The sequence below is a fragment of the Lethenteron reissneri genome, chromosome 32 (assembly GCF_015708825.2).
Source record: "Lethenteron reissneri isolate LAM-NWPU_2019-01 chromosome 32, ASM1570882v1, whole genome shotgun sequence".
Taxonomy (NCBI): Eukaryota; Metazoa; Chordata; class Hyperoartia; order Petromyzontiformes; family Petromyzontidae; genus Lethenteron; species Lethenteron reissneri.
Genome location: NC_083810.1, coordinates 8,124,863 through 8,269,041, shown reverse-complemented (window position 1 = coordinate 8,269,041; position 144,179 = coordinate 8,124,863). Strand labels below are relative to the sequence as shown.

General features: G+C 53.4%; 2 protein-coding genes across 3 annotated transcripts; one reads left to right on the top strand and one right to left on the bottom strand.

The window, feature by feature from the left end:
* The first annotated feature begins 3,279 nt into the window (after nt 1-3,279).
* LOC133349955 (putative mediator of RNA polymerase II transcription subunit 26) lies at nt 3,280-21,676 on the top strand. Of its 2 annotated transcripts, none has more exons than XM_061563862.1 (4): nt 3,280-3,721; nt 11,109-12,649; nt 14,838-14,897; nt 19,973-21,676. In XM_061563862.1, the coding sequence occupies exons 1-4, from the start codon at nt 3,455-3,457 to the stop codon at nt 20,625-20,627; spliced, it is 2,523 nt and encodes an 840-aa protein (XP_061419846.1). In that variant the 5' UTR covers nt 3,280-3,454; the 3' UTR covers nt 20,628-21,676. The 2 variants fall into 2 exon arrangements, with proteins under 2 accessions (XP_061419846.1, XP_061419847.1); XM_061563863.1 differs by having other exon boundaries at nt 11,109-12,630; nt 19,973-20,306.
* A 15,318-nt stretch (nt 21,677-36,994) lies between these two features.
* LOC133349959 (Krueppel-like factor 12) lies at nt 36,995-136,509 on the bottom strand. Its single transcript, XM_061563871.1, is given in 7 exon segments — nt 36,995-39,327; nt 46,652-46,791; nt 51,701-51,809; nt 56,071-56,206; nt 56,209-56,715; nt 76,252-76,416; nt 135,892-136,509. Coding segments are annotated over 6 exon segments (1,134 nt in total). The 5' UTR covers nt 76,312-76,416; nt 135,892-136,509; the 3' UTR covers nt 36,995-39,145.
* Between the last annotated feature and the right edge of the window lie 7,670 nt (nt 136,510-144,179).

The following is a 144,179-nucleotide window of genomic DNA, read 5'->3' as shown; positions in this document are numbered from 1 at the left end:
GAGGCTTGGTAACCTCGTCAGCGCCGAAGCCCTCATTAAATCCGAACCATCATTGCGGCTGCAAGGATCTACACGGAGTGTAAACTCGGCCCAGGCTATAGATTGACTGCGGCATTGCCTGGCCCGCGCGCAATGTGACGACCGGCATCGTTGTCCCGGGGGAGGGAGGGCACCCAGGTCGTGCCGCTGAGCATACGAACGCAATCGATGTGAGGGCGCGATTGATGGTCCAGCACTCACGATTCACTCGTCGCTGTTCCGTGGCCGCCACTACGACCGTGGGGGCAGCTCTTGCCGTAATTTTGCGCGCCGATTCATGAGTTCGTCCGTGTTGAGGACCTCGGTCCAGACCGCAGGTCACAAACAGCACAAATCCACTCATTCACACGGTCACCCACTCCACTCATTAACACGGTCACATACCCACCTCACTCAACTCATTCACACGGTCAACCATCCACCCACACTCCACTCATTTCACACGGTCACCCACCCACACTCCACTCATTCACACACCGACAATGATACTCCAAATAGCCTTCAACAGAATGCTAGCGAGCGTATATGAAGGCCGGCACAGCACACGAGGGGGTGGGTGGTAGCCAGCACCACGCCCGACCGCCTTTGTCTCCCCAGTGGTGATGTTTACACGCCGCACCGGGTACTCAATTGAGGCTGAGTCGACCTAGGGAAGCCCATGACCGGTTCAGATAATCGTCACCTGGTGTTGCCGTGAGCGAGAATCGAACTCAGGTCGCCGGGTTTGTAGCCGCAGCGCGATAAGCGGTTCACTACCACTCACTCATTCAATAACTCGTAAATTCACTTACTTTCACACCCACTCACTCACCACACTGCAGCACACAACAGCACACTCATTCACTCTCCCACCCACTCACTCATTCACCCACTCACTCATTCACCCCACTCACTCACCATTCACCCACTCACTCTTCACCCACTCACTAATTCACTCCCCCACCCATTTACTCATTACTCACTCATTCATCCCGCACTCATTCACCCCACTCACTCATTCAGCCACTCCAACTCATTCATCCACTCTACTCATGCACCCCACTCACTCATTCAATCCCCTCACTCCATCTCATCCACTCACTCATTCACCCCACTCACTCATTCATCCACTCACTCATTCATCCACTCACTCATTCATCCCCTCACTCATTCACCCCAATCACTCATTCATCCACATCACTCATTCATCCCCTCACTCATTCATCCCACTCATTCATTCACCCACTCACTCATTCACCCAATCACTCATTCACCCAATCACTCATTCACCCACTCACTCATCCACCCCACTCACTCATTCATCCACTCACTCATTCACCCCCCCCCCACCCAATTTACTCATTCACCCACTCACTCATTCACCCCACTCACTCATTCACCCACTCACTCATTCACCCACTCACTCATTCATCCACTCACTCATTTACCCCACTCACTCATTCACCCCACTCACTCATTCACTCCACTCACTCATTCACCCACTCACTCATTCACCCATTCACTCATTCACCCCACTCACTCATTCACCCCACTCACTCACTCCTTCACCCCACTCACTCATTCACCCACCTCACTCATTCACCCCACTCATTCATTCATTCAGCGACCCACGCACCACACTGCAGATCGCATTTCTCCGGCCCCTCATTCCCTGCCAATGCTCCGCTTCGGAATTCCCTCCCCTCCCATCTTCTCTCTTTCCCCCAGGTCGTAGAATGATGACCGCGTCGCTCAATTATGTGACAACTTTCAAGCAGTGCCGTTTGTTGCTGACCGCTTGGCGTTTTTGGTCATTTAGGTGCTGTTCTCAGCAAACTGTGATTTTAAACAAAGAAGTCATCGCCGCGCTGTGTTGTGTAAGTGGGTTACACCCATTGAGATGTATAATGTTGCACGATGTGCACAGAGGCTATTATTGCTGTTGGTAAATATAGATTATTGCTAGAGATTGGCTAATCCCCGCGGCATACAATGGGCCACTCTTGCGAATTATGACACTGGGCCTCTTCTTTAAGGGTGCAATCTGGGAAAATGAGTTGTATAGCTCATCGGATTCCTCCAGTATAAATACATATTGTTATTCCGATAAGGGTTCCCCCCCCCCCCCCCCCCACGTCACCTTCTTGGCTGAACACAGCATTTCTAAAACAGTGTGTGTTGAAACAAACGCATCAGATCGCGACCGACCCACGTTCACCACTCGTCTCAAACGCGCACCATTCGTTTATACACGCTGCACGCGCCCAATGATTGGTAAAGGCGTTTTGCTCAGAACTCAAACACCTTTCGCGTACAGATAGAATCAAAAAAACACAGATACAACAACAACCACGGACCTTGTGCCAGGCTACGTGCACTTTCTGACGACCAAAAAGAGGGGGAGCGGTAGCGTAGCGCTACAAACCCGGCTACACGGGTTCGATTCCCGCTCACGGCCAACATCAGTGAAGATTATCTGAACCGGTCCCCTAGGTCGACTCAGCCTCAAATGAGTACCTGGTGCGATGTGTAAACATCGCGTGCCGTGCCGGCCTTCATAGGTGCTTGCTAACAGCCTGTTAAGTCTATACGGGGATCACTTTATCACACACACACACGCATATGCACACCCAAACAGTCCCATAATCAACACGGACGCATACCATCCTGGGGTACAAACCCACGCACACCCACGCACATCCCATCAAAGGCAAAGATGCCCCGTATAGCTTCTTCGTGGCAGTTGGGACAAGTGCCGTTAACGAGCACAAGGTTAGACTGGTCCGGTGCGCGTCACGCCGGGCCGCCTTTGTCTCCCCACCGGTGATGTTTACACACCGCACCAAGTACTCATTTGAGGCTGAGTCGACCTAGGGGAGGCCCGGGACCGGTTCAGATAATCGTCACTGGGTGTTGGCCGTGAGCGGGAATCGAATCATGGTCGCCAGATTCGTAGCGCAAACCACTACACTACCGCTTCCCAAAAGACACAGATCACCCGTATAGCCTTAACAGACTGTAGGGGCAAGTGCTGTTAGCGAGCACCTATGAAGGCCTATCGCTTCCTACACACACAGACACATACACGATGATACACACACACACAGACACACAGACACCCACCCATCACACACGCGCATCGGACCCTCCCCCTTCCTCCTCCTTTACACCCCCCTCCCCTCCCCTCCTCCTCCTCCCCTCCCAAACAAATCGTCTCCCCACCCCTCCTCCTCCTCCCCAGAGCTGCTCAGGTCGCCGCACCGCTTGGGCGCGAGTGAAGACAAGAGCGGGCCAGGGTTGGTGGGACACGTGCGGATGGGAGGTGCTGATCGCTCAGCTCGCGCCCCTCCTCGATCTGTGTCGGCTTCCTTCATCCCCCGCTCACATCGTCTGCCCCTCTAGCCCACGTGTGTGTGGTGGTCTCAGCCACCTCGTCATGAGCGTCGGAGGAGTCACAGTCGCAGCTACACCGCCCGCGTCACAATCTTCTCTACATCATCACCACCATTACCTCCACCACCATCACAGCAATAATAATAACAACAAAATCATTATTCAGCAGCAGCAGCATCCTTCACGTGCCCATCGTGGATACTGCCCAGAGATGTTCCCTGGGACTCGCTGGGACGAGCCGAAGGGAGACGGAGCGGAGGTCGGAGAGACCCTCGCGGGAGACGCGGGGGTTGTGCCAGCCGCCCTGCAGGTAGGAGGTGGTGCGGGTGGTGGTGGTGGTGGTGATGTCAGATTAATGTGGTGGTGGTGGTCGAGGAGGTGGTGGTGATGAAGGAGATGGTAGTGGTGGTGGTGTGAGATTAATGTGGTGGTGGTGGTGTGAGAATAATGTGGTGGTGGTCGAGGAGGTGGTGGTGGTGGTGTGAGATAAATGTGGTGGTGGTGGTGATGAAGGAGATAGTGGTGGTTGTGTGAGATTAATGTGGTGGTGGTGGTGATGAAGGAGATAGTGGCGGTGGTGGTGTGAGATTAATGTGGTGGTGGTGGTCATGTGAGATTAATGCGGTGGTCAAGGAGATGGTGGTGATGAAGGAGATAGTGGTTGTGGTGGTGGTGTGAGATTAATGTGGTGGTGGTGATGAAGGAGATAGTGGCGGTGGTGGTGTGAGATTAATGTGGTGGTGGTGGTGATGTGAGATTAATGTGGTGGTGGTCAAGGAGATGGTGGTGATGAAGGAGATAGTGGTTGTGGTGGTGGTGTGAGATTAATGTGGTGGTTGTCGAGGAGGTGGTGGTGATGAAGGAGATAGTGGTGGTGGTGTGAGATTAATGTGGTGGTGGTGATGAAGGAGATAGTGGTGGTGGTGTGAGATTAATGTGGTGGTGGTGGTGGTGATGAAGGAGATAGTGGCGGTGGTGGTGTGAGATTAATGTGGTGGTGGTCGAGGAGGTGGTGGTGATGTGAGAGTAATGTGGTGGTGGTCGAGGAGGTGGTGGTGTTGAAGGAGATTGGTGGTGGTGGTGTGAGATTAATGTGGTGGTGGTGGTGTGAGATTAATGTGGTGGTAGTCGAGGAAGTGATGGTGATGAATGAGATAGTGGTGTTTCTGGTGGTGGTCGAGGAGAATGAGGTGGTAGTCGAGGAGGATGAGGTGGTGGTGGTGTTGGTGATGAAGGGGGAGACGTGCGCTGTTTATGCTGAACGTGATGGCAGTGATCAAAGCTGGTGGTGAAGGCATTGGTTGTAGGAATGGCGTTGGTCATGAGAGAGGTGGTGGAGGTGGTGGTGGTTGTGGTTATACTAGAGGTCGTGATGGTTGGGGAATTGTGGTGGTGGAGTAAGTGAAGATGCTGATTATAATTACAAGGCACTGGTTGTGTTAGTGGTTGTGGTGATGGTGGTTGAAGAGATACAGTGGTGGTGGTGGTGGTGGTGAAGGTGATGTGGAGATTGAGGAGACGTGGTGATCGTGGTGATGGGGTGGTGGTGGTGGTTGAGGTGATGTGGTGGTGGTGGTGGTGATAGTTGAGAAGAGGTGTTGATGGGGAGTACTGGCCACGCCTTTGACCACATCATCCAGAACGCGCCAAACCTCATCTCAATTCGGAAGCTAATCTGAGTTCAGCCTGGCGTCTTCTGTACACCCCGTGTCTTGTGTACACCACGTATCTTGTGTACACCACGTGTCTTGTGTACACCACGTGTCTTGTGTACACCAGGTATCTCGTGTACACCAGGTATCTCGTGTACACCACGTGTCTCGTGTACACCACGTGTCTCGTGTACACCACGTGTCTCGTGTACACCACGTGTCTCGTGTACACCACGTGTCTCGTGTACACCACGTGTCTCGTGTACACCACGTGTCTCGTGTACACCACGTGTCTCGTGTACACCACGTGTCTCGTGTACACCACGTGTCTTGTGTACACCACGTGTCTTGGTTATGGGCTTCGAGGTGGCCAAGAGGTGTCAGTACAGCAAACCCAATCTGCATGAGCAAGAGGGGGGTGAGGAAGAGGTGAGGAGAGATGAGGAAGAGGTGAGGAGAGGGGGTGAGCAAGAGGAGGTGAGGTGAGGGAGGTGAGAGGAGGATGCATGAGACTGAACTTTCGCTGAATGGGTCCGGGCCTCATCCCTCTTCGGGCTCTCAAGGCGCGTCTCTCACCGAGCTTGGCTCCACTGACACTCGCCAAGCCAACCCCCTTCAACACGACGAGCTGCGAGTGGTAGTGGGGGGGTGGTGGGGGGGTAGTGGGTGGGTGGTGGAGGGGTGTGCCTGGGCATGGCTCGCGGAGAACTTCCTTCAGCCAGCAGTGGACAGATCACGGCTACGGCGGCTGCTGCTGCTGCTGACGATGAGAAATGCGGGCGGAAACTAAACTATAAACTATTTTTATGTTTCCAGGTAAGGAAAAGCAAGGGGGCCAGGGAGGTGGGGAGAGGGTAGCGAGACGAGGCTAAAAGAGGGATGAGGGAGGGGGTTGATGATTTGGGGGGTTCCAATAAATTCCACCACCCCCCCCCCCTCTTTCCCACATACCCCCCCCCCGCACGCACTCCTCTCGCCGCAGCTGCGGGTATGGGAAGATAACGTGTGCAGGGTAGCTACTGCCTCGTACAGCGAAATAAGTTGGGGTGGAGGTTGGGGGGAGCGCAGTGTAGTGAGGGGGGGGGGGGGTGGAGGGTCGCAGGGTAGCCGAGGGGGGGGCAAGGTAGTGGGGTTGGGGCAGGGTAGCGCAGGGGGACAGGGTAGTGGGGGGGGCTGCTTTAGGGTCTGCCATGTGTTCGTCTGGGTGTGTAGGAAGGAGCACGTCCACCAATCAAATCAGCTGTCCACGAGTAGGTTATAGGGGTGGATAATTATTATCCATCGCCGGATCGCGAGTGGTGGTGGTGGTGGTGGCTTGGGGAGTCCTTCATCCAGCAGTTGATTGAACAAGGCTGATGATGGAGTGGGGTGGGGGGAGGGGTTTGGAGGGGGCGGGAAGGAGGTGATGTGTGTGGGTGGCGCGGGGGACATGCGAGATGGATAAGCGAGGTGGTGTAATGAGTAAATCAGTGTCGGAACTCGCCCAGTGGTCCACCACGACCCCTCCCGCCCTCTCCACCCCCTCCACAAGGGATACCCTCTCCCCCTTACCCCGCTTTCATCTCTCCGCACCACCACAACCAACCAACCACAACTCCCAACGCTCGCCACCAACACAACCACAACCACACCCATCATCTATCGATGCATACACACGAGAACACACAAAGACAAAGATCCCCCCGTGTAGCCTTAACAGACTGTTGGGGCAAGTGCTGTTAGCGAGCAGCATCTATGAGGCCGGTACGGCGCACGAGGGGGTGGGTGGTCAACACCACGCCCGGCCGCCTTTGTCTTCCGAGTAGCGATGTTTACACATCGCACCAGGTACTCATTTGAGGCTGAGTCGACCTAGGGGAGGCCCAGGATCAGTTCAGATAATCGTCACTGGTGTTGGCCGTGAGCGGGAATCGAACTCGGGTGGCCAGGTTCATAGCGCAGCGCGCTAATCGCTCCACCACCGCTCCCCAACACACACAATGACACACACACGTACACACGCCCACAACATCGCGTGCATGAACATGGTACAATCACAACCACAGACACACGTGCGCTCACACGCACAGACATTCATAACAAACAAGAAACCCACCCACACATCCATAGTCATGAAACGACACACACGCACACGCGCAAAGCACTTGCACGGGTAAAGACGTACGCACACCGACAAAGATAAAGACGCCCCATATAGCCTTTGACGGGCTGTTGGGACAAGTGCTGTTAGCGAGTTCTTATGAAATCCGGAACGGCACACGAGTGGGTGGGTGGCCAACACAATGCCCAGCCGTCTTTGTCTCCCAGGTGCTGATTTTCCACACTGCCCCGGGTACTCATTTAGGGCTGAATCGACCTACCAGCAGTGCCGGACTAAGCTAGTACGGGGCCTGTAGCATATGTTATAAAGGGGTCCTAAAAAAAAAATCTTAAAACACGCATTTTTAATTTCGATTTAAAGCTTTCGTGACTGCAGGGATTCATCTTATTGGTTCTTTCGGTAAAGTCACGTAGAATGGAAATAATAAAATAATAAAATAAAACATAATAAAATAATTCTCACGACGTTTCGGCCACAACGCAAGCAGCCGTCCTCAGGTGAAGACCAGGTCTGTCGGGGAGACAGCGTCTGAATGAAACAGCACCGCTCCAAGCAAATTATTTAAACCGTGGTCTTCACCTGAGGACGGCTACTTGCGTTGTGGCCGAAACGTCGTGAGAATTATTTTATTATGTTTTATTTTATTATTATTTCCATTCTACGTGACTTTACCGAAAGAACCAAGAAGACGCATTTTTAACTTTCATAGTAAAGTAATTGTATTTTTTCATTTGATATACAGCCAGATAATGCGACAAATCGCTAACCTCAAACACCCAGTCGTTCATATAAAAGTTGAAGGCGGTATAGTACTATAGTAATAGAGCACGTGCAGAATCACTGAACCGGAATTGCCTGCTTGAAAGCGTTTACCGCGGGACCCTTGTAAGTTGCCCGTAGCGTGTGCAGCTACTTTTGCTACGAGGATAATCCGGCACTGCCTACCCAGGATCGGGTCAAATATCACTCTCCGCCGACGATGTTAGCCGTGGCTTTAGAATCGACCTCGGCTTAGAGTCGCAGCACCCGACTGCCTTTGTCTTCCAATGCTTAATGTTTACACACCGCACCTGGTACTCATTCAAGTTAATTTATTAGGTATAGCCCTGTGAGCCATTCGGCTCTTGAATCGGGTGCAACCGCAACAAACAAAAACATGAACAAAAAACATCTTAAAGTGAGTGCAAACAGAAAATCCAAGAAAAGATAGCAAAATATTGCAGAAAAAAACACCGTACACCAACACTGTGTGCAAATATCCCAGTGGGATGCAAGTCAAACAACAACAACCACAACACAACTTAGATTAAGGCAATCAGTCTAACTCTGTACTACAAACAAACATGGCTAAACCAATACACTTTTCGAAATCACCAAAATAAAGCCATGAAAGCAATAAAAAAGCAATCATAGGAACTGTGACGGAATTTACGGCTGAGTCGACCTAGGGGAAGCCCAGGACTGATTAAAATATTCGCCACCTCTTATTGGTCGTGGGCGGTAATCGAACTCGGGTCACTGTGTTCACAGCGCAACGTGGCGCGAACCGCTGCACCACCGCTCCCCACTTGCACGCACACACACGCACGTGTACAGACACGCACGCCCACGCAGTCCAGAGACTCGCTCTTAAAGGTCGTGGTGATTGTTGTTATACCGAGTGGTAGATTTGAATCGGGGACAGGGGTTGAACATGACCTTGTGTCCTGTATGGCAGCGGTTCTTTCAGAGGTAGCGAAGGAAGGGGTGGGGGGGGGGGGCACAGGCTGCGGCATGGTTACCATGCAGGACAAATTACCAATAAAACAGCTTAGTAGCCCACCTGCATTAGCATCATAGTGTGTGACCACACTACATCTTAGAGACCCACAGACTCACGCAGAGACCCCCCCAGACGGACGCAGAAACCCACAGACTCACGCAGAAACCCACAAACTCACGCAGAAACCTACAGATTCACGCAGAGACCCACAAGCTCACGCAGATACCCACAGACTCACGGAGAAACCCACAGGCTCACACAAAGACCCACAGACTGACGCAGAGACCCACAGACTGACGCAGAGACCCACAGATTCACACAGAGACCCACAGGCTCACATAGAGACCCACAGATTCACGCAGAGACCCACAGATTCACGCAGAGACCCACAGACTCACGCAGAGACCCATAGGTTTACGCAGAGACCCACAGACTCACACAGATACCCACAGGCTCACACAGAGAACCACAGGTTCACGCAGAGACCCACAGACTCACGCAGAGACCCCCAGAATGACGCAGAGACCCACAGGTTCACACAGAGACCCACAGACTCACACAGAGACCCACAGGCTCACAGAGACCTACAGACTGACACAGAGACCCACAGGCTCACGCAGAGACCCACAGACTCACGCAGAGACCCACAGATTCACGCAGAGACCCACAGACTCACGCAGAGACCCCCAGAATGACGCAGAGACCCACAGGCTCACACAGAGACCCACAGACTCACACAGAGACCCACAGGCTCACAGAGACCTACAGACTGACACAGAGACCCACAGGCTCACGCAGAGACCCACAGACTCACGCAGAGACCCACAGATTCACGCAGAGACCCACAGACTCACGCAGAGACCCACAGATTCACGCAGAGACCCACAGATTCACGCAGAGACCCACAGGTTCACGCAGAGACTCAGGCTCGATCAATATCGAGCCACGTGTAGTGTGTGTCAGAGGACCATCCCCAACAACACGTGGTGCGGTTGTGTGCACGTGCAGCCAGTGCCGTTATTGTATCGTGTGACATCACACTTATCGACTTGTGAATTAACGTCCGCAGCATCAGCAGCTGCCACCTTCTCAAAGTTTTCACCGCTGAGAGGGAGGTTGTTTTTTACTCTTGGCCAAAACTGCCTCCGGGCAAAAAAATGAAAAAAACAACCCTCGCTTGCATCAGAGAAGTCCTCCACCGACCTTCCAAAAGAAGTCACCAGCTTCATTCCTTAGGATGAGCTTAAGTGTTTTCTTTAAAGCCAGGAGAGTGGGGGACGATAGATATTGAAAACTGAATGAATGGCACAACAAGTAGTAGGTTGTGTGGGGAGGGGGCTCTGGTCACGAGTCGTCGCTAGGAGGGAGACAAAGGCGGCCGGGCGTGGTGTTGGCCACCCACCCCCTCGTGTGCCGTGCCGGCCTTCATAGGTGCTCGCTAACGGCACTTGCCCCAACAGTCCGCTGAGGCTATAAGGGGGGGATCTTTGTCTTTGGGGTGGGGGCAACGAGACCAGGCGTCTGGATTGCGTGGGAGGGGGTTGTCCTGCATGAGGCTGAACATCACTGCTGTAGGAGGTGGTGCGGGGAGTGGGAACGAATCAAACACCCCCATACACCCACCCACCCACCACGTCCATCCTCACCCCCCCACCACCACCCCCCAGCCCCCCCCCCCCCCCGTTTTGGACCCCCCCCCCCCACCTTATTTATATCAATTGCCAACCCCAGTAAATTTATGCCCGGAATAAAACCCGAGTTAACGATGGTCACTGAAGGCAGTTGACGACCATCGGCACAAAGTTTCCGATTTCATAGTCACGCACACGACACAACCAACCACGGACACACGGTCACGAAGACAAATATCCCCCCGATAGCCTCGACAGACTGCTGGGGCAAGTGCTGCTAGCGAGCGCCTATGAAGGCCGCCACGGCACACGAGGGGGTGGGGGGAGGCCAACACCACTCCCGGCCGCCAGGTACTCAGTACTCGCCCCCGCCATGTGACCGTGGGACGTCTGAGATGACGGCCACGCCGACAGGACATCGCTTTCACTTTGTGATGGCCAGGAGGTAGCCCCTAGCACGACACGGCACAGATCGGGGACGGAAGAGTTCTCGATTTAGCCCGACCGCGGTTGTGATTGCACACGAGTCCACGTGCGTGCGTGCGTGCCAGGTGAACGGTGACCATGACCTGGACCCTCGTCTGGGCTCGAACCGGGCTACGTTCTCCCAGCGGCCATCGTGGTTCCACGTGGGACCCGAATCCCAGCCGCCAACATCGACCCCGCTCAGCATCAACGTGAACATCGTGCTGGCGGAGCCGAGCCCCCTAAATGGGGGGCTCAAACTGGGGGCGACTGATGACGATTGCGCCGCTGCTGCTGCTGCGTCGGACTTGCTGCTGCTGCCGCACATCAATGTGTTCCGCCCCGATTCGACTCCAGCACAGGACCCGGTGCCTCGTAAGCCTCCTCCGCCGTACCCGGGTACCGCCGCTCCCGTCTCCTTGACCACCGGCGGTGATGGGCGTTTCCACGGCAACGCGTTTACTATGGCAACGCGCCTGACGATTAACTACGGGGACCAGAGGCAACAGCAGCAGCAACAGCAGCAGCATCAACAACAACCACCACCCCCTTACGTGCATCTGCCCTCGGGGAATTTTCTGCCACCGACTCCTCCAAGGTCACAGCCACATAGCCCCGAAGTGGATGGGGATGTGCTCGCAAGTTTGGGTTTGCAACATCAGCTTCAAAACCACCATCATCATCAGCAGCAGCAGAAGCCCATGGGTCATCATCACCCCCATCATCAGCAGCAGCAGCATCGGCACCAGCACCAAAATCAACAACAAGATCAACGGTGTATCGAGATTGTCCAGAATTGTCACACGCCCGTGAAATTTCCTTCTCGATTGTACACGAGTGGGCCGCACAATCATCATCATCATCAGCAGCAGCACCATCAGCTGCAGCACCATCAGCAGCAGCAGCAGGTGCAGCAACACCCCGAGGCTGAGCTACAACTGCAACATCAGCAGCAGCAGCAGCAATTACTACAGCACTGTTTAAACAGCCCAAGCTTGGCTCAAAGTCAGCAAAGCCACAATCATCATCACGAGCACGACTTGTACCAACGAGATGTTTCCGCTGATGATGCTGATCATAATAACGTGGCACAGCAGCACCACTGTCTACATTCAAACAACGAGCAGCAGCAGCATCAGCGGGAAAGTGTTTATAATCAGCAGCATCAGCAGCAACAGGGAAGTGTTCACAACCATCAGCAGGAGAGTGTTCAACAGCAGCATCAGAAACAGCAGCAGCAAAGTGTTCACCATCATCAGCAGCAACAGCAGCCAAGTGTTCACCATCAGCAGCAGCAGGAAAGTGTGAATCATCAGCAACAGCAGCATCAGAAACAACAGCAGCCAAGTGTTCACCATCATCAGCAACAAGAAAGCGTTAATCATCAGCAACAGCAGCATCAGAAACAACAGCAGCAAAGTGTTCACCATCATCAGCAGCAGCAAGAAAGCGTTAATGATCAGCCGCTGCGGCATCAGCAGGAAAGTCGCCATCAGCATCAGCACCATCATCAGCAAGTGACACCGCGACTCCCCGGAGCTCCACGCAGCAGCCGTCAGAGCAACCCCGAGTTGGAGAAGAGACGGATCCACCACTGCCTCTTCCCAGGTTGGATTCCCTGTCGCGGGTCAGTGGAGTCGAGGCTCACTGAGCCAGACTAAGGCACCATCACCCACCCACCCCTTCCCACCTGCCCGGCACAAGCGAAGCAACGTCCGTTGTCTCGCCCGCTGCATTTCCCCATTTCCATTGTGCAGATGAGTTCAGCACATCGGCTCGCCGCCACGCGCCACGTGTGCACGCGCCTTGTAAAATCATCAAGTCAATCCGCTGCTGGATGAGGGGGGCCTGGCGCCTCCCCCAGGGGGGGGGGTATTTGACCATACTTCACCACGCTGGTCAGTGCGGATTAGATTAGTGAAGTGGGCAGCGTACAGGGGGGGGGAGGGGGGGCGTCATAGAAGTGTTGTACAACGGGATGTGTTTTGCATTACCCTCTGCTGCCTGCTCCAGGTGTACACATATGTAGATGGTGGCCCCAAAATTCAGGACACGTTGGGTTATTATATTTACTTTAACAAATCACGTAGGGTGACCTCATTTATTTTAACAAATGTTCAAACAGACTTATATTAACACGAATGAACGATGCATGAATTCTCTTTTGAATTCAATGTAGGACTTTTGTTTTTCAAAGATGGGATCTTTGAATGCTCACCCAAATAGTTTTGATGTCTCAGTTCATTCCGGGTTCTTGGTCGAGTTTTGTAAACGACAGATATAAGGTGACCCCCCCCCCCCCCCCCCATGATGAAGAGTACAATTAGATATTAATAATGATAATAGAGAACATATTAACTAAACGAATAAACAATTACAGAATGCAATGGCAGTCGTAAAATAGATTAGATAGCCCCGTGTGTCCTGACTTTTGGGCCACCCCGTATGTATACACACTGTCGGGAGTGGCGGTGGCGCAGCGGTTAGCGCACTGTGAACCTGTCATTGATGGCTATGATATGTTAACTATCTCGCCTGGTGCGCAGGAGGTCGTGGGTTCGATCCTGACCCTGACGCCTGCTGCTGTATATTTGGATTTTGCGTGTCTCTCTCCCCGTGGTCGCGTGGATTTTTCTCCGGCCCCCCTTCCCCCCCACACATTTAGAAAATCAACGTCACGCGTTTAGACTATTCGGCTGCTGCTCTAAACCTCGACACGATAAGCCACTTCGTTGAGCAATCATTATTTGTGATAGTCGGGTCGCGTCTGAAAAAAAGAGCGATACAACTCAATGGGCCTTACCTGGTAAAACAATACAATCATTTAGTTTCGTTTTCATTTAAATTTCGGCAAGGGCCTGCATCAGCGGCGAGTGATATTCCGCTGCTGAGCAGCCAAGCCTGGTGAAGCTGTCCCAGCGACGCCGCCGAACGCAGGGCGATGAACGAACTCGAACGAGCTGTTGGCGTGAGTCACGGCCAAGACGCAATGTCTCACCTGGGTGTCAACTCCGCCAGCATTCGTCTCAAGCGCCTGACCCAGCAGCCGCCTGTCTCGAAGGGACGACACCCCACCCCGCTACCCCACCACACGATAACCACCCATCCCCCCTGCCATGAGCGGCAGATGCCCGCTTCTTGTCGCATCCCTAAATAACTGCGTGTAGGCGGAGGGGAGCGGGGTTGGGAGTAGGGGGGGGGTATAGGCATTTGCAGCTTGCAGGACGACTCGATCGCTCACCATTCGTGTGTGCGTGTGTTTATTTACAAGAACAACGATCACCCCCGTAGCCCGAATAGCCTTAACAGACTGTTGGGGCGAGTGCTGTTATAGCGAGTAGCAGCTATAGTGGGCAACAACCACGCCCGACCGCCTTTGTCTCCCCAGTGGCGATGTCCACACACGGCACCAGGTACTCAATTGAGGCTGAGTCGACGTAGGGGAGGCCCAGGACCGATTCGGAAATATTCGTCACTGGCGTTGGCCGTGAGCGGGAATCGAACTTGGCTCGCCAGGTTCGAAGTTCAGTGCACGAATCACTGTGCTACCGCTCTCCCATATATACAGGACTTATACACACAGATACAAAACAAGACAAAGATCACCCGTATAGCCTACACAGGCTGTTGGGGACAAGTGCTGTTGTTTGCGAGTGCCTATGAAAGGCGGTACGGTGCTCGAGGAAAGCTGTGTGACCAGAACCACCCACGACTGCCTTTGTCTCTCCACTGCTGCTGTGTACACACCGTACCAACTACCCCCCCCCACCTCACTTCTCTCTCGTTAACTCTCCCCCCCCCACCTCTTTCCCAAGGCTGCTCCAAGGTGTACACCAAGAGTTCTCACCTGAAAGCTCACCAGAGGACGCACACAGGTGAGCGACTTGGGCGCAAACTCCTCCTGGCTCCCCCACGGTTGCTCGCTCCATTATTTCCCGACACGGCCACTGTGAGCCACCTTTCTCTCCCTTCCTCCCATCGCGTTAGCGTGGCCTGTGTGACCCCCCCACCCCCACCCCCACCCCCGTGCCCATACTGGACATCTGTTAAAAAACAAGAGCTTTACAGCTTATCGGATTCCGCCAGTATGAATATTTTTTTCTGAGTGTGTGCGGTCCCAGGATTGTTGGGATCACGTAAAGTTTCGTGAGAATCAGCTGGAATGCATAAGTAGCGCACTGAACTTGCAACCCAGAGGTCACCGGCAGTTGAAACAACGGGACAAGTTTCTTGTGTGTACGTGTGTTAAACTTCTTTCGCACCGTACATAAGCCAACCGTGCTGATCGGAGGTGCGGAGGGAGAGGCAGAAAACTAAACGCAACAAGCGGCTCTAAAGAACTGAGTTTTCAACCGGGATTTAAACGTGCATAGCTCCCTCCAGTGGCTTCCCAATATCGGACGGAAGAGCGTTCCAGACGGCCGCAGAAGCGTATCTGAAAGCGCGCGATGCGGTGACCGATGTAAACTCTCAAGACCCCTCGCACTGGTGCACAATGCGTGAAACCACACTAGGAGACAGCTGCCTGCCGAGTTAGTACACACAGTACACATACAGTACACACACAGCACACACACAGCGCACACACAGTACACACACAGTACACAGAGTACACACACACAGTACACACAGTACACACACAGTACACACAGCACACACACAGTACGCACAGTACACACACAGCACACAGCGCACACACACAGCACACACACACAGCACACACACACAGCACACACACACACAGCACACACACAGCACACACACAGTACACACACAGCGCACACACACAGTACACACACAGTACACACAGCACATACACAGTACACACACAGCACACACACAGTACACACAGCACACACAGAGTACACACAGTACACGCACAGCACACACACAGCACACAGCACACACACAGTACACACAGCACACACACAGTACACACAGTACACGCACAGCACACGCACAGCATACACACAGCACACGCACAGCACACACAGAGTATACACACACCGCGTGTAGAATGAATTCAAACCGCATAGCAGAGCGAATCTTGGGTAGACATAGATTCCGCGCCGCAGATACGGCGCGGAATCGCAGTCGGAACCCGCATAGAGCGAGAGAAAGGGGCCGTCCATAAATGACGTCACGCACCTAGGGGGGGGAGGTCAGACAATTGTGACGATGTGTGACGAGGGGGGGGGGGGGGTTGAGAAATGTGACGTCACATCCAAATGCGCAACTTTAAAAAAATATGGAATTGTTATAACAACACGAATTGTTATAACAACACTCCTACAGCATCAGAGTGCAGCGCCACATTAAATACGCACTACAATGACAATAGTTTAAAGCGATTTGAAGCATGTTTTATTTTCAAAATGGAAATATGGTTTTGGTGGGGGGGGGGCAGAGCTTTGTGAGGTCATATTTGAGGGGGGGGGGGTCTGACTTTTTGTGACGCCGTGTGACGAGGGGGGAGGGGGGTCAAAAATCGTCAAAAATCGCGTGACGTCATTTATGGACGGCCCCAAACCCGCATACAGGCAATACACGAGATACGAACTTCCGACTTCCAAACATCTGCAAACATCAGCAAGGTGTTATGTTTAACCATCCAACAACTTGCAGCCGTTCGGTCATATCCATAAGAGGTTTTGTTTGGGTGAGATCGCGTAAATAGAAATGTGTCGTTAAACCCACCACCACTCGACACAGCCAATCATAGTAAGGTTCGTCACGTAAACAGAACGTGCCAATTCGTTACTAGTACAGCACTAACCGGTGCGCTGGAGAGTACATCCACAACGTTTACAAATTAGAGCCCCACGTTTCGCCAGTAATTACAACCAGCCTCATCAGGCGACAGCCAGATTTGTGGAGAAATCCTCCTGTTTCGTTATTAAATAGAGGGATAAATGCGATGTCGTCATTTGTGAGGCACTCAGGTGCGAAGGCCAGAGGGGTGGGGTCGGTCATATGAGCCGAACCAGCGGAACTAATTTGCTTAGCAGAGCGACCCCTTCGCGAGGCGTAATGAGTCCCGCTGGAACTCATTACGCCCCATGCGACAGGCAAGCCCGCATCAGGACTCAAGGTACGTAAACATGAAAAAAACATGCGTTCATGTTTCTTGATTTTACTTATTATGAAGTATTTATCACAGTATTACATGCTTATGTACAATGTTTCTCGTTATTTATGAGTTTGGCAATGCGTCCCTTTTTTGTGGAACCACAAGACACTTTTTTTGTGGAACCACAATACACTTTATAACAACTCACCATATTTACAATTCACTAAGAAGTTCCGAGTTATGAACAAAACCGACTTACGAACCCGTTCGTAAGTCGACTGCCCGTACACCCACACTCATACATCTATCACAATGTGTATGTGCACACACATCTATCACAATGTATATGTGCACACACAGATATCACAATATATAAGTACACACACATCTACATATATACAATTTTCCAAAGGCAGCGAGACGTGTCTGAACAAGTGGTCCCGACATTAAAGATGACAGGAGAGGCCTGGGAGCTCGTGAAGGTTGATTCCATCTCCTTTGGCTGTCGGAAACTCAGACTCGGCACGCAACGGGAAGCGAACCTTAGTGTCCACACCTATCACATCATCACGCTCGCTTCACTTAGGGAAGCATTCGCTGAGTCTCAAAGGGATGGCCGGGGGGGGGGGGGGGGTCCTGGCCCAGTTGTCGCAGAGGGGCGATGTTACTGCTGCCACTGCTGCCGTTGCTACCGCGTCATCCACATTGAGTGACGTGCCGTGTCCTTTTTCAGCATTGGGATGTTTTTAGCTCAAAGAAGTTGTTTTTTTATTCGCGAGTAGAGAGTATGGGGGGGGGGGGGGGGTTGAGAAGCTGACACCCCCCCCCCCGCCCCCCACCACGCATAACACGGCTCTGCCAAACTCCAACATCGGACCCACCGTTCGACATCTGGGAAGGAAGAGCGTTCTCCGGTTTCAATCGCCACTCTCAGCGAGGGGCAGAGTGGGGAGCAGTGGGGGTTGGAAGGTGAAGGTGGAGGGGGGGCAGTGGAAGAGGGGGGTGCACAGTCCCCCCCCCCCCCCTTGTCACTGGTATCTAAATAAAGTTGCTCGCCCACCCGCCCACACCCCCCCTACCACCACTGCCGTGCCCAAGCAAGACCTTTTACCATCGCAACATCACCACTATGAATACTGCAACGACGGTTGTCATCGAAGACGGCCGGGCGTGGTGCTGGTCGGCCACCCACTCATCCACCCACCCACCCACCTTACACACCCACCCACCCACCTTACACACCCACCCACCCAATCACTCACCCACCGACCTACCCACTCACCCACCACTCATCATCCACCCACCCACCACTCATCCACCCACCCACTCACCCACCACTCACGCACCCACTAACCCACCCACTCATCCACCGACCTACCCACTCACCCACCACTCACCCACCCACCCACCCACTCACCCACCCCGTGACTCCCCAATCTGCGTGTGCCGTGCCAACTCGCGTAGTAACAGATGGTGGCTACACGCTGCACGTGGTTGCCTGTAATCCAGCACTGCTGAAAGCAGCAGCAGCGAGAGTTGTTGGATCACGACACGGACGGGAGTGCCGTGATCATAGAGGAGGTGCCATGCCCTGGGCTCGCTAGGAGAAGGCAGTACAGCAAATGGACTAATCGTCATCTGCTTATTCCACCTGTACGGGGATCGAGTGTTGCCCCCTTGTGCAAGGCAAGGGTCTTCTCCGGGTGCTCCGATTTTCCTCCAACGTATAAAATAAAAAATAATATAAATATATAGATGTGTCGTTAAAACCCGCCACCACCCGACACAGCCAACTACTAAGGGTTGTCACGTAAACAGAACGTGCCAATTCGTCACTCGTACAGCACTAACCGGTGTGTTGGAGAGCCAACAGACTGGTGTGTAACGACACACTTATATATTTACGCGATCCAACCCCCAAAAAATGTATGCATGATATTGGTCGCTAAAACCTACGTGTTAAACTGAATAATAAAAAAACTCATAATTAATTGTCCGACAACATCTTATAAAAAAAGGCAATGCAGCAGGACCATTCTGAAAAAGATTCATACGGCACAAGTGTGGCTCTGCTGAATAAATAAATAAATGCATTTTAGTGATCATCTAGTCCGTGACGCGCTTCACCCAAAGCCCCACTCCCTCTCCTGACCGACGTGCACGATGCCGTGAACCTGCGCGCGCCTTCTCTGATCCACGCGGTCCTCCTCCTAAGGACCAACGATGTAACATTCCAAGCCGCGTGCATGTGCCTCGCGCTTCCACGTACACCTGTGTTGCCGAGCTCGTGTTCCATGCGTGTTGCGTTCATGACCACGTCTTTCCGAACCGCGTCTCACGGCCCTTTTCACGTTTTTAAGAAATAATATTTTACCAATTTGCGTCAAGAACCGACGACACCAACCAGCAGACCCCCCCCTATACAGTGGCACATTCTTATTATTATTATTATATTAACAGCACGTGCTCCAACATGGCGGTGGCTGGGGTGGTGAGGGTGGTAGGGGAGGGGGGATCAATGGAGGGCAGAGGAGCGACGCTCACAACAACGAGCGGAGCGCCGGGCGGCTAAAATGCAGCAAGTTGGCACAGCGGGGAGGGGGGGGGGGTACAGCTGGTGCATCTACCGGTCATCTCAGTCATCCAACCCATGGCACCTGCTGGGCCTGTCCCGAGACCTCCTGTCGGCGAGCCTTCAACACTTCACGTGCCCTCGAAGTGCACCTGGCCTGGCACAGGCGCCGTGCTGACGCCACCGTCACTTAGTGGCGAATGGCGGTTGTATTGGTATTGCGGGGAGAGTGGGGAGGGGTGATATTTTATTGTGACGTGCGCCTGTGACGTACACCTGTGACGCGCGCGCCTGTGACGTCCCCGCAGGCGAGAAGCCGTACGCGTGCGCGTGGGCCGGCTGCACGTGGAGGTTCGCGCGCTCCGACGAGCTGACGCGACACTTCCGCAAGCACACGGGCTCGCGGCCCTTCCCGTGCCACGCGTGCGGCCGGGCCTTCTCTCGCTCCGACCACCTGGCGCTGCACAGCAAGCGGCACCAGTGAGCCAGCACGCCCCGGCGCGCATTTCTTCCTCGTTTTCCCCCTTTCCTCCTCGCAGGGCTAAACAACAACGGGTTCCGGCTACGGGACATCTTGAAATGTACAAAAACACATTTGGCTCGTTTGTTTTGTTTAAAAAGGGGTCCCTCTCTCGGCGAGCCTCGAGGTTTACTCGACGAGGAAGTTCCTCTGCGATTCGGCGTGGTTGGATGGCGTCTGCGGGCGAGCGAAGAAACGCAAACGGAACCCGCCGCACACACGGTGACATCGAAAGCTCCGCAGGGAGTGGATTCCAGGGATCCATCGCTGCACTGCCATCGCGTACCAGCTCGACAGCGCTTGCTGTATTGAAACACAAATCGCACCGGGGCTGCTTTCAAAATGAGGGTTCACAGATATTCTGGAAGCTTTCAGGGTCGCCGATTGCCGCGAGAGGCTGTCCCGTGACACCGGCAAACCAGGCACCGGCCCGCCAAAGATAAATATCCCCCGTGTAGCCTTAAAAGACTGTTGGGACAAGTGCTGTTAGCCAACACCTAAGAAGGCCGACAAGGAGCACGAGGGGCTGGGTGGCCAGCACCACGCCCGGCCGCCTTTGTCTCCCCAGTGGTGATAATTGTACACACCGCACCAGGTACTCATTTGAGGCCGGGTCGACCTACGGGAGGCCCAGGACCGATTCAGACAATCAACACTGAAGTTGGCCGTGAGCGGGAATCGAACTCGGATCGCCGGGTTCGTAGCGCAGCGCGCTAACCGCTACACCACAGCTCCCCGGTTTCAGCACCACTGCTTCCAACGGAGCCCGACTCTGCTGATGAGACACTGCATGGCGAAACCGGCGCCGAGTTAAGTTGTGCTTGTGCCGAATCAGTGCTGCTTAGTTTACAACCCCCCACAATGGCTGTGGGACGGATGGGATGCGTGCAAAGCATTTTAAAAAATTTTGAATGATGACATAAATACGGGTGTTCGGATGTTCGAACACCAAATATTTGCACGAGAAAGGGCTATAAGACTGCATTGTTCTTCTATTTTTATATCATTCAGTACCTTGATACTGGGGCAAGGTTTCGCCGTGGTTGCGTTGATGCGGAGACGCAGACCTATGAATGAAACGCATCGCCTGCTTATCTGCGCTGTTCATTATCTTGCGGTTGTTTACTCGGGCAGTAAACAAAACAGAGAGTGGGTTGTAAAAAAAAACACAATCACCAGCCTACCGCTGGTTGGCAAGCGTGTGAATTGATATCTGGTGGAGTGTGGTAACAACGTCTGCTCTTGAATGGTGACTTATCCGGTCAAATATCCGCTCTGAAGCGGTGAAATAATGTGGTGTGTGGTATCCGATGCGATTTGACGGATTATCCGGAAGAAAAAAAAAATCGTTGTTCTGAATTATGTATACACCTGGTACACATGTCCGCTTGTGTGGATCGATGAATTAATCAGGTTTAAAATAATCTGGTCTGACATCATTAAATACCCACATGGTATGAAGCGGTGACATATCTGACGAGTTATGTTCACTTACGAGTTATGTTCACGTACGAGATCTTATTCTTTGGTTCTTTCGGTAAAGCCACGTATAAAGATAAAATAATAAATTATGCTATTATTTAATTTATTATTTTATCTTTATACGTGGCTTTACCGAAAGAACCAAAGAATAATTCCTGCAGTCACGAAAGCTCCAAAATCAAGTACGAGGTCTTCTCTGTGCACGCGTTTTCCTGCTCTGCATCCAACTTCGTCGGCTGCTGCTGCAACCGCTGCTGCTGCTGCAACTGCTGCTGCTGCTGCTGCAACCGCTGCTGCTGCTGCAACCGCTGCTGCTGCTGCTGCAACCGCTGCTGCTGCTGCTGCAACCGCTGCTGCTGCTGCTGCAACCGCTGCTGCTGCTGCTGCAACCGCTGCTGCTGCTGCTGCTGCTGCAACCGCTGCTGCTGCTGCAACCGCTGCTGCTGCTGCTGCAACCGCTGCTGCTGCTGCTGCAACCGCTGCTGCTGCTGCTGCTGCTGCAACCGCTGCTGCTGCTGCAACCGCTGCTGCTGCTGCTGCAACTGCTGCTGCTGCAATTGCTGCTGCTGCAACTGCTGCTGCTGCAACTGCTGCTGCTGCTGCAACTGCTGCTGCTGCTGCAACTGCTGCTGCTGCTGCAACTGCTGCTGCTGCTGCAACTGCTGCTGCTGCTGCAACTGCTGCTGCTGCTGCAACTGCTGCTGCTGCTGCAACTGCTGCTGCTGCTGCAACTGCTGCTGCTGCTGCAACTGCTGCTGCTGCTGCTGCAACTGCTGCAACTGCTGCTGCTGCTGCTGCAACTGCTGCTGCTGCTGCTGCTGCAACTGCTGCTGCTGCTGCAACTGCTGCTGCTGCTGCTGCAACTGCTGCTGCTGCTGCTGCAACTGCTGCTGCTGCTGCAACTGCTGCTGCTGCTGCTGCAACTGCTGCTGCTGCTGCAACTGCTGCTGCTGCTGCAACTGCTGCTGCTGCAACTGCTGCTGCTGCTGCTGGTGTTGATTCATCGATTTTAGTTTTCGGTTTGTTCGCGTTCGACATCGTTAACGCGGATCCCTCCTTAAAACCTTCCGCACCAAGTTGCCTCTCGCATGCCCACGTGGCTGGGGATGTGTTGTGGATTCGAAAGCGTGGGGGGGGGGGGCGGGGGAGGGCGGTGGAGTTCGATCTTTCTGGGATTCGGGTGCGGGGGGTCGGGGGTCCTTTTGCGAAAACGCGACGTCGCGAATTCGTGACCGCGCGGTCAGACTGGACGAGGCTTCACGACGTTGAATCGTCGACGCAATAAAGAAAAACCCGCGCGCGATTTATTCGATTTGCCAAAAGACTCGTGCCTGTTTCTCGACCGCATCACCTTGACCCCCTCACCCCCCCCCCCCCCCCCCTTGACACCATCACCGTATTCTCCGAATTATAAGACGACCAGGAAAATGAAGACGCCCAGGGACCAACGCGGGGTCGTGGTGCTTCTAAGGCCACAAGACAAAGGCAAGAGAGAGATCCACCCCGTGTCACAGACTGTCCAGGGCACGTGCTCGCCATGAAGGTCGTCACGATACGCGAGGGGGGTGGGTGGCCAACACCACGCCCGGCCGCCTTTGTCTCCCCAGCGACGATGTTTGCGCACCGCGCCAAAAACTCATTTGAGGCCGAGTGGACCTAGGGGTGGCCCAGGATCGGTTCAGGTAATCGTAGGTCACAAACACACGCGCACGTTACTTTTTATTTTTGCGCCATGTCAGCTTTAATAGGTGATCGCCAACAGCACTTGCCCCAACAGTCTGTTCAGGCTGTACGGGGCATCTTTGTACTGATGTTGGTGCATACGAGATGGGTAACGTGTTGGGGTGTTATGTCTGGGTCAAATGAGTACCTGGTGTGATTTGGACACAACGCCGCTTGTGAGACAAAGACGGCCGGGCGTGGTGCTGGCCACCCACCCCCTCGTGTTCCGTGCCAGTCTTCACGAGTGCTCTCTTACAGCACTTGCCCCAACAGTCTGTTCAGGCTGTAAGGGGCATCTTTGTCTCTCGTCGTCTGTGTAGCGCACCGCGCTACGAATCTGGCGTACATGCATTCGATACCCGCTCATGACCAACATCAATGACGAATATCTGAACCGGTCGTGGGCCTCCCCTAGGTCGACTCAGCCTCAAATGAGCACCTGGTTGTGGTGTGAAAACTGGGGAGACAAAGGCGGCCGGATGTGGTGCTGGCCACCCACCCCCTCGTGTGCCGTTCCGGCCTTTATAGGCGCTCGCCAACAGCACTTGCCCCGACAGTCTGTTAAAGGTCTCTGTTGGGGATCTTTGTCTTAGTGTGTGTGTGTATACGTGAGATTCGTGATTATGCAGACGCACACATACCGGTGACACGCGTAAACCAGCCAGTGGACTGCAGAATTCGGCCGTAGATCCAGGAGCTCCGGACTAATCCAAGCGAACTTTTGAGTAACAATCGCTGCACCACGTGAGCTTACTCCAGCCGCACGCAACGCGGAGCAGAACCCGGGTGCGAACTGGTTTACCCACTTCTGGGGCGCGTGGGATGAGGAGGTTGGGAGAGGGTGACTGATGGGGGTGGGGGGGGAATTAGGGGGATGGTGGTTGTGGGTGACGATGGTGGATGTGGATGACCAGGGTGGTTGTGGGTGACTATGGTGGATGTGGGTGATGAGGGAGGTTGTGGGTGACTATGGTGGTTGTGGATGACGAGGCTGGTTGTGGGTGACGAGGCTGGTTGTGGGTGATGATGGCAGATGTGGGTGACGAGGGTGGTTGTGGGTGACGAGGGGGACCATCGATGAGGTGCGATGGCAAAGGAACCCAGTCATTAAGACAGTCTGCCATCAACTCCTGCACACAAGTGATTCAACTCATCCCGGTCACCAATTTTTAACAGAAAAGATCATTGCCTATTTGCTGCTGATGATGATAATGGTGGTGATGATGATGTTGACGGTGATGTTGGCGATGCTGACGATGGCGATGATGATAATGATCGCGATGATGATGATGGACCTTTTTGCCATAATCAAAGAATGAAACATAAGAATAGATTATACCATTTCTGGCAATTAAACAGTTGTGTTAAGATGTTCACGACAAGTGCGTGTGGTTAAGGCGAACGATTCCTTGCAAAAGGGTTCTTCTTATTACTCTTTGGTTATGCCAGTGAAGTCACGTAGAAAGAAAATAAATTAAATAATAATAATAGAATACGACGTTTCGATTGCAACCCAAGCAACCATCATCAGGTAAGAATGAATAAGAAAACAAACATAGCAAACTTAGTAATATAATGCAATACAACACAGAGAGTCGGCTAACACAACAGTCAACACCCTACCTGGTTAATTACGTTCTTCCAAAGATTGCTACATTTGAGAGAGAGACAAAACACAGACACGGAGACACACAGACACACAAGCAGAGAGAGACACAGAGACACACAGAGAGAGACATACACTTAGACAAACAGAAAGACAACGCCTCTGTGTCGAGGCCTTAAAACACATACGCTTTGGTTCTTTCGGTAAAGTCACGTAGGTATAAAATGTTATTTTATTTTATACCTAAATAAATTTTATGCCTACGTGACTTTACCGAAAGAACCAAAGAGTATGGATTCCTGCCTTAAAACACTTTTTTTATTGCCAGAAAGGGTAAAACCTATTCTTATTTTTCATTCGATGATGATGCTGATAACATTATATCGTGCAGGAAAGACACACACAGACAGAGAGAGACACGAGGTCGCATTGAACGAGAACCGACGACATTTAGTACAAAACTTTTTTTTATTTTGTCCATGGACGGCTCCGTCTGCCTCTGTGCGTCACAAACAAATATAAGCATAACCGAGGGAGATCCCGCCTGGACCTGTTTCACAGTTCAATTCACGTTCAATCTCCGCGTGCGCTTGTGTGTGTGTGGTTTTTTTTAAGAGGCGCAGATTTATTTATTTTTTTGCTGTCCGCGCATTACAAACTCCGGAGAATAATGTTCGATCGAAATCAAATTTAATTCAAAAATTAAACAAGCCACCACCCCCACCCAAAAGTAACGGGTTTCGTAGCTTCTCACTCTTGTATCTCGCCGTCGTTATTCACAATAATTTAGTTTTATTTCGCGTATCTCTCCGCGCGCGCGCGTGTGTGTGTGTTATTTGTTAAACTAACAATTAACAAATTCCGTTACCAATTCAGCCAAAAGGAGATAAGGTGATGATGGTGGTGGGTGGGGGGGAAATGTACCAATATACCATATGTACAATACATAGTGCACGGGAGCAAGTACTGTTAAAAAACAACGGAAATTTTAACGACCCTTGTGTACGGAATATACACAACCAATAAACTCACTCGAGTAATCGCACGCCCGCCGTCTATAAAGTAAGGGGGTAGACGTCGTTTTTGCAAGCGTAGGGGGTGTATTCGAGGGTAGCGGGCTTGGGGATAAGAGAACCACAGGGAATAGGGGGTAGGGTCAGGGTTAGTTGTCAAGGTGAGGGTTAAGGTCATGGTCAGGATGAGATTGAAAGGAGGTTGACTTAGTGCGAGGGTTATGGTTAGGATCCTGTTTCTGAGTCAGGGCGTAGGGTCTCTGGGTCAGGGTTAGGCTTAGAATGAGAGATGCAGAGAGAGATATTTAGTATGAGATCACGCAATTCATTGTATGAGTGGGGAGTACCGGTAAGAACAAATCGAAATATTAAATTAGATCCAAATGAATATTTGGAGGGGGTGGGGGGGGGGGAAGAGTTGAAACATGTAAAAAAATTGTTCAATTCCAGCACTTTGATATCTCAGAGGGCTTGACGGAAGCCACACAAATGTGGCCACAAGTCCCAATCATCGGACCGCGAAGCCTTCAGTCTGGCCTCTGTTCAAACCTTCACCAAAATAAATACATCTGTAAATATAATAACAACAAATAAAACGGCAATGTGCTGGAAGAGACGGGACCCATCCAGATCACGCTGATCTAATGCAGAGCGTTTGCTCTCAAATTCACAGTTGCACAATGTATGAATGAGCGATTGAACTGTGCTAGGGTCAAAGTTAAGGTCGTTAAGGGTTTAGCGGGTCAGGGTTTAGCGGCACAGGGTTGTGTAGTCCCTGACCGAACACAGGATATGCTCACCACCAAAAACAAATGCATAATTACCGTATTCTCCAATATATAAGACGCACTCCCCCCTCCGCACACCCCTCCCCTGAATTTTTAAGTAAAAGTTGAGGCTGTGTCTCATATAATCTGGTTGATATCATCTGGGAGGTGTGTTTCTGTGTGTGTGGCTGGATTTGTTTAACTTTATTGACACCGGGGGCGCAAGTAATGGGCTGCGTCTTACAATCCGGAGAATACGGTATCAGGTCTTGCAACAGATTGGAATTAAATTTGCTGACGTTTCGAGCAATAACCCTGCTTCAGATGAGAGAAAGGGCAGCGTTTTCACGAGTGAAGTATGGCATCCAAGTACAAGTTGATCTGCCCCATTCTCTATACTTGAAAGGGTCATTGCCTGAAACGTCAACCTATCATCTTATAACAGGTTTCCCTCGCTCTATGCGGTAGTAGTAGATACCTTCCAAAATGAGGCTCACAAAGTGAAATCACACGTGGAGCCAGCTGCCTGCCGAGTAGCGCAAGCAGTACACACACACAGTACACACACACAGTACACACACACAGTACACACACACAGTACACACACAGTACACACACATAGTACACACACAGTATACACACATAGTACACACACAGTACACACACACAGTACACACACACAGTACACACACATGCACAGTACACACACAGTACACACACATAGTACACACACAGTACACACACACGGTACACACACAGTACACACACATACACAGTACACACACAGTACACACACACAGTACACACACTACACACACAGTACACACACACAGTATACACAGTATGCACAGTACACACACACACAGTACACACACAACGTTGTCTCACGTCCGACCGCACAGCCGCAAGTCGGTGAATTCAAACCGCACAGTTTGGGTAGAAATAAGTGAACCGCATAGACGCGAACTTGCACAAACCGACCCCGCGTAGGGCGAGGGAAACCTGTACACAAAGACAAAGTGTTTGTACATCGTTTATATATAAATATAACTCGAGAGCCAAAACGTGAAACAAGACGCAACTCGGACAATGCCCCCCCCCCCCCCCATTCACAATGCCAGTGTGCTCTTAGAGAGGTCCAGAGCCGACCTGGAGAGCGCACGAACCAACACCCTCGTTCCTAGAAACCGACATCCCAAGCGAGCACCACCACCACCACCACCTCACCGCCGTCCGCGAGTCGCGGGACGACGCCGCACCGAGCAGAATGCCGGAGAACGCGACACCACTTGTGCGCGCTTCGGGCAAGGCGAATGGGACTCGTGGGTGGGTTGCGGGGCCATTCCGTCGTCCGTCCAGTGCCGGAAACTGGAACCAAAACGGCCGCGCTACGACGCGGCTGATGCAGCGAGAACGGGACAAAAGTTGAAGTCCCACCGCTTGAATTCGCGGTGGAGGTGGTGAGATTCGTGATTGTATTCGTGTTTAAAGTTGTTGTTCGTGTTGTTCAGCTTGTGCTTGTACACCACTGCCAACGCAGTACCATCACATTAATATATGAATCATTTACCAAGCGTCCGAGTCGGACAACGAAGTTCAGATTCGAACCTCTTCCACTCATCGACCAAGTAGCCCCATCACGGGCCCGGGGGAGTCTTAAGATGAGTCGGGCAAGGCTGGCACAAGGAGTAGGAGGGTCAGGTGGGGTGGTGTGGGGAGCGGGATGAAGAAGAGGGCAATGAAGAGGTGAGGGACGGAACGAAGAGGAGGAGGGATGAGGGTTGAGGCGGCCCGGGACGTTCCGGGTTTGGCACATTACTCGCGTCGCTCAGCGAAACGAATGGAACACTCCCGACGGACGGGCAGAAGGAAGTTCAGTGCAGGAGGAGGAGGCGGACGAGAAATTCCAAAACGCAAGCGGAGAGAATCGAGTCCACGGTTCCCGTCGCGATCCCGCCCGTCACCGGACAAACCCCGAACGGAAACCCTCCGCAGCGGAGCGCGACGATTCATTCGGAAAAAAATAAATACAAAAAACCAGGGGCACAACCGGGCCCGCTTGGTTAGAAGTCGCGTGCGGTGGGGAGGGGGGGGGGTACAATGTGGGTAGCCCTGCCGCTTCCATAACGTCTGGCCAACGTGAAAGAGTCGGCTAACAAATACCGATTAGGGGGGCACTCTGGAGCCCCCGCCCCCCTACCCCTTGCCCCCTGCATTGACGCGAGCGCAGCAATTGCAGGGACTGCGCCTTTACGTTTGCATGTCCGGGTCGGCGACACCACGAAACGAAAAAAAAAGATAAATAGATTTCCGCAACTCGGCACACCACATCCAGTATACGTCTCGAGACGGCTGTGGCGACCAGTCACGTGCCGCTACCTCCAGTTGCATCAGCGGCCCAGCAAATATTTAGCGACAAAATTAATCCCTGGGGCACGACACTTCTCTTCGTGTGAAAGTGATCCAGCTAAGAGAGAGGGGGAGGGACGTGGGGGGGTGGATGGGGGCTGTGCTAGTGTTACCTGCCAACTTTGCGGTGGAAGCAGCTCACAGAGTCAGAAGTGGAACCTTGGATGCGATGCAAACTTTAGCGAGACGGTGTGATAGCTCTGGGTGAGTGTAAGGGGGTTGTGAGTCAAGTGGGGAGTCCAGGTGGCGCTGGCTCAGTGGGTGGGTGGGTGCAGGAGGTGGGGTAAAGCGTGGGCAATGGTTGTTGGGTTCTTTTCGTCCCCAGCTCCAAATCTGCACGGTGCTGAAATTCCCACGCCTGTTCCTGTTTAATGCGTGCAGGAGGCATGTGGAGGGGGCTAGGGTGGGTGTGTCAGTGATTAAACGAGTGCGTGTTAGAATCGGAATCTTTATTTAGACTGGAGGAATCCGATTAGCGATGAAGCTCTTGTTCACACATGTGCGGTAAGGTACTGGTCACAAAGTTACAACTACAAACGTGAGTGGGGTGGGTTGCCCAGAGCGTGAGTGAACAGTTGGGCGGATAGGTGAGGGAACGGGGCTAGCGATTGAATGAAATAGCGACCGAGTGAGTGGGTGAGTGAGCGAGCAGAAGAGTGAACGATTAAGTTCGTGTCGGAGCGGGGTGAGTCTGAGCGCGTTGGTGCGCGTGAGAGGCGGAGTAGAAGAAAGGTTGCGTGGGAGCTGCCGTGGAGGAGGCGAAGGGAGAGGCGTGGGGTGGGAAAGGTGTGAAGTGTCAGGCTCCGAGTGGTACCGCTGGGACCAGTCCCAAGCAAAGCAGAAGATTAAAAAACCTTGCCGCACCTCGCCCGGCTTCGTCCCCACTCACCCGTCGCCCATCACCCATAGAAGGCCAGGAGATGGGGGAAGGGGTAGGGGGCTCCAGACAAATCGGGGGGGGGGGGGGGGGGCATTGGCCGCCCTCCTCCCTCACCCCCCCGTCCTGACAGACAGACGCAGCAGATACCAACCGCACCGCCACGCTCCAGCTGCTTCGCTTCGCCACGGCTCGCGAAATGCGATCCACACGCACGCGCGCGCGCGCACACACAAAGACAAAGACAAAGATCTCCCGTGTAGCCTTTATCAGACTGTTGGAGGCAAGTGCTGTTTGCGAGTAGCACCAATGAAGGCCGGCACGGCACACACACGAAGGGGTGGGTGGCCAGCACCACGCCCGGCCGCGTTTGTCTTCCGAGTGGCGATGTTTACACACCGCACCAGGTAACCATTCAAGGCTGAGTCGACCTAGGGGAGGCCCAAGATGCGGTTCAGATATCCGCCAGCGATGTTGGCTCTAATAACCAGGCGACCGCTCCCCACACACGAGCACGATTCGAAATAACGATTCAATTTCACGATGTCATCGATTGGAGTAACATCATCTATTCACGTCGCATCGCGAGCGATCAGCCATTGTCGATCCACTGCTGGATGAGGGTCTCCCACGCTCCCCACGCCGTTGCCCACTCGCATTCCTCGCGATTCCGCGGATGTAAAAATGATCCGCCCAGCACCCGCACGTGAACTGATTTTGCTCGCTCCGTCTCCTCGGTTGGACGTTGTCCTCTAGGACGGACAATTGTGAAATAATCGATGATTTGACGGAAATCCATTCAATGCACGTTGTCGGTCAGGGTAATCGCTAGATATTAATCGATATAATTTATCCCGCGGGCATTTGCCGTGTTCTCCAGATTATAAGACGCATTTCCACCCCCCCCCCCCTATATTTTAAGGGCAAAGCAGGAGGTGGGTCTTATAATCCGGTGCGTGCGCACGTGGGACCAGATCTGCGCGGAGCGGTGGTGCAGTGGTTAGCGCACTGCGAACCCAGCGATCCGCGTTCGATTCCCGCTCATCGCCAACACCGGCGAGAGCTGATCTGACAATCGTCGCTGGTGTTGGTGGCCGTGGGCAGGGAATCCAACTCGGGTCGCAGGGTTCGCGGCGCAACGTAGCGCTAACCGTTGCACCGCCGCTCCCCAGGTGTAACACTTCACACACACAGACAGACACGGCATCATCTGCGATATCAATCGTCCGGATGGCGCCCGATCTCACGGGATCTCAAATAAACAACTCAGCACGACCGTCAATAGACACCGTGGCATTAAATACAAATAAATCATGGGCGACGTTTCGGGCAATGGGCCTGACCAACATGCCTAAAACGATGGTGTTATAGGCGGTAAAGGCGATCTATATAGGGGAGCGAGGAGGGTTACATGGGTGTGAGTGGGATCAATGGGGGAAGGGGGGTGATGGGATCAGTAGAAGAAGGGGGGATCTACAGGGAGACGAGTAGAATCAATGTGGATAGCGAGGGGTCTCTGTGGTGGGTGGAGGGGGGGGGGTCAATGGGGGGCGTGGGGCAGCACGTCCATGCCGCACGGGGCAGGGATGCCCAGCTGTGCGCGCGGGAACCATCTGTCGCCTAGACCATGACAGGATAGTGACTATGACAGGATAGTGACTATGACAGGATGGTGACTATGACAGGATGGTGACTATGACAGGGTAGTGACTATGACAGGGTAGTGACTATGACAGGATGGTGACTATGACAGGGTAGTGACTATGACAGGATAGTGACTATGACAGGATAGTGACTATGACAGGATGGTGACTATGACAGGATGGTGACTATGACAGGGTAGTGACTATGACAGGGTAGTGACTATGACAGGATGGTGACTATGACAGGGTAGTGACTATGACAGGATAGTGACTATGACAGGATAGTGACTACGACAGGGTAGTGACTATGACAGGGTAGTGACTATGACAGGATGGTGACCATGACAGGGTAGTGACTATGACAGGATAGTGACTATGACAGGGTAGTGACTATGACAGGATGGTGACCATGACAGGGTAGTGACTATGACAGGGTGGTGACTATGACAGGATAGTGACCATGACAGGGTAGTGACTATGACAGGGTAGTGACTATGACAGGGTGGTGACTATGACAGGATAGTGACTATGACAGGGTAGTGACTATGACAGGGTAGTGACTATGACAGGGTAGTGACTATGACAGGGTGGTGACTATGACAGGATAGTGACCATGACAGGGTAGTGACTATGACAGGGTAGTGACTATGACAGGATAGTGACCATGACAGGGTAGTGACTATGACAGGGTAGTGACTATGACAGGGTGGTGACTATGACAGGATAGTGACTATGACAGGGTAGTGACTATGACAGGATAGTGACTATGACAGGATAGTGGACTATGACAGGGTAGTGACTATGACAGGGTAGTGACTATGACAGGGTAGTGACTATGACAGGGTGGTGACTATGACAGGATAGTGACTATGACAGGGTAGTGACTATGACAGGATGGTGACCATGACAGGGTAGTGACTATGACAGGGTAGTGACTATGACAGGATGGTGACTATGACAGGATAGTGACTATGACAGGGTAGTGACTATGACAGGATGGTGACCATGACAGGGTAGTGACTATGACAGGGTAGTGACTATGACAGGATGGTGACTATGACAGGATAGTGACTATGACAGGGTAGTGACTATGACAGGATGGTGACCATGACAGGGTAGTGACTATGACAGGGTAGTGACTATGACAGGGTAGTGACTATGACAGGGTAGTGACTATGACAGGATGGTGACTATGACAGGGTAGTGACTATGACAGGGTAGTGACTATGACAGGGTAGTGACTATGACAGGGTAGTGACTATGACAGGGTAGTGACCATGACAGGATAGTGACTATGACAGGGTAGTGACCATGACAGGATAGTGACTATGACAGGGTAGTGACTATGACAGGATGGTGACCATGACAGGGTAGTGACTATGACAGGGTAGTGACTATGACAGGATAGTGACTATGACAGGGTAGTGACTATGACAGGATGGTGACCATGACAGGGTAGTGACTATGACAGGGTAGTGACTATGACAGGGTAGTGACTATGACAGGGTAGTGACCATGACAGGGTAGTGACCATGACAGGGTAGTGACCATGACAGGGTAGTGACTATGACAGGGTAGTGACTATGACAGGGTAGTGACTATGACAAGATAGTGACTATGACAGGATGGTGACTATGACAGGATAGTGACTATGACAGGGTAGTGACTATGACAGGGTAGTGACCATGACAGGATAGTGACTATGACAGGGTAGTGACTATGACAGGATGGTGACTATGACAGGGTAGTGACTATGACAGGATAGTGGTGCGCAGGCGGTCCAACTGCCACAAGGGGTCCAGGCACCGGGCTCCACATCGGGAGGGGGTGAGGAGGTGAATTAGAAGCAGTCGATTGATTCACTCAACCGACTGTGATTTCTGCAGATTCACTCCACTCTGGATGCTGCAGACTCACTCCACCCACTGGGGATTTTGCAGATTCAATCCACTCTGGATTGCAAACTCACTCCGCATTGGATTCTACAGAATCACTCTGCTATGGACACTGCAGATTCACTCAACTGGTGATTCTGCAGATTCAATCCACTCTGGATTGCAAACTCATTCCGCATTGGATTCTACAGAATCACTCTGCTATGGACACTGCAGATTCACTCAACTGGTGATTCTGCAGATTCAATCCACTCTGGATTGCAAACTCACTCCGCATTGGATTCTACAGAATCACTCTGCTATGGACACTGCAGATTCACTCAACTGGGGATTTTGCAGATTCAATCCACTCTGGATTGCAAACTCACTCCGCATTGGATTCTACAGAATCACTCTGATATGGACACTGCAGATTCACTCAACTGGGGATTTTGCAGATTCAATCCACTCTGGATTGCAAACTCACTCCGCATTGGATTCTACAGAATCACTCTGCTATGGACACTGCAGATTCACTCAACTGGTGATTCTGCAGATTCAGACTCTATGGATGAGACCATAAAAAGGGATGATTCAGTAAAAGGTAAACTTTTAAATAACTCCTGCAGATGCTGGCTGTAATCTCCAGCGAAACGTTAGACAAATTTGTCAAAATGTTGCTGCTGGCCTTTCAATATTCCTCCGATTTGCTGAAACTCCAAATCAAGTGGCATATTTGGCCATGGCGTGTCAACTCGATTCGATTGATTCTGTCGCTGGGTGGTGGAGGGTTATAATAAAATAAAATTGAAATCATAAACGAGGGGGAATTTAAGAAACTTGTGGCGTTGTTCCAACTGCCGCGCCAGGAGGAGGAATGGAACCGGCGGCGATGATAGCAGCAGCAGCATCCTCACAAAAGACAACTCCTAATTAAACAGAAACTGACCTGGGCCAAACATCCCAATGTGGCAGAGCCCTCTTGGGAAAGAGCCCCGAGACACGGCCAGGTTTTTCTCCGCATAAATAAAAAAAATAAAACGCCACTGCCAAGACACCAAATATCCTCACACGTGATTGTAAAACCCGCGGTGGACTACGCATGCACACACACAATTCCCCGGATCCGGAGCGATAAATTGTAGGGGCCACCAAAGACAAAGATCCCCCCGTATAGCCTTAACAGATTGTTGGGGCACGTGCTTTTAGCGAGCGCCTATGAAGGCCGGCACGGCTCACGAGAGGCTGGGTGGCCAGCACCACGCCCGGCCGTCTTTGTCTCCCCAGTAGCAATGCGTACACACAATGCACCAGGTACTCATTTGAGGCTGAGGCCCAGGACCAATTTAGATAATCGTCACTGGTGTTGGCCGTGAGCGGGTGATCGTACTCGGGGGCACAGGGTTTGTAGCGCAGCGCGCTGATCTCTACACTACCAATGCCAGCCGCCGCCACCACCACCCACCACCACCACCCACCACAACCACCACCACCCACCAAAGTCATAGCCGCATGAAGAACGCAAAGATCAGCGGAAACTCCTTGAATTTGCGCCGCGTGACCTCGAGCGAAAGGTTTGTATCACTGCCAACAAATTCTTTCGTAACAAAAAAAATATTTCGGAGCTGATCTACGATTTTTGTATGTTTCACACTGGGTGGCTACGATGCTGCCCTTGGTGTTGCTGTGGGCAGGGCTCACTTGCAGCCGGGTCTGTCGCCGGCCTGAAGAAATAATTGACCTGCCGGTAAAACCACATACAGCGTGTATCTCCCTCCCTCTCGCGATGGTTTTAGTTGCTACATAAAGCCCACCAGCGACGCTGGGAATAATCAGTGATAAACGGAGCCTGGGTGTCGGTGACAGGGAAGGCGAGTGAGCAGGTGAGCAGGTAGGTGAGTAGCTGATCGGGTAAGCGGGCGCTTAGGTGAGTGGGTACTTGTGCGGTTAGGTGAGTGGGTGGGTGAGTGGGTGCGCGAGTGGGATTCATTTCAGCCGGGTTTGCCCAGGTCTATTGGAAACCCGTAAAATATGTCTCTGCCTGGCACAGCACATCCAGTAGAGCCTCTTCTTTGCTACTGCTCTGGCTGCTACCAGTCGCGTGCTGGTGCATCCCTGTAATCCAGCACTGTGGAGGCAAGGGTCGGTGGATCACGCAAACGTCGTGAAACTGCCTTCACGCCGGGCATCGAGGCGATGCCCGTACCCTGGCTGGCCGGGAGAAGGCAGTTGAGCAAAGTGCCGACTCCACGTGCTCAGGGGGATACAGCGTTCCCCCCTCGCACGCATGGGGGTTTGTCCGGGTGCTCCGGTTTCACCTCCCACTTGTAAACAGTCTCATTAGATCGGACCGCAGAGCTCGTGGGGGAATTTGGCACCGGCTCCTCACCGCCTGGCTGCTGCTCGTCCTTGGTTCCTCCTCCTCCTATCACGCCTCTGCGCTCGTTCTCTCTCGACGGGGGCGAGGAGCGAGCGCTGTGCGGGGCCGGCGCATTGCGAGCCGACGCAATTTTTATTGCGCCGACGACGACTCCAGTTTCCCAGCATCCCGGAAAATAGTCGGGTGAGAAATGAAGCCCGCCCCCCCCCCCCCCCCCCCCCCGGGTCTCATTGGGAGTGGGGAGCGTTTGGGATGAAAGGAACGGGGATAAACGTGTTTACAAAATGCAGGAAAAAAAAACCGAGAAATATCTGGTCAAAGTTTTTCCCGAGTTTCACATCACATCGTGCCCCCCCCCCAACCCACCTCCCCCCCCACCACAAAAAGACCGTCTGCCCGTTTAGCGAAACACACGAGGAACAAAAAAATATATTCGTATCTATATAGGTCTATGTGCGCTTCCCCGTGCGTCCGCCCGCCCGCCCGCCTTGTACGCAATGCAGCTCCGATTCCGCCCGTAAAATAACTGCGGTGAGTTTCACTCGCGAGGCTCTGGTGCAGTGTACATCGACCACTCGGCGTGGAGCAATGCGGCCGCGGGGTGGGTCGCTTGCATATTCCGCGCCGTGTTCATCTTACGGCGATCAGAAATACTGGTGGGAGTTTGTACAGCAGTGGCGTCGTAGTCGTAGTGGGAGTCCTGTTAAACTCCTCTCATCCGCGATCCGTACGATTTGCAGATCGCCCCACGGATAAATAAACATTGATGCCCCCCCCCCCCCCCCCCAACGACATAATCGCGAATAAGAGGAGTTTTACAGTAGTAGTAGTAGCGGCGGCATCATCATCATCATCAGGGTTTAATTTCAGGCCAGGTCCGTCCGGGTGTCAGCTATTCCGGGAAAATATTCCCACGCCCGGCACACCACATCATGTTTACCTTCTCTCGCTCGCTCATGCCCGTGGCTACGAACAAGCCACGTGCCATCTACTCCAGTAGAGCAAAGTGCGTGACCCCCCCCCCCGCCCCCCCCCCCCCCCGGGCGCAACTGCTATGTCCGGTAAATCCTCTCAAAATATCCCGGGAGAAATTAGACCCTGATCATCATCATCGTCGTCGTCGTCGTTGTCATCGCCATCGTAAATATCCCGTCCGCCTGACGCAGTTCAGCAGCATGGCACTTGGTATAAAACGCAGTTAGTGCTTTTCAGGGAAGAGGGAAACAATTACGACGACAAAAGAGAGATTCCTGTCCCAAGATCGAATATTACGGCTCCCGTCTAAAAATTAGAATTCCGAGCCGAGAATTTTATGTTTCGTTTTAAATAATTCACCCGGTCACGCAAGCGAAGGCCTTGGGGCTTCGCCGGCGTCGAAGCAGTGATGGATTTTGTTGTTGTTGTTGTGTCACATTTAGATTTACAACAACAAAAAATCACGTTCCCAAACCTGATCAATATCCACGTCGCTTTTCACTGCATCGTTCAGAAAGAGAAAAAAAAATACACACCGTGTGTTATTACTAGAACCGGGATAGCCTCTGCTAACTCTCTGTGTCACTATATATATAGAATTTTATATAAATAAGTTTAGGTAGTTTATTTTATTTTAATTGTTCATTGAATAAGCAGTCGCTAGAGTGTGTGTGTGTGTGCAAGTGGGCTCGCAACAGGTGGTGATGCCAGTCACCTCACCGAGTTAACCCATAACACCTGGGGTCTGATAGATGACGGCCCACCAGCGAGCCTTCCACCACTGTTAACGTGCACCTAGCCTGGCACGAGAACCAGTGGAGAGGGTCACCGCCACTGAACGGTGAACTGCGGCTGTTGTTACCATTGTGTGCGTGCGTTCAACGTGCAAAACCTTCCACACTTTCACACGACGTCAAAGTGCACCGAGCCTGGTACGGGGGGGGGGGCGGTGACGTCACCGCAACTTAGTGGTGAACAGTGGTGGTTGTTGTTGTTGTTGTAAATTGTTGTGCTATTGCCACTGCTGCTGTTAGCCCGGGCGTAAATAACCCGGGACCAAAGCACAGAAAATTCTCTCACGAACTGTAAAACGTCCAGCAGGCCACGATATCAACTTCACGCAGAATTACGACACATCTTATCATAAATCTTATCTTAAATCAAACCTACGCCACTGCATGTCGTTCTGTACTCATTTATACACGACTCCAGGTATCATCTCACTTCTCGGTAGGCTTGATACTTGTGGTTGGCAAAACACAATCTCTTGAAAAGTCCATCACCGTTTGGGGTGCGATTTGATCATTTGCTTTCACGTGCGGTGAATGTAGCAGGCTCTAGTGGCCGGAGGGGGGGTCACATTATTGAAAACGGAATATATGAATTCGAACCGGCGAGATTTTGATGCCTGTACCTTGAGTTTTAGAGTCGATAATAGTCCGTATCGATCGATTTCATCGTTACGCCCCTAATAACACAGATGATATGTTCATGTGAAAACAGTAGGAAAATGCTATCGTGTGTAAATTCACATTTATTGGCCACATGGAGAAATTGGTACCACCAAAATGTATCCACCCTCCAATGGTACCAATGTCTGTTTGATGTGGTGTGTTCATCGTGCAATTTTGCGTGCGCGAGACGTGGCGAGAGCATCGAGTGTGTGAGTGTATCTGTTGCGTTTGGTGTGTTGGTCACCATGAAGTCGTGCACGCACGTGCACACGCGTAAGTCACTGTGTGTGCGCTTGCGTGCATGCGTCTGCATGTGTGAGCCGGTGCGCGTGTAGGTGGGCGCTTATGAGTGCAAGCTCGTGTACACGTGTGAGTGCGTTGAAAGCGGCAGGACTTGTGCAAGCATGTGAGTGCGCGCGGACACAAACCAGACGCGCACAACCTGCACCGGTGTAAACGTCCATCCAACATCCACCAACCCTCCGCCTCCTCCTCCTGTTGCTTTGCCACCACGACTCCTCCGACGCCTCACGCCAGGGCCTCAAAACCCACGCCTCAAACCTCGGGGCTTAAATCCCACGCCTCAACCCCAGGCCTCAAACTCTGGGATGAAACCGAGTGCGTCAAAGCCAGGTCTCAACCTTGACCCTTGCTACTTCACGCAGGCCCCATAAAACTCCCACAGGGCCTCACCCGCAGGGCCTCGCCACACACAGGGGGGGGAGGCCACGCACCCCCTCCCCCCCCCCCCCGGGGCCCTCACACCAACATGTGGCGTTTGCGGTGCAGCGCGAGGTGGTCGGAGCGCGAGAAGGAGCGCTCGCAGTCCACGCACTTGAAGGGCTTCACGCCCGTGTGCTTGCGGAAGTGCCGCGTCAGCTCGTCCGAGCGCGCGAACTTCCACGTGCAGCCGTCCCACGTGCAGCGGTAGGGCTTCTCGCCTGCGCGCGCACGCACGCACACGACGAGACACAATGCAACAACTTCAAGATCTCCACGCCACACGTGGCGCGCCCGCACAGCGCAAGCACCTCGCGCAGTCGGGTTAGAACACCGCTCTACGAGCAGACGAGGTGCGAGTCGCTACAATGGATAGAAGCATGCGTCCCTCTGCTTGGAAAAGCGTATCAGGATGACGCCTCCCGTCGTCTGATTGGAGTCGTCTCCGACTCAAAAAGTTGCGCTCCTCCGACAGAGGGACAAACACGTGGAAGTCCAGCAGCAGCAACAGGCGGCAGAGAGAGGGGCCTTCCGTCCACGCGGCATTGGGCTGTGGGTGGAGACTTTTGACAAATAATAATACACGAATGTCAACTTGTAACACACCGCACCGTATTCGCTCGCTCTCTTAGAGAGAGAACGACTCAGAGGCACGAGGAGGAACCGCAAAGCGGAAACATTCCCCTCCAAGCTCTGCGGTCCTCTACATATGAACGTGTTATTGGCCATTTAATGAGTGTTTACGCACGAAAGGAAACCGGAGACAACCCACGCGTACGAGGGAGAAACACTCCATCCCGCAGAGATGGAACAGGTGGAGTCAACATTTTGCTGCCCCGCTTTTTCCTGGCGAGCCAGAGGATGGCTTCCTCCTCAACAGCCCACGCGGAGAAGGGAGTTTCACAACACGAGTGCGATCCAACAATCCGCGCCGCCCCCACGGTACTGGACTTACAGGCCGGCTGCCACCATCATGGAGTTAAACAAAAAATAACTCTCCCAGCGGGCAAAACATCGGCGCACAACTTGAGTCGCCCCTTCCGTACCCCCCATACGCGCACGCATCACGCAATCCCGAGATTGATGCGTACGGCGCCTATAAATAAACCAAACAACGCGCGCATCTTGGGGGGGGGGGGGGGTAAACATCTTGGGGGGTAAACACGACGGCGGCGGCCAGCTTTACTCTGCCGGCCTTCGCCGAAGCCAGCACGCGTCCCAACAACTCGGCACGGTGGGACCGCCGCCCGTTTGCCGTGCTGGTGCGAGGAGAGCGGCCGCCGGGAGCTGCCCCGTAACATTCCGCCTCTTTCACGCGGCATTTAGCGCCTGTGCATCACGCCACGAGACTCGCGGAGACCCACGCACACCGCCCCCCTCCCCCCGCGCCCAGCTTTGCACTTGGCGGGCTTACGAAAGAATCAGCCGGAACGTGCCCCGGTCGCGATGGAACTCCAAAGCCTCAGCAGAGTTGACTGAGCCTGGTTTATCGCTTGGATGGGTGACCACCATCATTATCACCGCCACCGCCAACGCCACCACCACCACCACCACCGGGGGCTTGCCAGGTGCTGCAGGCGTGCTATTGCGGTGGTGTGGCCAGGGGATGGGCTGTGGTGAGTGCTCGTCCATCGTATGCGGAGTGGGCTTTCTCCGGTTTCCTCCCAAACGCAGCCCAAGTGTTTGTGGCATTGCTATTAATGAGGGCCAGGGGCAATGCTTGCCCTAGGGCTAATGCTAGGGCAAGGGGTAATGCTCGCAATTGGGCTTAGCTAATACTCCCCATACGATCATAAGCGAGCAGTGAGCACCACACACGCGCACAACAACAACAACACACCTCGAATGGCATTTGCTCTGCAGTTACCCAGCCAAGCTTTTAACTCTCGCATCTCACTATTTTTAGAGAACATCAGATTAAATATTTTAATTCAGCTCCAACGACGCTGCGTGTTCCCCATCCGACAATGCAATCTGAGCGATCTATGAAACACACAACGTACACACAAAGACAAAGATTCCCCGTATAGCCTGCAACAGACTGTTGGGGCAAGTGCTGTTAGCGAGCACCTACGAAGGCCGGCACGGCACACACACACACGAAGGGGTGGGTGGCCAGCACCACGCCCAGCCGCTTTTATCTTCCGAGTGGCGATGTTTACACATCACACCAGGTACTCATTTAAGGCTGAGTCGACCTAGGGGAGAGAAATCGTCACTGGTGTTGGCCGCGAGCAGGAATCGAACTCGGGTCGCCCGGATTCGTAGCGTAGCGCGCTAACCGCCTACGCTACCGCTCCCCACTATTAAACGCACGCGCGCACACAAATGTTCACACGCACGTACCCGGAGGTTTATTATTATTATTTTTAGTTGCAAAACACCGTGAGACCATTCTTCTCGATTCGGGGGAAACGGGGGTGGGAGGGGGGGTCTGGAGAGAGACAAATGTGCTTTGTCATCCGCAGGTGATCCGTCACGGCTCGGAAGTGAGAGACTTCCGATTCGTGAACACACGCCTTGCTCAAATGAGTCTCAGGACTCTATCCAAAGAGGGCTCTCCGCTGCTGCTGCTGCTGTACACGGGGACGTTTGGCCGACCGCGGCCGGCGCTGGGAACGAGGTGCCCGCTTGCCCGAAACGTCGCCCCGTTGGCCATCGTTCTCCTCTCCGCGTGAATTTTTCGCGCGGCGCGGTGCCCGAAGTTTCGCTGCGGTTTCGTGAGCGTTGCACACCGAGGGGGGGTTTGGTGGCGTGCGCCGGGAGGGACGAGGGAGGAGGTTTGGGATGTTTACGAGGAAGGTGGAGAGGAGGCCGGAGGCGTGGGGGATCAGGGGGGGGGAGGAGCGTGGGGGAGCGTGGGGGATCAGGGGGAAGGAGGCGTGGAGAATTAGGGGGAGGGAAATGTGAAGGATCAGGGGGGGGGGGGGGTGTGGGGGATCAGGGGGAGGGAGATGTTGGGGATCAGGGGGATGGAGATGTTGGGGATCAGGGGGAGGGAGGCGTGGGGGATCAGGGGGAGGGAGATGTTGGGGATCAGGGGGAGGGAGATGTTGGGGATCAGGGGGAGGGAGATGTTGGGGATCAGGGGGATGGAGATGTTGGGGATCAGGGGGAGGGAGATGTTAGGGGATCAGGGGGAGGGAGATGTTGGGGATCAGGGGGAGGGAGATGTTGGGGATCAGGGGGAGGGAGATGTTGGGGGATCAGGGGGATGGAGATGTTGGGGATCAGGGGGAGGGAGGCGTGGGGATCAGGGGGAGGGAGATGTTGGGGATCAGGGGGAGGGAGATGTTGGGGATCAGGGGGAGGGAGGCGTGGGGGATCAAGGGGAGGGAGATGTTGGGGATCAGGGGGAGGGAGATGTTGGGGATCAGGGGGAGGGAGGCCTGGGGGATCAGGGGGAGGGAGACATTACGAGCGAGAGGGAGGAACAGAGGGCTAGAAAAACGAGTGTTCGCGTGTGTAATCATTACCCGTCAATCCCTGCTCCGGGCGCTGCAAGCCCACACTTCAAAGCCACAACCCTGCCACAACACATCCCGTCCTAGCGTAGAACATAATCATCCAGGATCTATCAACCGCTGGATGAAGCCCACCGCAGGTCATGACCGTCTCTCACGGCCTCACGAAGCAACGCTGCATCCAGCCGCTTCACACGAGCCCCATCGAAACTAAACTAGTTTTTTACACCATTGTAACCTCATTTGCCAGTAAAAAATGAGGTTCCAATGGTGTAAATGCTTACCCCGAGCTCTCATACTCTGATGGTGCATTGTCTTTCAGTTGTGCGCCTTTTGGCGTCATCTGGTCCAACACCATGTGAGACTAGGCTCTAAGGAAAGCTGTCTCGGGTGTGGACCAATCAACTTCAAGGACAGTGCACATTATCAGAGTTGTGTTTTTTTGTTTGCATTATGACCGCAGGTATTGTGGTCTATGTAAACATGACTCCTTGTAAAAAAGGTGTCAGTTTTGTTGCCAAATAGAAGGGTAAAAAAAAACAATTACCATAAACTGGTTTTGTTTTTTACCAGGTGAGGCCCACTGAGCTGAACAACTCTTTTTCAGAAGCGACCTGGCTATCACAAATGACAGCTCAACGAAGTGGCTTATCAATGTGGAAATATATAATAGCCAAGTAGTGTACTATAAAGCCGTGTGGTTTTATAAATGCGGGGGGCAACACCGGAGAACCCGCAGAAAAATCCACGCGACCACGGGGAGAGATAGAAACATGCAGACTCCAAATATACAGCAGCAGGCTTCAGGGGCGGACCCACGACCATCTGTACACCAGGCGAGGTAGCAAACATCTCATAGCCACCGTGATGATGATGATGAGAGAGAGAGAGACACCGCAAACTCCCAAAATACACAACAGGCACCAAGGTCGGGATCGAACCGACGACCTCCTGTACACCAGGCGAGGTAGTTAACATCTCATAGCCACCGTGATGATGATGATGAGAGAGAGAGAGAGACACCGCAAACTCCCAAAATACACAACAGGTACCAGGGGCGGGATCGAATCCACGACCTCCTGTACACCAGGCGAGGTAGCAAACATCTCGCGAGTTTCTGTTCTTCGGCTTTCGTTGCACTTTTTCTTGCCAACGTCCGTGTTTCTCGTCCGTAGATCGCAGCAGGTAATGTACGCTCCGAAAAAAATAGCACGTCACAGAGGGCTGAACGAAAAACGACGGTGCGTGGACGAAATTTTAAATGCGGTTATAGTTGAAATCGGACGAAAGAGCGAAGCGACGAAAATCAAGTGGATGAAAGTGAATATATCGCTGGATGTCGAACTTCTTTCGCGCCTTACGTAGCCAACAGTGCTAGTCGGAGGTACGCAAGGCGTCAGCCCATGGTGGAGACTGCTCGTGGTCGACACTGCCCACCCTGGACATCTGTGTAATAAAGAGCTTTATAGTTCAGCGAATTCCTCCAGATATCAAAACAGATTCTGATTTTGATTCTGACACTGGTAGCATTGGAGGCAGGTGGCATTTTCCACCCCAGGTGGTACCGATCAGGCCCCTTAGCGCTTGAACCATCAATGTGGTAGATCTGATTGACACCTCCAGCAGCTGCAGCAGCAGCAACAGCTACAGCTGTCTCATAGCGCACCCTCGTGGCAGCAATAGAGCCGCCTTGGCGACTTGGCACAGAGAGACGCAGCCCTGAAACTGCTCGCTCGCGCCACCTACTGGCAAAAATGCTTCCACCAACCAAAGCAGAGGTCGCAAACGGGTTTTGATTCCTTACCCGTACCCGGCCGCACCAGGGTCGCAAACGGCCGTACCCTACCCGTACCCAGCCGGGTACGGGTAGGGTACGGGTATCGGGTACCTGATTGCGACCTCTGGGATGAAGCCATGTTGCAGGCACGGGTGGGTTGATTCTAGGAACTTGAATTGTGAGAAGAGACAAGACGTTGGGAAATGAGTGACAAACAGTTACTCACCAGTGACTCACGGTCTACCTGTACCCGTACCCGGCTGCACCAGGGTCGCAAACGGGTACCCGTACCCGGCCGGGTACGGGTAGCCGGGTATCGGGTAGGGTACGGGTATCGGGTACCCAGTTGCGACCTCTGCACCAAAGGAAGCTCGAAAGAACCCCTCTTCCTGGGAATTTGGCCTACTCTTCCGTGCTAGTCCATTCATCAAGACACTAGTACCCTCAGCTCTCCGCTACTCGTATTCCCACTCACCCATGCCTTGACCTGCCCACTCATCTGAACACACACCTGCGTATTTACCTCCCACTCACTTCTCTACTCACCTATATTCTCAATTGCTTTCCTACCAGAGTCCTCGATTGTACTACAACAACAACCGCCATTCGACACTAAGTGGCGCTGACGTCACCACGACGCTTGTACCAGGCTATGTGCACGTTGAGGCCACGTGAAGTGTCGAACGCCCGCTGGCAGGAGGTCACGGGGCAGACCCCAGGTGCCACGGGTCGACTGACTGAGATGACTGGCTGATACACCGCCTGTGCCCCCTACTATGCCAACTTGCTGTGCTTTAGCCACCTGGCGCTCCGCTCATTGTTGTGAGCGTTGCTCCTCCGCCCTCCGTTGTTGTTAGAGGGCGACTGCCTCCAACTGCCCAGTAGCAGCATCCTTCACGAGCCTCTTCCACAGAGGCCGATCTTGACACCGCTGGTACCAGTCATTGGCAAGTCCACTCAGCTCCACATCCTCCTGTACCACATCACTCCATTTCTTCTCTAGCCCGTGCCGCGCCCGTTTAGCCCCCTTTATCCGGCCGACAAAAGCTGTTTAGGCATGCCGTGGTTGGACATGCGGGCTACGTGACCCAGCCAACGCAGCCTTGCCTGCCGGAGGAGCTCACCGATGGGACTTTGTCCAGGTCTTTCAAGGATCTGTGAGCTCTTCACACAATCCAGCCTGGTTAAACCGAGGATGGCTCGTAGGCAGGCCAGCCTAAATGTTTCTAACCGGCGAAGATGTTCCATTAGAGGGGTCCACGTTTCACAAGCGTAGAGAAGGGAGGGAATGACCGTGTCTGAGAAGAACTGAAGCTTCGTACGGAGCGACAGACCCGGTAGCTTCCACACGGCGTTACGCAACCGATGAAAAGATATTGCAGCTCGACTGATTCGGAGTGAGACCTCTGCTGTTAAACCGGAGCCGGTCATGAGCACACTGCCCAGGTATGGGAAACTCTCCACGCTCTCCACAACTGCCCTATCAGCCGTCTAACTCGATTATACACTCACCTGGCCACCTACCTACCCACTTACAAATCCACTGACCAGTAGCCTCACCTCCAAAATTGAAACTCATGTATTTACCCACTCCATGCCACACATTGGTATCTGAACCTGCCCACTCACCGACATCCTCACCTCTATGTATGTTGAACTTTTTTCATATCGTACGTAGCCAATCGTACTAATCGGAGGTCACCTGTAGTTTCACGCTTACCCACTCACCTGCCCATAAACTTGTACCTCCACCTGTCAAATCACCTGTTCACTCACTTACCTACTCACTTAACCACTCACCTGCCCACTCACCTGTAGTTTCAACTGCACTCTCACCTGCCCACACACTTGTACCCTCACCTGTCCACTCATCTACATACTCACCTACACCCTTACCCACTCACCTGCCCACACACTTGTACCTCCACCTGTCAAATCACCTGTCCACTTACTTACCTCCTCACTTAGCCACTCACCTGCCCACTCACCTGTAGTTTCAACTGCACTCTCACCTGCCCACACACTTGTACCCTCACCTGTCCACTCATCTACATACTCACCTACACCCTCACCCACTCACCTGCCCACACACTTGTACCTCCACCTGTCAACTCATCTGTCCACTTACCTACCTCCTCAATTAGCCGCTCAGTTGTAGTTTCAACTGCACTCTCACCTGCCCACTCACCTGCTCACACACTTGAACCCTCACCTGTCCACTCACCTACACCCTCACCTACACCCTCATCTACACCCTCACCCACTCACCTGCCCACACATGTGCACCCTCACCCGTCCACTCACCTGTGTGCGTGCGCATGTGAGCCTTGAGGTGCGAGCTCTTGGTGTACACTTTGTCGCAGCCGTCGAACTCGCAGCGGTGAATCCTCCTCCTCTTCGAGTCGGGCGACTCGGGGCTCCCCGACCTCTTGATGCCCTGGGCGCTGGGGTCACGGGGGGTCACGGGAGGGGGGGGGTCACGGTTAGGGTCGAGGGTCACGTACGTGCGGATAGACGTTACAGGTGTGGCGTACGAATCTATGTTCCACTGCTCGAGTTGATCGAGATGTCTACTACGTCGCCTGGTACACAGGAGGTCGTGGGTTCCATCACGACCACGACGCCTGTATATTTGGAGTTTGCATGTCATTTAGAAACATGCATTTATGCTATTCGGCTGCTATACATGTCCACGTAAAAAGCCACTTCGTTGAGCTGTCATTTGTGGCCAGGTGGCTACTGAAAAAAGAGCTACATAGCTCAGTGGGCATTGCCTGGTTCAATAAAAATAGTTTAGTTAGTAGTTTTTGGGCTTAGCTCACTAAAATTACAAAAGCAATAGTATAAAGCGCCAATGCATCAAGAAAGTACAAAATCAGAGCCGAATCAACTGCACTGCAGAAGACAACATACAATAAAATAAATGTATCATAACAATAGTTGGCTTGGACAAATTACATTCAGAGACCTATTATAGACAAATTAAGGTATGGAAAAATCTAAATGGATCCACTGGAATCAACTCCCCCTCTACATTGAGTAGCACTGCCCATGGACTAAACACTCCCCATAGACTCAACACTACCCATAGACTAAACACTGCCCATAGACTCAACACTGCCCATAGACTCAACACTACCCATAGACTCAACACTGCCCATAGACTCAACACTACCCACAGACTCAACACCGCCCATATACTCAACACTACCCATAGAGTCAACGCTGCCCATAGACTCAACACTGCCCATAGACTCAACACTGCACCATAGACTAAACACTGCCCATAGATTCAACACTGCCCATAGACTAAACCATGCCCATAGATTCAACACTGCCCATAGACTCAACACTGCCCATAGACTAAACACTCCCCATAGACTCAACACCACCCATAGACTCAACACCACCCATAGACTCAACACTGCACCATAGACTCAACACTGCCCACAGACTCAACAATGCACCATAGACTCAACACTACGCACAGACTCAGCACTGCCCACAGACTCAACACTGCACCATAGACTCAGCACTGCCCATAGACTCAGCACTGCCCATAAACTCAACACCGCCCATAAACTCAACACTACCCATAGACTCAACACTGCCCATAGACTCAACACTGCCCATAGACTCAACACTGCACCATAGACTCAACACTACCCATAGACTCAGCACTGCTCATAGACTCAGCACTTCCCATAGACTCAACACTGCCCATAGACTCAACACTGCACCATAGACTAAACACTGCCCATAGATTCAACACTGCCCATAGACTAAACCATGCCCATAGATTCAACACTGCCCATAGACTCAACACCACCCATAGACTCAACACCACCCATAGACTCAACACTGCACCATAGACTCAACACTGCCCACAGACTCAACAATGCACCATAGACTCAACACTACGCACAGACTCAGCACTGCCCACAGACTCAACACTGCACCATAGACTCAGCACTGCCCATAGACTCAGCACTGCCCATAAACTCAACACCGCCCATAAACTCAACACTACCCATAGACTCAACACTGCCCATAGACTCAACACTGCCCATAGACTCAACACTGCACCATAGACTCAACACTACCCATAGACTCAGCACTGCTCATAGACTCAGCACTTCCCATAGACTCAACACTGCCCATAGACTCAATACTGCACCATAGACTCAACACTGCCCACAGACTCAACAATGCACCATAGACTCAACACTGCGCACAGACTCAACACTGCCCATAAACTCAACACTGCCCATAGACTCAACACTACCCATAGACTAAACACTCCCCATAGACTCAACACTGTCCATAGACTAAACACTCCCCATAGACTAAACACTGCCCATAGACTCAACATTGCCCATAGACTCAACACTGCCCATAGACTCAACACTACCCATCGACTCAACACTGCGCACAGACTCAGCACTGCCCACACCATAGACTCAGCACTTCCCATAGACTCAACACTGCCCATAGACTCAACACTGCACCATAGACTCAACACTGCCCACATACTCAACAATGCACCATAGACTCAACACTGCGCACAGACTCAGCACTGCCCACAGACTCAACACTGCACCATAGACTCAACAGTGCCCATAGACTGCACCATAGACTCAACACTGCACCATAGACTCAACACTGCCCATTGACTCAACACTGCCCCTGTACATTAAGCTACCCCCTCCTTAACCTCCCTCTGTTCCTCTCTCAAAGCCTCGCCCCTCCACCCCTTCCTGTCCCTCCCCTGCCCTTTCGTGATCCCTAGGTAACCCTCTATCGCTGTCTCTCATTCCTCACTCCTTGTAGCACGCCGCCGCCATCTAAATCATTCTACTCTGTCACCGTTTTGCAAGCTATGTCAAGCGCCTCGAGTTGAATGCGCTCGATAATACACAATTACATTATATTTTGGACGATCCGGAAAACTAAAATCTATGTAGAGTCGACAGGAAGATGTCACAGGAAATGACACTCACGTTGCCACTTTTTTTTTCCTGCCAGAAAATTTGATTTTCCCGGCAAAATTGGCAAAACGTGGCAGGACGACGCCTTAAATTACAACGAACGATATCTGAAGAAGAAAACAAATCGAGAGGTGTCCTTGAACATTTTGGAAAACAATTAAAATTCTGAAACTCATTTCTAGGAGGCAAGTAAACACCAAAATATAAAAAAAACAACATCCCACCACCTGACGGCCACCTGAATTTTTATCTAAAATAAGGAGACAAATTGGTCGCTCAACTGACATCCATCATACACGTTTTGTTTGGGTTAGATCGCATAAATATAAATGCGTCGTTAAACCCACCACCACCCGACACAGCCAACTAGTAAGGGTTGTCACGTAAACAGAACATGCCAATTTGTCACTAGTACAGCACTAACCGGTGTGTTGGAGAGCAAATCCACAACGTTTACAATCTGAGTACGACGTTTTGCCAATAATTACAACTAGCTTCATCAAGCGACAGCCAGATTTGTGTAGAAGTCCACCTGTGTTGTTCCTCAAATAGATGAGGCTGGTTGTAATTAATGGCAAAACGTCGTACTCAGATTGTAAATGTGGTGGCTTGGCTCTCCAACACACCGGTTAGTGCTGTACTAGTGACGAATCGGCCACTTTCTGTTCACGTGACAACCCTTACTGATTGACGGGATTAACGACATATTTATATATTTACGCGATCTAACCCAAGAAAACCTGCATTATGTATATTGGTCGTGAAAACCTACATGTTAAACTCTACTGACGTGGTTGATAGATGTCGATGCTGTATACAGGATAGATGAATATGCACTGCAGAGAGGGTTATTGTGGATGTTCTGGAAAGCAGACGTAGGCTGGGTGTTGACTGCAGCAACAGCGTTGTAAACATTAGACTCTGTGCTATTTTGTTATTAAATATGCGTTATTTTCTCCAGTAAGGAACAAGGCTTTCGCTCATTTATGTTGCTCTCTCCTGCAAATAGTGAATACAAAAAAACACCGCACCGAAAAAAATACACGCTTCGACGTTTGAGTTTCCGATCTTTGAGGGCCCATCGATGTTATCATCACAAACATTTCTCGTCTGACGGCACATCGACGTTTCTTTGGATTTCCCATCCGTAGTTTTGTTTTCACCATCCCTACCCCAAACCCGCTCTACCCCACATCGTCCTCAACCGTGCCCCCCCCCCACACCCCTGTCTGACCCCCACCTCCTCTGACCCTCCCCCCTGACCTCCCCCCCGCCCCTCATGACCTTCCTCTCTGACCCCCCCCCTGACCTCACCCCCGCCCCTCATGACCTTCCTCTCTGACCCCCCCCTGACCTCCCCCCCGCCCCTCATGACCTTCCTCTCTGACCCCCCCCTGACCTCCCCCCCGCCCCTCATGACCTTCCTCTCTGACCCCCCCTGACCTCCCCCCCGCCCCTCATGACCGCCCCCCCCCCCCACATCCCTGTCTGACCCCCACCTCCTCTGACCCCCCTGACCTCCCCCCCGCCCCTCATGACCTTCCTCTCTGACCCCCCCTGACCTCCCCCCGCCCCTCATGACCTTCCTCTCTGACCCCCCCCCGACCTCCCCCCCGCCCCTCATGACCTTCCTCTCTGACCCCCCCCCCGACCTCCCCCCCGCCCCTCATGACCTTCCTCTCTGACCCCCCCTGACCTCCCCCCCGCCCCTCATGACCGCCCCCCCCCCACATCCCTGTCTGACCCCCACCTCCTCTGACCCCCCCCTGACCTCCCCCCCGCCCCTCATGACCTTCCTCTCTGACCCCCCCTGACCTCCCCCCGCCCCTCATGACCTTCCTCTCTGACCCCCCCCTGACCTCCCCCCCGCCCCTCATGACCTTCCTCTCTGACCCCCCCTGACCTCCCCCCCGCCCCTCATGACCGCCCCCCCCCCCACATCCCTGCCTGACCCCCACCTCCTCTGACCCCCCCTGACCTCCCCCCCGCCCCTCATGACCTTCCTCTCTGACCCCCCCCCCCCGACCTCACCCCCACCCCTCATGACCTTCCTCTCTGACCCCCCCTGACCTCCCCCCGCCCCTCATGATCTTCCTCTCTGACCCCCCCCGACCTCCCCCCCGCCCCTCATGACCTTCCTCTCTGACCCCCCCCCCGACCTCCCCCCCGCCCCTCATGACCTTCCTCTCTGACCCCCCCTGACCTCCCCCCCGCCCCTCATGACCGCCCCCCCCCCCCACATCCCTGTCTGACCCCCACCTCCTCTGACCCCCCCCTGACCTCCCCCCCGCCCCTCATGACCTTCCTCTCTGACCCCCCCCGACCTCACCCCCACCCCTCATGACCCCCCCCCCTCCACCCGTACTCTTGCGAGAGAGAGGAGCGCGCCTCGTCTGCCACCAGGGACGTCATCTCGTCTTCACTGCCACTCTCGCTTTTGATGGCGCGGATCCCAGCCTCGGCTCCCGCACCCTCTGAGACAATGGGACGGGGACGGGGAGGGAGACGTGGGAAGAGACAGAGAGACACAGGGGAGACAAGGAGACACGGGCACAAAATTCAGTCATCCATCAACATCAGTTTACCAAGTAGGCTTTCGCGACCAATATCATCCATCATACAGGTATATTTTTTATGAGATCGCGTAAATATGTGTCGTTAAACCCGCCGCCAACCGACACAGCCAACTAGTAAGGTTTATCACGTAAATAGAACGTGGCCAATTCGTTGCCAGTACAGCACACCGGTGTGTTGGAGTGACAAATCTACAACATTTACAATCATCAACATGACCACCTCCAAAACCAACCCACTGTTTGGCCACAGTGGTACATTCCACGTTCTCACGTCCACACAGGTGAATGGTAACGACCTGCCCATCGGGCGGTTCCATTTTAAACCGAGGGGAACATCAGTCTTTACATTTAAATTCATCGACATTCAAAAACCTGCTAAGGTGACATCTGAGTGTGATGAACTTCACAGTCGTAATAGGCGCTCGCTATCACCACCTGCTTACTCCTAAATCATCAGAAATAAGCGCGATCTCGAAAGCTTAGCAGCTGTGAGCCTGTATCAGTGCCTGGATGTTGGTGGTCGTGATGGCTACGCATGTGGCCTGTAATACAGCACTGTGGAGGCAGCGAGGGTTGGTGGCTCACCACACAGACGGTGTAAAACTCCCTTTCCGTGTGGGCGTCGCGGACAATCCGTGCCCTGGCCCTGCCAGGAGGAGGCGGTCCAGCTAGAACTGTGGACTCCACCCGTTCCGCCTGTACGGAATAGAGTGTTTCCCCCTCGCACGCACTCACTAATTGGCCGATAACAGCTCAACGTACAGAGGACCGCGAAGCTCGGGCAAATTGCTGGCAGCGCCGGCTCATCACCGCGTGGTTCCGGCTGCTGCCTTCTCGCTCGTCCGCGGGTTCCTCCTCTCGGCACCTGCTGAGTCGTTCCCCCCCTCCACCCTCCTCTACTCGACGAGGAGTGATGGCAGCATCAGTAATCCCGAGTTGAAATCACTCGTTGCTGTGACTACGACGCACGGCGTGGGTCGGCAAACTGCGGCTCCGGAAGCCACCCGCGTGGCTCTTTAAGGGGCCTGGCCTCGTCACGTGATTTTATGAAGGGGCCCACCGTCTCCTATTCGCACGCAATGCGGCGTAATCAGTGGCGCAGTTACTCCATCATCAGCTCAGGCGGCGCGGCGATCGGTCAGGGTGGTGCACCCACAATATTTGATTTGTCTCGCACGGTCGCACCGAGGAGGCCTTTCGATATCGCGGCTCCTTCTGCCTCCTCGCAATCGTAACGCTCACGGTCTCGAACATTTAACGCTGTACGGGGCGCTCCGTTTTAAATGAGCGTCGTTGTTCTTTAACACTGCTTGTTGACAACAAATCTCATGGTGGGTGTCATGGGGGGCCCAGCTCGTAGCTTTGGCCACCAGGGGGGGTGGAGTGGGTGGCAAGGCAGGGGGTGCCTTGCCCCCCATGCTCGTTACGCTCTTGAAATATAACAAAAAATTGGAGAGAATTCGAACAAAAAAATAGCTCTGCTCTCGTTATATTTTCGTTGCCTGACCCCTGAGCATGCATCGACAACGCGTGCAGCAGGCACGGGCAGGCAGCAGAGGGCAGAGCAGCAGCATCCATCCGTCTGCAAAAAAAATAACTCCCACCACAAGCAGCAGCTGCAGCCCGCGTTGACCAGCGTGGTGGAGGGGTATGGCCAAACCATTCCCCAAGTGCCCCTCAAGTGGGATGAGGGACGGCCCTCATCCAGTAGTGGATTCACAACACGTGCAGATTAGAAGACGCGCTTCCCCACACCCCACCCGAATTTTCAAGGCAAAAGTTGGGGGTGAGTCTTAGAATCCGATAAACGTGCGCGTGTGTGTCTGTGTGTGTCTGTGTATAATCCCGGCGACCCGGGTTCAATTCCCGCTCACGGCCAACATCGGTGACGATTATCTGAACCGGTCCCGGGCCTCCCGTACGTCGACTCAGCCTCAAATGAGTACCTGGTGCGGTGTGTAAACATCGCCACTAGGGAGACAAAGGCGGTCGGGCGTGGTGCTGGCCACCCACCCACTCGTGTACCGTTCTGGCCTTCATAGGTGCTCGCTAACAGCACTTGCCCCGACAGTCTATTGAGGCTGTATGGGGGATCTTTGTTTGTCTGTGTGTGCTTGTGTGTGTGTCTGTGTGTCTGTGTGTGTGTCTGTGTGTGCGTGTGTGGGGAGCGGTGGCGTAGCTGTTAGCGCGCTGCGATACGAACCCCGGCGACCCGAGTTCGATTTCCACTCACGGCCATCACCGTCAGTGACGACGATTATCTGAACCGCTCCTTGGATTGCCCTATGCCGATTTAGCCTCCAAACGAGTGGCTGGTGCGGTGTGTAAAAACATCGCTACTGGGGAGACAAAGGCGGCCGGGCGTGGTGTTGGTCACCCACCCCCTCATGTGCCGTGCCGGCCTTCATAGGTGCTGCTCGCTAACAGCACTTGTCCCAACAGTCTGTTGTTGTTGTTTTCATATTTGTAGAAATTTGATGACACCAGGCAGAAATCTTGAGTGCGTCGTTCTTTCCGGAACGTCTCATAATCCCGTGAATACGGCAGTCTACATGGCACCCAAGTCATTCATCTGACGCTGCACGAGGGGGCGAGTTACGCCTCGATAGCGAATATAACTCGGCATATAACTTCCATGCAGAAGACAGAGATCCCCCGTGTAGAGTCTTTACAGACCGTTGGAGCAGGTACTGTGAGCGAGCACCTATTACGCACCGCACCGGTGACTCGTTTGAGGTTAAGTCGACCTAGGGGAGGCCCAGGACCGGTTCAGATAAATCGTCACTGGCGTTGGCCATGAGCAGGAATCGAACTCGGGTCGCGCTGGTTCATCGCGTAGCGGTAATGCCCGTGCCTCACAGCAAGAAGGGCCTGGGTTCGATTCCCGACTGCGCGTGGAGTTTGGATGTTCTCTCTCCCTGTTCTGCATGGGGTTTCCTCTGGGCTCTCCTCTTTCCTCCCGTGGCTAACCCCAAACTTACAATGTGACTTAACTGCTGGTATCATGCACCAACAACATTTCAATGCTGAAAAAAGTTACCTGCAAATTGCTCAGTTGGGATTGTACACACACAGAGAGAGAGCATCAAAAACATTAAATGCAAGTAAAAAAATTCAAAAAGTTTATAGAGGGGGTCCCAAACAGGTCGGGACACATTGGGGCATTTTTTTTTGTTTCAACACTGGCATGAAAACATTTGAATAGTTTATATTCTTTTGGGTTATTTAATTTTGTTTTAACACTGGCATCAAAACATTTTAATAGTTTATATTGTTTAAGTTAATATTTTATCCATTTATCATAATTAACAATTTTCTTCTTCTTCTTCCTATTCAGACGGCGTTGACAAAACTCGCCCAAGAATCCTGAATGAATCGAGACTACAAAACGCAATTGATGAACGTTCTAAGATTGCACAGCTGTAATCTTAAAAACAAAGGCCTACATTAATTTTCAAAACAGAATGTCATGCATCATGCATGAATCTTAATGGAAGTCAGTTTAAACTTTTGTTAAAGTACACGAAATAACCCTACGTGGTGCGTTGAAATAAATATAATAACTCTGTGTCCCGGCTTTTAGGGCCACCCAGTATGTTGAAATCTTGGTAACTGGAATTGGATTATTCTGCACTACCCACAACATCGGCCCGCAGGCTCATGACAGTCCTAACATGACTAGGATAGACATCCAGAGACAAGGAACACATCAACTCAAGGCCCTCCTGATCCTAAACGACGGTGTTAGCAACCAACAAGACGTTCTGCGTTTGACGATTTCAAGGTGTGCCCGTGTGGAGCATAAGGTGCCAACAATTTGGCCATATCGAACCTCCAATGAGCAGGGTAGGCTACGTACAGAGCGGAAAAAGTTCAACATACATACATACTTCTGTAAGTAGCAAGACCAAATGAAAATAAAATCTGAAAGGTCTTTATAAGCAAACTTCACGCTAGTAGCGGTAAATTACTTTCACCAAATTACTCGCCCACTTGGCTATGTCGGATGGTGGAGGGTTTCACTCCAAAAATTTGGCCAGATCATTGTGGCCTAACCCAAACATCGATTATGGATAACACTGGCTCCTCTGCCTCACCATCACCATCTCTAACCCTCCTCACCACCCTCCTCACCACCCTCCTCATCGTCCTCCCCCACCTTCTTGCCGTGGTGCGGCGTGCTCCTCGATGACGGGCACGGCGATGGACACGCCGGGGTGGCTGCGCACGGCCGCGGTGTACACCACGGGCACCGGCTGCACCACGAGCGGCACGCGCCGAGCGCCGGGCCCGCCGCACCGCCGCCGGCACCCCCCCCGACGGAAGGAGGCGGCGGCGGCGGCGGCGGTGGAGCCGTCGCCCCCCCCACCGCCACCGCGACGGGGGGGTGGGCTCCAACCGCGAGCCGCGCGTGGAACACCCGCACCAGGCCGGCTCCCGTCGGCGTGGCCAGCACCGCGGCCGTGCCAGGCAGCGCCGACAGCGCCAGCGACTGGCACGTCACCGACGACGGCGACGAGGAGGAGGAGCAGGACGAGGTCAGCAGCGATAACGCCGACGGAGACGACGACGACGGCGGTGGCGGCGGCAGCGGCCGCGGCGGTAACGTGTGGCCGGCCTTGGTGTGGTTGAGCCGGGCGGTGGCGGAGGCCGCGGGCGAACTCCGGCTCGACTTATTGATGGAGAGGTCGACGGGCTCCGTCTGCACGCTGTAGGGCTCCACGGAGTCCGCGGCCAGCCCCATCGCAGCCGGGGGCCCGACGTCGCCCGGTGTGGCAGCCTCCCCCTGTTGGCCCTGTGGGGGCTGTCCCCCGGGGGGTTGGAGGGGCGCAGTGAGGGATGCGGGGGAGGGGGGTTGGGAGGAATGAGCGGAGGCACAGTGGTTAGTGAGAGCAACTTTTTTATTTTATTTCAGAAATTTGATGCATGATCATGGGCAATGCCGTAGGCATCTTATCATCATCAACCCACCATTAATTAAATTCATTTTCACTATCACCGTGATTATTATTAAAATCGTTACCATCGTTGTTTTTGTGTTTCTCAGTGTTATTGTCAAAGTGCATCTAGGCTGGCACCATAGCTGTCATAAGTGTCAGCTGTTGTTGTTGTTGCCGTTCCACTGTATCACTGTGTGAGGTTGTTTCTAAACCACGTGTGTCTGTCTGCACGTGTACCTGTACGTGTGTGAGCATATCAGCCTCGATAGGCGCTCTCTAACAGAAATTGCCCCAGCAGTCCATCTTTGGAGGTGGGATTATGGGAAGGCAAGGGGGGGGGAGCATGGTCAGTGTAAAGAGGAGAGAAGAGGTGAGATGGGAGGGGCAGTTATAGGTGAGAGGAGAGAAGAGGGGAGACTGGAGTGGAGAGGAGGTGGGGAAGGGGAACGAAGGGGAAGAGGTAAGACGAGAGGAGGTACCAGTTGAGAGAGGGGATGCCTAGGGAGAGAGAGAGGAGAGCAGAGGGGCAGGTGGAGAGGAAAGAGGTGAGAGAAAAGAGTAGCGACGGGGAGTCGAGAGAACAGCACAGGGAGAGAGCACAGAGGTGAAACGGGAGTCCGGGAAAGAGGTGAGAGGAGAAGGACAAGGAGAGTTCAAAACAGAAGAGGGGGAGAGGTGATGAGATAAGGGAGGAGAATTAGCAGGCTGGCGCGCACACGCGCGCGTCTGCCTATGTGGGGTGGGCAGTCGAACTCCTGGATGCGTAATCGGCCCCTGCAACAGGATACACAGGGAGCGGGGCTGCTTCAATTTGATCCGTCGCTGGCTGGAGGGCGGCGAGCCGGCGGTGCGGCGGGCGGGTGACAGAGACGCGCCCAGGGCGAGGGGGCCGCCGCTGATCGCGGCCAAACGGGACGGAATTAAACCGGCACAGGAACGCGGAGGCTCATCCAGGGGCCGTGTCGCACACACGCACTCACGCACTCACGCACGCACGCACTCACGCACTCACGCACGCACTCACGCACTCACTCACGCACTCACGCACTCACTCACGCACTCACGCACGCACTCACGCACTCACTCACGCACTCACGCACTCACTCACGCACTCACGCACTCACTCACGCACTCACGCACGCACTCACTCACGCACTCACGCACGCACGCACTCACTCACGCACTCACTCACGCACTCACTCACGCACGCACTCACTCACGCACGCACGCAGACACAGCGGCCGGGGGGACGTCGTGCGGGAACAGAGCGATGGAGGCCCAGGCCGGTCACGCTACACTCACTGCCGTGGTAGCAGCGACAGCAGTGGCAGCAGTAACTGCAATAACGTAACCGCAGCTACAATCCTCGTGACCGTTGCCAACCAAAAATATCACGGTCATCAGCAGCAGCTGTGGCAGTAACAGCAGCAGCAGCATCATAACCGCAGCTACAATCCTCGTGACCACTACCAACCATTCATTTCATGGTCATCAGCAGCAGCTGTGGCAGTAACAGCAGCAGCAGCATCATAACCGCAGCTACAATCCTCGTGACCACTACCAACCATACATTTCATGGTCATCAGCAGCAGCTGTGGCAGTAACAGCAGCAGCAGCATCATAACCGCAGCTACAATCCTCGTGACCACTACCAACCATACATTTCATGGTCATCAGCAGCAGCTGTGGCAGTAACAGCAGCAGCAGAATCATAACCGCAGCTACAATCCTCGTGACCACTACCAACCATACATTTCATGGTCATCAGCAGCAGCTGTGGCAGTAACAGCAGTAGCATCATAACCACAGCCACACTCATTGCAACCACGAGTGTACTTGTTATTCTATTATTTCGCTTCTTTACTCAGGGAAGCCTCACTGACTCCCAAGACTCCTGTCAAGTTTTCTTAGCGGGTGGGGGGATGTTGCTGCTGCTGTGTGTGATCCCAATTGAGTGATTTGCAAGTACATTTTCAGCACCATAGAGTTATTTTGGGTTAGATTGAATAAATCTAAATGTGTAATTAAACCCGCCACCACCCGACACAGCCAATTAGTAAGGTTTGTCGCGTAAACAAGACGCGCCAATTCCTTACTCGTACAGCACACCGGGGTGTTGGAGAGTAAGCCCACATTTACAATTCGAGTACGACGATTCGTCAGTAATTACAACCAGCATCATCAGGCGATAGCCAGATTTGTGGAGGGGGGGGGGGGGTGGTTAATGTATACATATACATTACAATAGTTATCCATTACCGGTTCAAGTTGTCAGCATTTGAATGTTTTGCCAATACCATTTCCACTGTGTGTGTGAGTTTAGCTCTGAGAGGGATCCGGAGAACCCGGAGGAAACCCCATGCAAAACAGGGGGAGATCAAACAAACTCCACACAGGCAGGCGCCCCAAGTCAGGAATCGAACCCAGGTCAGTCTTGCTGTGAGGCACCTGTGTTACAACAGCGCCACCCTGCCACCCAAACTACAACCGCAAACATTTGTGATGATCATGAACGTGATGATGGTGATGATGATCATTATCATCATGAACATCACAATGATCAGTGCCTTTTCCACCACGTTCACCAGAAAGATGATCATTTGGAAGGTGGTGGTTGTCAATGCTTTATCATCAGTAGCAGCTACAGCAGCAGACTCAGAACATTTATACTGGAGGAAACCGATGAACAGCTCTTTTTTCAGATAATATATGCTCCTGCCATATTTGTGGTGACAGAAAGTTGTAAACTGGCAATTAGCCACACGTAACAGATTACATCCAATTGTCATCACAGTAGAGCCCACATGCGCTCTGAGTGGACTAGTGGCCAGGGGAGGTAATGACAGGGGAGTCGGCCTGCAGTGCGAATGGACTAGTGGCCAGGGGAGGTAATGACAGGGGCATCAGTTGCGAGTGCGAAGGGACTGGTGGCTACGGGAGGTAATGACAGGGGCATCAGTTGCGAGTGCGAAGGGACTGGTGGCTACGGGAGGTAATGACAGGAGAGTCAGTTTACAGTGCGAAGGAACTAGTGGCCAGGGGAGGTAATGACAGGGGCATCAGTTGCGAGTGCGAAGGGACTGGTGGCTACGCGATTGATCGAGAAGGGAGCGTGGTCAGGCGACGGAGGAGGACAGCGGAGTCTGCCGGTGGAGCGAGCGTCCAGAGTCAGCGAGAAGGTTCAGGAAGGGGTGCGTGGCCTCGTATCGGTATAAAAGGGGGAGATGCGCGGGAGACTCGGGGCTGTTGGAGTGGGGGTCTCCGCCTGATGTCAAGTGAACGTATCTTCACTTGACGTGGCATCTCAAGAGAAGTGCGTCAAGTGGTCGCTACACTATCGCAGACAGGAATTATGAGGACGCTACAGTAAAACAAGGCATACATCACACCGTGTGTCACGGCAGTGGTAGCCAACAAGGGGAACACAACAATCGTTTTTAGGAAAATGCCAAAAAAAATGCTTAAATTATCCAAACAAACTCTAAGAGAAATTTCGATTTCAAATAAACTGAGTTTCCGATGAACAAGTCACTGATGGATGCCGTAAGCTAAGCTGTGGCCAGTGGTGGTGAAGTATGGTCAAACATCCACCACGACCCCATACGGCGATGTGGGGAGGCCCTCATCCAGCAGTGGATCGACGAACGGCTGTCACACGTACAGATCGAGTGACAGTATATTCATGCTACTGGGTAGGCTTTAGCAGCTGTGCTCTATCGCTGTCCGCTGCGTTTTTTTTTCCGGTTGAGCCTCTGTGTGCGGTCCGGCTCGATGTCTGACGTTCCGGGGGAGGGGGCGGTAGCAGCAGCACCGGAAAACCGAGCGGAAAAATCGCCTTCGCTTCCGATTTGAAATCAGTGGCACATCAAGAGGACGCTTTCACTCGGAGGTGTTTTACACCAGCCGTGGACATCAGTGGATAAAAGAGCTTCATCGCACATTCGGATTCCTCCCGGTCCGAAGAACAATCATTCTGATTCCGATGGCCACAGCTCCTGCGGGCGCTCCCGGTGCGCAGAGCGAAACGTCGGACATCGTGCCGATCAACAAGCGGGAACAAGCTAGAAACACGGCGGAGAGTTGTCTACTTCTTCGAGGGACATCTCGATGCGGGGAAGGTGGTGGTGGTGGAGCAAGCGAGCGAGGCGTGGTGGTGGTGGTGGGGGTGGTGGTAGGGGTGGTGGTGGTGGTGGGGGAGCAGGAGAGCGAGGCGTGGTGGTAGTGGTGGTGGGGGTGGTGGTGGTGGTGGGGGAGCAAGCGAGGCGTGGTGGTGGTGGGGGTGGTGGTGGTAGGGGTGGTGGTGGGGGTGGTGGTGGTAGTGGTGGTGGGGGTAGTGGTGGTGGTAGTGGGGGTGGTGGTGGTGGTGGTGGGGGTGGTGGTGGGGGTGGTGGGGGTGGTGGTGGTGGTAGTGGGGGTGGTGGTGGAGGTGGTGGGGGTGGTGGTGGTGGTAGTGGGGGTGGTGGTAGGGGTGGTGGTGGGGGTGGTGGTGGTAGTGGTGGTGGGGGTGGTGGTGGTGGTAGTGGGGGTGGTGGTGGTGGTGGTGGTGGGGGTGGTGGTGGGGGTGGTGGTGGTGGTGGGGGAGCAGGCGAGCGAGGCGTGGTGGTGGTGGTGGTGGTAGTGGTGGTGGTGGGGGTGGTGGTGGTGGTAGTGGGGGTGGTGGTGGTGGTGGTGGGGGTGGTGGTGGGGGTGGTGGTGGTAGTGGTGGTGGGGGTGGTGGGGGTGGTGGTAGTGGGGGTGGTGGTGGTGGTGGTGGTGGGGGTGGTGGTGGGGGTGGTGGGGGTGGTGGTGGTAGTGGTGGTGGGGGTGGTGGGGGTGGGTGGTGGTGGTGGTGGTGGGAGGTGGTGGTGGTGGTGGGGGTGGGTGGGTGGTGGTGGTGGGGTGGTGTGGGGTGGTGGTGGGGGTGGTAGTGTGGTGGTGGTGGGGGTGGTGGTGGTGGGTGGTGGGGGGTGGTGGTGGTGGTGGGGGGTGGTGGTGGTTAGTGGGTGGTGGGGGTGGTGGGGGTGGTGGGGTGGTGGGTGGTGGGGGTGGTGGTGGTGGTGGGGTGGGTGGTGGGGGTGTGTGGGTGGTAGGGGGTGGTGGTGGTGTGGGGGGTGGTGGTGGGGGTGGTGGGGGTGGTGGTGGGGGTGGTGGTGGGGGGTGGTGGTGGTGGTGGTGGTGGGGTGGTGTGGGGGTGGTGGGTGGTAGGTGGTGGGGTGGTGGGGGTGGTGTGGTGGTGGTTGTGGGGGGTGGTGGTGGGGGTGGTGGGTGGTGGGGGGTGGTGGTGGTGGGGGTGGTGGTGGGGTGGTGGTGGGGTGGTGGTGGTAGTGGGTGTGGTGGTGGTGGGGGTGGTGGTGGGTGTGGTGGGGGTGGTGGTGGGGTGGTGGTGGGGGTGGTGGTGGTGGGGTGGTGGTGGGGGTGGTGGTGGTGGTGGTGGGGGTGGTGGTGGTGGTGGTGGGGGTGGTGGTGGGGGTGGTGGTGGGTGTGGTGGGGGTGGTGGTGGGGGTGGTGGTGGTGGGGGTGGTGGTGGTGGTGGTGGGGGTGGTGGTGGGGGTGGTGGGGGTGGTGGTGGGAGGGGGGAGTCGTTTCGCTTCGCCTTACGTCGCTGAATTATTCAAATCCCGCGCGCAACTCGAGCCGCGCGGCTCACGGCGCCTCGCGGCAGCCCAGTGGCTCCCGGAGCTTGGGTTTCCTTAAATCGAGACGGGGAGAGAGGAGAGGCTCGTGACTGCGTGGGGAGTGTGAGGAGGCGAGGCGGGGGGGAGGGGGGGTTGTGAGGAGGTGAGGGGATGAGGGGATGAGGGGGGGGGGTGAGCGGGTGATAGGGTGAGGGGGTGAGTGAGTGAGGGGTTGAGGGGGTGATAGGGTGAGGGGGTGAGTGGGTGAGGGGTTGAGGGGGTGATAGGGTGAGGGGGTGAGAGGCTGAGGGGGTGAGGTGAGCAGGTGAGGGGTAAGGAGGTGAGGAGGTGAGGGGCTGAGGGGGTGGGCGTTGGGCTGAGGGGTGAGGGGCTGAGAGGGGTTTGGGCTTGAGGGGGTTATGGGGTGAGGTGAGGTGCTGAGGGGGTGAGTAGGTGAGGAGGTGAGGGGTAAGGAGGTTAGGGGGTGAGGCGCTGAGGGGGTGGGTGGGTGATGTGCTGAGGGGCTGAGAGGGGTGTGGGGTTGAGGGGGTGATGGGGTGAAGGGGTGAGGTGCTGAGGGGTGAGGGGCTGAGAGGGGTGATGGGGTGAGAAGTTGAGGTGCTGAGGGGGGTGAGGGGCCGTGGTGACACTCAGCATAAACAAACCAAGCAGATCCAGAGACGCTGGATTCCTAAACACAACACTGGTGCTGCTTGTTATACCAGCACGAACTCAAATCCTCTACATCTTACTACATCGTGTTGACTATTTGCACTCTCCGCGTCACCTCAAGAGACACAGAATCCATTCGGAAATCTCACGGCCCGCAGAAGTGGCTATCATAGAGCTACCTCTGAGATCCCTTCAAGCCATCCCTGGTTCACGAAGTAAGGGGGGCGGCATTTTAGTTGAATGAGGTAAAAAAAAAACAAATTTTTGTTATCCGAATGGCAACTCTGTACCCATGGCAACAGCGCAGGAATGGGGAATAGAGTCAATGATACCAAGATTGGAAACTGAGAAGGGAACGGGAAGAGAGAACAGAGAGAATGGGAAATCAGAGGAAATTGATGGAAAAGGAGAAACGGGAGCAAAGGGTCAGGAGAGACGAGGCTATAGGGGAAGAGGATCCATAGAGCAGCGTCTGTTTTCACAGGAGGCGGAGGCAGGGAGGGATTCAGAGTGGGGGTGGTCACAGAAGTCACGTGATTGCAGCAAGCTTCAGCTGATTTCGTATGCGTGTTAAACTTCTTTCGCACCGTACGTAGCCAACCGGACTAATCGGAGGTGCGGGCAGAAGGACAACAAACCAAACACAAAGAGCATTTCTCAATTAATGAGTTTGTCAACTCTAGATTTGAAGCTTTCGTGACTGCAAGGATTCATACTCTTAGGTTTTTTTTCGGTAAAGTCACGTAGGTAAAAATAAATAAATAATAAAAGTAAAATAAAACTAATTAAAAATTCACGACGTTTCGGAAGCAACACAAGCCTCCGTCTTCAGGTGGAACCGTCACAGCCACGAAAGCTGTATCAAGTAAATGAGAGATGATTTAAAAGCCCACTGCTCCCAGCGGCTTCCTAATATCGGAAGGGGAGAGCGTTCCAGACGGCCGCGCCTGAAAGCGCGCGATGCAAAAAAGAGCTAAAGATTGAGACAGTCATTTGCATTGACGGGAGGGGAAGGCCAATTTAGATCGCATTGTGGTTGATGAGGTAAGTTGGTGTTGCGGGGAGGGGTGAGGTTAGGGTAGCGTAGTGATAATGGTGCAGGATTGGTAATGCAGCGGGGTTGTGGTGGTGTATGATTCTGTTGTGGAAGGGTTGTTGTGGCTGTTCAAGGGTTGTGGCTAACGAGACCGAGAGTCATTGCGAGTGTTGTGGCTGGCCGAGGCAGTGTTGTGGCTGGCCGAGGCAGTGTTGTGACTGAATAATGCGGTGGTGTCATTGGTGCTGTGGTCGAGATCGTGACGAGATAAGCGTTGTGGTTGAGTTAGATAGCGGGTGTTGTTGTTGGTGTTGTGGTGGTCTTGGAGTCGGACTGTGACAAAGGTGGTCACTGTTGTGGCCGGTCCTCGGACCGCATTGTGGATAGCGTTGTGGCCGACGTGGTAGGATGGCATCAGGGATAGTGTTGCGGCGGTGTGTAAGGTAGTGTGGTGTGAGGTGTGTGGTGTGTGTGGTGAGCCGAGGGTTAAACCTGGGCGTGGTAGGGTTGGGTCGTGAAATGGGAATTGAGGGGAGGGGTGGGGGGTGGCGGGGGGGCGGGGGGGCGGGGGGGGGGGGTGACCTCCGGGGGCTGTGACGACGCTCCACTCCCCCGCACCCCGCTCCTCGCTCCCCCTCCCCTCCCCCACGGCCCCCTCCCCTCCCCCACGGCCCCCTCCCCTCCTCACCACCACCACTCTCCCCCCTATAGCAACTCCCTTCCAGAACCCCCCGCCCACAAACCCTCCCCAACACAGCCCCTCCCGCTCGCCACCCCTCTGCCCACAGCCCCTCCCCCCCACTACCTCTATCCCCCATACAGCCCCTCCCCCTCGCCACCCCTCTCCACACAGCCCCTCCCCCCTCGCCACTCCTCTCCCCACAGCCCCTTCCCCCTATACCCCCTCTCCCCGCAGCCCCTCCCTCCACACCCCCTACCCCCCACGCAGCCCCTCCCCCTCGCCATCCCTCTCCCCACAGCCCCCCCTCCCACGCCCCCCTATACCCCCACACAGCCCCGCCCCCTCGCCATCCCTCTCCCCAGAGCCCCCCCCCCCCCCACGCTCGATCCGCTCACAAACGTGATTTACGCATTACCAATGATAAGGGAATCATGTGCTACCGCTGCTGTCGCTGTTGGGGGGAGGAGGGGGGATAGGTTGGAGGGGGTGCTGGCAACACACACACAGGCACCTGACGATGACCTTTAACCCCAACGTCTTCAAACAAATTCCGAGATGTTTTGACAAAGAAAGGGTGCGATGGTGGTGGAGGTGATGATGGCGGTTTGGTTGTGGTTGGAGTGATACTGATGAAGGTGGTGGTTGTGGAAGTGATGACGGTGGTGGTGAAAGTGATGGTGATGGTGTTTGTGGTGGAAGTGGTGGAAGTGGTGACGAAGGTGGTGGTGGTGGTGGAATTAATGATGGTGGTATTGGAAGTGATGATGGTAAGGAGAGTTGGTGGAAGTGATGATGGCTATGGCAGTGGTATGGTTGTGGTATTGGAAATTATGATGGTGGTGTTGGTGGGTGTTGTGGCAGAAGCGATGATGGGTGGTATTGGTATCGATGATGATGGACAACCAAATATGATGATGGCGAGCAAGAAGAGGGTGAGGTGGTTGTGGAATTAATGATGGTTACGGATAGTGATAACGGTCAGCTATATTATTACGGTAGTTTTGGGGGTTTGATATTTTTATAGTTTTGTTCACCATTGCTGTGTTGGAAATGATGATGAAAATAAATAGAATGAATTAATGTTCATTGATATGGTGGTGTAAGTGAACAGAGCTGATGATAACAATGACGAATGTGCTATGAATATGGTCGACTGCCCGAAACGTTACCTTTTACATATTTTTCCTTTTAACGCCACAGTGTTATTGACGAATTTGTTGAGTAAAAAAAGATAATTACGACCTTTATGAACTGTGATAATTACTGTGGCGTTTTGTTAATGACTGGTGTGCTAATGGACATGATGATGATGATTGATATGCTGATGCACATGATTGGTATGCTGATGGACATGATGATTAGGTGTGCTGATGGACATGATAATTATTGGTGTGTTGATGGACATGATGACGATTGGTGTGCTGATGAACATGGTGATTGGTGTGCTGATAGACATGATGGACATTATGATAGGTGTGCTTATTGACATGATGATTGGTGGGTTGATGGACATGATAATTGGTGTGCTGATGGACATGATGATTGGTGTGCTGATGGACATGATAATTATTGGTGTGCTGATGGACATGATGATTGGTGTGCTGATGGACATGATGATGATGATGACACTGGAAGCACACATTAAAGCAGCACTCTCTTTCTCTCAAGCTGCCTTTGCCGCTACCACCAGGGGTGAGAGAGGAGGAGGAGGAGAGGGGAAGAGAGGGGCGAATGGAGGTTTGGCCGTGATGGGAGGGGATGTGTGTGTGAGGTGTGGGATGGGGAGGGAGACTGGAAGGGGAGGGAGACGAGGAGGGGAGGGGGTGGTGGGTGAGGGGGAGGGTAGCCTGGGGGAAGGAGGGAGGGAGGGAGAGCGGGGTGTGACGTAATGCATTGTGTTGGCGCTCGCGCGCGCGTGCACCGAAGCCACCGCGTGCGCGCGCACGTGCGTGCACACGGACCGATCAATTTGCGCGCGCACACACACAACAGACAAAGATCCCCCGTGTAGCCTACACACCATATAGGTTGTTGGGGCAAGTGCTCTTAGCGAGCACCTATGACGCACAAGCGGGTGGTGTGGCTGGCACAAACGCCCGACCGTATTTGTCTCCCCCCGGATCTGATTTTTAGACACCGCAGAAAGTACTCGTTTGAGGGTGAGTCGACGGAGGGGAGGCTCAGGAGCCGACACGGATATTTGTCACCGATGTTGGCCGTGAGCTGGAAGCGAACTCGAGTCGCCGGGTTCGTAGCGCAGTGCGCTAAGCGCAGCGCTACTGCTAAACCCCATCCCATACACACAACGCACACGCACACACACACGTGTACACACGCACAACCACGTGTACACACGCACACACACGTGTACACACGCACGCACACACACGTGTACACACGCACACACACGTGTACACACGCACACACACGTGTACACACACACAAAGATAAAAACAAAGATCTCCCGGTATAGCCTTAACAGACTGTTGGGGCAAGTGCTGTTAGCGAGCACCTATGAAGGCCGGAACGGCACACGATGAGGTGGGTGACCAGAACCACGCCCTACCGCCTTTGTCTCTCCAGTGGCGATGTTTACACACCGCACCAGGTACTCATCTGAGGCTGAGTCAACCTAGGGGGGGCCCATGACCGGTTCAAATAATCGTCACTGGTGTTGGCCGTGAGCGGGAATTGAACTCGGGTTGCCGGGTTCGTAGCGCAGCGTAGCGCTAACCGCTACACTACCACTGCCCATTGTTTGTACACACACACGTGCACACACTCGTGATAATACGCAAGGCACCGTGGTGGGACATGCACCTCAGGGTGGTACATAATGTCATCCTCTCATTGCTACCGTCCGTCTCTCTCTCTCTCTCTCTGGTTCCATCTCCTCTTCTTCCCTCACCTTATCTCAACGAACGCAAATCACCGGCCATGATCACTCCACTGCTGAACGAGGCCCTCTCTCCCCCAAAGCCGTTGCCACCTCTCACGATCTCCTTTGACGCAACACATCCATCATCACCAGATCTATGCGTCCGTCCCGATGCCATCTGCTCACGTCTCCCCTTATCAACTTCTCCGATGTCACGTCCTATCATCTCCTGTCATCTTCTCTGGCCCCATCTCCTGACACAATAGGTAATCATCTTATTCTCGTTTGACGGTATCGTATCATCTCACATCTTGATGTCCAGCACTCTCGTCCCATCTCCTCGCAACTCATCCCCATGTCACCCCCCTCGTCTCTCGCCACCTAATCTCCTACATTCTCATCTCGCCGCGTTGGAGTGGTGAGCAGCACGCTGCGATGTGAAACCACCACGGGCCAAGTTCGGTATCTGAACCAGGTGCTCGGGGCACCATTATCACCTTCACGGACCTGCGCTAGGCAGCGTGAAGTCGGGTCAAACAACCAACAATGACCAACAGAGCGTAGGGCGGCCTTCATCCAGCAGTGGATAAACAAAGGGATTGCAATTATTACAACGGGTATTCTCGTCTTAGCTATACTTTATCATCATCATCACCTGTCCAACCTGATCTATTTTCTCCTTTCATCTCCTCTCATCCATACGTCTCCGACCCCCTCTGCGCATATTTGTAATCGCATTCTATCTCATCTCTTCTTATCCCATGTCATCTCTCCTCTTCTGCCAACTTATCTCATTTCCTCTACCCTTGTTATCTTCAAGCCTCTCGTCTCTCCTCCTCCTCCCCCCCTGCTCATAGACACCACCACCACTACCGCCACCGCCAAAACCAATAAACGCCGTTCGCCACACGATGACGTCACCAAGGCGTTTGTGCCAGGCTAGGTGCACGCTGGTGCTACGTGAAGTGTCCAAGTCTTGTTGGCAGGAGGTCATGGCACGGACCCAGATGTCATCACCACCACGACCACCATCAATGCAACTATCACCACAAACGTCGCAACCACCACTGAAGACAAAGATCCCTCGTGTAGCCTTAACAGACTGTTGGGGCAAGTGCTGTTTGCGAGCACCTATGAAGGCCGACACGGCACCCGAGGGGGCGGGTGGCCAGCACCACGCCCGGCCGCCTTTGTGTCCCTAGTGGCGATTTTTACAAACCACACCAGGTGCTCAGTTAAGGCTGAGTCAACCTAGGGGAGGCCCAGGACCGGTTCTGATAATCGTCACTGGTGTTGGCCATGAGCGGGATTCCAACTCGGGTGGTTGCCGGATTTGTAGCGCCGTGCACTCACCGCTACATGCCACCACCACCGTCACCACCACCACCACCACCGTCACCACCACCACCACCGTCACCACCACCATGGTGGCCACTGCCTACACCTCCATCGGCACCATCACCATGGCCACTGCCGTACCGCCACCTCCCGCTGTCACCACCACAACCATCGTCGCTGCCGCCGCCACCACCACAGAGCCACAACAACCACAACAACCACGACAACCACAACCACAACAACCACAACAACCACGACAACCACCACAACCACCACAACCACAACAACCACGACAACCACAACAACCATGACAACCACAACAACCACCACAACCACAACTACCACAACCACCACGACAACCACAACAACCACGACAACCACAACAACCACAACCACCACGACAACCACAACAACCACGACAACCACAACCACCACGACAACCACGACAACCGCACCCCATCCCCAGCGCGCCGTCAGCTCTCCGCCCTCGCCTCATCTACACCTGAGGCGCAGACAGCTGGAGCACGGCAGACTCTCTCTCTCTCCTGTTGTTGTTGTTGTTGTGGTGGTGAGGAGGGGGGTGGTGAGGCGGTGAGGGAGCTGGTGAGGAGGTGAGGGAGCTGGTGAGGATGGGAAGGGGGTGGTGAGGAGGTGAGGGAGCTGGTGAGGAGGTGAGGAGGTGAGGGAGCTGGTGAGGAGAGGAGGGAGCTGATGAGGAGGTGAGGGAGCTGGTGAGGATGGGAAGGGGTTGGTGAGGAGGTGAGGGAGCTGGTGAGGCGGTGAGGGAGCTGGTGAGGATGGGAGGGAGCTGGTGAGGAGAGGAGGGAGCTGGTGAGGAGGGGGGGGGGTGGTGAGGAGGGGGATGGTGAGGAGTGGATGGGGTTGGTGAGGAGGGCAGGGAGTTGGTGAGCTGGTGAGGAGGGAAGGGAGGTGGTGAGGAGGGGGATGGTGAGGAGGGGAGGGAGATGGTGAGGAGAGAGGAGGGGAGAGGGGATAAGGATGAAGGAGAGCAACGCACAAATAGCAACAGATAATACAACGCCGAGGATGAGGAGAGAGGACATCAGGTGTGAAGAGGGGGGGAGGTGACTGAGGAGGAGGATGATGAGGATGACGAGGTGCCAGCTCTCGTGTTGCCTTTCTCCTCTTTCTATCCCAGTTGCTGCGGCTGGGCGGCTCCCAGTTGCCATGACAACCTGGCATTTTTAGCTAACGAGGGAGTTGCATCCCCCCCTCCTCCCTCCCCCAGCCCCTCCCTCCCCCTAGTCCCCCCTCCCTCCCCCCCAGTCCCCCCTCCCTCCCCCAGCCCCTCCCTCCCCCTAGTCCCCCCTCCCTCCCCCTAGTCCCCCCTCCCTCCCCCCCAGTCCCCCCTCCCTCCTCCAGCCCCTCCCTCCCCCTAGTCCCCCCTCCCCCAGCCCCTCCCTCCCCCAGCCCCTCCCTCCCCCAGCCCCTCCCTCCCCCTAGTCCCCCCTCCCTCCCCCTAGTCCCCCCTCCCTCCCCCCCAGTCCCCCCTCCCTCCTCCAGCCCCTCCCTCCCCCTAGTCCCCCCTCCCCCAGCCCCTCCCTCCCCCAGCCCCTCCCTCCCCCAGTCTCCCCTCCCCCAGTCCCCCCTCCCCCAGCCCCTCCCTACCCCCCCCCTTCCTCCTCCTCCTTCCACCGCGCCCCCGCAGTCCCCTCCGTCCCCCTCTCCCGCCACCCCCTCCCCTCCCTCCTCCCACCTCCTCCCCTCCTCTCTCCCTCTACCCTCCTCCTTCTCCCCTTGAACCCCCCCCCCACCCCCGATCCCTCTCCCACACCCACAGCAGGAGCCACGGGAGTTGGAGAAGGGCGGGTGGGGGGAGGCATGGCAGAGAGAGGGGGGGCATGGCGGGGAGAGAGGGGGGAGGCATGGCGGGGAGAGGGGGGGGGCATTGCGGGGAGAGAGGAGGGGGGCATGGTGGTGAGAGAGGGGGGGCATGGTGGAGAGAGAGGGGGGGGCATGGCGGGGAGAGGGGGGGGCATGGCGGGGAGAGAGGGGGGGCATGGTGGAGAGAGGGGGGTCGGGGAGAGAGGGGGGGGGGATGTCCTTTATTTACCTGGAGAAACCTCACCGAGTCTCAAGACTCGTTTGGCGCGAGGGTCCTGCCACCACTGAGATGTTCTCACGAGAATATTTGCTCAAAAAAGCGTGCGGGGAAATCAGAAAGCCTGGAGAAAACGGCGGCGGCAGCAGCAGCACGCTGGCTGGCGAGATGTTCACTCCCCCGCCCGGTGCACAGGAGGTCCGCGGGTTCGACTCCGACGCCTGCTGTGTATTTGTAGTTTGCGTGGATTATTCTCCGGCTCCTCCGGTCTCTCTCTATCTCTCTCCGCCTCAAGAGACGTGCGCTGAGAGAGAGTTTGGCTGCCGCTATGAATTCCCACGCGATGTTGACGATTAGCCACTTGGCCGAGCTCTCATTTAGTGGCCAGGCCGCTCCTCACAAAGATCTAGACAGCTCAGTGGGGCATGACCTGGTTAAAATTGAAAGAGAGAGAGAGTAAAAGAGAAGGGTGAAGTTGGTGACACTCAAAGCTCCGCACAGACGGAGTCAAGAATCCACTGCTGTGCAGCCGTCAAACGGCTTCTTGGATGGGGGCAGAGGTTGGATCGAGGCGAGGAATGAGGTGAGATGAGGAGGAATAAGAAGGGTGAGAAAGTGGGGAGGAGGTGTGTGGGTGGTGAGGATGGAGGTGAGGATGGAGGTGAGGATGGAGGTGAGGATGGAGGTGAGGATGGAGGTGAGGATGGAGGTGAGGAAGGAGGTGAGGATATTGCGAGCGGAGAGGGTGTGTGAATGCACCACAAGTTAGTCGATCGGCAGGTTGTGTGTGGCGGCAGGGTGGGGGGGTAGAGTTTGGGGTTACTCCGACCTCGTCCGAGATGTCTGGCCAACGTGGAAGGGGAGGGCAGCGTGCTCTCTACACAGCTTTGGTGGTGGTGGACGAGGCCTCCCCTAAGTCGACTAGGCCTCAAATGAGTTCCTGGTGCGCTGTGTAAACATCGCCACTAGGCTACCGAACCCCTCGTGTGCGCTTTGCCGGCCTTCACAGGCGCTACTCGCTAACAGCCCTTGCCCCAACAGTCTGTTGAGACTCTACGGGGGATCTTTGTATTTGTGGAGGTGGCGGGGTTGGAGTGGTGGGGGGATGAGGGGTATTGGTAGGTGAGAAAGCGTGTGTGTGTACGTGTGTGTGTACGTGTGTGTGTGTACGTGTGTGTGTGTGGTGGAGGTGTTGGAGCGGTGGTGTAGCGGTTAGCGCGCTGCGCTACGAACCTGGCCACCCGGGTTCGATTCCTGCTCACGGCCAACACCAGTGACGCTTATCTGAACCGCTCCCGGGCATCCCCTAGGTCGACTCAGCCTCAAATAAATACCTGGTGCGATGTGTACACATCGCCACTGGGAAGAGACAAAGGCGGCCGGGCGTGGTGTTGACCACCCACGCCCTCGTGTGCCGTGCCGGCCTTCATAGGTGCTCGCTAACAGCACTTGCCCCAACAGCCTGTTAAGGCTACACGGGGGGTCTTTACCTTTGTGGTGGAGGTGGGGAGGGTGGTGAGAGGGTCTGGATGGAGGTATGCAGGGGGTTGCTCATTAAAGACCTTGTCATGGCACTACGGACTTGCAACCTCCTCGCACAAACACGCGAGAAGGCAGTGCAGCAAATAGGTTGCTGACTTCTCTGTATTGCACGTGTCAGCCTCTCCAGTTTACTCCCACGAGAGAACGCAAAGTCCTCGACATCGATGCCTCGTGCGAGTCAGCTGCCACAGCGGTTAGCAGCGCGACTGGACATGCAATGCAGATGTCACCGGTTCAATTCCACATCCCTGTGCGGCAGTGAAAACAACGGTAGCAAGTTTATTAAGTCCTCCACCGCACCCCCACACACCATCGCCTCTGTCCAGCCAGCAGCGATGTGAATGCCCGGCGCTAACCGGGCGCTACTAGACACTAAGTCTCACTAACTAGGCACCACTAGACACTAAGTCTCACTAACTAGGCACCACTAGTCACTAAGTTACACTAACTAGGCACCACTAGACACTATGTTACACTAACTAGGCACCACTAGACACTAAGTTACACTAACCGGGCACCGGTCAACGCTAACTTACTGATCGCTGAGGCTGCCGGCACGGCGACAAATCACAAATCAATGCCCCCGACGGCAGGATTTTCATTTTAAGGCAGAGTGCGCCAACAGCCCCCATCAGGATTCATCGCACCCCCCTCCCCCGCCCCCGCCCCCCCCTCCCCCGCACCCCCCGCCCCGGCACCCCCCTCCCCTGCACCCCCCCCGCCCCCCAGCGCTTGTAACGGTGCTCAGTGCGGGCGACGCGGAAGCCGCAGGTTCGACTCCGTCTTCCCGGTCAGCCGCTCACCTCTTCAAGCGCCCCGCGGACCAAACTGCGACTCAGGAGCTAAGCGCGGAGGTTTGATCCCGGAGAGCGCGTGGGTGAGCGACCGCCGTGGAGAGAGTAGCGCAGGCGACGCGACTTCTTCACACATCTCAGAATCTTCTTCTATTCATCCTGGAGGAATCCGATGAGCTACGAGGATCTTTTCACAGATGCCCAGGAGACGTTTGTCCCTCCGCATAACAACAAAAGTGTTTCGTGTAGAGCCCACGGCCCCAAGGCCCCAAGACACCACGGCCCCACGGCCCCACGGCCCCAAGGCCCCAAGGCCCCACGGCCCCAAGGCACCAAGGCCCCACGGCCCCAAGACCCCAAGGCACCAAGACCCCAAGGCCCCAAGGCCCCACGGCCCCAAGACCCCACGGCCCCAAGACCCCAAGGCACCAAGACCCCAAGGCCCCAAGGCCCCACGGCCCCAAGGCCCAAAGGCACCAACACCCCAAGGCACCAAGACCCCAAGGCCCCACGGCCCCAAGGCACCAAGGCCCCACGGCCCCAAGACCCCAAGGCACCAAGACCCCAAGGCCCCAAGGCCCCACGGCCCCAAGGCACCAAGACCCCAAGGCACCACGGCCCCAAGGCACCAAGACCCCAAGGCACCAGGACCCCAAGGCACTATGGCCCCAAGGCACCAAGACCCCAAGGCACCAAGACCCCAAGGCACCACGGCCCCAAGGCACCACGGCCCCAAGGCACCAAGACCCCAAGGCACCAAGACCCCAAGGCACCACGGCCCCAAGGCACCAAGACCCCAAGGCACCAAGACCCCAAGGCACCACGGCCCCAAGGCACCAAGACCCCAAGGCACCAAGACCCCAAGGCACCAAGACCCCAAGGCACCACGGCCCCAAGGCACCAAGACCCCAAGGCACCACGGCCCCAAGGCACCAAGACCTCAAGGCACCAAGACCCCAAGGCACCACGGCCCCAAGGCACCAAGACCCCAAGGCACCAAGACCCCAAGGCACCACGGCCCCAAGGCACCAAGACCCCAAGGCACCAAGACCCCAAGGCACCACGGCCCCAAGGCACCAAGACCCCAAGGCACCAAGACCCCAAGGCACCACGGCCCCAAGGCACCAAGACCCCAAGGCACCAAGACCCCAAGGCACCAAGACCCCAAGGCACCAAGACCCCAAGGCACCACGGCCCCAAGGCACCAAGACCCCAAGGCACTACGGCCCCAAGGCACCAAGACCCCAAGGCACCAAGACCCCAAGGCACCACGGCCCCAAGGCACCACGGCCCCAAGGCACCAAGGCCCCACGGCCCCAAGACCCCAAGGCACCAAGACCCCAAGGCCCCAAGGCCCCACGGCCCCAAGGCACCAAGACCCCAAGGCACCACGGCCCCAAGGCACCAAGACCCCAAGGCACCAAGACCCCAAGGCACTACGGCCCCAAGGCACCAAGACCCCAAGGCACCAAGACCCCAAGGCACCACGGCCCCAAGGCACCACGGCCCCAAGGCACCAAGACCCCAAGGCACCAAGACCCCAAGGCACCACGGCCCCAAGGCACCAAGACCCCAAGGCACCAAGACCCCAAGGCACCAAGACCCCAAGGCACCAAGACCCCAAGGCACAACGGCCCCAAGGCACCAAGACCCCAAGGCACCACGGCCCCAAGGCACCAAGACCCCAAGGCACCACGGCCCCAAGGCACCAAGACCCCAAGGCACCAAGACCCCAAGGCACTACGGCCCCAAGGCACCAAGACCCCAAGGCACCAAGACCCCAAGGCACCACGGCCCCAAGGCACCACGGCCCCAAGGCACCAAGACCCCAAGGCACCAAGACCCCAAGGCACCACGGCCCCAAGGCACCAAGACCCCAAGGCACCAAGACCCCAAGGCACCAAGACCCCAAGGCACCACGGCCCCAAGGCACCAAGACCCCAAGGCACCACGGCCCCAAGGCACCAAGACCTCAAGGCACCAAGACCCCAAGGCACCACGGCCCCAAGGCACCAAGACCCCAAGGCACCAAGACCCCAAGGCACCACGGCTCCAAGGCACCAAGACCCCAAGGCACCAAGACCCCAAGGCACCACGGCCCCAAGGCACCAAGACCCCAAGGCACCAAGACCCCAAGGCACCACGGCCCCAAGGCACCAAGACCCCAAGGCACCAAGACCCCAAGGCACCAAGACCCCAAGGCACCAAGACCCCAAGGCACCAAGACCCCAAGGCACCACGGCCCCAAGGCACCAAGACCCCAAGGCACCACGGCACCACGGCCCCGTGGGACGGAATCACTTCAGCAACATTGATTCAGTGCAAGGAAGCTCTGGACCTGATTTGACACTCGGCTGTCCCATCACTGCTGGCAGCCCCCCATACGCAGCAGACTTACGGGCTGATTGCACGCGCCGCTTCGTGGGCAGGGTGGCAATATCACTGTTGTGCTGTACCATGTTCTCACGTCTATGGTCCCTGCCCCGTGTGTGGGTGTGTGTGTGTGGCTATTGCTACAGCCACACACACACACGTACTTGTGTGTGTGTGGCCGTAAAGCTGCTGTTGAACGCACGGCACTGGGGTGTGGCCGGCCAGTCGCAGGCTATTCGCGCGGACTGCAAACGTCAGGCGCCTTGTGCAGGCTATGCACGCGGACTATGTAACGGACCTGCTACGTGTGCACTTGCTTTGTATACGCGGGCCACGGCGGAGGGTGCTGTGTGACGCGTGGCGCTGTGTGTGTGCCCGTGGGCTACAGCGCGTGCGGCAGCGGAGCGCGACGGCGTCTGTGCGACTCACGGCGCCGGCGGGGCTGTGCGTGAGGGCGGTGGGCTCCATGCAGGCGGGGAGGCCCGGCATCCCCCTCAGGGCCTCTCACGTGGGCGCACGCGACCCCTCTGACCCCTCTCACCAGTCGGCTCGTCGCGGCACGCGGCCGTCCACCACCTCATCCGAACCTCGCTCCTGCGCGCAGACACAGACACACAACAGACAAATGTACCCCGTGTAGCCTTCGCTAGACACCGTAGATTCCGACGAAAAATAAGCTGAACAATGATTCCTCCTTCGCGTCTTTGTCTCTCCGCGTGTAATATTTTTTTGTAAAACGCAATCCAAACTATGGACCGTATTGTAAACTCACAGAGATGCGTAGAGATGCGTAGACTCATAGACATACATAAAGACTCAGCGACACGTGTGTATGTATGTATGTATTTTGAAATTCTTTAGCACCGTACGTAACCAACCGTGCTCAACGTAGAGACCCATCGGGTCACAAAGAGATACAGAGAGACGCACAGACGTATATAGAGACCCACAGAGACCCAAATAGACACATAGAGATACACAGAGGCACGTGGAGACCCACTGAGACCCAAATAGACACATAGAGATACACAGAGGCACATGGAGACCCATAGAGACCCAAATAGACACATAGAGATACACAGAGGCACGTGCAGACTCATAGACCCACGAAAAGATATACTTTAAAGACAAGCCACAGATGTGGCATTGTGGAAACCCAAACTTGTGACCGCACAGGAAACCCAGCGCAGTCCCGCGCTCCTTCCAGGAAGAAGAGCAAAACGAGACTAACTCTCAATCCCGAAGCCCTCTTGTCGTGGCCGGCAGACTTTAACGTCGCCATTTAGCTCCCGAACATGCTGCTGCTGCCATCACGCGTAATAATGGATTAAATACATTAGGGGCCGTCCATAAATGACGTCACGCGATTTTGGACGATTTTTGACCACTCCCCCCCCTTCGTCACACGGCGTCACAAAAAGTCAGAACCCCCTCAAATATGACGTCACAAAGCTCTGCCCCCCCCCCAAAAAATAAAACATGCTTCAAGTCGCTTTAAACTATTGTCATTGTAGTGCGTATTTAATGTGGCGCTGCACTCTCACGTTGTAGGAGAAAACATTTATTAAAAAGTATATTTTATTAAGTAGAACGTGTTGTCTATATTTATTTAAAGTTGCGCATTTTGATGTGACGTCACATTTCTCAAACCCCCCCCCCCACTCGTCACACATCGTCACAAATGTCTGACCCCCCCCCCCCAGGTGCGTGACGTCATTTATGGACGGCCCCTTTGTGCACTTCCCATCGGTCTCATGGGGAATGCATAATTTCAGCAGCATTCGTTCGATGCAATATAACATTGCTTTTATTTGCTGTTAAGAAGGGCCATTGCCTGAAACGTCGCCTTTTGTCCGTATTTTTCATCACAAGGCCTCACCCAGTATTATTGACGGATATGTTCAAGTTGTATTTTTGTGTGTGTCAATTGCGCTTTGTGCACCACTGCCAACGCAGGCTACAGCCGCGGCAGAAGCAGGAACATCCCCAAATAATTTGGGCCAATCCAAGAAAAAAGTCTCGACCCCTTTTGGCCATTCGGTGTCTCTGCAGCAATCAGGCTCTGCTTGAACCATTGCTGCTCAGCTGCTCAATATACAGGGGATGGTTCAAAAAAATGTTAACAGTTACATGGGATTTAAAGCTTTCGTGACTGCAGCGTCCTAATGGACGCTGTCTTTCCGACAGCTCTGTTCTTCACCTGAGGACGGCTGCTTGTGTTGTGGCCGAAACGTTGTGAGACATTTTTGTTGTTTTATTTTTTATTATTTCCCTTCTACGTGACTTTACCGAAAGATCCAAGAATATGAATACTTATATGGGACTATCGTTTTTTCATTGAAAAAAGAGCGGATAACAAGAACACTGTAACGTGATAAGAAATGAAATGTTAATAGATTAAAAAAAGTTCAAAGAGCCTCCCACGTGTTCGCCTTCGTTGTCAACTCGTGCCTGGAATCTTGTCCAGGTGGTCTCCAGAGCCTAGAGGCGGCACATTTTATCGTGGGAATTGTTGCAAATTCTCGTAAGTTCATCTTCTTGGTTATTTCGGTAAAGTCACGTAGAAGGGAAAAAATAAAATAATAAAAATTCAACATAATAAAATAATTCTCACGATGTTTCGGGCACAACGCAAGCAGCCGTCCTCAGGTGAAGAACAGGTCTGTCGGGAAGAATTCAGACGCTGTCTTCCCGACAGACCTGTTCTTCACCTGAGGACGGCTGCTTACGTTGTGGCCGAAACGTCGTGATAATTATTTGATTATGTTTCATTTTTATTATTTTATTATTTCCCTTCTACGTAACTTTACCGAAAGAACCAAGAAGATGAATCTCTGCAGTCACGAAAGCTTTAAATCGAAAAATTCTCAGAAGTGTTAACATATTTTTGAAGCGCCCTGTATTATTAAGGCAAAGTGACGTTTGCGAGCGCCTTCGAGGACGAGGGGGTGGTGTGGCCAACAACGCTGCCAGGCCAACTATGTGTGCCCCCCCGTGCCGATGCCTCCACGCGCACACACGTCAGGCCGAGACTAACCTAGCGGCTGCCATGACCAGTCGAGACGCCACTTGGCACACTTCCGTTAGCTGTGTGCCGGGAGTGGCAGACCGGGTCGCTTCCAGGACCACGCGCGGCCGCCTTCGTCTCCCCGGTCTCGGTAGCTATGCACGGCGGCCGGCTTTGCGAACGGGCTTCAGATGAATATGCCACTGATGTCAGCCGTGCCGTGGCCTGGACTCGAAAGTGGACCGAGCGGCCTCACGTGCGCGCAGGGGGTGGTGGTGGTGGTGGGTGGGGGACACGGGACGCAGGCTGTGTGTGTGCGCATGCCATTCGTGAAGCCCTCACCAAGCAGCCTGTTCACATTCCGCTCGGGAATTGCATCACCGCGCGAACTGCCCACGACGAACGCGCGCCACACCGGGGGCTTCAATTCTCAGGAATAATTTCTGGGTATTCCCAAAATTCCTGGGAAAAACTCTCCACCTCCCCCCCCCCCAAACCTCCTCTTCGTGATAGCATTGGGGTGGGGGTGGTTGAGAGATGGAGGCAGGAAACGATTTAACTGAATTGAGTCTCGGAAGGCTGAGGCTCAATTGAAGCGCTGTACGTCACTGCCACCTCTCTTCCCTCCCGCCACCCCACCAATTATTTCCTGAAGGGCTGTGACCTGAAACGTCGCGCCAGTCCCCGACACCAATGACGATTATCTGAACTGGCCCTGGGCCTCCCGTAGGTCGACTCAGTCTTAAATGAGTACCACATGCGGTGTGTAAAACATTGCCACGAGGGAGACAAAGGCGGCCGGGCGTGGTGCTGGCCTGTCGATCCCCTCGTGTGCTGTGGCAGCCTTCATAGGTGCTACTCGCTAACAGCACTTGCCCCAAAGAGTCTGTGAAGGCTATATGGGGGATCCTTGCCGGTTTCCTTAGTTTTTTTTATTTACGTGAGTAAGTGTAAAATTGATTGTTTGTGTGCAAGTGTATGATTGTGTGTATGTGTGTATGTATGCATGTAAGTGTGTATACGTGTGTAAGTGTATGATTGTGTGTATGTAAGTGTATGATTGTGTGTATGTGTGTATGTAAGTGTGTACACGTGTGTAAGTGTATGATTGTGTGTATGTGTGTATGCATGTAAGTGTGTACACATGTGTAAGTGTAGGATGTGTGTATGTAAGTGTATGATTGTGTGTATGTGTGTATGTAAGTGTGTACACGTGTGTACGTGTATGATTTGTGTGTGTAAGTGTATGATTGTGTGTATGTATGTAAGTGTGTACACGTGTGTTAGTGTAGGATGTGTGTAAGTGTGTACACGTGTGTAAGTGTATGATGTGTGTGTACACGTGTGTAAGTGTATGTGTGTACACGTGTGTAAGTGTATGATTGTGTGTATGTGTGTATGTAAGTGTGTATATAAGTGTATGATTGTGTGTGTGTGTGTAAGTGTGTACACGTGTATAAGTGTAGGATGTGCGCGCGCTGCCTAGACCGGTCCAGGGTCCTGGCTCTCCATCCTCCTCCCGCGGGTTGCCATGGTGACCCTCCGCACCTGTTCCTGCCGAATGGCAACTCGCGATACGCGTGGAGGGCGGGGGGAGGGGATGGAGACGTGGGGATAGGGGGGTGAGGGGGTGGTGCGAGCTCAACTTCTCCCCCCCACTCTCCTCACCACCACCAGCACCCCACACACCGCTCCAAGCCATGACCCCTGCTCTCTCTACTTCGGTGTGCGTTGTTGTGAGCTGGACCAGCGGTGATGGGAGAGTGGGAGGGTTGCGTGGTTCCTGGGGTCGTTAAAGGAGACGGGAGGGCAAGGAGGATGTGTGTGTTGTGGGGGTGGTGGGGGTGGTAGGGGTGTGTGTGTGTAGTGGGGGTGTGTGTGTGTTGTGGGGGTGGTGGGGGTGGTAGGGGTGGGTGTAGTGGGGGTGTGTGGGTGTAGTGGGGGTGGTAGGAGTGTGTGTGGGTGTAGTAGGTGTGTCTGTGTGTGTGTGGGTGTAGTAGGTGTGTGTGTGTGTAGTGGGGGTGGTAGGGGTGTGTGTGGGTGTAGTAGGTGTGTGTGTAGTGGGTGTGTGTAGTAGGGGTGGTAGGGGTGTGTGTGGGTGTAGTAGGTGTGTGTGTGTGTGTGTAGTGGGGGTGGTAGGAGTGTGTGTGGGTGTAGTAGGTGTCTGTGTGGGTGTAGGTGTAGTAGATGTGTGTGTAGTATGTGTATCTGTGTGTAGTGTGGGTGTAGTAGGTGTGTCTGTGTGTAGTAGGGGTGGTAGGTGTGTGTGTGTGGGTGGTAGAGGTAATGTCTGTGTGTGTGGGTGTAGTAGGTGTGTCTGTGTGTAGAGTGGGTGTAGGTGTGTCTGTGTGTAGTGTGGGTGTAGTAGGTGTGCCTGTGTGTTGTGGGGGTGGTAGGTGTGTGTGTGTGGGTGTAGTAGGTGTGTGTGTGTGGTAGGGGTGTGTCTGTGTGGAGTGGGGGTGTAGTAGGTGTATCTGTGTGTAGTGTGGGTGTAGTAGGTGTGTCTGTGTGTAGTGGGGGTGGTAGGTGTGTGTGTGTGGTTATCTATGGGGGTGTGTGTGTGTGCCGTGCCATAAACTTAATGGGTGGTCGATAACAGTGCTTGACCAAATAGCCTGGGGTAGACTACACAGGGTATCTTTGTCTTTGTCTCTTTTGCTCCTGCATGAATATGGTGGGTTGGTATTGGTTAGTACATGTGGGTGTGTGCGAGTCCATGGTGGTTCTATATGTATCTGTGTGAAGATGATTGTGTGTGCACACGTGTGTGGTATATTATGGGGAGCGGTAGTGTAGCGGTTAGCGCGCTGCGCTATGAAACCGGCGACCCGAGTTCGATTCCTGCTCACGGCCAACATCAGTGACGATTATCTGAACCGGTCCTGGGCCTCATTTAGGTCGACTCAGCCTCAAGTGAGCACCTGGTGCGGCGTGTAAACATCAGCACTGGGGAGACAAAGGCGGCCGGACATGGTGCTGGCCACCCCTCGCACTACTATCTGCTCCCTAACAGCACACGTCCCAACAGCCTTGTTGCATGCCATATGGGAGGGTTCAATAACAAGAAATACTAAGAAGTCTATACGGGGGACCTTTGTCTTTGTGTGAGTAGGAGTTGGCGAGATAAGTGCACGCATGGGTGTGTATGTATGTAGATCACGGTGTTCGTGGCGTGCGTGCACAAGGTGCACCTAGCCTGGCACAAACGCCGTGGTGACTTCAACGCCACTTAGTGGCCAAGGGCGTATGTTGTTGTTGTTGTGGTGGTGGTGTTGCGTGCATGGGAGTGCATGGGTGAAGTGTGGGATGGAGAGGTGTTAGAGAGTGAGTGCATGAGAGAGGGAAGAGACACAGAGAGGCAGGGAAGAGAGTTTGTGTGGGAGAGGAGAGTGAGACGAGGGAGAGGGTGCGTGAGAGCGAGAGAGAGAAAGGCAGGGAGGGGATTGACAGGGAGTGACATTGCGAGGCAGAGATGCAGGGGGTGTCGTGAGAGACAGGGAGAGATTGGAACAGCGAGAGAGAGAAGAGACAAAGAGAGACAGAGAGAGAGTGGGGGAGCAGAAGAGAGAGTGTGTGAAGAGGTGTTCAGAATGGCCATGTTCTCTCTCTGTAGCTTAAACCCTAACCAACCGAGAGAAGTCTATTCATAGCCCGCAGACAATTTGCACTCACAGACTGAAGCTCTCTCATCCGTCGGTACAGCGAGTATCCAAATGAGTAGCAATATCGATAATTCGCTACTCATCCTCCCTCTCTCCAAGCATCATGCCGCCGCTAGCCAATCTCATGGCACCGTCACATTGCGCGAGATTGATATCACAGACAAAAAGAGACACGTGTCCACGACAACGGTGCTTGTGCCAGGCTAGGTGCACCTTGAGGTTGCCATGGGTTGACTGGCTGAGATGACTGGCAGACGGACCACTGTGTCTACTCATACTTACAGGCATACATATATAGATGCAAGTAAGAACGAAAACTTGCACAATGTACACTGACAAAGATTCCCCCCAGGAAGTTGGTGGAAAGTGCTGTGAGCGAGCACACGAGGGGGTGGGTGGTCAGCACCACACCCGGCCGCCTTTCTCTCCCCCGTGGCGATGTTTACACATCGAACCAGATACTCATTTGAGGCTGAGTCCAAGACCGGATTTTGACAGTCAGTGGGAATCGAACCCGGGACCCTGGGGGTTCATAGCGTTGTGCGCTAACCGATATGCTACCGCTCCCCACTCACCCGCATATGCGCACACACATAAACACACACACAAAGACAAATATCACCCGTATAGCCTGACCAGACTGTTGGGGCAAGTGCTACAAGCGAGCACATATGAAGTTCGGCACAGCACACGAGGGGGTGGATGGCCAACACCACGCCCGGCCGCCTTTGTCTCCCCAGTGGCGATGTTTACACACCGCACCAGGTACTCATTTGAGGCTGAGTCGACCTAGGAGAGGCCCTGGACCGGTTCAGATAATCGTCACTGGTGGTGGCCGTGAGCGGGAATCGAACCATGGTCCCCAGGTTCGTAGCGCGGCGCGCTAACCACTACACCACCGCTCCCCACACGTATTCACGCACAAACACCTGCACACTTACATCCACCCAACCAAACAACGGTGCCACTTGTCACCACTTACCCCCCCACTCCACCAACTACCCATCGTCTCGTGTGTGCCGCATGCCATAATAGGCGCTCGCTGACTAGAGAAGCACTTGCTCCCTGCCACGTGTTGGCTGGCTGCTGTCCTGCCTGCCTCTGTGTTGATGCGAGCGCATGGAAGTCAATCGCAGTTCACATGCGCGTTGCCACAAACAGCAGGCACTTTTCCAAGCTGCACCCAAAGAGCGGAACTTTTCCAAACCGCGCCTTAAGGAGGCAACGCAGTTCAACCCTGCACTGAAAGAGTAGCACATTTCCAAGTTGCACCCGAAGAGTGACACTTGTCAAAAGCTGCATCAAAACTGTGGTACTTTTCAAAGCTGCACCAAATAGTGGCACTTTTCAAAGCTGCATCCATAAAAGTGGCACTTTTCAAAGCTGCACCAAAATAGTGGCACTTTTCAAAGCTGCACCAAAATAGTGGCAATTTTAAAGCTGCATTCAAAGAGTGGTACTTTTCAAAGCTGCACCAAAATAGTGGTACTTTTCAAAGATGCATCCAGAAAAGTGGCATTTTTCAAAGCTGCACAAAAATAGTAGCACTTTTCAAAGCTGCATCCCAAGAGTGGCACTTTTCAAAGCTGCATCCCAAGAGTGGCACTTTTCAGAGCTACATCTAAAGAGTGGCGCTTATCAAAGCTGCACCGTAATTTTTCCAAATTGCACACAGTGCCACTTTTCCAGGCTGCACCAAAACCACGGCACTTTTCAAGCTGCACCCAAAATAACAACACTTTTCCAAGCTGCACACAAAAGGAGGAGCATTTAGACAGGCTCGCACAAACATCGCCCACAAAACCAAATCATCAGCAGTGCGTCTGATCCCGTGAGATCTTGGAAGCTTAGCAGGTTTGCGCCTGGCTATTGCATGGATGTAACGAGCACCTCGAAAAATTGTCAACGTTGTCGTAGAGCTCGCAGTGGGGGAGGAGAGCAAAGTGCAGCGACGCTCAAGAGGACAACCGCTGCGGAGGAGTGATGAAATCACCAAGTGTGGAGCAGCTATATAGATCGCTGTATCGATCGCAAGACACTAAGAGGCGACTGCAGCTTGGGGAGGCCTTAGTCCAGCAGTTGATGAAGACGACGATGAGAGGCATCTTGGTCATGGGATGGGCGAGATGGAAGAGGGCGTGGTTGAGTATTATATTTTAACCAATCAGCGCTTAGGGGTTGTGGCTAACGGGCCGGTCTTCCGCACTTTAACAGGGGTCAAACCACAACGCAATGTGTCAGTAACATTTTCTAATTAAACGACTTTTAATACAAATATATATTTTAAAAATATTGTTTGATCACTCAGGCGGTTTTTTATTATTCAATAGCTATTAATAGGTTACCGCTCGTATGCCCATTTATAAAACGTTTATCAGGATTTGCCCAAAACGTCGCTTATTATTATATATTTCTTTTTTTTAATGCCACGGTGTCGTTGACGAACGCATTGAGTTTTGTTTTTTCCCCAGTTAACTCGACTTGTGCACCACTGTCCACACAGCAGCCGCAGCAGCAGCGGTAGCAGTCACAATCATCCGCTCGACCTTTTTGGGTGCACTTTGAAAAAGGTGCTTCCTGCGAGGCAGCGGTGACAATGGGCAAGTGGAATAAACCCATCGCTGCTATTACTCAAGGCAGGCGGGGACATGGTGGGGTTGGTGGTGGAGGGGGGGGGTGCTGATGGAACTCAGTGGTCGTGGTGCCGTGGGGGGAGGGGTCACCGGGGAGGGGGGGGGTTCGAGGTGTCGGGGTCGTGCTTACAAAGGATAGGTGGCGATGTGAGAGGGCGTGCGGCTATGTACGCGGGGAGCGGTGGTGCAGCGGTTAGCGCGCTGTGCTACGAACCTGGCCAGCCGGGTTTGATTCCAGTTCACGGCTTAACACCGGTGACGATTATCTGAACCGGTCCTGGGCCTCCCCTAGGTCGACTCAGCCTCAAATGAGTACCTGGTGCGACGTGTAAAAACATCGCCACTGGGGAGACAAAGGCGGTCGGGCGTGGTGTTGGCCACCCACCCCTTCGTGTGCCGTGCCGGCCTTCATAGGTGCTGCTCGCTAACAACACTTGCCCCAACGGTCTGTGAAGGTTATAACGGGGATCTTTGTGGTGTGTAGGAAGGAGGGAGGGAGGGAGCGGTGGCGCAGTGGTTAGCGCGCTGCGCCACGAATAACGAACCCAGTTCACTGGCTTCCGATTCCCAGCCGCGGCTAACACCAGCGAGGAACATTTGAACCGTGTCTGGGCTTCACCGATATCGACTCAGTCTTGGTTGAATAAGTCACCGCAGCGTGCACTGTGCACACATCACCAGCAGCAATGGAGAGACACAAAGACCGCCTGGCAAGCCCAGTGCTGTTCGCCACCACCCTTGAGTATAGAGCACCATGCTGACCTTAATAGGTGCTCGCTAGCAGCATTCATCCCTACAGTAGATCCAGGCTATACGAGCGTTCTTTGTGTGTGTCTTGTATGCGTCAAGTGAGCGGCGGTGCAATGGTTAGCGCATTGCGATGCGAGTTTGATATCTGAACTGGTCACGTGGCCTTGAGTGAGTACCTGTTGTGAACGAACATCAACGAAGGCGTGCTGCTCGACACAAACCCCCCCATGTGCACCATTCTGGCCTTAATAAACAAAACTATATACTATTTTCTTGTTTATATTAACCAGGTAAGGCCCAATGAACTATCTATGTGGAGGGGAAATCGGAGGATCCGGAGAAAAATCCACACGCGAACTCCAAATATACAGGCGTCAGGGTCGGAATCGAACCCACGACCTCCTGTGTTATCTGGCGAGGTGCTCGCTAACAAGTGGTGGAGATGATGTGTGACAATGTGGCATGTATGTGTATACATGAGTGCGTGTCTGAGTATGCATGTGTGCATAATAATGATAATGTCAATTTGTAAGAGAGTGGCTGTGTCGGGTGGTGGAGGGTTTCACGACGTACAATTGAACGCATCATTACGTGGCCGAAGCAAAAGAAATCTGTCACGAATCCCAATGACATTGGCTAAGAAAACAAACGCATTAAGTTACATTAAATTGACGCAGGCAGCTTTGTACCCGTGGCTACGGGAGAAGGAAGAGAGAAGAGAAAGAACGGGAAATATGAGGATGGGACAGAGAACAGAGAAACGGAAGGAAAGGGTCAGGAGAGACGAGGAGAGGGAAGAGGAGGATGGAGTGCTTCTTGTCAAAACTGAATTCGATTATGAAAAACCAAAGATGCTCGTCGTCTGAATAGGAGAGTTTTCAATCAGTGCGTTTTTCCACCTTGCTTTGAAACAAGGATCAGAAACAAAACGAAAACAAAAGCTGAAAGGTATGCAAAGAAGCGTGCGGGGGCGCGTGCTTGAAATTGCACTGAGAGACGGGAAGTGGGGGGGGGGAGACAAATGGATCGGATAACGACCTCTAAACAGTGTCGAGGCATCATGCCCCGTGACAGCTAAGGAAAGTGAGAGGTGGGCTTGGGCAGGGACACGGCACGAAACTGGCGACGGAACTGCAGCCAAACGAGGGAGACGCGTCCGAGGGGATGACCACCACGGAGATGGAGCGATGGGTTGAGTAAATGTGAATTGCAGGTGATTTGTCGCATGATGGGACTGTGTGGAGGCCATCATACCAGCAGTGGATTGATAAACGATGATGATGGAGGTTATGTGCACACATTGTACGTGTGTGTAAGAGAGCGACTGTGCGAATGTATACGATTGTGTTAACAGTGTACGAATTATGTTTCGCGGGTTGTGGGGAGCGGTGGTGCAGTGGTTAGTGCGCTGCCCTAACGAACGCGGCGGCCCGAGTTCAATTCCCGCTCACGGTCAACACCGGTGACGATTATCTGAAACAGTCCTGGGCCTCCCCCAGGTGGACTCAGCCTCAAGTGAATACTTGGTTTGTTGTGTCAGAACATCGCCACTAGGGAGACAAAGGTGGCCAGGCGTTGTTCCGACCACACCACTCCCTCGCGTGCCGTGCCGGTCTTCATAGGTGCTCGGTAACAGCACTTGTCGTTCCAGTATGTCAAGGCTATACGGGGGATCTTTGTCTTTGTGTGCGTGTAATTATAGGGTTATATATTCCCACTGCCATAACCACCCCCTCCCTATTCACAAATGCAAATTGCACCTGGGTGGGCCCCACCCCCACCCTCCCACTAGCCACCCTCCCACCAGCCACCCACCCACTCACGACCCCACTCCCTGCTGCACAATAGAAGAGTATTTTGTCTTCTACAATCATCCCGACGACAGGGTGCTGATGAGACATTGAATCGTCGAAACCGGTCCACCAGAGTCGTGCTCGAAATGAACCAATGCTGCTGATGAGATGCACTCCAGCTATGTCAGCTGTGCAAATAAATGCTTTTCTTAATTTATTTGTCGTGGGGAGAGGCAAACGTGAAGCTTAAAGGTCATGGGGATTTTTTCACCATACTTCACCACGCTGGTCAATGCGGCTTTGGGATGACGGGGGGCGTCTGGGACCTGTTCGGATGTCAGTCGAAGCTGCGTTTCGCCTTGGCCGGTTCGTAACTCAGAGCGCTAACCGCAATGCCACCACTGCCTCACCAACGCAAATTCGCGCACGCAAAGATGAAGATTCGCCCTGCAGTTTTTAACACATTCCTGCGGAGGGAGCTGGTAGGAACGTTGGGTTGCTCGGTCAATGGCCAGGGTCAACGGCGGCGTGGTGTATTCCGCAAATATAGCCGACTGTGAGGGCGGGCACAAGCCGGCGTGAGTAGGTTAAACGTTGAGTCTTATAAGGGCACCACGGGGTGACCAGCCCCTCCCCACCCAGCGCCACCCTCCCCACCCTCCCCTCTCCACCCAGCCCCTCCCCACCCAGCTCCACCCTCCCCACCCTCCCCTCTCCACCCAGCCCCTCCCCCACCCTCCCCTCTCTACCCAGCCCCACCTCTCCCATTTTTGGATGCACGACGGACAGACGGACACAATAATCCCCTGTGGGCTGGTGGAACCAGGTGGTTCCTACCAGTAACAGACTGTTGGGACACGTGTGTTGTTCGCGAGCACCTACGAAGACTGGCACGGCACACGAGGGGGTGGGTGGCCAACACCACGTCCAGGTCACCTTTGTATAATTGTATCCCCAGTGCTGATGTGTACACACACACACACACACCGGTTACCCATTTAAGGCTGTTTGATGCAGAGGAGGCCCAGAACGGGTTCAGGTATCCGTTGTTAGTATTGATCGTGCGTGGGAATCGAATTCAGGTTGCCAGGTACGTGGCAGCAGAGTGCGCTAACCACAACACTACCGCTACCCACACACTCACAAATAATACAAAGATCCCCCTACGTAGCGTGAACTGACCGTGAGTTTTGAATCTATCGATAAATCACAACAAAGACAAGATTGTTATTACGTCATAATAATTTGGCGACGTAACACAAAAACAAAGGTTCCCGTGTAGCCTTTAACAGACGAATATGGCAAGTGCTGTTAGCGAGCACGTGCACGCTACACGAGGGAGTGGTAATGGACAGAACCACGCCCGGCCGCCTTTGTCTCCCTAGTGGTGATGTTGGGGAGGCCCAGGACCGGTTGAGATCAACATCACTCGTGTTGGCTGTGAGCGGTTTCCTAGCGCAGCGTGCTCACACGCATACTTGTCAACCCCCTATCAGTGCCTCACTCAATACAGACAAATTCAGACCTGATTGACCACCCCGTGCCTTTATAAATCTCAGCGTTCATCCTGCAAACGCCCATCACAAGGGAGAAACACAAACAAATGTGTTTGCTCGTATTCAAACATCTGTACGCCGTACGGACCTCAAAACTCAATTGCCCTGTACAAGAATTCGGGGTTGAACCGTGTGGGTTGACACGGTATGCACACGTCACACAATGCGTACACGACTCACACAAGCACGTGGATGTCCAGACACCCCACACAGACAGAGTTCTTGACCGCACCGCCCCTCTCTCTATCCCCATGCCCCCCACCCGACCCCAGCACCCCCACAACATCCCGTGGGATTCCGCTGGGGTACCAAAATAGTCTGTGGGAAACCGGAGATGGCGAAACGCCACGAGGGTTTGTTGAGCCCAGAGAGACTCCCCCCCCCCCCACCCCCTTGCACAGGGGTCATCCCCTAGGCTGGAGAGTAACGTCGGACACGCACACAAAGACAAATGTCCCCCGTATAGCCTCCGCGGACTGGAGGGGCAAGTGCTGTTTGCGAGCGAAGACACCACGCCCGACCCGCCTTTGTATCTCCCCCAAGTGGGGATGTGTACACGCCGCATCAAGCTAATCATTGAAGTCGCTGAAGGCTGAGTCGACCTAGGGGATACCCAGCACCGGCCCAGAGATTCGTCGCAAGTGTTGACCGTGAGCGCGAATGTGAACTCTGAAGGGGTTAGTTTCTCACTCTGTATTTATCTCGGGCCGTTTGCTCGTGGACCGGAGTAAGTTTCAGTTTTCAGTTTCATTTATTTGGCATGGCCCTGTGAGCCATTGGGCCCTTGAATCGGGTGCAACCGCAACAAACAAAAAACAAAAACATGAACAAGAAAACATCTTAAAGTGACTATGCAATTTTTTTTCTTGGTTCTTTCGGTAAAGTCACGTAGAAGGGAAATAATAAAATAATAAAAATAAAACATTTTTTTTATTTTTGTTTTATTTCCCTTCTACGTGACTTCACCGAAAGAACCAACAACAAAAAAATGCATAGTCACTTTAAGATGTTTTCTTGTTCATGGTGGTTCTTTCGGTAAAGTCACGTAGAAGGGAAATAATAAAATAATAAAATATTTTTTTTATTATTTCCCTTCTACGTGACTTTACCGAAAGAACCAATAAGATGAATCCCTGCAGTCACGAAAGCTTTAAATCTAAATTTGACTATGTATTGGCACCCAACTCCCAGCATCTACATTGTTCCAAGTAGCAAGTTGAGTTTGCGTGTAATGAGGTGAAACAACTCAAGCGAGAACGTGGGGGATCGAGTCTAATTTGCAAGAGTGACCCCCAGCATCGATATATCCACTGCTGGATGAAGGCCCTCCTTCCTCCCTGCCCTCGAGGTGAAACAGAGATAATTAAAATAAAAAAAACACAAATCTGCCTCTCCGCCTGATGATGGCGGTTGTAATTGCCCCCGAAACGTCGTACTCGAAATGCTGTTGATTTGCTCTCCAACACAGCGGCGTTGCTGTTGCGTTGTTAATAAAGAAGACGTCTCCTGGAAACCATTGTCTACGAATCCCTGACATTACACTAGTAACGCATAGACAACACCTTACTAATTGGCCGTGTCTGGTGGCGGGTTTAACGACACATTCATATATTTACGTGATCTAACCCAAACAAAACAACTATTATGGATGATAGTGGTCGCGAAAGCCTATGTGTTAAACCCAAATATAAAATATATATATGTGGCATAGTGGCTGAATGGGGAGGCAGAGGGAGGGGGTCACTTTGTGTGTAAGATCGTGAAGGGGAGCGGTGGCGCGATGGTTAGCGCACTCCGCCACGAACCCGGCTAATCACTCACGGAGACCAGCATCTGAATAGGCGCTGGGCCTCCCCTAGGTCGGTTCGGCCTCAAATGTAGTCGTGAGTTGTGGCTAAAACGTCCGCACGCCGACGACAAATGTGGCCGGGCGTGGTTTTACGGCCTTAATAGGTGCTCGCTAACAGCACTGTAGACTACACGGGGGACCTTTGTCTTTGTGTGAGGCTGCAGGTGTGCACAAGGGCAGGGGAGAGGCGAGAAGCACGTGGGGGGGGGGGGAGATTAACGCGGTCGCCATGGCGACAAAGTGCAGCGGCAATCAGCCCGGGCGGGCGGGAGGGACGGGTCTGTCCCGCTCCCTCACTTACACACACTTACACACACTCACTCACACACACACTCACATTCACACTCTTACACACACACACTCTCACACACTCACTCACTTACACACACACTTACACTCACACACTCATACACACTCTTACACACACTTACACACACACACTCTCACACACTCACACACACTCACTCACACACTCCCACACACACTCTCACACTCACACACTCTCACACTCACTCACACACTCTCACACTCACACACTCTCACATTCACACACTCACACACACACTCTCACACACTCACACACATACACTCACTCACACACTCACTCACACACTCTCACACTCACTCACACACACTCACACACTCCCACACACACTCTTACACTCACACACTCTCACACTCACACACTCTCACACTCACTTACTCACACACACATTCACACTCGCTCACACTCCCACACTCCCACACTCTCACACTCACACACTCACACACTCTCACACTCACTCACTCACACACTCACTCACACACTCACACACTCCCTCACACTCTCTCACACTTACACACACTCACACACACTCTCTCACACTCACACACACACTCACACACACACTCACACACACACACTCTCTCACACTCACACACACACTCTCTCACACTCACACACACACTCTCTCACACTCACACACACTCACACTCTCCCATACTCACACACTCTCCCACACACTCTCACACTCACACACTCTCACACTCACACACACACTCTCCCACACTCTCCCGCATACTCTCCCACACACTCTCCCACACAGTCCCACACTCTCCCACACTCCCACACACTCCCACACACTCACACACTCCCACACACACTCCCACACTCTCCCACACACTCTCCCACACTCCCACACTCTCCCACACACTCCCACACACTCTCCCACACTCTCGCACACTCTCCCACACACTGTCCCACACTCCCACACTCTCCCACACACTCCCACACACTCTCCCACACTCCCACACTCTTCCACACTCTCTCACACTCCCACACACACTCACACTCTCTCACACTCCCACACACTCCCACACTCCCTCACACTCCCACACACTCTCCCACACTCCCACACTCTCCCACACACTCCCACACACTCTCCCACACTCCTACACTCTCTCACACTCCCACACACTCTCTCACACTCTCCCACACACACACACTCTCTCACACTCCCACACACTCCCACACACTCTCCCACACTCCCACACACACTCACACTCTCTCACACTCCCATACACTCACACACTCTCACACTCACACACACTCCCACACACTCCCACACACACTCACAGACTCCCACACACTCTCCCACACTCCCACACACACTCACACTCTCTCACACTCCCACACACTCTCTCACACTCCCTCACACTCCCTCACACTCCCCCACACTCCCTCACACTCACACACACTTCACCTTCCCTATATTTACACAGCACCAGGGTACTCATTTAAGTCTGAGTCGACCTAGAGCAGGCAAATGGCAGATTCAGATACTCATCACCGATGTTGATAGTGAGAGGGAATTGGACTCGGGTGGCTGGGCCCATAGCCCTGTGGGCTAAACACAAGCCTCCCGCTCCACACACGCACTCATCTCAAGTTGAACACGTGGGCTTTTGCGACCGATATGATCCATAATAGAGGGTTTTTTTGGGGTTATATCGCGCAAATGTAAATGTATCGTGAAGCTCACCACCACCCGACACAGCCAATTAGTAAGGTTTGTCGCGTAAACCGAACATGCCAATTCGTTATGCTAGTACAGCACACCGGTGTGTTGGAGAGTAAACCCAAACTTGTCTGTCGCCTGATGATGCCGGTTGTAATTATTGGCGAAACGTCGTACTCGAATCGTAAACGTTGTGGGTTTACTCTCCAACACACCGGTGTGCTGTACTCGTAACGTATTGACATGTTCTGTTTACGTGACAAACCTTACTAATTGGCTGTGTCAGGTGTTGGCGGTTTTAACAACACATTTATATTTACGCGATCTCACAAAAAAACCCTCTATTATGCACTCATACATACGGACCTGCACACACATCCTCATAGACTCGCTTGCAATTCACGGAACAGACCCAGGTGCCATGGGATGACTGACACGGATACCTGGCAAGATGCACCACCTATGCTCCCCACTGTGCCACCTCGCTGTTTTATCCACCCGACGCTCTGCTCGTTGTTGTGAGCATTGCTCCTTCACCCTTCATCGTTGTTGAAGGGGCGACTGGCTCCAACTGCGCAGGAGCCTCAAAGTGCACATAGCCTGGCACTCCCCGGTAGCTTCATTCACGAGCCTTCTCCACAGAGGCCGATCTTGACACCGCTGGTACCAATCATCAGAAAGCCCACTCATCTCCCCATCCATCGCTTCTCTCGAACGACCGTGCTGCACCCGTTCAGTCCCCTCTATTTGGCCAAACAAAATCTACTTGGGCACACGGTGGCTGGGCATGCGAGCTACATGTCGCAGCCAACACAGCCGTTCACTGATGGGACTTGTGTCCAGCCAGATCCTTTAAGGACCCGTAAGCTCCTAAAACTGAAATCTAGTCTGGTTATACCCAAGATGGTTCGAAGGCAGTCGCAGATGTTCCCATAAAAGGGGTCCACATTTCGTTCCAGTTCTTACGGGCGACATGTCCCAGCCAAAACAGCCTCGCCTGCCGTAGGGGCTCACTGATGGGACTTGCGTCCAGCCAGATCCTTTAAGGATCTGTGAGCTCCTCACACTGCAACCCAGTCTGGTTAAACCCAGGATGGATCGTAGGCAGCCGTAAATGTTCCCATAAAGAGGGTCCATACGTATTTCGCAAGTACGGAGAAAAGAAGGGTCGTGTGAAGCGACATGCCAGGCAGTTCGCACAGCGTGCTACACAGCCGATGAAACGAAGGAATGATGAAAAGGAATATCAGGTCGCCGGGTTTTCAGTGCAGTGCGATAACCACTCTGGATGGGTTTATTTTTAAATCAGGATTGCTAAGCACAGGCCCAATCGCCCGAAACGCCACGTGGCCAGCGACAAACAGCACAACATAATCTGAAGTAGAGTAAGGGCTTAACACGTTTCTTGAGTTGAGCAGAAGTTGTTGTAAGAACTTGAGATATGAGACGATGGGAGGGAAATTCCACGGTGGAGCAGAACCAGGGATGGACATGCAGTGTGGTAGTTGAGTGAATGGGTGAGTGTTGTATGTTTGTGGGTGAGTGGGTCAGTGTATTGTTGTGACTTGCAGTGTGGTGGTTGAAACAGTGTGTGGATGAGATGAAATAGCCAGTCTGGTAGACCGAATCCTCAACATGGGTGGAGGAATCAATGCGTGAAGTTTGTGGGAGGAAATTAACAATTCTCTTAGTGATATAAAGAGTGATCAGGGCGACTGCCTGCGGGTGGAGTTTGCGAGTGAATCCGTGAATTCTGGATCATCAATCACCCTTACTGCTTGCTGCTTTACATCGAATTCTATGGAGTGCAGTGAAATAGGAAGTGGGTTACTACACACCAGAAGTGACAAGTCTTCCAACTTCTCTGCGTGTATCGATGTGTGACTGTGTGTGAGCAATAGTGTGTGTGTGCCGGGAACGGTCGTGTCGTGGGTAGTGTAGTGGGTAGTGTCGTGGGTAGTGTAGTGGGTAGTGTAGTGGGTAGTGTAGTGGTTAGCGTGCTGTGCTACCACCCCCGCGGCTCGAGTTCTACTCCTGCTCATGGCCAACACCGGTGACGATTTCCTGAATCGTTCCTGGACCTCCCCTAGGTCGACTCAGCCTCAAGTGAGTACCTGGCGTGGTGTGTAAAGAACGCATCTAGGGAGACAAAGGCGGTCGGGCGCGGTGCTGGTCACCCGCCCCTTCGTGAGCTGTTCCTGGACGGTCAGCACTTGCCCCAAAGGTATAAGAATGCGTACGGGGTGACCTTTGTCTTTGTGTGTGATAGATGCACGCATACACGCACACCACTTAAAGTACTCTCTCTGCTGAGGGGCTGTCCATAAATGACGTCACGCACCTAGGGGGGGGGGATCAGACATTTGTGACGATGTGTGACGAGGGGTGGGGGGGTTTGAGAAATGTGACGTCACATCAAAATGCGCAACTTTAAATAAATATAGACAACACGTTCTACTTAATTAAATAGACTTTTTGATAAATGTTTTCTCCTACGACATCAGAGTGCAGCGGCACATTAAATATGCACTACAATAACAATAGTTTAAAGCGATTTGAAGCATTTTTTTATAGTTGGGGGGGGGAGGCAGAGCTTTGTGACGTCATATTTGAGGGGGGGTCTGACCTTTCTAGTGACGCCGTGTGACGAGGGGGGGGGGAGTCAAAAATCGTCCAAAATCGCGTGACGTCATTTATGGACGGCCCCTGAGTCAATCTAGAGGAGATCCAGGTCACATAGGTTGCCCTGTTGCTGGAGTCACACCCAGGTTGTGTGTGTGTGTGTTAGGGTTGGACTGCAGTGCAAATGGCAAACAAAAATTCCACCACTCCCCTATAACAACCCTACACTCTCACTGTGTGTACACACACATACACACACAGAGAGTGTGTGTGTACACACACATATACACACACAGAGAAAGTGTGTGTATATATGTGTGTGTGTACAAACACATATACATACAGAGAAAGTGTGTGTATGTATGTGTACACACATACATACAGAGAAAGTGTGTGTACACACATACACACAGAGAAAGTATGTGTGTGTACACACACATACATACAGAGAAAGTGTGTGTGTACATACACACAGAGTGTGTGTGTACACACACATGCATACAGAGAAAGTGTGTGTACACACATACATACAGAGAAAGTGTGTGTGTGTGTGTGTACACACATACATACAGAGAAAGTGTGTGTGTGTACACACACATACATACAGAGAAAGTGTGTATGTGTGTGTACACACATATATACACAGAGAAAGTGTGTATGTGTGTACACATACATACAGAGAAAGTGTGTGTACACACACACACAGAGAAAGTTTGTGTGTATGTACGTGTACACACATATATACACACACAGAGAAAGTGTGTGTGTCCACACACACGGGAGCGGTGTGTAAACAGCAATTCTAAAATCGGCACACACCCACGGACAAGACAAAGATGGTCCGTGTCGCCTGTGCACAGATTGTTGGGCCAGCTGCTGTGAGCGAGGCAGGCGGGTAGCCAACAACTACAACCACGCCCGACCGCCTTTGTCTCCCTTCCCCTCCCCCAGTGGCGATGTTTACTCCACACCTCACCACGTGCTGCCACTCATTTGAGGCTGAGTAGACCTAGGGGGGGGGGGGTGGCCCCGAGACCTGTTCGGAAAATCGTCGCCGGTGTTGGCCGTGAGCGGGAATCGTAGCGCAAGGTTGCTAACCGCTGCGCCACCGCTCCCCTATATGCAACTGGGCACCACGCACGACCGCCTTTGTCTCCCCGCATCGAGGTAACTCATTTGAGGCTGAGTCGACCTAGGGGAGGAGACCCCAGGACCGGTTCAAAATGACCGCGACACACACAGCGTGCACTACAAAGACAAAGCTCCCCCGTGTAGCCTGTGCACAGACTGTAGGGGCAAGTGCGCAGAGCACCACCACGCCCGACCGCCTTTGTCTCCCCCAGCGGCGACGTTTTACTTACACACCGCACGCGGGTTACTCATTTGAGGCCGAGTCGACCTAGGGGGCGGCCGGTTCAGACAATTATCACAGCGTGGCGCTGACCGACCCCGGGGGGTGGGAGGGGGGGGTAATAAATAATAAATAAATAACGCGCGAGCCAGGGGTCACGACCTCTCCTCGCCTCCCACAATGCACCGCTCCCGAGTCAGCTGATTGTTCCTCCCCTCCCTCTACGGTTGCGTGGCAACGGCTGCCGCCCCCCCCCCGCCAGCCCCCCCCCCCGCCCTCCTCGTCGTTTTTCGTGGCGGCCACATCACGAATTGGGCCACTGTACTACGATGTCAGCGGTGCCAATTGTGTGCCGGCTTCACGTGGAAGACGGCACCACCCCTGACGATCGGGGGCTGTCACACCCATGCGGGCTGACGACGCCGTCTTCTCTGTAGTCTCTGTGCGGCGGAGATTTGAGTTGTTGAGGTCCGCGCACGGCCGATTCGATTACGGGCGAACGCATTTTTTCGTCGTCTTATTTGGCTGTGTTTCTGCCCTGCGATGGAGGAACTTTGACGGGTGGTGGGCCACACCATTGAGACAGGCCGGTGGTGGTGGGCCCCACCGTGCCCTCGAGATCACAACCACAACACATCCACACCCCCGAACACAGCCCAGTGGGTCATGACCTCAGGCCCCCAGTCAAACGACCTCAGTTTCCTCGCTCTAAATCCATAACCCTTCGAGTCACCAAACCGACGAACCACGGTCCCGAACCTCACAAAAGCTGGAGCCAATCCCTGATCTAACATTCACCTACCCTAATCCATAACCTATCTATAACCTATTCTTGGTTGTTTCGGTAAAGTCACGTAAAAGGAAAATACATTTTTTTGATTGTTTATTTCTATTATTTTATTATTTCCCTTCTACGTGACTTTACCGAAAGAACCAAGAAGATGAATCCCTGCAGTCACGAAAGCTTTAAATCAAATATCTATAACCTAACAATAACTCTCATCTAACCCGAACCCATACCTAACCCTCACCTAACTATTTTGGACCTCCTATTAGTGCGGTTGGGTGTGTACGGTTCAAAAGAAGTTCAACATATCTAAGCTATATTCCTAACAATACTAACTAACCAACATGAAATCTAACCTAACTCTAACCTAACCATAAGCTATCCCTAACCGAACATTTACCACCCCTAGCCTAACGATTACCAAGTATCCCGAAACTTAACCCAACCTCTAACCCAGCAGTAGAGTGAGCGGCTCACAATCGGAATGTTCAAATCCTTGTTGGGGGTTAACTCAACCGATCATTTCTCAGGGGTCGATAAAATGAACACCACTTTGTAAGGAAATCAACAGCAATTGCCCTATGGATTGACTCACCCCCACCATAGAAACGTGGAATGTCCACCACCGGCTCTGCAAGCTTATGAACGGGAAATGAACTCCCGCCTCAACGCTAACATGAGCAGGAATTCACTTTGGCTTTGACCACAACCTATAACCTAGCCCCCCATTCCTGTCTCTAACCTTACCCTAAGCACAGGCCAGCTGTCCGCTATAGCCGGGCCACAGGGAAGTCCGTTAAGGACGATTCAACCAGAAACGATCAACCTCTCTTGTAACAACTTGCCCAGGCTGTGCGTGACTGAGCTTGATGCTTAGGGATATGAACAAAATAGTTTGAATGTATGCTCAGCTGTACGATTATTGCACTCTCGTGACATAACTGAGATGGTATACATCGTTACAACTGACAAATCACCTCCATTGATTGTTATTGTAAATTCACAATCATCGCCACCACCAACCAATAACCACAATCATCGTTATCATAAACTGAAATAATCAGTCATCATCAATCACCAATCACAATAATACTTATCATCAATCTCAATCTACAATCACAATAAACGTGATCACATTATTGTTGAGTCGATAAGGTCTGAGTCCCAACCCCCTTTTCCAGGAGGGCCCTGCCAAGTTTTCACAATCGGAGGCGATGATCGCTATGTATCATCACAAATGTGTAATCTGCGTCTAATCCTAGCATTTGTTACATTTTGGCCCATGACACCGGCACACAATTACGTTACGAGATATTGAACGGCGGTTACTACACACCACGCGGTATTTACCAGGGCGGCCGCTGGATTCGAACCCGCGAACCTCCGCAACAAGCAGGCCAACGCGCTTCAGCCGGGCCACGACGACATCGCCCTTGCAATAAGAGACCACGGTAATGATCACCACCACGACCACCTCCACTACCAACGTCACTATGATCATTCCACTCCTAAAGCAGCCCTCCCCTCTCTCCGTCGGAGTGGGCCGGCGTGCGTGAGGCCCAGCCGGCTGGGCGGTGGCCGGGTGCGCACGTCACGTCACCACGCAGAACAGACCGGGACAAAGTTCAGCGACCAAGGCAAAGCCACAGGAATGCACAGGGATCAACACGGCCCACAAAGCCGCGTGTTTGCAGTATACACATACGGTATACTCCACCGCAAATACAGCATTGGGCCTGGAATAAAGTATGCAGTTTTGAAAAACTATTACGAATACTCGACGATTCCATCAATTTTTACAGCTATTTCAGTTTGTGATTCGATGTTTTAAATATTTTGTTTTGTATTGTAAGGTGAAGGTAAAGGTTCAGCACTGCAATTGCTTGGCCCGTGTCACTGTTGGTGGAATGATGTCCACTAGAGGGGGCTCTGGTCTAGGGTATTTTGGACCAATTTTCAACGCTGGCCAGACGTCTTGGAAGAGGGAGTATCCACACTTTACCCCACCGCACTTCACGGAAACTATATAACGAGACAGGATAATGGCGAGAAAAGATACAAACGAGGCGGTAAAAACGAGTCAACACCAATCATCGACATTAAATCGAATTAACAATCCCTCAATTGGTGACATCAGTATCATCATCATCATGAATTACGATATTCTCTCAACACTTCACTGCACTTACACTGTTGCTAAAAATAAACTCATAAAATTGATGATGAGATGATTAAATAAAATGCACATTAATTGCTGTGATAATTGTGCTGTGTGCAGGCCACAGTCGGTGGTGCTGGTGGTGATGATAATTCTCCATGCTTGAGCACAGACCCAAGTCAGCATTCTAGCACATGAGCTGTATGGCAATCAATTGCAGCAGCTCAGCTGCCCAGTCGTGCACCATGATGAAACCGGAATTGAAGAACTAGAAGTGGGTTGCTACATCATGAGACTTCCTTTGCCAGTACCAAAATATACTAATAGGGTTTTTCCGCCTTTTGGCGTCATCTGGTCGAACACCATATGAGACTAGACTCTAAAGAAAGCTGTCTCTGGTGTGGACCAATCAGTTTCAAAGACAATGCATAAATTATCAGAGTATTGTTTTTTGTTTGCATTTGACTGCAAGTATTGTGGTTAATGTAAGCATGATTCCTTGCAAAAGGTGTCAGTTTTGTTGCCAGAAAAAAGGGGAAAACCCCTATTAGTAGCAGTGAGTTCACGAATGACCAAGAATGGCACCAAAAATCAGGAAAAAATATATTCCCTTCCCAAAATGCTAGTTTTTTAGAGAGGGCTGTGACCTGGTACAGAGAGCGGGTACGCTGAGAGAACTCGACAAGCCTCCACCACCTCACTGCCATCTCCGAGTCGCAAATAGGAAAGGGGCGTTGAGCGAATACCTGGGAGTGCACGTTTGAATCAAGGTTTAAGACAGAGTGAGGGATTGTAATCTGTTCGTCATCCACCCATCCGCCCACCCACTGCGGCAAACAAGCAGGCAGACGGACGGACGCAGTGACAAAATGACCACGCATGAGCCAGCCGGAATTATAATTGGGAGAGATAGAGAAAAGGAATATCCAAAAATATTTAAAGACGAACGCACAGAAGCATTATCCAAAACTCAAAGGGCATGAACTCCCTGGAGTCCAGCCCTATGCAGAATACGCACAACACGACACACAGGGGAGGGAGGGGATGGTGGGGGGGGGGAACACGTTTTCCGCATGTTGAACTCGTATGTATGTATGTTGGACTTCTTTCGCACCGTACGTAGCCAACCGTGTCCGTTCGGAGAGGAGACGCGAGATGCACCGGCGTTCGCAATGCGCACCACGGTGAGCCACGCGGTGACGCCAGCGTCGAATAAAAACGACACAGATTTGAAGCTTTCGTGACTGCAAGGATTCATACTCTTAGGTTTTGTCGGTTAAGTCACGTAGGTAAAAATAAATAATAAAATAATAGGAATAATTATGGAAATGAAATGATAATGTTAATTTTATTTAATTATAATTGTATCTATATTATTTTTATTTATTTATTTATTTTTACCTACGTGACTTTACCGAAAAAACCTAAGAGTATAAAAACGACACACTCAGCAGCAGAGAGAGAGAGAGAGCCAGAGCGAGCGGCTCGCGATCGGAAAGTTGCGGGTTCAAATCTGGGTTGGCCTCATCATCCCTCCAGGGTAGAATGAGTAGGACTTTGTGGGCAACGCGACAGTAGTTGTCCTGTGGATAGACTCGCGCCCCGCCATAGCAATGTGGAATTTCCACCACTGGCTCTGCAGGGTTAACGGAAGATGAGCAATGCCCCGATGCTCGTTTGAGTCGGACATCGCTCCGACTGGATATTTCTGATCTCTCATGTACGTCGGTGATTTACACAGAAATACAGCCGTCGTTGAAAATTCCTTTCTGGCAAGTCCATGTCGCGTAGCCTTTCAGTTTTATTTTCCTCTGTATAACCTCTCACCACTTTGTTGGGATACATAGGCAGCCGTGCACAGCGGCGGCTCAATAGGTACTCACTAACGGCACTTTCTCCCAACAGCCTTCGCGACTACAGGGAGTTTCTTTTGTGTGGTTGTGTGTGTGTGTATGTGTGCGTAAGGAGTGGGGAGCGGTGGTGCAGCGGTTAGCGCGCTGTGCTACGAACCTCGCGAACAGGGTTAGATTCCCGCTCACGGCCAACACCAGTGACGATAATCTGAACCGGTCCTGGGCCTCCCCTAGGTCGACTCAGCCTGAAATGAGTACCTGGTGTAGTGTGTAAACATCGCCACTGGGGAGACAAAGGCGATCAGGTGTGGTGCTGGCCACCCACCCCCTCGTGTACCGTTCCGGCCTTCATAGGTGTTTGCTAACAGCACTTGCCCCTACAGTCTGTTAAGGCTATACGGGGGATCTTTGTAAGGAGTGGTGGCGCAGTGGTTAGCGCACCGCACGACAAGCCCCCGCCGACCTGCCTTGGATTGCCGATAACGGCGGCCAACGGAAATCCTGAATTCACTCGAGTGCCAATCTGAAAGCCACTCCAGAATTTAGTTTCCGCTCGATTCTTTCTGCTCCAGAGCCTACCAGGCAGGCGACGTCACCGGCTAAAACCCACGTTCCGGTGTCACCCTTCTCCCCAACGCCACGCAACCGGCGAGTATGCCAACGATGGTGACGATGAAATCGATAATGTGAATGATATTTGTGCAGTGGTGGGGGATAGGGGAGGAGGAGTATTGCCACCTCCTCCCCCCCCCCCCCATCTCTTGAGACCTCCGAAATTTGGTATTGTGTTGATATTTAATAATAGAATAAAATGTTGAGTGGCATTAATGTAGGGGGCCCTATTTGTTAAAGCTTCACATTTTGGGACCAAGCCACTAAGTCCCCCCCCTCAACTCACCCCGCCTTGGGAAGTTTCTAGATCCACCTCTATAATTGTGACAATGGTGATGAAAAAGATGATGGCGTTGAGGATGATAATAACGGTGATAATGCTGATGATGGTAATGGTGGTGATGATCACGATGATGATGGCAATGGTGATGATGGTGAATCTATTACTTACAATTACTATATGACTGGTTTTGGCGCTGCGGTCAGCACGTTGCGTTACTAACCCGACCACCTGAGTTCAACTCCAAACCACAGCTAATATCAGCGGTGAGTGACACCTGGCCCAGTCCCAAGTACACTCAGCATTGGGGAGACAAAAAGGCAGCCGGATACCTTTTGGGCTGACCAGTGGATGACCTGCCCTCCTGTATCTTGCCAGCCTTCATAGGTGCTCACTCACAGCATTCACCCCAAGTCTATAATAATCGTCATCATCATCACCTGTACCTCCATGTTTCTTTCGTTGCGACCGTTAAATACTTCGTTTGTTAGTTGTGCAATATCCCTTCAGGGACTCTGTACTAATTTTCAGCAATATCAATGTGTTTGTGTGTTTTGTTGTTGCTGCTGCTGTGCTAATGGAAACACGGATCTCCCGTAGAAAACTAACCGGGCGACTGGCTAGACGGGATCATCCGTGTAACAAATAAAACTCAGCCTTAAATGGGAATTGGTGGAGTGTGCTAACATCATCACCGGGGAGACAAAGGTGGCAAGGCGTGGTATTGGCCACACCACGTTCTCGTGCGCCGTGGTGACCTTGACAGGTGCTCGCGAACAGCACTTGCCTCCACAGTCTGAGCCCGCTACACGGGCAGCTTTGTCTTTGTGGCTGCCAAGAGCGGTGGTGCAGTGATTGGCACACTGCTCTACATTTTACACTGGCGTTAGGTGGTAACCGAACATTGCCTGGGCCTTTTCCAAGGTCGACTCGGCCTTAAATGGCTATCGGCGCGGAGTGTGAACGTGCCGGCCTAAATAGGTGCTCGCTAACGGCTGCACAGTCCACAAGGCTGCGTGTGTGTGAGCGAGCGCGATTGAGTCACGACGCACAGCTGTCATGTAGCTCACTCACCGCAGCAGCGATCACCGCCACCCTCACTGCCGGCCCAGCACTCACCCATACCCAGGCTCATCCCAAAAACAAAGAACCCCCATCCACTCACCGACCGACCCAGTCCCCCAAAACAACACACCTACTCACCCACCCACCCTCTCCCCTACCCATCAATTAACCTACCGCCAACTCATCCACCAACCAACAACCCACCAAAACACCCGTTAACTCACCCACCCGTTAACTCACCCATCCACCCGCTAACTCACCCACCCACAAACCAGCTAACCGACAAAATAACACACCAATGCACTCAGCTACCCACCCAAACAACCACCCACTCGGCCACTTACAAACACAACTACCAACCCACTCAGCAACCAAAAAACCCTACCCACCCATTCACCTACCTGCTCGGCCACCCACCAACCCATTCACCTACCCGCCTGCCCGGCCATCCACCCACCCATCCACCTACCCGCCCACCCTCCCATCCAACTACCCGCCCACCCACCCATCCAACTACCCGCCCACCCATCCACCTAGCCGCCCACCCTCCCATCCAACTACTCTCCCACCCATCCACCTAGCCGCCCACCCTCCCATCCAACTACCCTCCCACCCATCCACCTACCCGCCCACCCTCCCATCCAACTACCCGCCCACCCATCCACCTACCCGCCCGCCCTCCCATCCAACTACCCGCCAATCCACCTACCCGCTCACCCTCCCATCCAACTACCCGCTCACCCTCCCATCCAACTACCCGCCCCCCCCCCACCCATCCACCTACCCGCTCACCCTCCCATCCACCTACCCGCCCACCCACCCATCCAACTACCCGCCCACCCATCCACCTAGCCGCCCACCCACCCATCCAACTACCCACCCACCCATCCACCTACCCGTTCACCCTCCCATCCAACTACCCGCTCACCTTCCCATCCAACTACCCGCCCCCCCACCCATCCACCTACCCGCTCACCCTCCCATCCACCTACCCGCCCACCCACCCATCCAATTACCTGCTCACCCTCCCATCCAACTACCCGCCCGCCCACCCATCCACCTACCCACCCACCCATCCAACTACCTGCCCACCCATCCACCTACCCACCCACCCATCCAACTACCCGCCCACCCACCCATCCACCTACCCGCACGCCCACCCATCCACCTACCCGCCCACCCATCCAACTACCCGCTCACCCTCCCATCCACCTATCCACCCACCCATCCACCTACCCGCCCACCCTCCCATCCACCTTACACGCCCACATTTCACGCCGCAGTGGGCTCGCGTCCCAGAAGATTGGAGGTGGCAGGGACTCGGTAATCAATTAGCGGGGCTCGTTGTTTGGCGGGGGGAGGAGGGAGAAAGGCGTGGGGGGGGGGGGGTACCGGGTCGGTGTTGCGTCGTTTCAATGATCGGTAGCCAAGGTTTTTTAAAATCCCTTCCGTCGTCTATTTTCCCAATTTTTTTGTTTCCTAACCCTTGCTCTATGCAAGCAACCGAGTGACTCTTCGTCAGTATATATAAATACATCAAGACGCTGGTGCTCATCTCCCTGAGCTAGTGGTGGAAATTCCACATTCCTGTGGCGGGGACGACGTGTCCGTTCCATAGCTACAACCGCTGCAGACTTATCCAATTACACATTCAACGGTGCTGCTTGTTGCTGGCCTCTCGGCGTTTTGGGGGGGGGCGCATTCGCACACTGCTCGGCAAAACCGTGATTTAAACCACAATACAGAAAAGAGCACTCTTCTGGCTCAAGTGTGAGAATTCCCTGGCTTCGCCAAACAGATCTGTGATGAGTTCCCCAATCCACACACACAAACAAAGACACCCCATGTAGCTCCGTACACTGGTCAGGCAAGTGCTGTTGGTGAGCACAAGTTGGGGGACGGGCGGGGTGGGGGGTATAACCAGCACCCACGCACCCGACCGCCTTTGTCTCCCCAGTGCTGATATGTACCAATGCCCTATAGGTGTTCAAAAGGCACAACAACAGCGGAGTGGCGGTGACGTCTTCACAGCGCTTGTGCCAGGCTTGACACATTCACATTGACATATAAAGATCCCCCCTGTAGCCTTAACAGACTGTTGGGGCAAGTGCTGTTAGCGAGCACCTATACAAAGGCCGGCACGACACACGAGTGGGTGGATGGGTGGCCAACACCATGCCCGGCCGCCTTTGTCTCCCCAGTGGCGATGTTTACACACCACACCAGGTACTCATTTGTGGCTGAGTCGCACAGACACACACACACACATACAGACGACAGACACACGCGTAACACAGCGAAACACACGTACACACACATTCACACAGACGCACCCTCTCCAGACTGAGACAGACATACACACACACGCGTGCCCTCACATTCATTAACACACACGTTCAATGACACAACACTCGAAGACAGAGACACACAGATACGCATTCACACACAGATGAAGACAAAAATCCCCCTGACAGCCGACACAGTCTGTTGGGGCAAGTGCTGTTAGCGAGCACCTATTAAGGCCAGCACGGCACACGAGGGGATGGGTGGCCACACACGCCGGAACTATCATTGGCATATCAGCGCACTGCGCCTTGCGATCCGTGAAAAGCCAGTGCCTTGGCAAGCACAGCAGAGTACAGCAGAGAACAGCACAGCAGAGTACAGCAGAGAACAGCACAGCAGAGTACAGAAGAGTCCAGCACAGCAGCCCATAGCAGAGTTATAGAATTGCATCGGAGAGCACAGGCACAGTCAAGACATCCGATGATCTGGACCCGGACGAGCACTCACCTGGTGACCAGATTTATTCGATTCACTCAGTCACTCACTCACCAGCGGTCAGTCACCGCCCTATCGCTCTTCTCTCGCTACCATCGTCACCTAGGAGCCACACTCAAGTTCAGGCGACGCGTCATGTTCACGGCGCATGGTCAAATTTCGCGGCTCGTACCCAGCGGCCACCCTGGTTAATAGCGCGCCGGTGTACGAGCAATAACTCCGCGCCGTCAGCTTCAGTTCCCGTGACGTCGAGTGAAAACGAGTAGACTATTTATGTGTCGTCGTCACGGAACATTTTTTTTCTTCCGTCAAACTTAAACAACCACTCGCAAATGACTCAATAGGGTGTAATTACAAAGTCGCATCGCCACCCCACCCCGATTGTAAAATTACTGCGGACAATACACATCTGTGAAAAAGAGCGTTCCTCCCCATAGCTTGGCGCTATAAACTACGGCGCGAATAGCAAATGTAGCAATGATTGACTTCATTTCAGGGCTTGGGTGACAGGGATTCGCGAATCGCGCACAGATCAGAGACATTTCACTATGCACCTCCGATTAGCGCGGTTGGCTACGTACAGTGCGAAAGAAGTTCAACACATGAGGTGGTCAGCAGATGGAAGAAGAGCAATTAGTTTGTTGATCTATAAGCAAAGAAATGCTGTGAGTATTATCCCATCGTATACGTGGTGGGGTTTTCTCCAGTTATCTCAAATGTGTCCTCCCTGCACGAAGTCAAAATGCTCGCTGATGGAAAGTGGCCAAACGTCTCAAAGTAGTGGGAACCTCTTGAAAGGGAGTCTTGAGACTCGGTGAGGAATTATCGTATTAAATTAATATTTACGATTAAAACAAGAATTATCATTGCCATCATATACCGTTCGTGTAACCAACGGTAACCGAGCGACCGATGTAAATGTCTATCAATCTTGATTTGAAGCTTTCGTGACTGCAGGAATCCACCAATACTCTTTGGTTCTTTCAGTAAAGTCACGTAGGTAGAAAAATTATAGATCGCGACGTTTCGATTGCAACACAAGCAATCGTCATCAGGTGGGACAACTACAGCAAGAAAAAAACTGGTGAAGTAATTCAGCAAAAAAACTGGTGAAGTATTTCAGCAATTTTTTCATGCTGTAGTTGTTTCACCTGATGACGATTGCTTGTGTTGCGATCGAAACGTCGTGATCTATTATTTTTCTACCCACGTGACTTTACCAAAAAAATCAAAGAGTATGTCTACCAATGTTCGGGAAGGGCTCCCGGATACATGGCCAAGTCTAATTAAATACAAACCTCAACAAAAAACTTGAAAAAAATTGGGCCCCAGAAAAAAATATGAATTACAGCCTGGAAGTTATAATTGGTTTAATTCATAGGGACAGAGACCTCGTGGTTTTAACACTGACGCACACACTGTACAGTACACGATTAGCAGTCATCAATAGTGAACCGAGTAATTCGCCTCCATGTGAGTGTGACGATGATCTTCCGGAGAACGCCGCTACACCGAAGCCCCCCCCCCACCAACACCAACCCAAGAGTCTCGCAAAGGAACACGGGGAGAGGTGCATTGCTTGGAATTAAACTGCGAGACAGGATGAGGAAGGAGGAACACGTGGACTAGAGGACACACACGGGGGTTGTCGGGCGGGAGGGGGCGGGGGGACTCAATCACATCACGCAAAGCTGTTGAGACAAAGTCAGTGCTTGGCTTGGGCAGCTGGGGCAGGGCGCGCCGTCGGCTCGAAAGGGCATGGTGGTGGTGGTGGCCCACGATTGCAGAAATAATAACGAAGTGGCGGCAGCCGAGGTTTGAGAAGTCGGTGGTGGGTTCGGGAGGGATGCCTTCATCCAGCAGTGGATTGACCCCGTGGCTGATGATAAGGAGGGTGGACCTACTCACAGATACGAAAATCACGGAAACTCCTTTGCCAGTAGCAAAATATGAGAATAGGGGTTTTTCCCCCTTTTTTTCTGGCAACAAAAAAAGTATTGTGGTTAATGCAGACGTGATTCCTTGTAAAATGTTTTTTTGTTGCCAGGAAAAAGGGTGAAAAAGCCCTATTCTCAGATCCTATTATATAGTCGGAGACACTCACCTCTCTCGTCGCCTCCTCCATCACACCCCCACCACCCCTGCCACTCATCGCCCCCTCCACCACCCCTCCCCACCACCCCTCCCCTCCCCATCCCACCACCCCCTCCATCACACCCCTCCACCACACCCCTCCCCACCACCCCTCCCCACCACACCCCTCCACCACACCCCTCCACCCCACCCCCTCCCCACCACCCCTCCACCACACCCCTCCCCACCACCCCTCCCCATCACCCCTCCCCTCCACCCCTCCCCTCCCCACCACACCCCTCCCCACCACCCCTCCACCACACCCCTCCCCCGCTGTGCTGGAACACGATGTACGTTCACGCACCCCAGACCCCTCCCCCAAACGCCCGAGGGGAGGGGCGGCGGTGGAGTGGGGGGGAAGAGAGAGAGGGCCAGCCGCACGCATATCAACATCCGAAGAACCTTAATGAACTGAGTTCAGGCACAGAGTGGAGGGGGGTGTTAGCCGCGTGGCAGCGAACTCAGATCTGCGGGTCCATAGCGCAGTGAGCTAACCGCTGCACCACCGCTCCCGCACGCAATGGTACAACAAGCCGAGTTCGATACGTGGTCGCCGTTCTGACGAAAGATTAAATTTCTTTATCGATCGTCGTGTGGTTTTAACGAACAACACTCAGCCAATAATTTGGCCAAACATCCCAATGTAGCAGGGACCTGCCGAAAAATTAGTCTTGAGGCTCGTGGATAAATACATCGTATCACTTTTGTTTGAAAGATTTTCATCAACGCAATATGTTAACAAAATATTAACAAAAACAAAACACTCAACACATGCGTAAACAACGCTCTGTGTGGCCTCAAGAGTAAACATAACGGGCGGCGTTTCGGGCAACGACCCTTCTTCAGAGCATATACATTACCTTCTGTTTATGCGCACCGAAAAAGGGCCGTTACCCGAAACGTCGCCTATTATATGCTTTTCTTTTAAAGCCACACGCGGTGTTGTTGACGAATGTATTGCTGATTTTGTATGGTATTGTTAGTTGTGCTTGTGCACCACCGTCAATGCTGTATTCATGAGTTCACTTTATTCTGCGCATACAAAAATATTCTCGAGCAGACGATGACGATGATGATGACGACGATGATGACTATGACGACGACGATGACGACGATGATGACGATGGCGACAACGATGATGATGACGACGATGATGACGATGGCGACAACGATGATGACGGTGATGACGATGATAGCGATGACAAAAATGACGATGATTGTGACGACGACGGTGACAATGACGACGATTATGACGCCGATGACGACGACGATGAGCCAATGTAACGAATGGTCGGGTTCATAATGCGCTTTACTTAACACCAGGGATTTCAAATGAACACCACCGTACAGTCAATGGATTCATCCAGCACCGCGTGCCTGGTGGCAGCGGTGGTGGTCGTCACCACAGTGGCGATGTCTACACACCGCACCAGGTACTCATTTGAGGCTGAGCCGACCTAGAGCAGGCTCAGGACCAGTTCAAATAATCGTCACCGGTTCTCGCCCTTGAGCGGGAATCGAACTCGCGACGCCGGATTCGGAGCTCAGCGCGTTGACCGCTTCACGCACGCTCGCTGTCCGTAAGCATCAGCACCGGTGGAAGACAAAGGCGGCCGGGCCTGTTGCTTCAGAGGTGCTCGCTAACAGCACTTGCACCCGACAGTCTGTTCGGGCTATACGGGGTGGAGCTGGGGGGGGGGGTCTTTGTCTCTGTGGCTTTCCTCCGGCTCCCTTCCCACGCGACGCCAAACGCTCATTCATCGCCGTCCGTCCCAGTGCGGCAGGACCCTCTTGAGAGGGAGAGAGAGAGCGCGCGCGAGTCGCGACGCTGTTCTTCCCCTGCGCGACTAAACAATGGACACCGTTGTTCAGCCGTTCAGCCGCGACCACCGTTCACGTCCCACAACATGGCACTGGGTTCATCGACAAAGGGTGGACGATGGGATGAGCCAAATCTCTGCTGACCGAATGCTCTATCCACTGCTTCATCAATCCCAACAATAGCGCCTGCACACGGGAGGCCTTTTTTGTTGTTGTTTTGATTTGTTCGCTCCATCTCCTCGGTTTTCATGGCTTATCGGACTCGTTCCCATGACAACAATCCAAAACATCACCCATCATCAACATCGCCATGACCCATCACCACCACCGTCATCAGCATCACCGCTGCTGTCGTCACCGTCATCCTGAAGAAGCTCCCCGGCACGCGGAGTGAAACGTCGGACACGGTGCCGAACACACGCGCGGTTACGAGCTGCAAACGCGTGCGAGAGCTGTATCATCATCATCATCACCATCATCACCACAGTCATCCTCCTCATTCTCACCTCCTCACACCATCCAAACCACCCCCACACTGCCCCCACTCCCTCCCCCTGCCTGATTAAGGCCACCAAGTGACATGTGGCGTTACCATGGAAACTCATCCTGCGAGCCCAATTCCCACCCGGGGGGTAGGTGGGGGTGGGAAGGGATGGGGCGGGGCGGGGTTGGGGGGGTGGAATTGGGGGATGGGACGGGGGCTGTGGGGGGGGGTGCATGGGGCATGCAGGGAGGAGCAGAGGAGAGTGTTTGGGATGGGAAGGGAAGGTGGGTGGGTGGCTTACATTCCATCATCATCATCATCATCAAAAGTCATGGTCTATCTACTGTTGGGGTTTCTGGGTGAATGTTCTCCCTCTGCATTCAGTGCTGCGATGCCCGAAAGCTCAATTACCACGGGGGGTTAGGTGGTGGTGGTGGTGGATGGGTGGCGGTGTAGGGGGGGAGTTGGTCTCTCTCTCTCCTCTCTCTCTTTGTGACATCACAGCTGAGACTTTCTCCCCAACTGTTTTTGTGTGATCCGAATGGTCGAAGAGTCGGACCGGTATGCGGTAGAGCGATTGATGATTTGACACAATCGGAGGAGGCCAGCTGTAATATATTTTCCGAATGTATTATTTTATTACATATTTCGTCCAATTAGAAAATAAATACTGGTAAAAAAAAAATAGTTAATGGCCGGAGTTCAAATGTCATTGCTATTTGGGTGCTTGTGAGACTTTGTCCGGCAAATCCATCGCCGCTCCCTCCCCAGCTTCGTTCCTCCTGCTCTCGGGGTGAGCTTGTGACCCGGCTACTCGCATTTATCCCCAACAGCCACGGTCGATCCACCGCTGGATGAAACGTCGTTCCAAATAAAGCCGCGTCGTCACCATCTCTCACGATCCTACAGTGCAACCGCCCATTCATCCGCCGGGCACCTTGCCCACGCACCCACGATTAGCCCGCGGTTGGCTACGTACGGTGCGAAAGAAGTTCAACGTACATGCATACACCTCCGACGCGAGCTGAGCTTCATCACTCCATATCAAATGCGTCGTGGATGCGCTCGCGAAATAATAACAATATAATAATCAACATTTATGATGCGCATTCCATCCCAGGAATCCAATGCGCAATGCATGGAAAGCAGGAAACAAAAACAGAGCCACGGCAACCGACCAAACTAAAGAGGGACAGCCACTTTAAAGAGATGGGTTTTCAAAGTAGACTTTAATATATCTCAATTTAACACGTATGCTACTCTATTAAGACCGGAAGCAACAGGAGAGCTTCACCATTCTTGTCCGATGAAGCTGATTGTAATTATCAGCGAAACGTCGAACTACTCAAATTTTAAAATGCTGTTGATTCTCTCTTCAGCACACCGGTGGGCTAAAGAAGTCAATTAATTTGTCCTTAGTAAAAAATGTGTCACGTTTTCATTTTGGCCGTGTCGGGTGGTGGAAGGTTACGACACATTTATAAATAACGCGATCTGACCCAAAAACCTATATTATGAAGTTTAATATATTCTAGCCGACTCTGATTTCCTGATTTCAAGTGACAAGGCGTTCCATAGCTTGGGTGCCACGTTAATAAAAGCCCGATCGCCTAAAGAGCACAACCTCGACCGGGAGTGCTGGCCAGTTGGAGATCATAAGATCTTAAAATCCACTCGGAACTTGACCGGTAGCCAATGAAAAAAACCGCGTCCCCTGCTTTGGCTACCGCTCCGTCGTCACCCTTTGACCATCGGCCATCGTCCCTTCTGACCGTGACCCGTCTGTGTCCAGGTAAGCGCCGCTCGCGTCTTTGAACGATGCTCCTAATCAGTTCGAATGACGATGCCATCAACTTAGGTTTTTTCGGTAAAGTCACGTAGGTAAAACATTAAAATAAAAATTAATAACAGTAAAATAAAATAAAAATCACGACGTTTCGGAGGCAACACAAGCTTCCGTCTTCAGGCAGGAACCGTCACAGCCACGACAGCTGTATCAAGTAAATGAGAGATTGCAGGAGCCACCACTCCGTTTATATAATGGTTGGAGAGGGGGGGGGGGAAAGGGCCAAGTAAAGCACACTTTTTTAGATAAAAATCTAGAATTGATGCCGTCAACCCTGCGTGGATGTTCTCTTGCCAGCAAGTCCCTCTCTTCTGTCCGTCGGCGCACTTCCAGGCATGCATCTCTCCACGCTTCTCTGCGCACTTTTCATTGCTCGGTGGGGATAATGTAATTCGACGACATCACCAGATGGGTCAATGCTATTACAAATAGTCATCGAAAACCCGAAAACCCCGAGACCCGAGTTCAATTCCCAGCCACGGAAAAACATCGGCACCTGAGCCTGTTCCGCGTGCAGCCCAAGCTGCCCTTGAACCAGCGTGGTGAAGTATGGTTCAACAACCCCCCCCCCCGATCAGTGACACGGCCTGGGGAAGTCTTCATCCAGAAGTGGATTGAAAAAGGGCTTTCACATTTCTCGCACTGCCATTGAAGTGTGAATGTTATTTCAAAAATGAGATAATATGTGTTTTAATACACAAAGTATGATTACCAATTCCTGGAAAAATGTAATGTTTAAATTAAAAACACACATCGTGTGCCATCCATGGATCTCAGCGCGAACTGCATTTCTAATGACAGGTGGGCTCACACACACTCCTGTACACACAGAGATGCCCCATCGGGACAAATATTGTTAGCGAGCACCTATTAAGGTCACCATCGCACGCGATGGACCGGCCACTGCGGAATCTCTACCACCGCTGTCCACACGCACACACGCACACACACACGCACCATGGCGAGTGATGGTGATTCAGATAATCACCATCACTGGTGTTGGCCATGAGCGGGAATCGAACTCGCGTCTCAGGGTTCTTAGCGCAGCATGCGCTAACCACTGCACTACCTTCCCTACACACGTGTACACAAAGACAAAGATCTCTCCCCCCCCCCCCCCAGTATGGCCTTAACAAACTGTAGGGACAAGTGCTGTCAGCGAGTATGAAGACCGGAATGGCACACGGGGGAGGTGGGTGGCCAGCACCACGCCCGGCCGCCAGGTACTCATTTGAGGCTGAGTCGACCTAGGCTACGCCCAAGACCAATTCAGATATTCGATGTTGGCCGTGAGCGGGAAACGAACTCGGGGTCGTCGAGGTCTTCGCGCAGCGCGCCGACCGCTGCGCCACCGCTCCACGTAAATAAACACGCAGAGCCCCGGAAAGCCTTTAAGAGACCGCTGCAAGTGACGCAGCGTTCAGCGCAAACAACACAAAAGCTCGACACAATTAGCCAATACCACAGCGTGTGGCCATAAAAGGCGACGCAAATATATAACCGGCGACGTTTCGGGCAATGGCCCTTCATCATGGGCGAGCACCCATTCAGGCTTGCCCGACACACGAGGGAGGGTGGTCAGCATCACGCGTGGCTGAATTTTGCATCTCCAATGCTCGAGTCTTACACAGCGCACACGGAGCGTGGGGGGTGCGAGGTGGGGGAGGGGAGAGGGAGGTAAAGAGGGACGGGGTGGGGGTGTGAAGGGTGGGGGAGGGGTGCAGGGGGGGGATGTAGAGGGTAGGAGATGAGTAGGAAGGTGTTGGGAGGTGCAGAGGAGGGTGAGGGGAGGGGGGTAGAGGGGAGGGAGGATGCAGGAGAGGGGGGGGGCTATATGGGTATATGGGGATGTAGAGGGTGGGGTGGGTGGGGGAGGGAACAGAGAGCGATCATGAGGAATGGAGTGTGAAGCGATGGGGTGAAGGTTGAGGGGAGGGGATGATATTGGAGCGAGCCACGCGAAATCACATCCATAATCATCATCACTTACAGCCAGCTGTCACCCGCTGTGGAACGAGGGCATCGCCACGCCACAGCAGTCAAGAGGATGTGTTTGACCATACTTCACCATACTGGTCAGGGGGGGATTGCCGCAATCCTGAATTCCCCCTGGCCCCATCCCGTCCGGTTCATATGTCACTCGCCACTGATGTTAGCCGCTGCCAGGAATTGAACTCAGGTCGCCAGGTTTTTATCCTGTAGTGTGGTGTGATAATCACTGTGTCACCAACCTCAGTGAGTCTCAAGACTCCATCCTGCAGGAGCATCCTGCTACACTGGTATACCGAGTGATGCATATTGGTTTTGTGTGGAAAGAAACCCGAGAAAACCCACCACGTCTACGAGTGGGTAGCGCTCAGAGCACCGCACAGATTGATTCACGAATCCAATGCTCGGCTGCCATATCCCGGCCACATCATCATCGTCATCAATTATCCCTCCAGTCAAGTGATCACCATTGTAATTGCCAGTGACTATCAGCAATATCATCATCATCATTATCCCTTCGATAAGCCAGCACTGGAGAGACAAAGGCGGCCGTGCTGGCAACAACACGCCCTCGTGCGCTGTGGTGGTGCTGTCAGGCGCTCGCTCACCACACTTGCCCCAACAGTCTGTTAAAGGCTATACGGGGGGGGGGGGATCTTTGTCTTTGTGTTATTACACAGCACAGCCCTGAAGGGATGTACAGCTGCTGGAACGCCTTATCTCCTCCTCCCTCTCCCTCTCTTCCGTTCCTACAGCGTCTCACTTCTCCCTCTTACATCTTCCCAATTATCTCCTTCTTTCTCTCTCCCATCGTGATGTTATCTCTCCCGCTGTCCTCTCTTCCCATTCGCGCCCATCTCATGTATCTCCTCCTCTGATTTATCCGCTCTCTTCGCTGAATACATCTCCGATTGATCTCTCCTCTCGTTTTTGTATCTTCTCATTATCTCTCTTCTGCCGAACGAATCTTCCATTTGTCTCCTGTCCCTCTCTCTCTCGCTCTCCTCTGTTTCCCTCTCCTGAATAGATTTCGTCTTGGTCTCAGCCATCTCCTATCTCGAATGATCCCCCTCCTTTTCTGCGCTATATGTTATCTCCCTCTTTCTATCTCGTATTTCTCTCAAATAGTTCTCTGCTTATCTTCTCCCCCGGCCCCCTCTCTCCCACTTCTCACCATCTTCCCCCCTCTCTCTCTTTCCTCCCCTTGTGTGCTCCTCTCCCCGTGCCGTTTTATCTCTCTTCTGCTTCGTCTTCATCTCATCTCTCCTTCGCACACTCCCACTCGATCCTCTCCCAGTGGAGCTGCCGAGCGCGCAGGCGGTGCAACTGCACAGGGCCACGTGCCAACCACACCGCTCTCTGCCCTCCTCAAATCTCCCTTTCTCCTCCACCTTCTCACCTTCTCCCTCCCTCTCTCTCTCTCTCCCCTTTGTGCTCTCTCGCCACCCTCTCTCTCGCTCTTTCTCTCTCTCATACTCTCACTACTCTCTCTCTCTCTCTCTGATTTCTGTCTCCCCGTGTGCCGCCTCTCTCATCTCCCACCATCATCACACTCATCATCCTCCTTCTCCCCTCGCTCGCCATTGCATAAGCGAGCTCACGTTCAAAACAAGTAGCACTGTAGTGATGATGACACACGCAGCAGCAGCAGCAGCTGATGACGCTGATGATGACACTAATGCTGCAGCTGATTATGATATTACTCCTACTACTGATGATAATAATAATGCTGATGACTGCTATGCTGCTGATGAAAACTCGGCTATAGATGATGGTGATGATGCTGATGACACTGCTGCTGCTGATGATGACACTACTGCTGATGACACTGCTGCTGATGATGATGATTAGGTACACACTGTATATATCAGCTCATGCCCCGAAGCGCATGAAGGTTTCTTCCCGGCGGGCAAACCCCCCCCCACCCCCCCCCCTTCGACGAACCCCTCCTCACCCCGATCCCTTCGGTGGCTGGGCATGCGGGCTACATGACCCCCCCACGACCCCCTCCTCCTCCTCCCTCCCCCCTCCTCCTCCTCCCTCCCCCCTCCTCCTCTTCCCTCCCCCCTCCTCCTCCTCCCTCCCCCCTCCTCCTCCTCCCTCCCCCCTCCTCGCCACACCCAGCCTCACCCCTCTCGAGCACCACTCCCCGCCACACCCAACAACGGCACGACCCCCACCCCACCCCCACGGACACCCCACACCCCTCCCCCCTCCTTATGAGCACCCCCCCCCCCCTTTTCCACAGCGCTCTCTTCACTCTTCACCAATTGCGATGGGCAGGAGGGGGATGGGGGGGGGTAAATAACACCTGCAGAATGTAGAGATACACATGAAAAAGTGGGGGAGGGGGTGTAGCCCCCCCCCGCCTATCCCACCCCCTCCCCTCTCACCCCCCGCTGTACCCCTCCCATCCCTTGCTGGGCACATCACCTCCAGACCCATCCCCAGCGCCGCGGACCCTAAAAATAGGCGAGGTGAGGGAGGGGGGGCTGGGGTGGGGTATTGGGGGGGGGGGCAGGAGGGGGGCTGGGCTGGCCTAGGGAGGTGGGTGGGGGGCTGTGTACTGTGCCCCTAGAAGGCTCCACTCAGGCACTGCGCACACGGGCAGATAGAAAGCCGTGTAAGTTCCCGGCTCGTCAACACCACGGGGGGAATGGATTCGAATGCCCTGGTCACCAGGGGATTCGCATTTCAGCCCGGGTCGGTGTGGGTCGATAAGCTCGTGGTGGTGGTGGTGGGATTTCTTCGCTCCCGGTACACCACATCCAGTATAGCTCGTATCACTATGGCCTGTAGCTATCACACACACACAGCGTGCCACATACTCCAAGCTTATTTTTAGGTTTTTTCGGTAAAGTCACGTAGGTAAAAAAATTTAATTAAAATTAATAAAAGTTAAATAAAAATAAAATAAAAATCACGACGTTTCGGAGGCAACACAAGCTTCCGTCTTCAGGTGGAACCGTCACAGCACGATAGCTGTATCAACACTTGATTTTATTTTTTATTTTACTTTAATTAATTTTAATTTAAATTTTTTACCTACGTGACTTTACCGAAAAAAAATCTAAGAATATAAATCCTTGCAGTCACGAAAGCTTCAAATCTAGAATACTCCAAGTTTATTAAGCGACCCCGGAAATTATGCGGGGGAGAAATTCACAAACGTCACTCAGGTGTTCTCGGCCACCACCCCCTCTCCGACATTGAACAACAACAACAAGCACGCACGCACGGCGTGGTGAAGTATGGGTTTTTGACAACCGTTGAGAAATCGAGAAATCCGCGACATCGATACGAGTCCGTACTTAATTATTCCAGGCAGTCGTCAATATTTGGTGTAACGGGTCTTCGATTAGTCACGCATATCGCTTAATTGTTAATATTGATTATTAATATCTCACGATTTGTGCTTCCATCGAATCTTTGCGTGAGAATCAATGACGCTGTCTTTCCGACAGACCTGTTCTTCACCTGAGGACGGCTGCTTGCGTTGTGGCCGAAACGTCGTGAGAATTTTATTTTATTATGTTTTATTTGTATCATGTTATTATTTCCCTTCTACGTGACTTTACCGAAAGAACCAGGAAAGCTTTAAATCGAAAGAATCAATGAATGTTTTTGTTCGATTTCAATATTATACAGCAGTGCGGTTACGGTATATGGAACCCCTGCAGCCACTAGAGGCCGCTACAAATATCATCCAGCGCCCCTCTATGCTCGATCTGCTGGAGTTCTAGATCACAAACATCGATGCACATTCATGCCCAGCCATGTGTCAATCCACTGCTGGATGGATGAGGACTTCCCCCCACGTCGTGTCGGTTATGGGGGTTGTTTGACCAGACTCCACCACTTCATAATCCACGTTTTTGGGTTTAGATCGCGTTATTTATAAATGTGTAGTAACCCTCCACCACCCGACACGGCCAATCAGTAAAAAAGTGTCACGTTGACAAAAGACAAATACTTCACTGCTTTAGCCCACCGGTGTGTTGAAGCGTGAAACCACAATGTTGTGGTTTCACATAGTAAATGTTGTGGTTTCACGCTTCAACACACCGGTGGGCTAAAGTAGTGAACTATTTGTCTTTTGTCAACGTGACACTTTTTTTTACTGATTGGCTGTGTCGGGTGGTGGAGGGTTACGACACATTTATAAATAACGCGATCTAAACCCAAAAACGTTGATTATGAATAATATTGGTCGCGAAAGCCTACATGTTAATACTTCACCACGCTGGTCAGTGCGGGTTGGTGAATGGGGGGGGGGAGGTGACCAGTTCAGATATCAATCGCCACTTGCTGTCAGTCTGTCTCCCCGTGTGGTCTCAAACGTGTGTGGAACTTCTCTGTACGAATGTATATTGATCTTCTTTCGCACCGTACGTAGCCAACCGTGCTAATCGGAGGTGCCGCGGAAGGACAACGAACTAAACACACGCAAGAATCGGTTTTAAAGTAATGCGTTTTGTCGATCTAGATGATGATGATTTTAAATTGCATAGCTCCGGTGGCTTCCGAATGTCGAAAGGGGAAGAGCGTTCCAGACGGCCGCAGAAGCGCATCCGAAAGCGCGCGACGTGGTGACCACGCGTCTTTGTTTGACGGCTTAGCCCAAACGCATACATCTCCCCCACGCTACCCTGCGCACTTTTACGATGTCCTTCCACTTTCTTAGCCAACAGACACGACTCGAGAAATGCGTTAAAGTGAAACTCAACACCATTCGTCAAACGTGTGTGTGTGTGAGACAGGTGACGTATCGGACAACGGTCCTTCTTTGAAGAAGAAACAACGTCTTCATTTGTAGGTGCTATGAAGAAGGGCCATTACCCGAAACGTCGCCTGTTAAATATATATTTTAAGCCCACGCAGTCTTGTTATTGTCGAATGTGCTCGGTTTTTTGTTCAATTGTGATTGTGCGTCACTGCCAACGCAGCAGCAGCTGCACCACCAACACCACAATGATTTGCTTGCTATTGAAAACAACATAGAATCTCGAACCCTCCACCGTTTTTGTTTGTTTGTTATTAGTCTATGGCGAAGATATTAAATCGATGTTGCATCGATTCATCGACGCGCATCATCACACCACTCGCCCACCAACCCCACTGACCACCATAGGCGTTGCGATCCCAGTTGAACACGTGGCGATGTGACGGCTCCGCGAATCTCTTTGCCGCCTTCAAACTCACGTGATCGCATTCCGTGCATTCCGCACGGACGCACCTTCTAAATTATACGAACAAAAATAATAACGACGACATTATAATTTCGTAATATCACACGATTTCATGAAAATAATAATACTATTACCTTTTCTTTTTGCAGGCAAAACTTTCAATGAGTCTCAAGACCCTCTCTCCGTTTCAAGGTGGGTGCTGCTACATTCAGATGGCTGGCTAGAGTTTGGTTTCATGTCAGAGGAGGAAACCAGAGAACCCGGAGACATCCGAAGCTCCGCACAGATGGATTCTATAATCTGAACCTTTATTTAGACTGGAGGAATCCGATAAGCTATAAAGCTCTTTTTCACAAATGTCAAATGTGCTCTGCTACCACCACCTGTACTGCCACAGAGCAGTCCTGCCCTACAATACCTGGTATTGCCAAGCAGTCTCCCATCCAAGTACTAACCAGGATCAACTTTGCTTAGCTGGCGCGATCCGATAATATCGATCCTGATCAGTGATTTGGTCTTCAAAAGTCATCGCCTTGGACGGGTGCCGAGGCGCAGTGGTTATCGCTGCGCATTGAACCTGGTGACCCGAGTTCCAATTCCAGACCACGGCTCACGTCAGTGGCGAGTGGTCTCACAGCCCCGTCGACCCCTTCATCAACCAGCACTGACCAGAGTGGTGAAGTATGGTAAACAAAAACGAATCCTCCAAGACGTATATGGCATGGTGAGGCCTTCATCCATTGGTGGATTTGCGAATGGCTGGAATGTGTAGTGAGAACCTTTACAGGTGTACAGCAACAAGGTGCTGGATGCAAGCGCAAATGCGGTGTTCGTAATTGTGGGGGAGGAGTGGGGGGCGCTGCCTCCCCCACCCCCTCTATAGAAGCCCCTCCCTCCCTACCCCGCCTCCTCCCCCCGCCCCCGCCTCCCTACCCCGCCTCCCTCCCCCGCCTCCCTCCCCCGCCTCCTCCCCCACCGCCCTCCCCTTCCCCCGCCTCCCTCCCCCGCCTCCCTCCCCCGCCCCTCACCCCCACCGCCCTTCCCCTCCCCCTCCCCCTCCCCTGCCTCCCTCCCCCTCCCCCCGCAAGCATCCCACCCACTCCCTCTGCCCCATCACCCCCCCCACCCCCCCCAATGCACAATCTCTCAGGCACATAGCGACTCGCAGAGACACAGGTGGACACGGGGAAAGATCCCCCGCGTAGCCTTTCGCAGGCTGTTGGGGCAAGTGCGGTTGGCGAGCGCCTATGAAGACCGGCACGTCACACGAGGGGTTGCAGGAAAAGGCAGCAACAACGCGCACGCACGCACACACGTCCGGCAAAATGTCAAACTCCGTGCAAGAGGAGAAATTGTGAAATTGCGCCTCAGTGGCTGCCAGTCAAATCACCCATTTTCTTCCAAAAAAAAAACGTCCCTCAAATTTGAGAAAAATTGATCGCCCATCGAATTTGTTGCGCGGCCCACGGGACTCAGGGTCGCGTGCAATCGATTGCAAACACTCTCAGTTCTGTAGAAAATATAACCCCCCCCCCCCCGTCAACTCCCCCCCACCCCACCCCAAAAAGTAAGAAAAATGTCACGAATACCAGAACGCTCCCTTGCGAACGACGCCACGCGGATTCTTTGACAGCTGCCCGCCTGTTGGGATGGCTACACTTTCCACTCCGTTTTGGATCTGGTAGGTTTAACCCCTCACGCGGCCACACGTTCAGCTCTTACGAGGTGGTTTGGTGGTCTAGACAAGGCTGAGAGCGTTGCGCACGCAATGTGGCGGTCACTCGGCATGCACGCACGGTGGTATGGACGAGAGCCGGTCGTGCCCTCCTGAGATATGTGTGACCAGCGCACCTTTGGCATGTTGTTACATCTTTTGAGTTGGTGGTCTAGACAAGGCTGAGATCTTTGCACCGGCAATGTGCTCGTCACATGGCAAGCACTCAAGGCGCGCCTGTGGATGGGAGTCGTCGCCCTCCGGGTGTCTGTAAGCAAGCACTCCTCTGTGTGGTTCATTGGAATCGTTTCGAGTCGTCGAAACATTTTTCCATGTTTCGACGAATAAAAAATAACGGCGCCCAGTTTGAACGCGCCGCCGCTAAACGCGTGCGGGATGCGCGTCTCCACCGCGCAGGATGGAGGCGCATAGGGTGAAGCATCTTTGGAGGTTTGGGGGGAGGAGAGGAGGGCAGGTTACCGAGACGGACACTTATTGAGTGGCAAGCCGGTGGCTGGCGACCCAAAATCAACTTGAACTCATCGCACGGTTAGCACGGTTGGCTACGCACGGTGCAAAAGAAGTTCAACAGACGTACAAGCGACACCGCCGCCACTGTCATCTCGACTGCTACGACCACCGCCCCAACCATTACAACCACTCTTGACATGTTTACAACCGCTCCCATCGCCGATGCCACGAATAACAGGACCACCACCAACCACTACTACCATATCCAAAGACCCCCCATATAGCCTTAACAGACTGTTGGGGCAAGTGCTGTTAGCGAGCACCTATGAAGGCCGGCACAGCACACGAGGGGGTGGGTGGCCAACACACGCCCGGCCGCCTTTATCTACCTAGTGGCGATGTTTACACACCGCACCGGGTACTCATTTCAGGCTGAGTCGACCTAGGGGAAGCCCAGGAACGGTTCAGATAATCGTCGCTGGGTGTTGACCGTGAATCGGACCCGGGTCGCCAGGTTCGTAGCGCACCGCGCTCACCGCTACACCACCACCACCACCCTAACTGGCTACCACCACCAACACACCCCAACCATCACCACCCTCAGATTCATCGCCTATGAAGCCACTGTGTCCGCTCTCACCACGAACAGCGCGCATCATCCTCATCGTCAAAACCGCTCTCATCGCCACCACCACCACCGTCACCACCGCACGTACCCACAACCCCTCCCCCTCGGCGTGTAAGGAACCCGAAATCGTGAGCAACATGACTAGGGAGTGCACCCTCCTCCCTCTCATCCTTCATCCTCATCTCTCATCATCCTCAATTCTCCACCCCTTCCCCTCCTAAATAATGAACACTATCTTTATCCCCTTGCCCCTGTCACTCACCCCCCACCTCCCCCATCATTCGCTCCCCCCATCACTATCATCCCCTCCCTCGCCTCCCTCCCCCCCCCAACCTCCCCATCATCATCACCACCACCAACCCCTAGGACCTCCCTACACGCCCATCTGAGCTCCCATCATCATCATCATCATCGCCATCATTGTAATCCCCTCGCTCCCTCATCATCCCCACCCCCCGCTTCCCCATCTCCTCCCCTGCCGCCAGCCCCCCACTACCCCCCCACTGCCCCCCATGCCAAGTGCAGTGAGCTTGGCTTCAAGGCGCCGCCCTTTATGCACGCGGTTACGTTCCGAACGTGTGCACTGTGGCGCCTCATCGCTTATATGGGGTGCCAGTGCGTGTGTGTGTGTCAGTGTGTGTGTGTGCCAGTGTGTGTGTGCCAGCGTGTGTGTGCCAGTGTGTGTGTGCCAGTGTGTGTGTGCCAGTATGTGTGTGCCAGTGAGCGTGTGTGTGTGTGCCAGTGCGTGTGTGTGTGCCAGTGAGCGTGTGTGTGTGAGCCAGTGCGTGTGTGTGTGTTAGTGCGTGTGTGTCAGTGTGTGTGTGTGCCAGTGTGTGTGTGCCAGCGTGTGTGTGCCAGTGCGTGTGTGTGCCAGTGTGTGTGTGTGTTTGTCAGTGCGTGTGTGTGTGTGCCAGTGTGTGTCAGTGCGTGTGTGTGCCAGTGAGCGTGTGTGTGTGCCAGTGAGCGTGTGTGTGTGTGCCAGTGAGCGTGTGTGTGTGTGCCAGTGTGTGTGTGTGTGTCAGTGCGTGTGTGTGTGAGTGCCAGTGTGTGTGTCAGTGCGTGTGTGTGCCAGTGTGTGTGTGTTAGTGCGTGTGTGTGTGCCAGTGTGTGTGTGCCAGTGAGCGTGTGTGCCAGTATGTGTCAGTACGTGTGTGTGTCAGTGCGTGTGTGTGCCAGTACGTGTGTGTGTGCCAGTGTGTGTGTGCCAATGCATGTACACGAGTGTGTGCCAGTGTGTAGTGTGCCAGCGCGTGTCTGTGTCGCTGATCTCCTGTCACGTCTCGGAAGCTAAGCAGGCTTGAGCCTGAATATTACTTGGATGAGTGAGTGCCACCACCATGTTTCGATTTAAAGCTTTCGTGACTGCAGGGGTTCATCTTCTTGGTTCTTTCGGTAAAGTCACTTCCCTTCTACGTGACTTTACCGAAAGAACCAAGAAGATGCCACCACCATGCTTATAAAACACGTACAGTAGTCGCTGTGGGCAGCAGGGGACAGTGCCTCCACCTCGACCTCCACCTTCACCTCCACCTCCACTTTCGACTCTCTTCTGACCATCGCAAGGCGTGGGGGAGCCTCTCATCCAGCAGTGGATTGCCGAACGAGCTGTGCGGGTGGATCGTGATCGCTGGAGGGGTTTCCTAGCCACTTAGGGGCTGATGTCTTCCATCCCGATGTCTCACGGATGGCTCTGGATGAGCTCGGCACTGCGGCCAGGACTAACCAAGTAAACTTGTGAACGTTCGCCCAACGTTGGCACGATTACTGCGGAGTGATGCGAGTGATGTGAGTGATCGTAGCGATGAACGGTCACTCACCGATTCACTTAATCATCCAACTCACGCTCACTCACTCACTTAACCAGCACTCACTTCATGCACGAATTCACTCAATAAATGAGGCAATCCCTCGTGCACTGAAATGCTGACTTTATTTATTTGCCCCTTAATCGCTCACTACTCTATTATCGCACTCACTAACTCACTTCATCTCTCACTCACCCGGTAACTAACTCACCCGCTCACCCATTGCCTCATTAACTCAACCACCCATCCACTCAATCTCTCACTCACTCTTTCACCCGCTCGGCCACCTGTCATGAACTTTTAGTTTTGCTGCCATATAATCGCCAACGTGTCTACAGAGCAAGGAACGCGTGAATCAGTTTAAATGACCGAGCTCTGATATTGGGCATCGATTAAGAGAACGAAGCTGAACTGGGCGCAAAGAAGGATGTAGGAGAGACGCACACTCGGCATTTACACCGAGAGACGGGAAGACGAAGAAATCTCGAGGTGTAAAGTCAGCTCAAGCCTCCTGTAAACCACGTGACTCGTGTGTGGGCATGCCCGCTCTGGACCCCTCCCCTCTCCCCCACCGCCGCCCACTGTGGAAACAAACGCTGCTGCTCCTCCATGCAGCAGCAGCGTCGAGGCCCTGATGCAGCCTCCTCCTCCATCTCCTCTCCTGAAACCTTTACTCTCGAAATCGGTTATTGGGCTAAAGCGGCTATGGGGCTAAAGCGGCTATTGAGGCTAAAGCGGTTATCTGGGCTAAAGCGGTTAAGGGGGCTAAAGCGGTTATCGGGGCTAAAGCGGTTATCGGGGCTAAAGCGGTTATTGGGGCTGAAGCGGCTATTGGGGCTAAAGCGGTTATTGGGGCTAAAGCGGTTACTGGGGCCAATGTAGTTACTGGGGCTAAAGCGGTTATCTGGGCTAAAGCGGTTGTTGGAACTAAAGTGGTTGTTGGGGCTAAAGCAGTTATCGGGGCTAAAGCGGTTGTTGGGGAAAAAGGGGTTATTGGGGCTAAAGCGGTTGTCGGGGCAAAAGCGGTTATCGGGGCTAAAGGGGTTATTGGGGCTCGTGCACCATCCAGCCAGCCGGGCGGGCGCGGAGAGTCGTGCATGTTGTGACACTGCGTGACTCCGATGTCAATTCCAGGCGGGAAAAAATGTGAAGGATGGTTTCAAACTCCGCGAAACACGAGCTCCTCCGGCACTCTCTCGGGAGACGGATGGAGAGTGAGCGGGCGAGCGGGCGAGCGGGCGGGCGAGCGGGCGAGCGAGCGAGCAAGCGAGAGGGCGAGCGGGAGGGCGAGCGGGCGTGGGATGTAGATTCTCACGACGAAGATGTTGTTCTTCTTTCTCAGAAGGGAGAGAGAGGAGAGCGCCGCTGCTGTTTGAGACATCTTTGACCACCGGTGTCACGGCGGCTATCGCTGTGGGCACCGTCACCACCCCGTGTGGGTTGAGATCCCGGGCCACGGCTCACGTCAGTAACACCCCCTGCACCCCCCCCCCCCTTCTTCACGCAGCAACTCGCACAGACTGCCGTGGGGAAGTATGCTCCAACCCCCACCCCCCCACCCACCCCCCCGCTACGACCGGCATGGCGTGCAGGAGGCATTCAGCAGAGCAGTGGATTGACAATGGGCGACTGTAACTTATTATATTTTAATATACCGTACGTACAAAATGACGTCGAAATGCTACGTGATACTTATTAACGAGTATAACGGCTGTGCTTCAAACGCACGTGTGGGTGGGGGCCGGGCAAGGGGCAAGGGGCCCAGAAACCGGTTCAGACATCGCTCGCCACTGATGTTAGCCGTGGGCAGGAATCGAACTCGGTTTGCCGGGGTTCGCGGTGCGGTGCGCTAACCACTGCGCCACCGCTCCCCCCACCCCCCGCCAGGTGGCTGAGCGAGTGGCTCGCAGTCGGAAGTTGAAATCCTGGTTAAAGGGGAGGAGGGTGGGGAGGAGGGGGGGGTGTTGACGTTGCCCATCATCCATTCCTCCGGATGGAGGGGGAGCAAGGGTCGATAAAACGATCACCAATGTGTGGGAATCAACAGTGGCTAGTCGCATGGATTTGTTCACTTGGCCCCGCCACATGAACGTGGAATTTCCACGACCGGCTCAGATCGCGTCGACGAAGTGAACTGAACTGTTTTAACTATTTTTACTTGACCCCACTGAGCTATGTAGCTCTTTTTTCAGGAACGACCTGGCGATCGCAGAATGATCGACCAACGAAGTGGCTTATCAACTTCATCGGTGGAACTTCATCGGAGCCAAATGACCCCAAACGCGTGACGTCGATTCTAAACGTGGAGGGGAAAAAACCCCGAGGACCCGGAGAAAAATTCACGCGACCACAGAGAGAGAGAGAGAGACACCGCAAACTCCCAAAATACACAACAGGCACCAGGGTCGGGATCGAACCCACGACCTCTTGTACACCGGGCGAGGTAGTTAACATCTCATAGCCACCGTGATGATGAGAGAAATAGAGAGAGACACCGCAAACTCCTAAAATACACAACAGGTACCAGGGTCGGGATCGAACCCACGACCTCCTGTACACCAGGCGAGGTAGTTAACATCTCATAGCCACCGTGATGATGATGATGATGAGAGAGAGAGACACCGCAAACTCCCAAAATACACAACAGGCACCAGGGTCGGGATCGAACCCACGACCTCCTGTACACCAGGCGAGGTAGTTAACATCTCATAGCCACCGTGATGATGATGATGATGAGAGAGAGAGAGACACCGCAAACTCCCAAAATACACAACAGGCACCAGGGTCGGGATCGAACCCACGACCTCCTGTACACCAGGCGAGGTAGTTAACATCTCATAGCCACAGTGGCGCCCCTTTTAGCCACGTGCCGGGTTTTTACTCGAGATCTCACCGGCAGGATGAGGGAGGGGGGGGGAGACTGATGGATTGCCACAAACCTGAGCCCATTAATTTCCCGTTAACTCTTCCTCCGCGATAGAGATCCCAAGCGTTCGGGGAGAGACGGGGCCCCAACCGAGCTGCCTAACCGCCTCCACCCGCAGCAGCAGCAGCCGCAGCGACCGCGTGCGTAGCAGCGAGAACAACAACAACAACAACAACCGCGTGCGCAGATGCGAAAACAACAACAACAGCAGTAACCGCTGCAACTGGAATAATTTGCAGCAACCGCAGCAACTGCAAAACTACTTACACCGCAGCTCTGCCACAGAGAAACACATCAGCACCACCACCACGAGCATGACATCCACGAATTCAACCACACAAGTCACCACCACAACCACAATCACCAATATTCTTAGCGCAACCACAAATTACAACGCTACCACCACCACCACAAACAGTAACACCAAAATCACGCGAGTATAGTCACCGCAATCACCGCAATTGCCACCGCCATCACTACCACCACCACCACAACCAATATCACCAACACGACCTTCACGACTAACCATACCCACCGTGATCTCTGCCACCACCCCACTCACTGCCCACACAGCAAAGCGATTCGTTAACCTGGGGCAGGGGTCGGCAACCAAAATAACAAGAAGAGCCATTTCTTTCCAATTCGGTACAAAATTCAGTATTTAAAGAGCCGCAATGCATCTGAGTACATACTGTACATACGTACATATCGTCAAGAAGCAGCCTGTAAAGAGCCGCATGCGGCTCCGGAGCCGTAGGTTGCCGACCCCTGAGTCCTGGGGAGTGAGGTGGGTGGTGGTGAGGAGAGGGTAAGGCGAAGTGAGGGTGGGGTGAGGTGGGTGAGGGTGGGGTGAGGGTGGGGTGAGGTGGGTGAGGGTGGGGTGAGGGTGAGGTGAGGGTGGGGTGAGGGTGGGGTGAAGTGGGTGAGGGTGGGGTGAGGTGGGTGAGGGTGGGGTGGGTGAGGTGGGTGAGGGTGGGTGAGGTGGGTGAGGGTGGGGTGAGGTGGGTGAGGGTGGGGTGGGTGAGGTGGGTGAGGGTGGGTGAGGTGGGTGAGGGTGGGGTGGGTGAGGTGGGTGAGGTTGGGTGAGGTGGGTGAGGGTGGGGTGGGTGAGGTGGGTGAGGTGGGTGAGGGTGGGGTGAGGTGGGTGAGGGTTGGGTGAGGTGGGTGAGGGTGGGGTGAGGTGGGTGAGGGTGGGGTGGGTGAGGTGGGTGAGGGTGGGTGAGGTGGGTGAGGGTGGGGTGGGTGAGGTGGGTGAGGTGGGTGACGGTGGGGTGAGGTGGGTAAGGGTGGGTGAGGGTGGGGTGGATGAGGTGAGTGAGGGTGAAGTGGGTGAGGGTGGGGTGAAGTGGGTGAGGGTGGGGTGAGGTGGGTGAGGGTGGGGTGAGGGTGGGGTGAGGGTGGGGTGAGGTGGGTGAGGGTGGGGTGAGGGTGGGGTGAGGTGGGTGAGGGTGGGGTGAGGTGGGTGAGGGTGGGGTGAGGGTGGGGTGAGGGTGGGGTGAGGTGGTGAGGGTGGGGTGAGGGTGGGGTGAGGGTGGGGTGAAGTGGGTGAGAGTGCGGTGAGGGTGGGGTGAGGTGGGTGAGGGTGGGGTGAGGGTGGGGTGAGGTGGGTGAGGGTGGGGTGAGGGTGGGGTGAGGGTGGGGTGGGTGAGGTGGGTGAGGGTGGGGTGGGTGAGTGGGGGTGAGGTGGGTGAGGGTGGCGTGGTTCGACCTGTGGCGATAATTTATGTCTGGCTCCGTGAAATATGAAATGGGGTGACCCCTAGAATTTAAAGGGGTCTCTGGCAATTAGCGAACCCTGCCGCCCATTCGTCTACAGCACACACACACCACGTGGATAAAACAAAGACACAAATTCCCCATATAGCCTTTAACAGACAGTCGGGGCAAGTGCCGTTCGCGATCACCTATGCGAAGGCCGAAACGGCACACGAGGGGGTGGTGTGGCGAAAACCACGCCCGGCCGCCTTTGTCTCCCCAGTGGCGATGTTTACACACCGCACCAGGTACTCATTTGAGGCTTAGTCGACCTAGGGGAGGTCCACGACCCGTTCAAATTAACGCCACTTTTATTGGTCGTGAGCGGGAATCAAACCCGGATCGCCGGGTTCGTAGCCCAATGCACCAACCACTGCACTACCGCTCCTCACTGCAGACACACCTAAACTAAACTTATTTTTATTTTACCAGGTAAGGCCCACTGAGCTATGTAACTCTTTTTCAGAAGCGTCCTGGCCACAAATGACAACCCATTGAAGTGGCTTATCATCATGTGAAAATGTCTAGCGGCAAACAACTCGAAACGCGTGTTCGCTCTAAATGTGGAGCTGAAACCCGGAGCCCCTGGACACACATCCAGGGGGAGAACATGCAAACTCCAAACATACAGGGTCGGGATCGAACCCACAACCCCTGCAAACCAGGCGAAGTAGGTAACATCTCACCACCCACAAAGACAAAGATCCCCCTAATAGCCTCAACAGACTGTGGTTGCAAGTGCTGTTGGTGAACACCTATGAAGGCCGGCACGGCACACGAGGGGGTGGATGGTCAGCATCGCGACCGACCGCCTTTGTCTCCCCAGTGGCGATGTTTACTACACACCGCACCAAGTACTCATTTGAGGCTGAGTCGACCTAGGGGAGGCCCTGGACCGGTTCAGATAATCGTCACTGGGTGTTGGCAGTGAGCGGGAATCGAACCCGGGTCCCCAGGTTCGTAGCGCAGCGTAGCGCTGACCGCTACACCACCGCTCTTCACATGCACACACCCTCGTACACACACACACGTACACACACACACGTACACACACACACTCTGACGCACTGGATTCGCTTGGCCAAGTTAAATCTCCGAGCTGAGATTAGTGACTGCACACGACACCGGGCAAAGGGAGTCATCCCCAACGCTGGGATCCGACACACACAAAAGACAAAGATACCCCGTGTAGCCTTCACCGTCTCTTGGGGCAAGTGCTGTTAGCGAGCCGCAGCTATGAAGGCCGGGACGGCACATGCGGGGGTGGGTGGCCAGCACAACGCCCGACCGACCGCCTTTGTCTCCCCAGTGGCGATGATTTTTACACACCGCACCAGGTACTTATTTGAGGCTGAGTCGACCTAGGGGAGGCCCAGGACGGGTGTTGGCCATGAGCGGGAATCGAAATTCGGGTAGCTGGGGTTCGCAGCGCAGAGCCCGAACCGCTACACCCCCCCCCCCTACGCACACACACACACGTACACACGCTGTCACTTTCACACTCTCACACACACACACTCCCACGCTCTCTCCCTCCCTCTTCCCACTCCCTCTCACACACACCCACGTCCCCACCCTCTCTCCCCACCCTCTCGCCCCCCACCCCACTCCCCTCGGCTCCCGACTCCAACCCTACCCGCCCCCTCGCTTGCCCAGTCACCCAAATGAGCCGCCGGCATCAGCCCTGGAAGAACGGCAGTCAACTGCGACACTGGACTTACACAGAGACCCATAGACTTACACAGAGACCCATAGACTCACACAGAGACCCATAGACTTACACAGAGACCCATAGACTCACACACAGACCTATAGACTCACACAGAGAACCATAGACTTACACAGAGACCCATAGACTTACACAGAGACCCATAGACTCACACAGAGACCCATAGACGCACATAGAGACCCATAGACTTACACAGAGACCCATAGACTTACACAGAGACCCATAGACTTACACAGAGACCCATAGACTTACACAGAGACCCATAGACTTACATAGAGACCCATAGACTTACACAGAGACCCATAGACTTACAGAGACCCATAGATTTACACAGAGACCCATAGACTCACACAGAAACCCGTAGACTCACACAGAGACCCATAGACTCACACAGAGACCCATAGACTCACACAGAGACCCATAGACTTACACAGAGACCCATAGACTTACACAGAGACCCATAGACTCACACAGAGACCCATAGACTCACACAGAGAACCATCGACTCACACAGAGAACCATAGACTTACACAGAGACCCATAGACTTACACAGAGACCCATAGACTTACACAGACCCATAGACTTACATAGAGACCCACTGACTTACACAGAGACCCATAGACTTACACAAAGACCCATAGACTTACACAGAGACCCATAGACTTACACAGAGACCCATAGACTTACACAGAGACCCATAGACTTACACAGAGACCCATAGACTTACACAGAGACCCATAGACTTACACAGAGACCCATAGACTTACACAAAAACCCATATACTTACACAGAGACCCATAGACTTACATAGAGACCCATAGACTTACACAGAGACCCATAGACTTACATAGAGACCCATAGACTTACACAGAGACCCATATACTTACACAGAGACCCATAGACTCACACAGAGAACCTTAGACTCACACAGAGACCCATAGACTTACACAGAGACCCATAGACTTACACAGAGACCCATAGACTTACACAGAGACCCATAGACTCACACATAGATCCATAGACTCACACAGAGACCCATAGACTCACACAGAGACCCATAGACTCACACAGAGACACGTAGATTCACACAGAGACCCATAGACTTACACAGACCCATAGACTTAGACAGAGACCCATAGACTTACACAGAGACCCATAGACTTACACAAAGACCCATAGACTTACACAGAGACCCATAGACTTACACAGAGACCCATAGACTTACACAGATACCCATAGACTTACACAGAGACCCATAGACTTACACAGAGACCCATAGACTCACACAGAGACCCATAGACTTACACAGAGACCCATAGGCTTACATAGACACCCATAGGCTTACATAGACACCCATAGACTTACATAGAGACCCATAAACTTACACAGAGACCCATAAACTTACACAGAGACCCATAGACTTACACAGAGACCCATAGACTCACACAGAGACCCATAGACTTACATAGAGACCCATAGACTTACACAGAGACCCATAGACTTACACAGAGACCCATAGGCTTACATAGACACCCATAGACTTACATAGACACCCATAGACTTACATAGAGACCCATAGACTTACACAGAGACCCATAGACCTACACAGAGACCCATAGACTTACATAGAGACCCATAGACTTACACAGAGACCCATAGACTTACACAGAGACCCATAGACTTACATAGAGACCCATAGACTTACACAGAGACCCATAGACTTACACAGAGACCCATAGACTTACATAGAGACCCATAGACTTACACAGAGACCCATGGATTTACACAGAGACCCATAGACTTACATAGACACCCAGAGACTTACACAGGACCCAAAGACCCATAGACTTACACAGAGACCCATAGACTTACACAGAGACCCATAGACTTACATAGAGACCCATAGACTTACACAGAGACCCATAGACTTACACAGAGACCCACAGGCTCACACATAGACCCACCGACTTCTAACCATACCTTCACTTAGCACCGAGACCAAAGATGTACAACACAGACCCGTAGACTGACAGACATCACCGCAGCTATGAAGTGGACAGGCGTTGCAACTCTATTAACCGGCTAAAGACGCCGGTTCATGAGGATGAGGGGGGGAGGGGGCGGGGTGGAGAGGGCATTTAATCCCCAACACCAGGGACCGTGGCACGCCGACTTTGTCGGTCTGAAATAGTTAATGTTATTCCTGCATGTCTGCTGATCATCATGTAATGCGTGGGTGTGTCTGTAATACACACACACACACGTGTGTGAGTATATGCGCACACGTGTGTGTGAGTGTATGCACAAACACGGCGATCCGAGTTCGATTCCCGCTCACGGCCAACACCGGTGACGATTATTTGAACCGGTCCTGGGCCTCCCCTAGGTCGACTCAGCCTGCAATGAGTATCTGGCGCGATGTGTAAACACCGCTACTGGGAAGACAAATGCGGTCTGGCGTGGTACTGGCCACCCACCCCCTCGTGTGCCGTTCGGGCCTTCATAGGTGCTTGCTAACAGCACTTGTCCCAACAGTCTGTTAAGGCTATACAGGGGATCTTTGTCTTTGCACACGTGTTTTCCTGCATTTTTTAAACCGCCCAAGCTCGCAATCGGAAGGTTGCAAGTTCAAATCCTAGTCCCTCAACCCATCATCCCTCCGGGTCGAGAAAGCGAGTATCATATTTTTTACGATGTATCCTTGTCCCCGACAGAGGAATGTGGACATTTCCATGACTAGCTCAGGGATGCAAACTGTGAGTTTGTGAATGTCGAGATAAATCAAAACAAGGACAAGATTGTTATTACATCATAAACATTGGTGACGTAACACAAATACAAAGATTCCCCGTATAGCCTTTAACAGACTGTTGGGGCAAGTGCTGTAAGCGGGCATCTATGAAGGCCGGCACGGCACACGAGGAGGTGGGTGACCAGGACCACTACCGTCCGCTTTCGTCTCCCTAGTGGCGATGTTTACACACTGCACCAGGTAGTAATTTGAGGCCGAGTCGACCTAGGCGAGGCCCAGGACCGGTTCAGATAATCGTCACCGGTGTTGGCCGTGAGCGAACTCGGGTCGAACTCGAGTCGCCGGGTTCGTCGCGCAGCGCGCTAACCACTGCGCCACCGCTCCCCCCATAGTACCCACACATGTTCAGATGCTCAGCTACACACGCACAACCCACGCACCGATACAAACAACAAAGATCCCCCGTATAGCCTCCATAGACTCGTGGAGCAAGTGCTGTTAGCGAGCACCTATTAACACCGGCACGGCCCACTCCGCCTGGCCGCCTTTGTCTTCCCAGTTGTGATGTCGTATGCGTCTCGCGTCAGCTACTCGATCTGGACAGACGAGCTATGCGTGGCCCGAGACCGGTTCAGACATCGCGCGCCACTGATGTGAGCCGTGAGCGGGAATCGACCGTCTCTGGCCGTCGACCCACCACGCAAATAAACACACGCGCACTCTTGCATGCAAAGATAAAGATCCCCCATGTAGACTTAACAGGCTGTTGGGGCAAGTGCTGTAAGCGAGCACCTATGAAGGCCGGCACGGTACACGAGGCGGGTCGTGTGGCCAGCACCACGCCCGACCGCCTTTGTCTCCCCAGTGGCGATGTTTGTACACACCGCACCAGGTACTCATTCGAGACGCATACACACCCACGGGTATGCACACACACGCACACATCCACACAGTCACACACACACATCCACACAGTCACACACACACATCCACACAGTCACACACACACATCCACACAGTCACACACACACATTCACACAGTCACACACGCACACACATACGCACACAGTCACACACGCACACACATACGCACACATCCACACAGTCACACACACACATCCACACAGTCACACACACACATCCACACAGTCTCACACGCACACATTCACACAGTCACACACACATACATCCACACAGTCTCACACACACACGCACGCGCAACAACCATCACCCGTCAATCACCGATAAGTCGCGGTGACGTCACAATGGTTTGTGCCAGGCTAGGTGCACTTTGATGCAGCGCGGAGTGGCGCATGAATTGACGACTGTTTCAGAAGACTCTCGAAATGAGATTCAGGAATTTATGCGAACACACAAAGACAAAGGCCTCACGTATAGCCTACACATGCTGTTGGGGCAAGTGCTATGAACGAAAACCTTTGAAAACCGGCACATGGGGCCATACCCACACACACATACACACACATACACACATACACACACATACCCACACACGCATCTTTTGTACATTAAATGCACACCTTTGTTAAACACAAAGAAAACAATCCCCCTCCCGGTATAGCTTCAACGGACTTTTGGGGCAAGTGCTGAGAGCCAGCACCTACACACCCACAAACACCTACACCACCCCCCACCCACACCAAACACCCCCTACCCACACCCGCCAAACACACCCCCCCCCACACACTACACACACACCTCCACACACCCCCCCCCCCCACACACACCACACACCCACACACCTACACACACACCTCCGCACACACACACATCCACACATACCCACACACACACCTCCCCACACACACACGTACACACACCCCCACCCCACCCCCACACACCCACACAAAGACAAAGATCCCCCATATAGCCTTAACAGATTGTAGAGGCAAGTGCTGTTAGCGAGCACCTCCACACACACAACCCCACACACACCCCACACACATACCTCCACACACACACACACCTCCACACCCCCCCCACACACCCACACACACCTCCACACACACACACCTCCATACACACCCAGACCACACCCAGGACTCTCACCTGTATCATGAGCTTGGCTGGGCAGGGCTAGTAGAGGATGGATGAGAGGAGTTCTCTCCACCTCCTCGCGGCTGGATTATCACCGGGTCCTCCTCCTCCTTTCCACCTCTCCACCTCCACCTCCTCCTCCCCACGTCACTCGCTCCTCGCTCCGCGGGATGAGTGTGTTGGATCGTATCGGAGTTAATATCGCACTCCCTTGCCGCGCGCGCGTGTCTCCGTGTGCGTTCACGTGTGTTCGCGTGCGTTCACGTGTGTGCATTCGTCATGTGTTTACGTTATGTGCGCGTGCGTTGTGTGCGCGCGCGCTCACTGTTCACACGCGTGTGTGTGTCCGCACGTACGTGCGCACACACATTCATGTGTTCACACGCGCGCGTTCCATCCGTACGAGTTAACGGATGTGTAACGTCGTGCGTGTCCGTGTGTGCTTGTGCGTGTATGTGCGTGCGTGTGTGCGCACTCGCTTCTAAACACACCGCTCTTCGCGTTCCTCGGATAGGAAGAGTGAAGAGAGACAGAGAGAGAGGAGAGAGAACGTGAGACGAGTGAGTGAGAGAGACAGGGATAGCGAGACAGTCCCCACTCTCTCCTGCCTCTGTGTCTCTGCCCGGCATTGGTTCGCTGAGCAGTGGGGGGCTGGGTGGGTTAGGAGGGAGGGAGGGAGCGGCTGGGGAGGGGCTCGGGGGGTGGGGGCCAGAGGGGAGGGTGCTGGGCGGCGGTGTTGATGTGGAGGGGGGAGGGGGGTGGAAGAAGGGAGGGGAGAGGGAGGAGACGGGGGAGGGGAATGGGGGGGGTAGAGGGAGTAGGGGGGTGTTGATGTGGAGGGGGGAAGGGGGATGGAAGAAGGGAGGGGAGAGGGAGGAGACGGGGAGGGAATGGGGGGGGGGGTAGAGGGAGTAGGGGGGTGTTGATGTGGAGGAGGAGGGGGGAGGGATGGAAGAAGGGAGGGGAGAGGGAGGAGACGGGGGAGGGGAGTGGGGGGGGGTTCGAGGGCGGAGGGGGGGTAGAGGGAGTGGGCGGTAGCCCTCTCACGTGACTGGGCGTGAGCGCAGGGTGGGGCTGTGGGTGGAGTTGTGTGGGGAACAGAAGATGACCCCAGTGGGTGGGGGGGGGACGCAGGGGGTGGTGGTGGGTGGATGAGGAGCGGTGGCGCAGCGATTAGCGCGCTGCGCTAAGACCACAGAGAGATGTAACGGGTCCTGTGGCCACACGATCCCCTCGCTCGCCTCCTCCTTGTTGATAGTCGCTCGCTCACGACACAAGCTCCCCTCCCCCCCCCCCTAACGGGAGGACCTCAGTTGGACTCCCGGTTGACGTTGTTGTTGGGCTTTGGGTTTTTTTTTTGCCGAGGTCGACTCAGCCTCAAATGACAACCTGATGTCGTGTGCCGAGCATCACCGGTCGGGCCTCAGAGTGCACCTAGCCTGGCACAAACAGTGGTGACGTCAGCGTCACTCCGCTGTTGTCTTCGTGTCAGAGGCGCTACGTCCACTGGACAGGTGTCGACTGGACATCTGTGGCAAAGAGCTTTAACGCTCATCGGATTCCTCCTCCAGGATGAACACAGATTGTGATTCTGCGTGTTTGTGTGTGACACTGTGTGTGTGTGACACTGTGTGTGTGAGACACTGTGTGTGTGTGACACTGTGTGTGTGAGACACTGTGTGTGTGTGAGACACTGTGTGTGTGAGACATTGTGTGTGTGTGACACTGTGTGTGTGTGACACTGTGTGTGTGAGACACTGTGTGTGTGTGAGACACTGTGTGTGTGAGACATTGTGTGTGTGTGTGACACTGTGTGTGCGTGTGTGTGTGTGAGACACTGTGTGTGTGTGACACTGTGTGTATGTGTGACACTGTGTGTGTGTGTGAGACACTGTGTGTGTGAGACATTGTGTGTGTGTGTGACACTGTGTGTGCGTGTGTGTGTGTGAGACACTGTGTGTGTGAGACACTGTGTGTGCGTGTGTGTGTGACACTGTGTGTGTGTGAGACACTGTGTGTGTGTGAGACACTGTGTGTGTGAGACATTGTGTGTGTGTGACACTGTGTGTGCGTGTGTGTGTGTGAGACACTGTGTGTGTGTGACACTGTGTGTGTGTGTGAGACACTGTGTGTGCGTGTGTGTGTGAGACACTGTGTGTGTGTGTGAGACACTGTGTGTGTGTGTGACACTGTGTGTGTGTGTGTGAGACATTGTGTGTGTGACACTGTGTGTGCGTGTGTGTGTGACACTGTGTGTGTGTGTGAGACACTGTGTGTGTGTGAGACACTGTGTGTGCGTGTGTGAGACACTGTGTGTGTGTGTGACACTGTGTGTGTGACACTGTGTGTGTGTGTGAGACATTGTGTGTGTGTGTGAAACTGTGTGTGTGAGACACTGTGTGTGTGTGAGAGACACTGTGTGTGCGTGTGTGTGTGAGACACTGTGTGTGCGTGTGACACTGTGTGTGTGTGACACTGTGTGTGTGAGACATTGTGTGTGTGTGACACTGTGTGTGTGAGACACTGTGTGTGTGTGTGAGACATTGTGTGAGACATTGTGTGTGTGTGAGACACTGTGTGTATGTGAGACACTGTGTGTGTGTGTGAGACACTGTGTGTGTGTGTGTGAGACACTGTGTGTGCGTGTGTGTGTGGCAATGATTGTGCGTGTGTGTGTGGCAATGATTGTGTATGCATGTGTAAAGACGTTGAAGTGAATGTGTCTGTGCGTGACAGAGGTCGACTCAGCCGCAAATGACTACCTGGTGCGATGTGTAAACATCGCCGCTAGGGAGACAAAGGCGGTCGGGCGTGGTGCTGGCCACCCACCCCCTCGTGTGCCGTTCCGGCCTTCATAGCTGCTGCTCGCTAACAGAACTTGCCCCTACAGTCTGTTAAGGCTGTACGGAGGATCCTTTAGTGTGAGACGCTGGGTGTGTGGGTGAGACACTGTGTTGGGTGTGTTGGTGTGTGGGTGAGACACTGTGTTGGGTGTGTGGGTGTGTGTGTGAGACACTGTGTGTGTGTGAGACACCGTGTGGGTGTGTGTGGGTGTGTGTGTGAGACACTGTGTGTGTAGGTGTGTGTGGGTGTGTGTGTGTGAGACACTGTGTGTGTGTGTGAGACACTGTGTGGGTGTGTGTGCGAGACACTGTGTGTGTAGGTGTGTGTGGGTGTGTGTGTGTGAGACACTGTGTGTGTGTGGGTGAGTGTGGGTGTGTGTGTGAGACACTGGGGGTGTGTGTGGGTGTGTGGGTGTGTGTGAGACACTGGGTGTGTGTGTGTGTGAGACACTGCGTGTGTGTGGGTGTGTATGTGTGTAAGACACTGTGTGTGTGGGTGTGTGAGACACTGTGTGTGTGTGTGAGACACTGTGTGGGTGTGTGTGGGTGTGTGTGGGTGGCACTGTGTGTGTGAGACACTGGGTGTGTGACACTGTGTGTGTGTGTGAGACACTGTGTGTGTGTGTGAGACACTGTGTGGGTGTGTGTGGGTGTGTGTGGGTGGCACTGTGTGTGTGAGACACTGGGTGTGTGTGTGAGACACTGGGTGTGTGACACTGTGTGTGTGTGACACTGGGTGTATGTGTGTGTGAGACACTGTGTGGGTGTGTGAGACACTGTGTGTGTGTGAGACACTGGGTGTGTGACACTGTGTGTGTGTGACACTGGGTGTATGTGTGTGTGAGACACTGTGTGGGTGTGTGAGACACTGTGTGTGTGTGAGACACTGTGTGGGTGTGTGTGTGTGTGAGACACTGTGTGGGTGTGTCAGACACTGGGTGTGTGTGTGTGAGACACTGGGTGTGTGGGTGGGGGTGTGTGTGTGAGACGGGAGCGGTAGTGTAGCAGGTAGCGCGCTGCACTGTGAATCCGGTGACACGAGTTCGATTCCCGCTCACGGCCAACACCAGTGACGATTATCTGTACCGGTCCTGGGCCTCCCCTAGGTCGACTCAACCTCAGATGAGTACATGGTGCGGTGTGTAGTCAATATCGCCGCGGGGGAGACAAACGCGGCCGGGCGTGGTGCTAGCCCACCCACCCCCTCGTGTGCCGTACCGGTCTTCATAGGTGCTGCTCGCTAACAGCACTTGCCCCTGCAGTCTGTGAAGGCTATATGGGGCATCTTTGTCTTTGTGTGTGCACGCGCGTGTTTACGGGACACTGAGTGTGTGAGTTTGTGCGGCACAATAAAGTGCGTATTCAAGTGTAAGCCATTGAGTGTGTGTGAGAGAGAGAGACACTGCCCTGTGAGTGTGTTTGAGACGTGTGTGTGTGTGCGACTCAACGAGTGTGTTCGTGTGTAAGAGGCCTTGAACGCGTGTGAAGTCTGGGAGAGTGGGCGCGCGTGTTTGTATCCGATACGAACCCGGCGACCGGAGTTGCTTTCCCGCTCACGGTCAATACCGCTCACGATTAGCTGAACCAGGTACCCAAATGTGGTGTACCCGATGCGATCTGTGAACATCGCCCATCTCGGGAGACAAAGGCGGTCGGGCAGCGTGGTTCTGACCATCGACTCCCTCGTGTGCCGTACCGCCCTTCACAGGTGCTCGCTAACAGCACTTGCCCCATCAGCAGCAGCAGCCTCTTGAAGGCTGACAAGGGCGATCTTTGTCTCTTGCACGAGACGTTGAGCAGTGCGGGAGACACTGTGAGTGTGTTTGGTGTACACACACACGCACACACACGCGCACAAATACACGCACACACGCACACACATACACGTACGCACACAGATACACACACGCACATACACGCACACACACACACCACACACGCACACACGCACATACACGAAGACACACACACATACACACACGCACACAGATACCCGCACACACACATGCACACACACGCACACACACATACATACACACACACATACACACGTGTGTGTGTGGTTATGGATGGATGAGACATTGAGTAGCGGGTTCACGCGCTGCGCTACGAACCCGGCCACCCGGTGTCGAGTCCCACTCCCCTAGGTCCACTCAGCCTTGAATGAGGACCCGGTGCTGTGCGTAACCATCAGCACCGGTGGAAGACAAAGGCGGCCGGGCCGGTTGCTGCGCTGGTGCCGGTCTTCAGAGGTGTTCGCTAACAGCACTTGCCCCACGGGTCCGTTAAGGCTAGACGGGTGATCTCTGTCTTTGTGTAGTGACAGGTCGCGTTCATTGTCCTAGACTGGATGATGTGTTTGAGGCGTGTTATTATTATTATATTGTTGTGTGTGTCTTTGTTTTTGTGTGCAGGGGTGGGGCATGGGGGAAGGGGGGGGCTATTCGGCCAGTCACTCGTGAGTGAAATTCCTTGCGTAACTCACTTCACTGATTCCACAGGCAACAGCGGCGTTTACCCTTGCACGTGTGGTGCGTGTCTGTGTGTTTGTCTTTGTGTGTGTGTTTGTCTTTGTGTGTGTATGTGTGTTTGTCTTTGTGTGTGTATGTGTGTTTGTCTTGTGTGTGTGTGTTTGTCTGTGTATGTTTGTCTTTGTCTGTGTGTTTGTCTTTGTGTGTGTGTATGTCTTTGTGTGTGTGTTTGTCTTTGTGTGTGTGTATGTATGTTTGTCTTTGTGTGTGTGTTTGTCTTTGTGTGTGTGTGTTTGTTTTTGTGTGTGTATGTTTGTTTTGTGTGTGTATGTGTGTGTGTATGTGGGGAGCGGTAGTGTAGCGGTTAGCGCTACGCTGCGCTCCGAACCTAGCGACCCGGGTTCGATTCCCGCTCACGGCCAACACCAGTGACGGTTATCTGAACCGGTCACGGGCCTCCCCTAGGTCGACTCAGCCTCAAATGAGTACCTGGTGCGGTGTGTCAACATCGCCACGTGGGAGACAAAGGCGGTCGGGCGTGGTGTTGGCCACCCACTTCCTCGTGTGCCGTTCCGGCCTTCAGAGGTGCTCGCTAACAACACTTGCCCCTACAGGCTGTTAAGGCTATACGGGGGATCTTTGCATTTGTCTGTGTTACTGTGTGCATACGTGTGCATACATGTGCACACGTGTGGATGGGTAATACACACTGATGCTGCTGGGCCACTGGGGTATATGGCTGAACATTTTTGGAAATTAATTTGAGAATAATCTTGATTTGAAGCTTTCGGTAAAGTCACGTAGGTATGGGGCCGTCCATAAATGACGTCACGCACCTGTGGGGGGGGGGGGGTCAGACATTTGTAACGATGTGTGACGAGGGGGAGAGGGGGTTGAGAAATGTTCCGTCATATCAAAATGCGCAACTTTAAATAAATATAGAATTGTTATAATAACACTCCTACAACATCAGAGTGCAGCGCCACATTAAATACGCACTGCAATGACAATAGTTTAAAGCGATTTGAAGCATGTTTTATTTTAAAAATGGAAATATGGTTTTGGGGGGGGGGGGGCAGAGCTTTGTGACGTCATTTTTGAGGGGGGGGGGGTCTGACTTTTTGTGACGACGGGGGGGGGGGGGGGGTCAAAAATCGTCCAAAATCGCGTGACGTCATTTATGGACGGCCCCGATATACCTACGTGACTTTACTGACAGAACCAAAGAGTATCATTTGAGAATATTTTTTTTATCACGAGGTTGGTGCTGCTGCTGCTGCTGCTCCACTGGGACGTTCGGCCTTAAATCTCCATTGCAGATCAACCACGCACACGAGAAGCACAACGCTCGAAAGCTCCGCACAGATGGATGCAATCCGCACACTCAGTGTCAGCGAGTGGACCAGCTCTACCTGCGGACGAATACCCATCCATTGACCGCCGCCTCCTGCCACCTCGGGGAGAGAGAGAGAGAGGGTAGGGGAGGAGGGTTGCCCACACGAGCAGCACTTAACCAGGCTCTACGCTCCGAGATGCGATGAGATCGAGAGCAGCATGCCCGGCGACGTGGACGAAGGGACACGTGATGGGTGAAATCGGTCTCGTTAATGCGAAGGCGCTCGGCCCAATGGAAGTCCAGAGAGAAGTGTGCGGAGCTGTGATGAATCCTTCATCATCGTCATCATCAGCCATGGTCGATCCACTGCTGGATGAAGGCCTTCCCCAAGTCATCACTATCATCAGCCATGGTCGATCTACTGCTGGATGAAGGCCTTCCCCAAGTCATCACTATCATCAGCCATGGTCGATCTACTGCTGGATGGATGTCTTCCCCAAAGCCGTCACTATCATCAGCCATGGTCGATCACTGCTGGATGAAAGCCTCCCCCAAAGTCATCACTATCATCAGCCATGGTCGATCACTGCTGGATGGATGTTTTTTCCCCAAGCCGTCACTATCATCAGCCATGGTCGATCTACTGCTGTTTGAAGGCCTCCCCCAAAGCCGTCACCATCTCTCGCGGTCGTGCGACACGACAACTAGTGTCGCGCCCGAACACCACGAGCTGGTCTCGACGGCTCTGCTCCATCTCCCCGGCGGCGGTGCTGAGCTCGGCCGAGTTCACTGCCCCTGCAGCTACGCGAAGCGTCCTGCGGCGTAGGCTCCGTTTAAAAAAAAAAATCTCGACAAAATAAAAAAAAGCGGATAATTTGTCTCTCGGCATCAAGACAAAGAAGAGGAGTGCTCATCTTCTTGGTTCTTTCGGTTATGTCACGTAGAAGGGAAGTAATAAAATAATAAAAATAAAACATAATAAAATAATTCTCACGAAGTTTCGGCCACAAAGCAAGCAGCCGTCCTCAGGTGAAGACCAGGTCTGTCGGGGAGACGGCGTCTGACCTGGTCTTCACCTGAGGACGGCTGCTTGCGTTGTGGCCGAAACGTCGTGAGAATTATTTTATTACGTTTTATTTTTATTATTTTATTATTTCCCTTCTACGTGACTTTAGCGAAAGAACCAAGAAGATGAATCCCTGCAGTCACGAAAGCTTTAAATCGAAAAGAGGAGTGCTCCTCACACAACCTCTCGGCCCAAGGGCCTTCTGGGAGTGCGTCATTTCAGCAGCATTGATTCAGTGCGAGCAGACCTCTGTATCGGTTTCCGTTGGTTCGACGGATCGAATGAGGCACACACTTTAAACTTCATACACACGGTATACGTCAACTAGCAGCACCGCACGTCCTTTGCACGTGACAGACCGTCCATCCTGTCCATCCGTCCCGCCGCTCGCTCTGGGGCGTGACGTCCTGCCATCCATCCAGCCAGCAAAACCTTTTTGTTGTTGCGTGTCCTGCTGTGTAGTACGATGCGGCGAGACGGGCATGCCGATTGGGGGAGGTGAGTTGTCGCCTTCTCCGTGTCCTTATTAGTGTAGTGACGTGGAATGAGTCACTGTGATTGGTCGACAATGGGATTGGGGGTAG

What these genes read in the sequence shown, in the direction of transcription:
- LOC133349955 (XM_061563862.1), top strand. Translation starts at nt 3,455, where the DNA reads ATGAGCGTCGGAGGAGTCACAGTCGCAGCTACACCGCCCGCGTCACAA. An exon ending in TTGTGCCAGCCGCCCTGCAG is followed by an intron (nt 3,722 to 11,108) that starts GTAGGAGGTGGT and finishes CGTGCGTGCCAG; the next exon opens with GTGAACGGTGACCATGACCT. An exon ending in GGTTGGATTCCCTGTCGCGG is followed by an intron (nt 12,650 to 14,837) that starts GTCAGTGGAGTC and finishes CTCTTTCCCAAG; the next exon opens with GCTGCTCCAAGGTGTACACC.